The sequence below is a fragment of the Mauremys reevesii genome, linkage group 15, assembly GCF_016161935.1.
Source record: "Mauremys reevesii isolate NIE-2019 linkage group 15, ASM1616193v1, whole genome shotgun sequence".
Classification (NCBI taxonomy): Eukaryota; Metazoa; Chordata; order Testudines; family Geoemydidae; genus Mauremys; species Mauremys reevesii.
Genome location: NC_052637.1, coordinates 14,213,482 through 14,351,108, shown reverse-complemented (window position 1 = coordinate 14,351,108; position 137,627 = coordinate 14,213,482). Strand labels below are relative to the sequence as shown.

At 51.8% G+C, this 137,627-nt stretch overlaps 7 protein-coding genes and 2 long non-coding RNA genes across 25 annotated transcripts in view; 3 read left to right on the top strand and 6 right to left on the bottom strand.

Annotated features, from left to right (window-relative positions):
• Nucleotides 1-1,799, bottom strand: part of LOC120383029 (zinc finger protein 3 homolog) — a 7,289-nt gene extending 5,490 nt beyond the window's left edge. For 2 of the 4 annotated variants that reach the window (XM_039500654.1, XM_039500656.1), the window contains exon 1: nt 1,583-1,618. The gene's annotated coding sequence lies outside the window, so the exon portion shown is untranslated. Of the gene's footprint in view, nt 1-1,582; nt 1,621-1,721 lie in introns of those variants that run through there. The other 2 variants (XM_039500657.1, XM_039500655.1) reach the window with 2 other exon arrangements.
• On the top strand, nt 1,673-8,302 carry LOC120383039. 3 transcript variants are annotated; one of them, XR_005588336.1, is made up of 5 exons: nt 1,673-1,782; nt 3,300-3,383; nt 4,712-4,837; nt 5,661-5,765; nt 6,916-8,302. It is a non-coding gene; the product is annotated as an uncharacterized LOC120383039 (long non-coding RNA). The 3 variants fall into 3 exon arrangements; XR_005588334.1 differs by lacking the exon at nt 1,673-1,782 and adding an exon at nt 1,804-2,133; XR_005588335.1 differs by lacking the exon at nt 1,673-1,782 and adding an exon at nt 1,804-2,168.
• Nucleotides 8,303-16,918: 8,616 nt separating this feature from the next.
• Nucleotides 16,919-21,520, bottom strand: LOC120383002 (zinc finger protein 883-like). 4 transcript variants are annotated; one of them, XM_039500583.1, is made up of 5 exons: nt 21,475-21,520; nt 20,500-20,588; nt 19,418-19,523; nt 18,994-19,107; nt 16,919-18,636 (listed from the first exon to the last, which is right to left on the bottom strand). In XM_039500583.1, the coding sequence occupies exons 2-5, from the start codon at nt 20,521-20,523 to the stop codon at nt 17,315-17,317; spliced, it is 1,566 nt and encodes a 521-aa protein (XP_039356517.1). In that variant the 5' UTR covers nt 20,524-20,588; nt 21,475-21,520; the 3' UTR covers nt 16,919-17,314. The 4 variants fall into 4 exon arrangements, with proteins under 4 accessions (XP_039356517.1, XP_039356516.1, XP_039356515.1 ...); XM_039500582.1 differs by lacking the exon at nt 21,475-21,520 and adding an exon at nt 21,286-21,356; XM_039500581.1 differs by lacking the exon at nt 21,475-21,520 and adding an exon at nt 20,980-21,244.
• Nucleotides 21,521-42,339: 20,819 nt separating this feature from the next.
• LOC120383004 (zinc finger protein CKR1-like) lies at nt 42,340-51,610 on the top strand. The gene is made up of 4 exons (XM_039500586.1): nt 42,340-42,362; nt 45,676-45,798; nt 48,728-48,835; nt 49,625-51,610. The coding sequence occupies exons 2-4, from the start codon at nt 45,711-45,713 to the stop codon at nt 51,118-51,120; spliced, it is 1,692 nt and encodes a 563-aa protein (XP_039356520.1). The 5' UTR covers nt 42,340-42,362; nt 45,676-45,710; the 3' UTR covers nt 51,121-51,610.
• A 694-nt stretch (nt 51,611-52,304) lies between these two features.
• LOC120382997 (zinc finger protein 436-like) lies at nt 52,305-73,834 on the bottom strand. 5 transcript variants are annotated; one of them, XM_039500564.1, is made up of 5 exons: nt 71,513-71,861; nt 67,130-67,263; nt 65,774-65,869; nt 62,898-64,818; nt 52,305-52,320 (listed from the first exon to the last, which is right to left on the bottom strand). In XM_039500564.1, exons 2-4 carry the CDS (start codon nt 67,215-67,217, stop codon nt 62,912-62,914), a joined length of 2,091 nt encoding a protein of 696 aa, XP_039356498.1. In that variant the 5' UTR covers nt 67,218-67,263; nt 71,513-71,861; the 3' UTR covers nt 52,305-52,320; nt 62,898-62,911. The 5 variants fall into 5 exon arrangements, with proteins under 5 accessions (XP_039356498.1, XP_039356496.1, XP_039356495.1 ...); XM_039500562.1 differs by lacking the exons at nt 52,305-52,320; nt 71,513-71,861 and adding an exon at nt 73,819-73,834 and having other exon boundaries at nt 62,841-64,818; XM_039500561.1 differs by lacking the exon at nt 52,305-52,320 and having other exon boundaries at nt 62,841-64,818; nt 67,130-67,258; nt 71,508-71,860.
• Nucleotides 73,835-85,513: 11,679 nt separating this feature from the next.
• Nucleotides 85,514-98,019, top strand: LOC120383013 (E3 ubiquitin-protein ligase TRIM7-like). 2 transcript variants are annotated; one of them, XM_039500608.1, is made up of 7 exons: nt 85,514-86,251; nt 90,487-90,573; nt 91,593-91,826; nt 93,589-93,611; nt 94,204-94,316; nt 95,465-95,497; nt 95,985-98,019. In XM_039500608.1, exons 1-7 carry the CDS (start codon nt 85,823-85,825, stop codon nt 96,509-96,511), a joined length of 1,446 nt encoding a protein of 481 aa, XP_039356542.1. In that variant the 5' UTR covers nt 85,514-85,822; the 3' UTR covers nt 96,512-98,019. The 2 variants fall into 2 exon arrangements, with proteins under 2 accessions (XP_039356542.1, XP_039356541.1); XM_039500607.1 differs by having other exon boundaries at nt 85,518-86,251; nt 94,201-94,316; nt 95,985-98,016.
• An 868-nt stretch (nt 98,020-98,887) lies between these two features.
• On the bottom strand, nt 98,888-109,096 carry LOC120382996 (zinc finger protein 2-like). 4 transcript variants are annotated; one of them, XM_039500555.1, is made up of 7 exons: nt 108,906-109,096; nt 107,598-107,648; nt 106,373-107,059; nt 102,961-103,087; nt 102,223-102,339; nt 101,372-101,485; nt 98,888-100,760 (listed from the first exon to the last, which is right to left on the bottom strand). In XM_039500555.1, exons 2-7 carry the CDS (start codon nt 107,619-107,621, stop codon nt 99,676-99,678), a joined length of 2,154 nt encoding a protein of 717 aa, XP_039356489.1. In that variant the 5' UTR covers nt 107,622-107,648; nt 108,906-109,096; the 3' UTR covers nt 98,888-99,675. The 4 variants fall into 4 exon arrangements, with proteins under 4 accessions (XP_039356489.1, XP_039356493.1, XP_039356491.1 ...); XM_039500559.1 differs by having other exon boundaries at nt 106,373-107,056; XM_039500557.1 differs by lacking the exon at nt 108,906-109,096 and adding an exon at nt 108,528-108,603 and having other exon boundaries at nt 98,888-100,757.
• Nucleotides 109,097-117,538: 8,442 nt separating this feature from the next.
• The window catches only part of LOC120383000 (E3 ubiquitin-protein ligase ZFP91-like), a 22,545-nt gene continuing 2,456 nt past the window's right edge, over nt 117,539-137,627 (bottom strand). The window contains exons 4-12 of the mRNA XM_039500572.1: nt 135,582-135,708; nt 134,482-134,530; nt 133,945-134,085; nt 131,334-131,462; nt 123,757-123,819; nt 121,904-121,982; nt 121,158-121,272; nt 120,316-120,415; nt 117,539-118,731 (exon numbers count right to left, since the gene is read on the bottom strand). Coding sequence (XP_039356506.1) covers nt 118,347-118,731; nt 120,316-120,415; nt 121,158-121,272; nt 121,904-121,982; nt 123,757-123,819; nt 131,334-131,462; nt 133,945-134,085; nt 134,482-134,530; nt 135,582-135,708 — 1,188 coding nt within the window. The 3' untranslated portion in view covers nt 117,539-118,346. The remainder of the gene's footprint in view (nt 118,732-120,315; nt 120,416-121,157; nt 121,273-121,903; nt 121,983-123,756; nt 123,820-131,333; nt 131,463-133,944; nt 134,086-134,481; nt 134,531-135,581; nt 135,709-137,627) is intronic.
• LOC120383044 lies at nt 126,614-127,598 on the bottom strand. Its single transcript, XR_005588343.1, has 3 exons — nt 127,514-127,598; nt 126,937-127,064; nt 126,614-126,727 (listed from the first exon to the last, which is right to left on the bottom strand). It is a non-coding gene; the product is annotated as an uncharacterized LOC120383044 (long non-coding RNA).

Below are 137,627 nucleotides of genomic sequence, written 5' to 3'. Positions count from 1 at the left end.
CAGTACTCCAAATGAGGCCTCACCAGTGCTGAGTAGAGGGGAATGATCACATCCCTCGATCTGCTGGAAATGCAGATCAAATTCAGAACTGGGCAGCTGGAGAGCAGCAGCGATTGGTCGGGCACCCGGCTCTGAAGCCGCCTCACCAGCAGCAGCGCAGAAGTAAGGATAGCAGTACCGCACCACCCCCCTACAATAACCTTGTGACCTCCCCACAACTCCTTTTTGGGTCAGGACCCCTACAGTTACAACACTGTGAAATTTCAGATTTATATAGCTGATATGAAATTTACTATTTTAAATATCCTATGACCACAAAATTGACCAAAATGGACTGTGAATTTGGTAGGGCCCTACTTATCACTGGAAGCAGTAGCCGGCTCGGGGTGTGTGTGGAGGGGGGACACAACAGGACAGCAATGGGGCAGATGTGTAAATCAGGAATAACCCCCCCCCACACACACTCTCTCTCGCCGCTCCCTGTTATTGCCCTAATTGCACAGAGATGGCTAAATCTGCCACATTTCAAGCTGTCTCTCCCACACATCTTTTCCCTGCATCTCGGTCTTATTTTTCACCCACTCCCTGACAACTCCTCTGACAAAACAGGATACCCCACTGAGGCTTATTCATGGTCCCCCTGAAGTGGCTCTCTCCTGCAGTTTGGCTCTTGGTGCAGACAACCCCAAAATCATGAGCCAGACCCCCCAAAATCATGGCATTTGCTAAAAATAAAAATAACAAAAATTGCAGGTTCTGTTTGTGTGGATTTGGGCTTTTGAGTTTTACTCAAGTCATCAAGCTTTTTTCTGTGCAACCAGGAAGGCTAGAAGCTGAGTTTTAATGACACCCTAATGCCTGGACTAGAAGAACAGTGTTTGCCCTGAGATCTCCCAGACGCAGTTTAGAAAGGCAGCAGATCACTCTCCAAAAAGCGGGAGAAACACTGGACCAGACCAGTGGCTCTCACCCTTTCCAGATGACTGTCCCCCTTTCAGGAGGCTGGTTTGTCTTGTGTACCCCCAAATTTCACCTCATTTAAAAATGAGCTGCTTACAAAATCAGACCTAAAAATACAAGTGTCACCACATACTAGTACTGAAAAATTGCTTCCTTTCTCATTTTGTCTGTATGAAATTTTAACTTGTACTGACCTCACTCGGCTTTTTATGTAGCCTGTTGTAAAACTAGGCAAAGAGCTAGGTGAGTTGATCTACCCCCTGGAAGACTCTGCACACCCCCTGGAATACATACCCCCGGGGCTTTAAGAAAAGCACAAAATAACAAGAGACGGGGAAGGCCAGATCTGAGGCTGTGCAGAGTCACTTTCCTGCCCGGCCCCGGCCCTTCCCCCGGGTCTCGCCCCTCACCTGCAGGCTCCGGCTCAGGGGCTGGTGGCGGCAGAGCCCGGGGCTGCCCCAGGGGCTGGTTCCAAGCACTGGAGAAAGTCCCCCCGGCTGGGCACAGAGCGGGGTTAATGCAGGTCTCCCCCCACCCCGCACAGACCCCACGCAGCAGCTGCTCAGCCCGGGCTCCCAGACCACAACGGAGGCAGCAGCATCAGGCTTTAGCACTAACTCACATGCAGGATCCCCCAGGGCTCCGATTCCGCTTCCTTTCCTCCAGCACCTGCTGCCTCCCTCCCTGCGGCAGCTGCTGGAGCCCAACTGGGTTAGCCCCTTCCTGTGCCCTTCAATACCGAGTCGGGTAGCAACACTCACAGGGACTGTGTCAGGCTGGAAGGAGCCGCCTTGTTCCCACAGAGCCGGGAAGAGAACCCAGGTGTCCGGACTCCCTGCCCATCCCCCAGATCTTCTCAGCCTGGAGGGGTTTGGGTTTGGTTTTCACTACAGCTGGATCCACCCACACCTTGGCGAGGCCCCAGGCACCAACCAGTCCCCGGCAAGGAGACACACACCCCCTCCCCCCATGTCCCATGGCAAAATCTTCCCCTGAGCCCTGGCAGCTCAAACCCAGCGGCTGCCCCATGGCGCGGGCAGGGAGCGCTCCACGCAGGGCGCTGCTCCCCGGGCCCCAGCGCTGGAGGAAGCGGAGCAGCGCCAGTGCTGCCCGCGGTGCCAGGAGCCCATCCCCCGGAGCCTGCTGCAGCTCTGGGGGCAGCTGGGGAGCACGGTGGGGACCTCCAGGGGTCTGCGGATCTCCAAGGGGTTTGTGCGGAGCTCGAATGCTGTTGGAGGGGGGGCGTGTTCAGGAGTGGGGGGTTGGAGCTAGGTGGTGCGAGGAGGGTGCTTGTCACTGGGGTGTGTGAGGAATTGGAGCTAGAGAGTTAGGGGGTGTCACGGGGGAGGTTGGGAGCTGGTTGTTGGGAGGCACTGTTTGTAACTGGGGTGGGGGGAAGGGAGCTGGGGTATGGAGATGGTGTGGGGGGGATGTCTGGAGCTGGGATGTTTCAGGTTAGGGGGTGTTGGTGACTAGGTGCACCACCTCTCAGGTACAAAACCCAGGACACCTGGGATAGGGTGACCAGATATCCCGATTTTATAGGGACAGTTCCAATATTTGGGTCTTTTTCTTATATAGGCTCCTATTACCTCCCACCCCCATCCCGATTATTCACACTTGCTGTCTAGTCACCCTAATCTGGGATGATGCAGAGCCCACACAGCTGGCCAGCAGGCGGTGTGGAATGAGCACCCTCACAGATTTCCTGGGAGTGCAGCTTCAAAAAAAAAAATAGAAGAAAGGATCATCTGGGGAAAATCTGGGCAGGTGGCAAGCCCGGTGTTTGAGGGGACCAGGGCTTTGTGATGGGGGGGATATTTGGAGCTGGGATTTGTGCCAGACACTGATTCTAATTTGGGGAGGAGAGGTCTGATAGTGGGGGGAGCAGGCAGCTGGTATGTGGGAGCTGGTTCATGGGGCAGTGGTTGGAACTGGGGTGTTGGTTGGTGGCTGTGTTTAGAACTGGTCTGCGGGGAGATGTTCGGAGATGGGGTGAGTTTGGGGGGTGGGAAAGGGTTTGGAATGAAGGCTATTTGGGAGGGGATGATGGGAGCTGGTGGTTTGGGGCTGCATCACTCCCCCCACTTGAGCTGCCACTGTTTTTCTCTGTGGAAAATCTGCTGGCCCATGGCCTTGCCCCTCTGACATCTGCCTCACTGTAGCTGCTGAACCCACAAGCCCGAGGGTCTCCTCCTGCCCTGGGATCTGTGTGAGCGAGTGCTGGGGATGCTGAACCAGCATCTTCAGGGCAGGACTGGGCCCTGAAATCTGGCATCTGGGAAGCCATTGGCAGCAATTTGTAAAAAAGCACCTTCTTTGCCCCCTCTGCCTTCTAGATGTCACAAGCGTGTCTGACCTGTCTGAGGAAAGAGAGAGAAGAAAGCAAAACTTATAGGGAGAGGAAAAGCAAAGAGCCACTGGTAGGTACCCGCAGCCTCCCACTCAAATTTATCTGGGATCAGTTTGCCCTGAGTTACAGTAAAAGGAAACTTGGAAATGGCAGAGATGCTTAATGACGTCTTTGTTTCGGTCTTCACTGAGAAGTCTGAAGAAATGCCTAACATAGTGAATGCTAATGGGAAGGGGGTAGGTTTAGAAGATAAAATAAAAAAAGAACAAGTTAAAAATCACTTAGAAAAGTTAGATGCCTGCAAGTCACCAGGGCCTGATGAAATGCATCCTAGAATACTCAGGGAGCTAATAGAGGAGGTATCTGAGCCTCTAGCTATTATCTTTGTAAAATCATGGGAGACAGGAGAGATTCCAGGAGACTGGAAAAGGGCAAATATAGTGCCCATCTATAAAAAGGGAAATAAAAACAACCCAGGAAACTACAGACCAGTTAAGTTTAACTTCTGTGCCAGGGAAGATAATTGAGCAAGTAATTAAGGAAATCATCTGCAAACACTTGGAAGGTGGTAAGGTGATAGGGAATAGCCAGCATAGATTTGTAAAGAACAAATAATGTTAAACCAATCTGATCGCTTTCTTTGATAGGATAATGAGTCTTGTGGATAAAGGAGAAGTGGTGGATGTGATATACCTATGAACTCTGTCTGTGTGCCAAGCTCATCGAGCGTATTGTTCTCAGGGTTGCTGCAGACTGCCGCATGTCCTGCTGCCTCTTGTGGGGCGGTTCTTCTGGCTTTTCCTTCATCTCCAATAAGTCACGTTAGAAAAGAAAGTCTGTGGCCACCCCTTTGTTCAGCAAACCGTTTCCCTTCACCCACTTCTGGGCCATATGCTTGGGCCCCTTTTGCCAAGGTGGATCCTAAATATATTATTGCCTTCGGTGAGCGATATTTTGGTTCTCCAATCCACCCCTCCCCCCAATAATTTGTACTCAAAAAAGCAGATTCTGTCTCACAAGCACTGATCTAGCCAGCCCCATCTCTTCCTGCACCCCACTCTGTGATGCTGGGCTCCTGGAAAATACACAGTCGGAGGGAACTCGACCAAATTGTGGTGGCCAATGTATGTGCCTTTCGCAGTAGATAGTGCAGATCTTCATTGTATGATTGTCCTTGCCTTCCTCATGGGCTTTGACTCCCAGCTGAAATAGTTAATAGTGTGGCCATTTAATGTGTCCACCTCAGACTCTGAGATCAACGTGCCATTTGGGATGAGTGGGGTAGTTCATGCATCTCAGAGCTCCTGTGTCGGGCTGGGTGCCAACATGGGCACTGATAATGGCGCCAGTTAAATTTTTCACCTTTTTTACCTTTTTTCTTTGCCCTTGTTGTTCCAGGGGCTGGTGACCTTTGAGGAGGTGGCTGTGTATTTCACACGGGGCAGGGGGCTCTGCTGGACCCCGGTCAGAGAGCCCTCTACAGGGACGTCATGCAGGAGAATTACAAGACAGTGACCTCACTATGTAAGGATCCCTGTCCCCTCTGTGACTAGCCGCTGTGGAGTCTCTGGAGTGCCAGAATCCACTTCTGCTCAGGGTTCTTCCCTGGTCTCCAGGGTTTAAGTGAAAGTGTGTGTGGGGCGGGGGGGTGTCACATTTTCCCATCCTCTCCTCTAGGCCCAGAAGGATCTCTCCTTTCTCCCTCTCCCTCTCCTGGGTTTGTGGGAGCCTCCCTCTCTTTTTCTTGCTGCATCCCATCATGTCATGATGATGAAACATAGCATCACCCCGTAATGTCATGATCTGTGACAACAGGCACCCAAATCAGTGACTTCTCCCTATCTACGCTGATCTTCTTCAACTGCTGTTGGTGCCTTAGATTTAAGGGTGGGGGGAGTATCAACCCTTCATTCCCCAGAACCCTTGTGAGAGATACTCACTCCCCACACCCTCTTCCCAGGAAATTCAGAAACTCTGCAGGGAGTCTAATCCCGCCCCCTAGGAGGCAGAAGGGCTGCATAGAATTTTGCATTCACACAGAATCCCTGGTCCCCTCCTGCCTGGACCATAGAGAGGCCTCTGGAGGTTTAGAACCAGGCAAAGGGCTTAGCACCAAGACTGTGTCAGCCCATGTCTGAAGATCCCTGAATCCCCTACAAGAGGAACAACACTCGCCCCTACATGCAAACGTTTCTCACCCCATGTATTACCACCTTCCCATGTATTCCCCTCCCCTCCCCCCCAACACAGAAGGAGGCTGAATCAAAATAATAGCGCATTCTACATAGGGGATATTATCAGAGATGTAATTCCCCCTGATCGTACATCTTTTCTTTCCGCTGAGCAGGGCATCTGATTTCTAAGCCCAACATGATGTCCCAGCAGGAGCGAGGGGAAGACCCGGGCCTCCAGAACTCAGAGAAAAGGGAGAGTCCAGGGGGCACCTGCACAGGTGAGGAATTGGTTAAAATGACCCTGTCAAGGTTTCTTTCCCCACTTTGAACTTTAGAGTACAAATGTGGGGACCTGCATGAACACTTCTAAGCTTAATTCCTAGCTTAGAACTGGTAACGCTGCCACCAGCCAGAAATCAGTGTCTGGCACACTCCCTGTCCCCTCAAAACCTTCCCTGGGGAACACAGATCCAAACCCCTTGGATCTTAAAACAAGGAGAAATTAACCATCCCCCCTCACCAATCCCTGGTGAGTTCAGACCCAATCCCCTTGGATCTTAAAACGAAGAAAAATCAATCAGGTTCTTAAAAAAGAAAGCTTTTAATTAAAGGAAGAAAAGGTAAAAATGATCTCTGTAAAATCAGGATGGAAAATGCTTTACAGGGTACTTAGATCCATATAGCCCAGAGGAAACCCCCTCTAGCTTCAGGTTCAAAGTTACAGCAAACAGAGGTAAAAATCCTTCCAGCAAAAAGAAACATTTACAAGTTGAGAAAACAAAAATAAGACTAGCACGCCTTGCCTGGCTGTTACTTACAAGTTTTAAACATGAGAGACTGATTCATAAAGATTTGGAGAGCCTGGATTGATGTCTGGTCCCTCTCAGTCCCAAGAACGAACAACCCCCAAACAAAGAGCACAAACAAAAGACTTCCCTCCACCAAGATTTGAAAGTATCTTGTCCCCTTATTGGTCCTCTGGTCAGGTGTCAGCCAAGTCTACTGAGCTTCTTAACCCTTTACAGGTAAAAGAGACGTTAACCCTTAACTATCTGTTTATGACAGACCCATTGACACAGGAAGTAAAAAGTTGGGATTCCCCCAAAGGCCTCCTGAGCTCCCCCCAGTTCTACCTCATTTCACCCAGGTCAGAGCTGTCCCCACCGGTGTCGTATCCTCACATCAGATGTTACTCATGGCTTCCTGCCCCGGCTGACTGACACCTGGCCATAGCTCCCTTCCCCCTGAGTGTTCAGATGGATGCAGAGGCAGAACTGGTCCTTTCCCTTCACCCAGAGGAGAGAGAGGAGATCTGCTTCTGATTTTTGTATGTGAACAGTTGGTTTTGTTTTGAGGTTTGCCCTTCTCTGAGATCCCGTCTCCCTGGCACAGGGAATGACTCGTGTTTGGGGTTTTTTTCTATCCCAGCAAGTGACTTGACAGTGGCTGAGAACAAGGAGGAGAATTCTCAGCAGGAGGGCCCTGAGCCAGTGGAGCTGCATGGGACAGTGTCAATAAAATCCAAGAGGAATGTGTCCCTAAGCCCTGAATGGGGGGAATTGCACAGGATGTCATCAGTAAAGACCCGAAGGGAACGCTTCACAGAGTTGTGAGCAGGAAAAAGTCTGTGAATCTCAGTGTGGATCAGAAAGGCTGCAAGGAAACCAGCTGGGGACAAATCAGGATAAACCCACTCATGGCGTGGGAGGTTTGAAGGAACTCAACAAAAGTGTAACCCAGCCGAGCAACCCTGTGGGAGGGAGACCCCACAGGTGCGCTGAGTGTGGGAAAAGCTTTAGTTGCAACTCATGCCTTTACGGGCACCGGAGAACCCACGGGGGCGAGAAGCCTTACAAGCAGGGCTTTGTAGTGGAGCCCAGAGCTGAAGCATGGAGCAGCTCCGGAGAAATGGAGCTGCAGGTTTTTGCCTGGAGCTGGAGCGGAGCCGGAGCACAGCTCCAAAGCCCTGCTTACAAGTGCCCCAACTGTGAGAAAAGATTCTGCAGCAGCTAGACCCTTGCCAGCCATCGCAGGCTGCACAGGGAGAGAAACCCTACGCCTGCTCTGAGTGCAGGAAGAGCTTTAGCTATAGCTTGTCTCTCGTGACGCACCGGCGAGTCCACACAGGCAAGACACCCTATTCCTGCCTGCGCTGCGGGAAGAGCTTCCAGCAGAGATCCAACCTCGCTGTGCATCAGATACTCCACTGTGTGAAAAGACCTTACAAATAAACAAACCCCTGCCCCATCCCCAGAGCATTTGCAGTTCTCAGGAATGTCAGGGGGCATTCAGTCGCTGGCTGCCTGTCTCTGGGGTCAGGAGACAGCAGAACCTACTCCAGCCTGATCGGTACCGTTCTCTGGCTCAGCAGGCAGAGGAGGAAAGACCCTGGTCAGTTCCACCTTCCTGCTGCAGCCCCAGCTTCTAAGTTCTTTGCTTCATGGCAGGGGAGAAAGATCCTCCCATCTGCTTTCTGTGCCTGGGATGGACTCCTCTCCTTTCCCTATCCCTGGAGAAGGATACGCCGGCCATGCCTCACTCCTGAGACCTGTGTCTAGCTTCCCCCAGCACCTGGGCTAGGATCCCCATTCACCTGAATTTGTTACCTGGGGGATGGACACCCTATAGACCTCTCAAAGCCCCCAGGGGACTGGCTGCTAGGCCTTGAGCTGTTTGGGCATCCCCTCCCCAAATGGTTATTTGTCTCACGGCCATCTGTTTTTGCTCATTTTCTCCTCTTTCATCTGTGAGAATTGCCAGATGGCTGAAATATGAAAAATTACCAATAATAAAACAAACGTGTGCTGAATCTCAGGCCCCTGGTTACAGCAGACTCAGCAGTTTCTTCTGGCACAGAAATCCTTGGGCCAAGAGGCAGAGGCGGGGTGAGGAAAGTTAGGTCCTGAGGCCTGCCCTGATGTGATGCGAAGGGAGGGTGTGGGGGAATGTGGTGATACAGGGCTGGGAAACCTGTAGGGGGTCTCACTGAAAGGTTGGGAGAGCTGAGAATGGCTAACTCACTGCACCAGTGATGGAGATGCAGGAAACCATATTGGGGCGGAGGGAGGGAGGGATGCTGTTCCTCAACAGGAAAGGTCTGCAAATGACAGCCCTGGCGGAGGAGTGGGTGCTGATCCCTGACTCCGGAGAGGAGTGTCAGCAGAGCTAAAACAGACCCTGGGGTACTCTCCCCCCAACCCCCACAAACCAGCTGGAACTGAAGCCAGGTGTGTCCCCTCATCACCAAGGCCACAGTGAGACAAAGTCCCAGACAGCTCACCCGATCTACTGCAGTGTCTTCTGTGGGGACAGACATCCCCTGAGGTATGAGGGGAAATGTGCACTCTGAGCTGGGACCAGAGGGGGATTAAAGTCTCTTGGGGCCCTGAGCTGAAGCAAGTGAGGGGCCCTGGCACCAGATCCATGGTCCCACCCCCATTCCACCCCGTCTGCCTGTGGCCCCCCCCACCCCACTTGTTTGCTCCTTTCTACCCACCTGTCCCCTGCTGCGGCCCCAAGACCTGAGAAGCTCTGTGCCCTCACCTCAGCCCCAGTCCCGCAGCAGGGAGTGAGAGCTCCTCCAGCCCCAGGGCCACGGTGGGGGGAGATTTTTGGGGGGGCTCCCGTTGGCCTGTGCGGTAATCTGTCACTGGCTGGGAGAACCATAGAAAGCAGAGAAAGCTGCTGTCTATGCCGAGTGGGATCCTCCTTTCCCCACATAGAAAGGTGAGGAATTGGGTAAGGGTCAATGTGGGCAGGGGATACTGGAGCTGTCTGGGGGGGGGGGGGTGTCTTGCATTTGTGCAAGTAACTCACCTACTTGTGCTTTCTCCCGATATCCCACTTCCCCGAGGTAAGTGGGGAAGTGGGATATCGGGAGAAAGCACAAGTAGGTGAGTGCAAGAGGGGAGAGCAGGACGATCAGTGAGTTATCTTACATGCCTATACACAAATGCAAGAAGCCTGGGGAACAAGCAGGGAGAATTAGAAGTCCTGGCACAGTCAAGGAATTATGATGTAATTGGAATAACAGAGACTTGGTGGGATGACTCACATGACTGGAGTACTGTCATGGATGGATATAAACTGTTCAGGAAGGATAGGCAGGGCAGAAAAGGTGGGGGAGTTGCGTTGTATGTAAGAGAGCAGTATGACTGCTCAGAGCTCCAGTATGAAACTGCAGAAAAACCTGAGAGTCTCTGGATTAAATTTAGAAGTATGAACAACAAGGGTAATGTTGTGGTGGGAGTCTGCTACAGACCACCAGACCAGGGGGATGCTAGATGCTAACAGAAGTTGCTAGATCACAGGCCCTGGTTCTCATGGGTGACTTTAATCACCCCAATATCTGCTGGGAGAGCAATACAGCAGTGCACAGACAATCCAGGAAGTTTCTGGAAAGTGTAGGGGACAATTTCCTGGTGCAAGTGCTGGAGGAACCAACTAGGGGGAAAGCTCTTTTTGACCTGCTGCCCACAAACAGGGAAGAAATAGTAGAGGAAGCAATAGTGGATGGGAACCTGGGAGGCAGTGACCATGAGATGGTCGAGTTCAGGATCCTGACACAAGGAAGAAAGGAGAGCAGTAAAACAGAGACCCTGGACTTCAGAAAAGCAGACTTCGACTCCCTCAGGGAACTGATGGGCAAGGTCCCCTGGGAGAATAACATGACGGGGAAAGGAGTCGAGGAAAGCTGGCTGTATTTTAAAGAATCCTTATTAAGGTTGCAGGAACAAACCATCCCGATGTGTAGGAAGAAAAGTAAATATGGCAGGCGACCAGCTTGGCTTAACAGTGAAATCCTTGCTCGTCTTAAACACAAAAAAACAGCTTACAAGAAGTGGAAGATTGGACAAATAACCAGGGAGGAGTATAAAAGTATTGCTCAGGCATGCAGGAGTGAAATTAGGAAGGCCAAATCACACTTGGAGTTGCAGCTAGCTGGAGATGATAGGAGTAACAAGAAGAAAGTCCAGGAAAGTGTGCCCCTTGCTGAATGAGGGAGGGAAACTAGTGACAGAGGATGTGGAGAAAGCTAGTGTACTCAATGCTTTTTTTGCCTCTGTCTTCACAGACAAGGTCAGCTCCCAGACAGCTGCACTCTGCAGCACGGTAAGGGGAGGAGGTGACCAGCTCTCTGTGGAGAAAGAAGTAGTTCGGGACTATTTAGAAAAGCTGGACGAGCACAAGTCCATGGGGCCGGATGCACTGCATCCGAGGGTGCTAAAGGAGTTGGCCCATGAGATTGCAGAGCCATTGGCCATTATCTTTGAAAAATCATGGCGATCGGGGGAGGTCCCGGATGACTGGAAAAAAGCTAATGTAGTGCCCATCTTTAAAAAAGGGAAGAAGGAAGATCCAGGGAACTACAGGCCAGTCAGTCTTACCTCAGTCCTGGAAAAATCATGGAACAGGTCCTCAAGGAATCAATTTTGAACCACTTAAAGGAGGGGAAAGTGATCAGGAACAGTCAGCATGGATTCACCAAGGGCAAGTCATGCCTGACTAACCTAATTGCCTTCTATGATGAGATAACCGACTCTGTGGATGAGGGGAAAGCAGTGGATGTGCTATTTCTGGACTTTAGCAAAGCTTTTCCCACAGTATTCTTGCCAGCAAGTTAAAGAAGTATGGGCTGAATGAATGGACGGTAAGGTGGATAAAAAACTGGCTAGATGGTCAACGGGTAGTGATAAATGGTTCCATGTCTAGTTGGCAGCCGGTATCAAGTGGAGTGCCCCAAGGGTCGGTGCTGGGGCTGGTTTTGTTCAATATCTTCATTAACGATCTGGAGGATGGTGTGGACTGCACCCTTAGCAAGTTTGCAGATGACACTAAACTGGGAGGAGTGGTTGATATGCTGGAGGGTAGGGATAGGATACAGAGGGACCTTGACAAATTAGAGGATTGGGCCAAAAGAAATATGATGAGGTTCAACAAGGACAAGTGCAGAGTCTTGCACTTAGGACGGCAGAATCCCATGCACTGCTACAGACTAGGGACCGAATGGCTGGGCAGCAGTTCTGCAGAAAAGGACCTAGGGATTACGGTGGACGAAAAGCTGAATATGAGTCAACAGTGTGCCCTTGTTGCCAAGAAGGCTAATGGCATTTTGAGTTGTATAAGTAGGGGCATTTCCAGCAGATCGAGGGATGTGATCATTCCCCTCTATTCAGCACTGGTGAGGCCTCATTTGGAGTACTGTGTCCAGTTTTGGGCCCCACACTACAAGAAGGATGTGGATAAATTGGAGAGAGTCCAGCGGAGGGCAACAAAAATGATTAGGGGGCTGGAGCACATGACTTATGAGGAGAGGCTGAGGGAACTGGGATTGTTTAGCCTGCAGAAGAGAAGAATGAGGGGGGATTTGATAGGGGTTCCAAAGAGGATGGATCTAGACTGTTCTCGGTGGTAGAAGATGACAGAACAAGGAGTAATGGTCTCAAGTTGCAGAGGGGGAGGTTTAGGTTGGACATTAGGAAAAACTTTTTCACTAGTAGGGTGGTGAGGAACTGGAATGCGTTACCTAGGGAGGTGGTGGAATCTCCTTCTTTAGAGGTCTTTAAGGTCAGGCTTGACAAAGCCCTGGCTGGGATGATTTAGTTGGGTTTGGTCCTGCTTTGAGCAGGGGGTTGGACTAGATGACCTCCTGAGGTCCCTTCCAACCCTGAGATTCTATGATACTCCCAGTGTCCTTACACTGCAGAGAGCTCCGAGGAGCTGAAGGCAGGCAGGGTTTTCCTGGGTGAGGCGAGTGTCTGAGGCCAGGATGGAGACATGGAGGAAGGGGAAAAGACAATACTGCCTGGGGCCTCATCTGGCCCCAATGACTTCTGCAACATGGGTCACTTGCAGGTTTAAACTAGTATAAATGATGGATTCTCTGTTATTTGAACTCTTTAAACCATGATTTGAGGATGTCAGTACCTCAGCCAGAGGTTAGGGGTCTATTATAGGTGTGAGTGAGGCTCTGTGGCCTGCAATACACAGGAGGTCAGAGTAGATGATCATGATGGGCCCTTCTGGCCTTAAAGTCTATGAGTGTGCAGGGCTGCAGGCTGTCTGGGTCAGTACTGGGAGGGGACAGTCTTGGACATGGGTGTCACTGTCAGGGACAGAGATTCCCTCTGGCCTGAGCTGGGATCGGGCAGATTATCAGGGGAGCCACGTTTTTACCCCCAGCATTGAGACTAGGACTGAAATAAGGGCGGAGCGTCCCGGAGAAGGTGCCAGTGAAAGTGAAGAGATGGGACCTGTCAGTCACATTGTAAAATGAGACCTCGCCCGCCTCATAGTCCAGGAAAATTCTCACCTGGCCGGGCCTGACACTCAAGGGGTCAAGTGGGAGGGACAGGCATTGTATTCTCCATCCCTCAGCCACATGGCCCAGTATCCAGTCCCTGGTGTGACAGTGACCAGCCCCTTCCTGCTCACAGATTCCCTACAAACCCCCAGTTCCCAGCCTGTCTTGTCTCCCACCTCCACCTCCCAGTAACACCTCCCACCCGCGAACCCCTCAGCGCCCAGGACACACACACAAGGTTCAAATCTCTCAGGCTTTTTGGGCAGATCCTGCCGTGTGTCTGTGCACCCAGTCAGACAAGCCAGAGGCTCTGGCAGGCGTAGATGTGCAGGTCCTAAGATGCACATCAGTGTGAGGTAGGAGTTGGGCTCTGGACTCAATGTATGGCCCATGCCCTGCCACCCCAAATGTGACTGCGTCAGGGATGGGGCACAATTTGACTCTGGAACTCCTCCCATACAGTGTTCTGTGCATCTGTCCCAACCCCCAGCCCGGGACACCGGACTGTGGGGAGCCAGGGGGTCATGGCCCCCTCACTTTTTAACGGCTGTAAGGGCAAGCCGGGAGGGGTGATGGAGCAGAGAGAAGGCAGAGTCTTGGGGGGACGAGCTGGCTTGGGAGCAGGGTCTCAGTGGAGAAGCAGGGGTGTGAGGCCAGAGGGCTTAGGGGGTATAAGCGGTGTAAGGGTGGGGCCTCGGGGGAATGGGCAGTGTGAGGGTGGCACCTTGGCAGGAGGGGCAGCATGGGGGGGCAGGCCTTGGGGGTGAGGCAGTGGGGTCACAGTTCAGGTGTTGTTGTCCCCTCCAATTTTAAGGACCTTCTGCCACTCCTGCCTCCAGCCCCTCCACACCCACTCTGGCGGCCAGAGTTGGTTCAGTGTGTGCGGGGGTGGGGGGAGGGAACAGACAGCAACAGCATCCGATGAAGCTGGCAGAGTTCCATCCTCTGAGGCTCACAAGGGAGGCCCCTCCCCAGAGCCTCCTACCCCAACCACATTCACTCCTGCCCCTGTTTTGGTAGTGGAGGGGACAGTGTGGCTGATATCATGAGGGAGTGATTCCTGAGTCCAGCACAGGCTGCAGGGGTATCCAATCCCCTCCCACGAGTCCCCACAGGAGCTGAGAGAGGCTGAAGCTGCCCAGAGACCCCATGGATGGGGGATTGTGTGTTTATTCTGCACAAATGGAACTCCCCTGCCTCCTGCCCCAGGGACTAAACAGGCAGGGAGGAAAAGCCCACTCTGTCCTGTGGGTTATGATGCTTTGCCTCTGTTTCCATCAGTGACTGATCTAAAATTAGGGACTAAACAGTTATTAACGGGGACGCAGGTTAATTTCCCTTTAATCCCAGTGACCAACCTCTGTCCCCGGCACACTCTCCCAACCTCAGATCAGAAAAGTGAGCGGTAGGAGGCACACAACAGGATCTGCCCAACAATCCTGAGAGATTTATTGGGGATTGATATATTGCGTCTCGTCTAGACATGATATATCGATCCCCGAACGCTCTCCTGTCGATTCCGGCAGATAGTCTGGACATACTCCTACATCCAGGTCATTAATGCAGATATTAAACGCCACTGTATACAGAACAGCCCCCTATGGAACCCCTCCCGAGACCTTCCTCCAATCTGCCATCATTCAATTAACAATTACCCTTTGCCTGCGATTGTTTAACCAATATCCACTCAATGGTAGTTCTGCCAAGCCTGCATTTCTCCAGCTTACTTATCAAAACGAGATGTGGGGCTGTGTCAGAAGCCTTGCTGAAGTCCAAATAAGTTAGGTCCACCACATTCCCCCATCCACCAAACCAGTTACTCTGTCAAAGAAGGAAATCAAGCTGGTTTGGCATGATTTGTTCTTAGTAAATCCATGCTGGCTCCCTGTGGTTATCCTTAGATGTGCGGGTCACCCCTTCATCCTCCAGGTATTCGCAAACTGAATGTTATACATTGCTCTATTACAGCGGTAGCCAAACTTACCGACCCGTCAAGCCCCATACAACAATCTTCACAAGTTCAAGAGCCAGGGCGTGACTGCCGAGGCTCAGGGCTTCAGCTTTGCGGATGGGGGGGCGGGGGTCTCAGGCCTCAGTGCCATGGGAGATGTCTGCCAGGGCTCGGGGCTGAAGCCCTGCTCCTGCTGAAGTCCCAAGCCCCAGCAGACGTGCCCTGTGGGACTGAAGCCCTGAGACCTCCCATCCCGCTAGGCAGAAGCCTGAAGTGACGCATATGGAGGGAGGCACACGGGGTCACATATCCCCCCTAAGATTTTTGCCAGGGTTTGCTGGCCCCACTTGGTTACATGGTGCTGCAGGACGCCCTCCCTGCACAGCAGCTGCTGGAGCTGTGGGAGCTGCGGCTGTGGGGAGAGTCAGTGGCAAACAGCTGGGAGCTGCAGGCATCGGGGAGCTAAAGCACCAACCCCTCCCTGCAGCTCCCAGGTGTTTGCTGCTGCCTCTCCACTGGAGCAAACACCTGGGAGTTGCAGGGAGGGCCTGCTGAGGGAAAGGGGGTGTGTGCTTGGGGGGCATGATGCAAGCTGTTGGCGGGGGGCAAACCTTTAAATTGTCCCCCCCATCTGTTTTCAGCAGCCACCAGTCGTCTCTGGTAGGCAGAGAATGGGGTTGGGGGGCTCCGCGTGCCGCACCTGAGCTGTAAAAGAGCCACATGGGGCTCACTAGCCGCAGTTTGGCCACCCCTGGCCAATAGCTTCCCAGGGATCAAAGTCAAAGTGACTGGTCTATAGTTCCCAGGCTCCTCCTTCCCAAATCCCCAGCTTGGCCGGGGACCCCAGGCAAGTTACTGCCCCATCTGTAACAGGGGAACAATGGCACTCACCTCCGTCGGCTTTGAGGCTCTGGATGAGTAGCCCTAGAGAAGAACTAGGTATTATCCCCAGCCACTCCAGGAGAGCTGTACCACTGTACGCTAGCAGAGGGTCTAGCCCTGTGTTTCTTCTCCTGCAACTTCCTAATTCCCCACGTAGCCCATCTCCCCCACAGGCAGGGCCGCCTCTAGGGGGGTGCGGGGCCTGGGACATAGAAACTCTGCACTTATCAGCCGGGGGGTGCTTCCCCAGGCTCTGCCCAGGCCCCGCCCCCACTCCCCCCCTTTCCTCAGGGCCCCACCCTGCCCTACTTCTTCCCACCCCCAACCAGGGCTGCCCAGAGGATTCAGGGGGGCTGGGGCCATGCAATTTTGGGGGCCCCTTCCAGACAAAAAAGTTGCAATACTATAGAATACTATATGCTCGTGGGGCCTGGGGCAAATTGCCCTGCCCCCCCAGGCAGTCCTGCCCCCAACCCTTCTCACCCTGCCTCTTCCCCACCCAGTTCTACCCCCTCCCCCAAGCATGCTGCACCCTCGCTCCTCTCCCCTCCCCACCAGCGCCAGATGTTGCAAAACAGGTGATCGGCGGCAGGCACTGAGAGGGAAGGAGAGGCGCTGATCGGGGAGGAGCTGAGGGGAGGGGGAGGTTGGTAGGGGGGCTCCTCTTCCCACCCACCCCGCCCGCCACTCACCTCCCTATTCACCTCCTCACTCCTCTCACCTCACTTCCCCGGCGGGTGCCCGCCTCCGCACGAAGTGCAGGGTCCCCCAAAGCACAGGGACCTGGGGGAGTTGCCCCGATTGGCCGTACTCTAGGGACAGCTCTGCTCGCATGCTGGTGGCTGGAAGTTGAAGCTAGACAAATTCAGATGGGAAATAAGCCCCCATTTTAACAGGGCGGGTAAGTCACCATCGGAACAATTTATCGAGGGTGACGGGGAGTCTCCAGCACTGAAAATCTTTAAATGAAGATTGAATGTTTTTTCTAAAAGTCAGGCTCTGGTTCAAACGGGCACCGTTCCAGGGAAGTCCTATGGCCTGTGTTACACAGGAGGTCAGTCCAGATGATCACAATGGTCCCTTCTGGCCTTGGAATCTAGGAATAATCTTCACCCACTGAGCACGTGCTCCCTAATTCCCCAGCACTCAAGAGGAGGGCTCTGTAATTCCCCCCTGCCCCCAGGGCTCTGTAATTCCCCCCATCACCCTGTATGCAGGGCTCCATAATCCCACCCCTCCCAGGCACGCAGGGCTCCAGACAAGCTCCACCAGCTTCTCGATAAAGCACAAGGAAGTTTCAGGGAGGGAACTTTTTTATTCCCATGGGACAGGAAGTGACCCGGACATGGCACGGAACCAGGAAACTAAGCAAAGGTGTCTGAAGAGAAGGGAGGTCTCTGCTCCCCCAACCTCAGGGCGCAGAGCGTGCAGGTGCCATGGGGAACAGAGGAGTCATCCACTCCAGGGTGATGGAAGCACTGGTGGAAGTGGGGAAGGGGGTTCTTACACAGACCCCTTCTCCTCCAGGGGAGGATGGGTATGTCTTTCTCTCTCCAGCCTCCCCATCAGATTAGCAGAAGGTTCAGGGTCTCCAGACAGCTGGATCTGCAGCAGCAGCAGCAACGGCTCTATCTCACAAAGCCCAAGGGTCAGCTGCTGACATGTCCTGGCCCAGAGAGGCTGGCGGGGGATCACTCCCGCTGGCTGGCCCTAGCTGCAGCACCAAGGGCCCCGTGCCCCCCGTGGTGCAGCCTGCGGTGGGTGATGACATTGGAGCTCTGGCTGAAGCGTTTCCCGCAGTCGGGGCAGACGTAAGGTTTCTCTCCGGTGTGGGTCCTGCGGTGCTTGGTGAGGGAGGAGTTGACGTTGAAGCCTTTCCCGCAGTCCAGACAGACGTAGGGCCGCTCCCCAGTGTGCACCCTCTGGTGGGTGGTGAGGTGGGCTCGCTGGCTGTACTGCCGCCCGCACTCCCCGCACCGGAAGGGCTTCTCCCCTGTGTGGATGCGCCGGTGCCGCACCAAGTTGGAGACCACGGCGAAGCTCTTCCCGCAGTCGCCGCAGATGAAGGGGGTCTCCCCGGTGTGGCTGCGCTGGTGGGTGAGGAGGTAGGAGCTGGTGGTGAAGCCCTTCCCGCAGTCGGAGCACTTGTAGCGTTTTTCGCGCCGAGAGGCGCTCTGGTGCCGGGCCAGGTGGGGCCGGTCACTGAAGCCCTTCCCGCAGTCGGCGCAGCTGTAGGGCCGCTCGCCGGTGTGGGTGCGCTGGTGGGCGATCAGCTTGGAGCTGATGGTGAAGCCTTTCCCGCAGTCGGGGCACTTGTAGGGCCGCTCGCCCGTGTGCAGCCGCTGGTGGGTCAGCAGGTTGGAGCTGCCGCTGAAGCATTTCCCGCAGTCGCTGCAGGCGTAGGGCCGCTCCCCGGTGTGGATGCGCCGGTGCTTGATGAGGTCCGAGCTGACATTGAAGCACTTCCCGCACTCCAGGCAGACGTAGGGACGCTCACCGGTGTGCAGCCGCCGGTGGGTGACCAGGTGGGAGCGCTGGCTGCAGCGCCGCCCGCAGTCGGGGCACTTGTAGGGCTTCTCGCCCGTGTGGCTCCGCTGGTGACGCACCAGGTTGGAGACCACGTTGAAGCGCTTCCCGCAGTCCCCACAGGCGTAGGGTTTCTCTCCGGTGTGGATCCGCTGGTGGGTGACCAAGGCCGAGCTGTGCCCAAAGCCTTTCCCGCAGTCGGGGCATTTGTAGGGCTTCTCGCCAGCGTGCCCGCGCTGGTGCCGCAGGAGGTTGGAGAAGGCACTGAAAGTTTTGCCGCAGTCAGCACACGGGTGGGGTCTCTTTCCCCCGTGGGTCCTCTGATGTGCCAGGAGGTTGGACCGCTGACGGAAGCTCTTCCCACAGTCTTTGCACGTGTTCAGTCTCTCCCTGGGGCGCGGCCCCTTGCGCAACAGGGAGTCTTTGCGGGTCCTAAATATTTCCCCAAGGCAAGTGGGATGATCTGGACAGGAGTCAATTCCCTGCACTGGGGAGAAAGGAAACTTCAGAGAGGGGAACAGCAAAGGGGAGAAAATAAACCAAAATAACTGCTGGGGAGACTGAAAAATCAGAAGTCACGCCCTTCCCCTGAGACGAGAGGAGCAATTCTACCTCTGCATCCCCCTGAACACTCATTGGGGAGGGAGGTTCTGCCAGGTGTCGGTCAAGACGGGTGGGAAGCCATGAGCAACATCTGTCACGAGGATATGACCCTGATGGGGACAATCCTGATAAGGGCGGGGGGATGAGGCAGAACTGGGGGTGCTCATGGAGCCTTTGTGGGAATCCCAGCTGTCTTCTTCACTCACCGATGGCATCTGTGTCAGTTTCATGGATTCCTCACCTGGGCAGTCTCCTCTCGGGTTCTCCCTTTCCCCAGAGCCTTGGAGATCCGGGACCCACGGCTCCTTCTCTTGTTGCCGCCAAGAGACAGCGTTGGGTCTGGGAATCGGAGATCCTGTTCACGAGACAGCAGAGAGGCAAAGACCCTGGTTGGTTAAACCGTCCTGGGAACTTACCGCAAGAATGTTCTTGGATTTGGCTGGAGGGGGAACATTCATGGACCACGTTCATGGACCCCTTGGGGAAAATCTCCCTCTGCCCCTTTGAAAGCCCAGGAGGTGGAGACATGATTTAGGATTGTCCATTGTTCTCTCGTCCCATGGGAGGAAGCATGGACCTAGGCCGATCCCAGAGCTGTAGCTGCCCCGGCGCATCAGGGACTACACAGTTTCTAACAAATGATAGGAAAACACACCCTCCCTTACCCTGTGAGGTCCTGTTCGCATAGTTCTCCTGCATGGCATCCCTGTAGAGGGCCCTCTGACCGGGGTCAGTGAAATACAAAGCCACTTCCTTGAAGGTCACGGGTCCCTGAAACAACAGACATTTGCCACTCAGCACTTTCTACCTCAGCCACAATCCCACCAGCTCATCCACAGGGGACCCAGACTGGTGTGTCTGCTCCATTCCCCAATACCTGACAGTTCCCATAACCCCCTAGGTTAGATTTGCATCCAAACTGGTCCCTCATTCCAGGCTGCTCCACGCACACCTGCTCTGTCATCACACCTAGATTTGCCTCTTCCTTGCTGCTCCAGACATAAGAACGGCCATCCTGGGTCAGACCTATGGTCCATCTAGCCCAGTCTCCCGTCTTCCAACCGGTGCCAATGCTTCAGAGGGAATGAACAGAACAGGGCAGCTATCGAGTGAGCCATCCCCGGTCGTCCAGTCGCAGGTCCTGGCAATGGTTTTGCAATGTAAGGAAAGTCGGATCAGAGAGCTGCGGCTGTGGAAAATGCTTCTGATGCTCCAAGATCAAATCCAGGCTTGTCTTGACCTGCCGGCCCTTCCGACTCCATACACGCATGGCCCTCATCCCATCCGCATTACAGGGAACAGCAGCGCAGGGAGACTATGAGAATCAGGGGTGTGGCCTAGTGGTTAGAGCAGAACGGGGCAACACAGCTGCAAAGTTACATGACATCCCTTCAGTTTCCTCAGGTGGATAACAAAAGCAGCCTAGCTCCCGGGTAGGCAAAAGCCTGGGGTGGAAGGAGCAGCATTAACGTATTATTATTAGACAGCGAAGGCCAAATCAGAAAAGCCCACTCGCAACCACAAAAAGTCACCCAAAGATGCTGCTTCAAATGTGGCAGTTCTGTCCCCAGTTTGTCACAGGGTCGGGTCTTGTTCCACCCAAGAGCAGAGACTCCTGCTTCCCAGTAACAGGCATCATCAGACCCCCTTGTAAATAAAACTTCCCTGTCCCAACCCTACCCTGTGTATTTCCTGCCCCTCTCTCTACAGGACAAACCCACAGCAGCTTCCTGAGAAATTCTCCTACCTGAGCCGGCTCTGCTCCAGCCATTTCCCTGCCCCGGCCCGCAGGAGAAGGGGATGATCCGGAGTGAACCCTGGATGCTGTTCTGCAGCCTGTCCGGGGGGAAAGGGGAGTGGGAAGGTTTCAGATGGGACTTGAGTGCATTTCATACCCTGATTCCCTCCCCCCCAACTCCATCCCTGCAGAAAAACCTCCCAGATTCTGCTGCCCCTGCCAGTCTCTGCCCCCAACTCCCTCCTGTCCCCTCCCCCCGGGCCGGGAGACTCGGTCCCTGGCCCGTCCCGGGGCGTTCGCTCCCCGGAGCTGGCTCGGCTCCTGCAGGGGATCAGGGGGGCAGAGCCGGGGGGGGGGGCAGGGCGGGCAGCAGCTCTGGGACTCGCAGACCCCCGCCCCCCGGGACCAGAGCTGGTGGGAGGACGGGCCGGTGGTGCAGAGTCACTTTCCTGCCCGGCCCCAGCCCTTCCCCCGGGTCTCTCCCCTCACCTGCAGGCTCCGGCTCAGGGGCTGGTGTCGGCAGAGCCCGGGGCTGCCCCAGGGGCTGGTTCCAGCCCCCGCAGAAAGTCCCCCCGGCTGGGCACAGAGGGGCGCTAGGGAAGGGCTCTCCCCGCACACACCCCGCTGGGGAGCAGCAGCGGCTCAGCCCAGGATCACAAGCAGCAAGTCCCATCCAGGAGCCGCACCGCCGCTCCTCCCTCGCTTCCCCCCAGCATCCACACGAGCCCCAACTGCTCTCAGCTGCTCCAGCCCCTTCCTGTTCCCCGCGATACCAAGCCGAGCTGCAACACTCACTGGATGGAGCCGCCCTGATCCGGGCTGGGGGCGAACTAACAACGATGCGGAGTGAGGCCCACCCAGCTCAGCGAGCCTCCAGCCGGGGGGGAGACGACTCTCTCAGTGACCCCCCAGCAGAGAGCGGAGAAAGCTCAGCCCGGTTCCTCCTCCTCGCTGCAGCCCCAGCTCCTGGGTCCTCTCGCCTACCTCGTGATGGGGGAAGGCGGGACCGAGAACTTCCCCTCTGCTGTATCACATGCCCAGGAACGGGCTGTTAAGGGTTAACGGGATTTTATGACCCCAGTGTTGTCACAGGAAAAATCACGAGCTAAACCACAGGAAAATCACAAGATGGGCTTAAAGGGGGTGAGGTTTTAAAAGGTCGAAGTTCCTTTTGTTTGCTTTCTACTTTTTGGAGCCTTTAAGGAGTTCTGTTTTCCAGGTTTATTTGGCATGGACGGTGGTGTTTTTGCTGTGGTTTAGGGGGCTTTTATGTTTGTTTGTTTTTAAAAGAAACATGTGCCCTTTTCTAAGTGAAAGCAGAAATTTTCCCATGATCACAGGAGTCCAGGAGATGGGACTTTAAGGAAAACCCCAAATATCACAGGACTGGTAATTAAAATCCAGACAGTTGGCATTTCTGTTATTTAATATATATTTATTTATGAGCTCTGTTGCAGAAGCATCCACACATTTCAACCAGGACTAGGGCTGTGTGTACACATACACTGTTGCACACACACACATACACTCCCTCTCTCTCCCCTCTCTCTCTCTCTCTCTCTCTCTGTGTTTCCCTGGACTCTGAAGGGATAAAATCACCCTGAAGAAAGCAAAGGATTTTTAGTAGGATTATTTAACCGCTTTCCTTTTAAAAACAAAACCAAAAAACCCTTTTTATTAAGGCAAAGTTACAATAAAAGGTTAACATACTACATTACTTATCCCAACAGTATTAGAACCTGGCTAAACCAGAATCTTTCCTTTGTTTTTAACAACTGTTTTACAATGTTGCCAACTCTCACAATTGCGTCATGAGACTTGTAATCTTTGGTGCATTTCTGAAAGCCCCAGCCCCTGGATTCATGTTATTCCACAAAAGTCTCAGCTTTCAGTTATAAAAATATAGGAACATAGGACTGGAGGGGCCCTTCTGGGCCAGTGACTAATCCAGTCCCCCTGCTCTCACAGGCAATCCCATCATATAATCCCATTCATTAATTTTTCAAGCTACATTTTAGTACTAATTAGGTTGTTTGCCTCCACTACAACTATTGAGAGGCTGTTCCAGAACTTCACTTTTCTGATGGTTAGAAACCTTCCAATTTCCAACCTAGATTTATTCATGGCTGGTTAGTTTCTTGCCCTGTTGGTTTCAGAGGAAAGCTTGCAAATTTGACCTGATTGTATCATAAAAGTTGAAAATGTAGAAGGCAAATCTATCTATCTATCTATCTATCTCATGATCTGCAAGGTAATCTCATGATCTTGGGAGGGACCTGACTCATGGTTTTTGAAGATTTGGGGTTTGTTGTGCTGTGTTTAAATCCAGTGAAAACTGAACATTTGGGAGAAAACATGTCTTTGTTAGTGGTCTGACACTCTGCTTCTTCAGCAAATATGTGAGCTCTCACAGTTCGCATGTCTCAGGCCTCCAACTTCCAGCAAAGCTCAGGTGCATCTGATTCAGACATCCTGATATTGCTCAGTTCAGAAAAAGCAGGGGAGGTGGATTTTTAAAATTGAGGTTTCCTTTATACATCATTAAAAAAAGAAGCACAAATTCAATGTTAAAACATCCCTCTGCAGGTGACTTTGAAGAATGAGGATCAGCATGTGAGCAGTGACTGAGAAACACAGGATGGATAGCGAAGACTCTCCATGTGTGTGGGTAGAAAGGAGAATGAAACAGCAAAAAGCATCACCGCCCTCTGGTGTGAATCCCATCCCCCAGCCACCCAGTATGGGTCCCTCATAGGCCCTTGGGATTAGCCCCCTGCCCCATCAGCACCCTGACATGACCCCCCCCCCATGTCCCCCTGGTGTGATCGCCCATAGGACCTTGGCTCAGGTCCCTCACCCAAGGGGGCCTCTCTCCCTCTTTCTGGCTCATCCCTCAGGAATCTGCTCCCAGCCTGGTATCTGTTGCCTCAGGGGAGTCCCCCCCACCCCCACCAAGCGAGCAGACAGTGGACAAGTTTGGGTGGAGGTGACACAGTGCTGCCCCTCAGACCAGTTAGTTTGGGGCTCAGCACCCCGTCCAGAGGGGGATCACACCCCAGCTGCATCCTGGGGGCCCAGCCCAGCACTCCAAGCAGTGCCAGTCTCCTGGCATCAGGAGAAGCTCAGCTGGGATCCACTTCCCATCCTGGGGAGCCCAACCCAGGGCTCAGCTCCATCCCTCAGCCCTGGGTACAGCCAGAGGGAAGCAAGAGAGTGATGTAAAAGCAGCAAAGAGTCCTGTGGCACCTTATAGACTAACAGACATTTTGGAGCATGAGCTTTCATGGGTGAATACCCACTTCGTCAGATGCATGTCACCCACGAAAGCTCATGCTCCAATTTGTCTGTTAGTCTATAAGGTGCCACTGGACTCTTTGCTGCTTTTACAGATCCAGACTAACACGGCTACCCCTCTGACACAAGAGAGTGATGGAGTCACATGGGTTGGGAAATGTCTCCTCCCCTCCTTCAGGTTGGAGGGGGGAGAAAGTGACCCACCCCTGAAGCAAAGGAAACTGGTGGGGCTGAAATGAGGCTCTGGTGTCCCCCCATTGAATTCACTGGAGTAGGGTGTAAAGGGGCCATCTTTTCCCCAAGACCCCACCTCCCACTCATTCCTCTCTGTCCCCTCTCCCTCATCGCTCACCCTTGCAGGGTCGGGGGAGGCCAAAAGTTGGGAGGGTGGGCGGGGGAGGCCATAAGAACGGCCATACTGGGTCAGATCAATGGTCCATCTCACCCAGTATCCTGTCTGCCTACAGTGGCCAATGCCAGGTGCCGCAGAGGGAATGAACAGAACAGGTAATCACCAAGTGAGCCATCCCCTGTTGCCCATTCCCAGCTTCTGGCAAACAGAGGCTAGGGACACTGTCCCTGCCCATCCTGGCTAATAAGCATTAATAGACCTGTCCTCCATAAACTTATCTAGTTCTTTTTTGAACCCTGTTATAGTCTTGGCCTTCACAACATCCTCTGGCAAGGAGCTGCACAGGTTGACTGTATGTTGTGTGAAGACAGTGTGTTTTTTATTTGTTTTAAACCTGCTGCATTTGATGACCCCTAGTTCTTGTGTTATGTTATGAGGAGTAAATACAACTTCCTTATTTACTTTCTCCACACCAGTCATGATTTTATAGACCTCTATCATATCCCTCCTTAGTCGACTCTTTTCCAACCTGAAAAGTCCCAGTCTTAGTCCTCTCTCCTCATATGGAAGCGATTCCATACCGCTAATCATTTTTGTCACCCTTTTCTGAACTTTTTACAATTCCAGTATATCTTTTTTGAGATAGGGCAATGGTATTCAAGATGTGGGTGAACCATGAATTTATAGAGAGGCAATATGATATTTTCTGTCTTATTTGTCCCTGCCAGCAGGTATATGGGATCTTGGGGAGCAATTACCACACGGGTGGGGTGCAAAATAAACTTTATTAAGAAAATGCAAAAACAGGGAAAATTTAATAGTGAGGGGTGTGGGGTTTGTTAAGGTAGACAATTGGGGAAGGGTTTCTTTTGGTGAACAGTATAGGGGGTTTCAATAGTGGGGTACAATACAGTTGGTAAACAATTAACACTGAGGTATAAATGTAACAGGTAGCTAACAATTTCTATGTAAAAAGGTGTGTCACAGCAGTATATAACCAACTAACAGTTATGGAAAAATATGTTAAATAACAAACAATTTTAGGTAAAAATGTGTCACAGTGGTGTAAATATAGAATGTGAGGTGTATCAGAGAGGAAAAAAGTAACCAATGGGGTTTTATGCTAGATTGGGATGGGGGGAGAGGAGCACGTGGTGGAGCAGAGGGAGATTTAAACTTAGAGAGACACAGGGTACGTCTACACTACGGGACTATTCCGAATTTGCATAAACCGGTTTTGTAAAACAGATTTTATAGAATCGAGTGCGCGCGGCCACACTAAGCACATTAATTCGGTGGTGTGCGTCCGCGGTCCGAGGCTAGCGTCAATTTCTGGAGCGTTGCACTGTGGGTAGCTATTCCCTAGCTATCCCATAGTTCCCGCAGCCTCCCCCGCCCCTTGGAACTTCCGGGTTGAGATCCCAGTGCCTGATGGGGCAAAAATCATTGTCGCGGGTGGTTCTGGGTAAATGTCGTCAGTCACTCCTTCCTCTGGGAAAGCAACGGCAGACAAGCATTTCGCGCCTTTTTTCCCTGGATTGCCCTGGCAGATGCCATAGCATGGCAATCATGGAGCTTGTTTTGCCGTTTGTGACTCTCACCGTATGTGTACTAGATGCCGCTCACAGAGGCGATTCAGCAGCGCTACACAGAAGCATGCTTTTGCTTTTGCATGACAGCAGAGATGGTTACTAGCCATATTGCACCATCCAAACCCTTCCATAAATTGGAACTGAGGATGATCATGGCTACCAGTCCTTTGTACCATTTGCTGCTAGTGCCCCTGGCCGATCAGCCAGGGGCGCAAAGCCAAGATTGGTTACTAGCCATATTGCACCTTCCATCTTTTGTACCATTTGCTGCTGTCATAAGTGCCCTGGCCGATCAGCCAGGGGCGCAAAAGCAAAATTGGGAATGACTCCCTGAGTCAATCCCTCCTTTTTGGTATCTAAAAATAGAATCAGTGCTGCCTAATATAGGCAAGTGTACTAGAGAACCACCGTATCATAGAACCAGAGAGCACAGCTGCTCTGTGTCAGAGCCTGCAGAAATTATGATCTGTATGCTATTCACAGGGGGTGCTCCTGTAACAACCCCACCTGTTGATTCCGTTCTTCCCCCAGCCTTTCTTGGCTACCGTAGCATTGTCCCCCCACTTGTGTGATGAATTAATGAAGAATGCAGGAATAAGACACACTGACTTGTTAGTGAGAAATGAGTGGAAGGCAGCCTCCAGCTGCTATGGTAGTCCAGACAGGACATTAAGCAGTGTGCAGGAGAGAAGCCCAGCATCCCACTGCTAGTCCAGGGGCAATTGAATCTTTTCTTTACACATGAAGGGTGGGGGCTGATGGAGCTCAGCCCCCTGTTGCTATGATGAGGATGGTTACCAGCCATATTGCACCATCCATCCACCAGAAAAAATTAGGGCCAATAGGCTGATGACGAGGACAGTTACCAGTCCTTTTGTACCATCAGCTGAGGCTGATGATGAGGATGGATTTCCCCCTTATTGTACCATCAGCCGCCCATGGCGGGGGGGGGGGGGAGCAAGGATGTTGGTGTTGAGTGCTGCACTATTGCGTCTATCTGCAGCATTCAGTAAAGATAGGGTGACATGTAAAAGAGTCAGAGGATTGTTTTACCTTTCGCTTCTGGGGGTGGGTGGGGGGTGGGTGAGTAGATTGCCAAGCTATGCCCTGACCCGCGGACACTGTGTTTGACCCTAGAAGCATTTGGAGCTCAGCCAAGAATGTAAATACTTTCCGGAGGCTGCAGGAACTGTGGGATAGCTTCAGTCCTCCAGTCCATGAGCATCCATTTGATTCTTTGGCTTTCCGTTACGCTTGTCACGCTGCAGTGCGCTGAGTCCCTGCTATGGCGTCTGTCTGGAGATTTTTAAAAAAGGATTCTGAATTTCATCTTCTGTAACGGAGCGCTGATAGAACGGATTTGCCTGCCCTTACAGCGATCACATCCGCATGGTCCATGCGGGAGCTCTTTTTTTATTTTGATTTCGGACTGGATCGCCACCCGTGCTGATCGGAGCTCCACGCTGGGCAAACAGGAAATATTCAAAAGTTCGCGGGGCTTTTCCTGTCTACCTGACCACTGCATCCGAGTTCAGATTGCGGTCCAGAGCGGTCACTGGTGCACTGTGGGATAGCTCCCGGAGGCCAATACCGTCGATCAGCGTCCACACTAACCCTAATCCGATATGTTTATACCGATACTAGCGTTACTCCTCTCGTTAGGGAGGAGTACAGAAACCGGTTTAAAGAGCCATTAAAATCGATATAAGGTGCCTCCTAGTGTGGACGGTTGTGGCGTTAAATCGGTTTTACGCTCCTAAAACCGATTTAAACGCCTAGTGTAGACCAGGCCCAAGAGAGCAGACAGACTGTAAGGAGTCAGAGGGACACAAAGAAGCTGGGGGGGGGGGGGGTTGCAGTGGAAAGACAGACTTAACCACAATTATGCAAAACACAGCAAAATCTTATCTATGATCTAACTTAGCCAAGACTACACAAATTAACAAGTAACAAAACACAATGCAACAATTCTCTAAGCCTAACTTACAGAGTATGCTAAACCTAACTTAACCTAATGAGTGCACCTTATACTAGGGGTGGTTCTCCAAGGGTGTGGCTGCAGCAGTGGAGCAACTGCAAGTGAGCTGCCCAGGATAGAATCCAGGGAGGCACAGGTTTATCTCTAGCAGCAAAGGAGCTGCAGAACCAGAAACAGAATACAGATGCAGACCAAGGAGTTAACTTGGGTCTGTCTGTTGGGGAAAGAAAAGCCAGCAGCTAGAACAGGGAGGGTCTGCAAGAGAGAGTTCTTACCAATCCCCAGGACAACAGCAGAGGCAGAAGCAGGTACAGTAGTTTCAGCATCAGAGGACGCAGAGAGGACTCAATTCGTTCACAATAATCAGGAGATCTCCAGGCAAAATTCGTTGTTCGTGGGAGGGGAGTTTAAAAACGGGGGTATGCTCAAAAACAAACGAGAGCGGGGAGAGGGCCTCCCAAAGACCCCTAGCTGATCAGACCAGGTGGCAAAGCAAGGACCTTCTCCGAGGTCTGCTTAGAAAATGTCTGGTTATATAGGCAGACTTAGGCAGTTTCCCGCCAGTAACTTTGATTGGTCCCCCTTGTTAGAGGGGAGGAGAGAAAGCAGGGAAAAGACTTCAGGTGAGCACAGACGTGTCTGGGCTAGTCCTAAGTCACAGGCATGACTTACATGCTCAGCTATGTGGCCATATAAGGTCTTGCATTCTTGGGCAGCGCCCCCTACACCGAGCCCAGGTCTGAACAAAGGAGGCAGGGGCCCACCCCCACCTGAGCAGAGCAATGGCTCCGGTTAGTCTGCAAAGGCCATTCCACTGAGCAGGGCCAGGCTATGACTCTTGCTAGCCCCATGGCCGGGAGGGGCGGCCACACAGAGAGGAAAACAAAAAAGGAATGCAGCAGGGAGGCAGCTGTAACAGACATGCCCCCCTGGCCGACCCTCACGGGCTGTGAGGGGGTTGCCCCGTCCAAAGACCAAGGCCAGAAGGGTTACAGATCCTCACTATCTGAGTAATCTAGGGATGATGGTTTGCTGCTGTCAAGGGGAATGGAAGAGTACCTCGCCTGCAAGGGCAGGGCAGACACAACCCTGTGAATCAGCTGCTTGACCACTGCTATCCCCAACAGAAAGGCTACAAGAACAATAGCCACAGTAATAAGCCACTGCTTGATGGACTGGGCCCAGGATCCCAGCCCCCAACTGGACCACTGGGCTTGCCATCAATCTCACTGCTCACGCTCCTTATGAATCTGGACGGCGAAGGAGGACAGTTGGTTAGCCACGGCTGAGATGTTGTTCCACCCGGGCTGAAGGTGCAGGCAACATTGTCCCTTAAAGTGAGGATCAAGGTCCTCCAAGGCAACACAAAAGTCCTTCTGTAGGATGGTCTGGAGCAGAAGACGGTTCTGCTCGGCGTAGTTGGCCAGGACTGTGATGTTGGTGAGGTCCTCCAGACCAAGCGACAGTTCACGGATTTGCTGTAAAGTTAAATGTGGGGTTAGGTTCGTGAGAGAGAGGAACTTCCAGAGGAAAGGGGATCCTTCCTCTGAGGCCTCCCGTCTTGTGCAGGCGACACAATCATGTGATGAGGGGACATCTGACAGGTTCCCGATGAGGACCTCCTGCAGGGCGTAGGCTTTTAACCAGGCAACCAGGGGGTTTTCTCGAGGCGGGGTGGCAATCATGGCAGGTGATTCCTGTGAAGACATAAAAGAATAGGGGCGCGGGTCCCCTGGCCAGGTGCTGGCCTGAGTTAGTCCTAGAGGGTGTTGGGCAGGGGACCATAGCATGATGGACCCCCCTGCAATGGCACATCTTAGGGAAGAGAGGTCCTTGACACTTCCTTTGGGGACCTGGATCCCTTGAAGGGATTGCTGTAAATGGAGGAAGGCCAGGGCTGGGGCAGTCAGGGGCCATGCGGTGTCAGATATTACTGGGCTCCCTGAGAGACCCCGGGACCAGCTACTGGTCCTGGCTAGTATTATGCCCTCTTCCCTATCCACTAGCTCCTGTCCATGTTCCAGGGCCAACCGGCCTAGCCACAGTAATGGCGGCTCATTGGCTCCCCTAGCGGTGTCTGAGATGAACTCCTTCATCTCTGCTTTGGAGCGGGGCCGGAATTCTGTGACCTGTGTGGCGTTGCCCTGACCATCAACCTTTATTCGGCTGATGGATACAGGCAGGGCCTCACTGGAGGTCACAGTGGGTGGGGGTGTATGGGCTTGGCCATCTGGTGGGGCGGAGGGTAGGGTGGGGTATAGCGGGGTTTTTTCAAGGGGGAGTGGGGCCTCTGGGTGAACATATGGGGGTGGGTGTTCGAGGGTTTTATTGGGACTGGGCAGGCTAGGGGTCAGTGGTGGTCCTTCCTGGCTAGTGGCCTCCTTGGCCGAGGTCATTAGGGCCCCATGGAAAACAGTTAGTTTATCAAGGGCCTGAGCCAGGATAGGTAACTGTGGCTACCTTTTGGGGCTTATATATGTCATGCCACAGTTTCTTAGGCTTTCGATTTTCATCCAGCTTCTGCGCCAGTTCTGTTAATATCTGGTGGGTGGGGGACCCCTGCAAAATTCGAGGTTCAGGGGTGAGCTTAGATGGGGCCCCCTGCAGGCTTTCATGACCCTCCCCACCTCCCTCCAGAGGCGGGTAGGATTTGAATCTGCAGCTGGCTCTCCTGCCTTAGTGCAGGTTAGCCGGACGCTGGAATCAGCGGGGCTGGCCCTGAATGTGGGGTGACAAGTTAAAAGGCACCCCACATCAGTGAGCCCCAGGTGGGTAGTATACACCCTGGAGCTCTGGCCTTTGCCAATCGTGCAGACCCACTCCAGGGCTTCAGGCTGCTGCTTACTCTGCAGCAAGTGGTACTGCAGATGGTTAGTCTGATCTTCCTCTGTCCCAGAGGTTTTTGCCTCTTTCCAGGGACAGGGGAGGCAGCAATTGTTACCCCAAGATCCTGTTCGTGATGCCATGTCCCTGCCAGCAGGTATATGGGATCTTGGGGAGCAATTACCACACGGGTGGGGTGCAAAATAAACTTTATTAAGAAAATGCAAAAACAGGGAAAATTTAATAGTGAGGGGTGTGGGGTTTGTTAAGGTAGACAATTGGGGAGGGGTTTCTTTTGGTGAACAGTATAGGGGGTTTCAATAGTGGGGTACAATACAGTTGGTAAACAATTAACACTGCCGTATAAATGTAACAGGTAGCTAACAATTTCTATGTAAAAAGGTGTGTCACAGCAGCATATAACCAACTAACAGTTATGGAAAAATATGTTAAATAACAAACAATTTTAGGTTAAAAATGTGTCACAGTGGTGTAAATATAGAATGTGAGGTGTATCAGGCTTTGGCTACACTTGCATTTCAAAGCGCTGCCGTGGCAGCGCTGCCGCGGCAGCGCTTTGAAGCGCTAAGTGTAGTCAAAGCACCAGCGCTGGGAGAAAACTCTCCCAGCGCTGTCCGTACTCCACTTCCCTGTGGGGAATAACGGACAGCGCTGGGAGCGCAGCGCTGGGGCTTTGACTACACTGGCGCTTTGTAGCGCTGCAATTTGCAGCGCTGCAGAGGGTGTGTTTTCACACCCTGCTGCAGCACTGCAAATTTGTAAGTGTAGCCAAGCCCTCAGAGAGGAAAAAAGTAACCAATGGGGTTTTATGCTAGATTGGGATGGGGGGAGAGGAGCACGTGGTGGAGCAGAGGGAGATTTAAACTTAGAGAGACACAGAGAGCAGACAGACTGTAAGGAGTCAGAGGGACACAAAGAAGCTGGGGGGGGTTGCAGTGGAAAGACAGACTTAACCACAATTATGCAAAACACAGCAAAATCTTATCTATGATCTAACTTAGCCAAGACTACACAAATTAACAAGTAACAAAACACAATGCAACAATTCTCTAAGCCTAACTTACAGAGTATAATGCTAAACCTAACTTAACCTAATGAGTGCACCTTATACTAGGGGTGGTTCTCCAAGGGTGTGGCTGCAGCAGTGGAGCAACTGCAAGTGAGCTGCCCAGGATAGAATCCAGGGAGGCACAGGTTTATCTCTAGCAGCAAAGGAGCTGCAGAACCAGAAACAGAATACAGATGCAGACCAAAGAGTTAACTTGGGTCTGTCTGTTGGGGAAAGAAAAGCCAGCAGCTAGAACAGGGGAGGTCTGCAAGAGAGAGTTCTTACCAATCCCCAGGACAACAGCAGAGGCAGAAGCAGGTACAGTAGTTTCAGCATCAGAGGATGCAGAGAGGACTCAATTCGTTCACAATAATCAGGAGATCTCCAGGCAAAATTCGTTGTTCGTGGGAGGGGAGTTTAAAAACAGGGGTACGCTCAAAAACAAACGAGAGCGGGGAGAGGGCCTCCCAAAGACCCCTAGCTGATCAGACCAGGTGGCAAAGCAAGGACCTTCTCTGAGGTCTGCTTAGAAAATGTCTGGTTATATAGGCAGATTTAGGGTACGTCTACACTACGGGATTATTCCGAATTTACATAAACCGGTTTAGTAAAACAGATTATATAAAATCGATTGCGCGCGGCCACACTAAACACATTAAATCGGTGGTGTGCATCCACGGTCCGAGGCTAGCGTCGATTTCTGGAGCATTGCACTGTGGGTAGCTATCCCGTAGCTATCCCATAGTTCCCGCAGCCTCCCCTGCCCGTTGGAATTTCCGGGTTGAGATCCCAATGCCTGATGGGGCAAAAATCATTGTCGCGGGTGGTTCTGGGTACAGTCTCACCCCTCCCTCCCTGAAAGCAGCAGACAACCGTTTCGCGCCTTTTTTGCTTGGTGAACTGTGCAGACACCATAGCACAGCAAGCATGGACCCTGCTCAGTTCAATACCGCAATCGTGGATGTTTTAAACACCTCGCGCACTCTCGTGCAATATATGGTGAACCAGGACCTTCAAACCGAGGCGAGGAGGAGGCAGATATGGCAGCGCGGCGATGACAGTGATGAGGACGTAGACACAGAATTCTCTCAAACCGCGGGCCCCTGCGCTTTGGAGATCCTGATGGTAATGGGGCAGATTCTATCCATTGAACGCCGATTTTGGGCCCGGGAAACAAGCACTGACTGGTGGGACCGCATTGTGTTGCAGGTGTGGGACGATTCCCAGTGGCTGCGAAACTTTCGCATGCGTAAGGGCACTTTCATGGAACTTTGTGACTTGCTTGCCCCTGCCCTGAAACGCCATAATACCAAGATGAGAGCAGCCCTCACAGTAGAGAAGCGAGTGGCGATAGCCCTGTGGAAGCTTGCAACGCCAGACAGCTACCGGTCAGTTGGGAATCAATTTGGAGTTGGAAAATCTACTGTGGGGGCTGCTGTGATGCAAGTAGCCAAAGCAATCACTAAGCTGCTGCTACGAAAGGTTGTGACTCTAGGAAACGTGCAGGCCATAGTGGATGGCTTTGCTGCACTGGGATTCCCTTACTGTGGGGGGGCAATAGATGGAACCCATATCCCTATCTTGGCACCGGAGCGCCAGGGCACCCAGTACGTAAACCGGAAGGGGTACTTTTCAATGGTGCTGCAAGCACTGGTGGATCACAAGGGACGTTTCACAAACATCCACGTGGGATGGCCAGGGAGGGTTCATGACACTCGCGTATTCAGAAGCACTACTCTGTTTAAACGGCTGCAGCAAGGGAATTACTTCCCAGACCAGAAAATAACAGTTGGGGATGTTGAAATGCCTGTCGTTATCCTGGGGGACCCAGCCTACCCCTTGATGCCATGGCTCATGAAGCCATACACAGGCAGCCTGGACAGTGGTCAGGATCTGTTCAATTACAGGCTGAGCAAGTGCAGAATGGTGGTGGAATGTGCATTTGGCCGTTTAAAGGCACGCTGGCGCACATTACTGACTCGCTCAGACCTCAGCCAAACCAATGTCCCCTATGTTATTGCTGCTTGCTGTATTCTCCACAATCTCTGTGAGCGTAAGGGGGAGACCTTTATGGCGGGGTGGGAGGCTGAGGCAAATCACCTGGCCGCTGATTATGCGCAGCCAGACACCAGGGAGATTAGAAGAGCACACCAGGAAGCGGTGCGCATCAGAGAAGCTTTGAAAACGAGCTTCATCAATGGCCAGGGTACAGTGTGACTGCTGTGTTTATTGATGAACACCCAACCCCCTTGATTGACTCATTCCCTGTAAGCAACTCACCCTCCCCCTTCGAGTACAGCTTACTTATGCAAATAAAGTCCCTCTCGTTTAAAAATCATGAATTCTTTATTAATTCATTATAAAAAGAGGGAGAGAAGTAAGGGTGTGGTTTGGGAGGAGGATAGGAAGGATGGAGAAGGCCATTAAAAAAATTTCACATTAACGACAGCCTTCTGGTTGGGCTGTCCATGGGGGTGGAGTGGGCGGGTCCACGGAGCCTCCCCCCACGCATTCTTACACGTCTGGGTGAGGAGGATATGGAACATGGTGAGGGTTGAGGTGGTTATACAGGGGCTGCAGCTGCACTCTGTGATCCTGCTGCCGTTCCTGAAGCTCCACCAGACGCCGGAGCATGTCAGTTTGATCACGCAGCAGCCCCAGAGTTGCATCCCGCCACCGCTGATCTTCCTGCCGCCACCTCTGATTTTCCTGCCGGTCTTCCTGCCGCCACCTCTCATCTCAGGTGTCTCTCCTGTCCTCACGTTCACTGGCATCTTTCCTGTAATTTGATACCACGTCCTTCCACTCATTCAGATGAGCTCTTTCATTGCATGTAACTTCCATAATATCCGAGAACATTTCATCTCTCGTCTTCTTTTTCCTCCGCCTTATCTGTGCTAGCCTTTGGGATGGAGGAGGGATGCTTGAAAAATTTGCAGCTGCATGAGGGAGAGAAATATTTAAAAAGATACATTTTACAGAACAATGGTTATACTCTTTCACAGTGAACAGCACTATTCACCTTACATAGCACATGTGATTTCCCTACAAGGTCGCATTTTTCATCTTAATAGTGAGTGCCTGCAGCTCTGGAGTTACAGATCTCACAGACACAGGTCCAGGCATCAGAATTCAGCTTGCATGCGGCCATGGTAAGCCACTGTCTTTCGGCTTCTGCAGTGATTTACCCCTCCCCCCAATGCATGGCTAATACCACGCTAGCTCCCTGCTAATCAACACCCTTCCCACCCCCCCACCCACTGCGTGGCTGGTAGTTTGGGGAAGCCCCGCTGACCAAACACAAAAAAGATCATCGGCATTTCATTCCTCCCCTCCCCCCGCTTGGCTACGTGGAGGAAAGGATTTTTTTTAAGCTGCTGCAGTCCACGAACCCAGTAGGAAAATGGCCATCCCACTTACTTAAATTCCTGATTTTTAACCAGGTTATCCTGAACGATATCACTTTGCTGAGGATAACACAGCGAGATAAAGAATGGATGCTTCTTGAATGCCAGCAATCACTGGGACCATACGCTGCTATGCTTTGCCACGCAATGATACCTGATTACTTGCTACATGCATGGCGTGGTAAAGCGACCTACCATGGTGGGCGGAACAAGGCTGCCTTGCCCAGAAACCTTCTGCAAAGGCTTCTGGAGTACCTACAGGAGCGCTTCATCGAGATGTCCCTGGAGGATTTCCTCTCAATCCCCGGACATGTTAACAAACTTTTCTAAGTAACTATACTGTCTGCGAATGCATCCCAAGTCCTCAGGGCAAATCAATCATTAAAAAATGCTTGCTTAAAAAACAATGTTTGCTATTTACAAAGGTACACTCACCAGAGGTCCCTTCCATGGCTTCATTGTCTGGGATAGTTGCTTGGGAGGGCTGGGAGGAGGGTAATTCAGTCAGGGTGATAAAAAGCTCCTGGCTGCTGGGGCTCACGGAGTGCTGTGTGCTCTCTGCTAGGTCGTCCTCCTCTTCTTCATCTTCATCTTCCCCGTCTGCATAATCCTCAGCCATGGCAGAGATTACAACCCCCACCTCGGAATCCACGGTCAGGGGTGGGGTACTTGTGGCGCAGCCCCCTAAAATTGCATGCAGCTCAGCATAGAAGCGGCATGTTTTTCGACCTGCCCCGGACCTTCCGTTTGCTTCTTTGGTTTTCTGGTAGGCTTGTCTGAGCTCCTTAACTTTCACTCTGCACTGCACTGAGTCCCTGCTGTGGCCTTTATCCGTCATAGCCTTAGAAATTCTTTCAAATACTTTTTCATTTCGTCTTTTGGAACGCAGTTCTGTTAGCACTGAATCCTCTCCCCATATAGCGATCAGATCCAGTACCTCCCGTGCAGTCCATGCTGGGGCTCTTTTTCGATTCTCAGGAGACAGCATTGTTACCTGTGCAGATGAGCTGTGCGTGGTCACCAGTGCTGATGAGCTCTCCACGCTGGGGAAGCAGGAAATGAATTTCAAAAGTTTGCGGGGCTTTTCCTGTCTACCTGGCCAGTGCATCTGAGTTCAGAATGCTGTCCAGAGCAGTCAGTGGTGCACTGTGGGATACCGCCCGGAGGCCAATACCGTCGATTTGCGGACACACTAACCCTATTCCGATATGTTAATCCCGATATTAGCGCTACTCCTCTCGTCGGGGAGGAGTACAGAAACCGATTTAAAGAGCCATTAAAATCGATATAAGGTGCCTCCTAGTGTGGACGGGTGTGGCGTTAAATCAGTTTTACGCTCCTAAAACCGATTTAAACGCCTAGTGTAGACCAGGCCTTAGGCAGTTTCCCGCCAGTAACTTTGATTGGTCCCCCTTGTTAGAGGGGAGGAGAGAAAGCAGGGAAAAGTCTTCAGGTGTGCACAAACCTGTCTGGGCTAGTGCTAAGTCACAGGCATGACTTACATGCTCAGCTATGTGGACATATAAGGTCTTGCATTCTTGGGCAGCGCCCCCTACACCGAGCCCAGGTCTGAACAAAGGAGGCAGGGGCCCACCCCCACCTGAGCAGAGCAATGGCTCCAGTTAGTCTGCAAAGGCCATTCCACTGAGCAGGGCCAGGCTATGACTCTTGCTAGCCCCATGGCCGGGAGGGGCGGCCACACAGAGAGGAAAACAAAAAAGGAATGCAGCAGGGAGGCAGCTGTAACAGACATTATTATCTATCCCTTTCTTAATGATTCCCAACATCAGGCTGTGTTAAGGAAGGGAATGCAAACATCCTACTTCTGTGATATAGGATAGGCGAACTTCTCCTGCAGTACGGTGTGTGTTCTGAGTGTGATTGATAGTGCAAAAACAGAGTGCAGCTAGAGCCAGGAGATGGGTGGGGATCTGAGGAGAGAGTTCTATATGGGGAGATGCTGAAAAAACCAGGGCAGTTTATCGCAGAGAGGAAACAAGTGAGGGGCCAGGGAGGGATGAGCAGAGTTGGGGGGCTGGGGCTCTGCTGGTCAGAATCAGCCTGGCTCAGCATTCAAGGAGAAAAGGAGCTGGGCTGGGTGCTCACTTGAAGTGGTTTCCATGATATCCAGGGTTTACAGTTTGGTTCAGTGGCTTGCAGCACCTCCACTGTACAAATTGTTCCAGCATCCCTCTGGTCCCTGCTCTACCACAGCCAGGCAGATGTTTTGCCAAGAGGGCTCTAGTGCTGCTGAGGGAGGGGAGGCTGATCTCTGTTAACTGTCTGGCTTGAGCTTCCTGGGTCAGAGGCTGTGGTGGCTGCATCTGAGCCCGGGCTGAGGAGCTGCTGCTCCCCAGCGGGGTGTGTGCGGGGAGAGCCCTTCCCTAGCGCCCCTCTGTGCCCAGCCGGGGGGACTCTTTGCGGGGGCTGGACCCAGCCCCTGGGGCAGCCCCGGGCTCTGCCGACACCAGCCCCTGAGCCGGAGCCTGCAGGTGAGGGGAGAGACCCAGGGGAAGGGCTGGGGCCGGGCAGGAAAGTGACTCTGCACCAACGGCCCCTCCTCGCCCCAGCTCTGCTCCCGGGGGGCGGGGGTCTGTGAGTCCCAGAGCTGCTGCCTTCCCTGACCGCCCCCGCGGCTCTGCCCCCCTGAGCGCCTGCAGGAGCCGAGGCAGCTCTGGGAAAGCGAACGGCCCGCAGCCAGCACTTCTTGGAGCATAGCTAAGGTCCTGCAATCAGCACAGCCAGGATTGGCAGGGTGGCTCTGCTTCAGACACTGCACTGGGACACCTGGGTTCTGTCCCTGGCTCTGCCACTGACTCCCAGTGTGACCTTAGAAAAGTTGCTTAGTCTTGCTCCATGCCTCAGTTTCCCCCTGTATAAAATGGGGATGTTAGTACTTCAGCTCATGCAGTGGAAAATACAGAAGGAATATATATATATATACACACAGGGAACATGAAACAATACCACATAATGTATATGGTAACACCCGTTGTTTCATGTTCCCTGTGTATATATATCTTCCTTCTGTATTTTCCACTACATGCATCCGATGAAGTGGGCTGTAACCCATGAAAGCTTATGCTACAATAAATGTGTTAGTCTCTAAGGTGCCACAAGTACTCCTGTTCTTACTGCTGTGTCGGTAGTTCTTTCATCAGTGGGTGATTTCTGTGTCCACTGCACACACAGGGCAGATTCTGCTACACGGATTCATATTGAATAGTAGCTGGGAAATATAAGAATTGCCAGACTGGGTCTGTGCCAAGGTCCATCTAGCCCAGGATCCTGTCTCTGACAACATTCCAGAATATATCAGAGCTTTGCTGTAGCAGATGTGGGATAATCTGCCCACAGACAGATCTCATCCTGGCGTCTAATATGAGACTCCTTCTGCCCCACAACAGAAGATGTTTACAAGCAGGAATCAGGCTCACAGGTTTTTAATTTTAAAATAAGCAGGACTGACACATCGCCAGACTATGAAATTAAAGGAGCGCCGAGCAATCTAATAATGGCTTAAAAACATCCAACTTGCATATTTTTGCAGTGGCTTTGAAATTGTTGTGGAATTAATCTGCCTGGGAAAATGCACTATCCACAGCCAACTTATCATCCTTAGGGATAGGCCAAACTCTGGTACCCTTGCTATGAATAGTATTTCACTCCCTGATTAATCAATGCCATTGATTTTGGGGAAAAATTTGAGATTGTTTAGTCTGGAAAGTAGATGACTATAATGGGATATAATTGTCCTAACACCTGGGTGCCATATTCGTAGACCAGGATCCCCTTGTACTAGTTGCTGTACAAGCACACTGTTAAATGCTGATCTTGAATCCAGGCCCACAGGGTTTTTGGGAAGCAGCCCTGGGATGCTTCACCAGTAGAACTCAGACCTCAGTGGTTATATATATATATATATATATATATATATCTCAAAGCAAATGAATTAATAACTTGCTGCAAGTTGCTAACTTAATTGGCTAATAACATAGTAAAAGCATCCAGACTGGTTAATAACTTAGATTGGTTAATAATTAAATCACACAGTGTTTTAATATTGTGTGCTCACTGCAAAGAGCTGGAGGAGACATATTACAGTTTCCCATTGGAGTGCCTGGGACTAGGAACTCACTGACTTGGTTGGGCCAGCTGCCAGGGTTCTACGACCCACTTCCTGATTGGCCACATAGTCTTGGCCCTGATTGCCTGGTGACTCTATATAATTTCCTGTTTTGCTACTAGCCTTGTCTGTGCAACAGGCCATTGCCTTGCTAGTGCTGGCCTCACCTACCCCTGCCTTACTGCCTCGCTCTTGCTGGGCCTTCCCCTTGGCTTGGATCTCATCAAGATCAGACTTCTTGCATGAACTCTGATCAGGACTCCCTTTTGCCCCACCTTACCCCCGGACTTTATCTACAGAACCAGGGCTGGCTCCAGGCACCAGCGAAGGAAGCAGGTGCTTGGGGTGGCCAATGGAAAGGGGTGGCATGTCCGGGTCTTCAGCAGCAATTCGGCAGCGGGTCCCTCCCTCTCTCTCAGAGGGAAGGAGCCACTGCTGAATTGCTGCTGAAGAATGAAGCGGTGTGGTAGAGCTGCCACTGAAGTGTCACCAATCACAGCTTTATCTTTTATCTTTTTTTTTTCCACTTTGCCGCTTGGGGTGGCAAAAAAGGCTGGAGTCGGCCCTGTACAGAATAAAAAGACAGTCTCTGCCCTAAGGGTCTTAGAAATTTAGTATGAAACAAGAGACAACAGAGGGGTATGAACACAGGTAATGGCTTCCAATTGTCCTGGGGGGTGCTCAGCCCCAAGCTCTGCCCCCACTCCATTCCTTCCCCCAATGTCCCATGCCCAGCCCTTCTCTTCCTGCCCCAGCTCTGCCCCCAGTCTGCCCCCACTCCATGTCTTTCTGCTCCCGCCCCACCTCTTCCTGCACACTTCCCTAAGTGCGCTCCCTCCCTGCTCCTCCCCCTCCCTCCCAGCACCTCCTGCACACCTAGGAACAGCTGATCCATGGTGGGCAGGAGACACTGGGAGGGAGGGGGAGGAGTTGATCAGTCAGGCCGCTGGGGAGCAGGAGACACTGGGAGGGAAGGGGGGAGCTTGGCTGCCGGTGGGTGCTAAACACCTGTTAATTTTTTTTCTGTGGGTGCTCCAGCCCTGGAGCACGCACAGAGTCAGTACCTATGGGTATGGACAAGCATGGGAATACAAGGAAACAGCGAGACAATATTGATCAGCGTGATAGACAACAGTCTCTGCACATCAGCAAAGACCACAACATTGTTGAGGTTTGTTTGGTTTTTGACATCCCAGCAAAGCAGAGTTTTGACAAGTTTTGAGAAGTGGATAATGAGGTAGTGCTGCAGGAATTTCTGTTCTTCCTGTCTGTAGCAAAAGAAGAAGGTGGGATCACTTGGGGATTACGTGTTCTGTTCATTTCCTCTGAAGCACCTGCCACTGGCCAGTTTCAGAGGACAGGATACTGGGCTAGATAGATCATTGGTCTGACCCACTAGAGCCATTCTAATGAACAAGGGGACATGCAATGAAATAAAAACGTGGGAAATTTCAAAACCAGTAAAAGGAAATACTTTTTTGTGCCACCTGGAATTAGCTGTGGAACTCATTGCTACAGGAAGTCGTTGAGGACAAGAACACAGAAGGATTTATATGGCGAACAAGCATATCCAGAACTGTTACAATGAACAACACCACATTCTGTCAGGGATAGTAAACCTCATGCTTCATGGCTTAAGCCAGTCTCTAACATGCTACCCCTGGTGTAAGTGACAACACAAGGGGAAAAGCCGCTGATGTGGGTGAGGGAGTGAAGAATTCTGATTTGGGTTCCAAGTGTAAAAGAGGACAACAAGGTCAAGACAGAGGAGAATTAGCCCCACAAGAGGCTGGCGCTGTTTATCCTGAAAAGCTAACACCAACCTGCATCTTTACATTTGTTTCAGTGGGACAGCAGTGGGAGTAAACAAGAGCATAATCCAGACGGGGCTTTTCAGATATTTTGTCTCACAAAAGGGTTGGGAAGGAGATTCTAAACATATTAAACAAACTGTTAAAAGCCTAATTTAGTTAGGAAAGGAAGAATGGCTCATTGGCTTGGGTTGCCAGCCTTACATTTAGGTGACATGGGTTCAATTCCCTCTTTGTCTACTGACTGAGGCTATGTCTACACTACAGACTTTACAGTGGGGTTATGCCGCTGTAAGGTCTCCCGTGTCGAGTTCTCCTGTTGGCATAATTAAACCACCCTTAACGAGCAGTGATAGCTCTGTCAGTGGGAGCGCAGCTCCTGCTGATGAAGCACTGTCCACACCAATGCTTTCTGTCGCAAAAAATTTTGTCATTCCGGGTTTTTTTTTTCCCCACACCCTGGAGCGACAAAAGTTTTAGCTACAAAAATGCCAATGTGAACATAGCCTAAGCTCCAAAGCTTGTCTCTCGCCATGTGAGGAGAGATTAATAAGACTGGGACTTTTCAGCTTGGAAAAAAGGCAACTAAGGGGGATATGACAGAGGTCTATAAAATCATGACTGGTGTGGAGAAAGTGAATAAGGAATGGTATTTACTCCTCCTCATAACACAAGAACTAGGGGTCACCAAATGAAATTACTAGGTAGCAGGTTTAAAACAACAAAAGGAAGTGTTTCTTCACAGAACGCATAGTCAGCCTGTGGAACTCTTTGCCAGAGGGTGTTGTGAAGGCCAAGACTATAACAAGGTTCAAAAAAGAACTAGATAAATTCATGGAGAATAGGTCCATCAATGACTATTAGCCAGGATGATCAGGTGTCCCCCCTAGCCTCTGTTTGCCAGAAGCTGGGAATGGGCAAAAGGGGATGGATCACCTGATGGTTGCCTGTGCTGTTCATTCCCTCTGGGGCACCTGGCATTGGCCACTGTCAGAAGACAGGATTCTGGGCTAGATGGGCCATTGGTCTGACCCAGTCTGGACATTCTTATGTATTTCATCATAGGTCACTTAGACTCTTTGTGCCTCAGTTTCCCATGGGGCTACCCTGCGCCCCAGCATTGCTGGGAGGAGGATGAAAGCTTGTGTGACACTGGGATACATGGTGCTGTGGGCTGCAGCTGGAGACACCTCTGGAACGAGCGTTAGGTTCTGCCAGGGAGCGATGGGGCTGGGGAAAGTGGAGTCTGGCTCGGCTGCCTCTAGAGGGCTCTGGCTCTGGCTGCGGAGGGGCGGCTGCGCTCTGTTTCCTCCGGCCCGGATACCGGGGTTTGGTTTCCGGAGCGAGACGGGGTGACTGGTAGTGGCGGCGGGCGCCAGCTCCATTGTGACCCGAGACCGCGGGCTGAGCCGCTGCTGCGGTGGGTCGGAAACCTGCATTAACGCCGCTCTGTGCCCAGCCGGGGGGACTTTCTGCGGTGGCTGGAACCAGCCCCTGGGGCAGCCCCGGGCTCTGCCGACACCAGCCCCTGAGCCGGAGCCTGCAGGTGAGGGGCGAGACCCGGGGGAAGGGCTGGGGCCGGGCAGGAAAGTGACTCTGCACCACCGGCCCCTCCTCGCCCCAGCTCTGCTCCCGGGGGGGCGGGGGGGTCTGCGAGTCCCAGAGCTGCTGCCCTCCCTGACCCCCCCCCCCCGGCTCTGCCCCCCTGAGCGCCTGCAGGAGCCGAGCCAGCTCCGGGGAGCGAATGCCCCGGGCCGGGCCAGGGACCGAGTCTCCCAGCCCGAGGGGAGGGGACAGGGCAGGAGGGAGACAGGGGCAGAGCCTGGGAAGGGCAGCAGGAGCGATCAGTGGGGAGGGAGGTTATTATGGGCTGCCAAAGGGGCCCAGTTTTGTGTCCACTCTCTGGGGTGTCTTGCCAGTGACGCATGGTTAGAGGATTCCCCCTCTGTGGGGTTCCCCTAGGCCTTGAAACAGGGCGTGCTGGGGGATCCCCACATCTCCCCAAACAAAGGGGGTGGGGAGAACCCAGAGGACCTCTGGGGACCAGGGTATTGCAGGAGTCGGGGAGGGGAAGAGAGGAGAGGGGGATTCTGGAGGCCCATGTCTGGGAGGAGAGTTGGTGGGGACAGCCCGTAGCACTGCAGGGAACATGGGGTGAGCCCAGGGTAACGGGCAGCAGGTTGTTGTGGGTGGAGGGGGATCCTGAGGCAGGCAGGGGTGGGCCTTGTAGGAATCTGGGGAGGGTTGTAGGGAAGCTGGGTAAGCCCCTCTCAGTTTACCCCTCTCCCCACCAGCTTCCCCAATTCTGTCCTGTCCCCTTTCAATCCCTACCCCTCCTTCTGTCCCCATGGGCAGGCGATAGACCCTTCTATTCAGCCCCCTGCTTGTTATCACCCTCCCGCAGGCTGCTGCTGGGATTCAGAGGGAGCAGAGAGCCCTCCCGGCTGCCTAACCCAGCACCATACACTCCCCTTCCCCCCCCCCCCCACCACCACCACCACCACCACGGAGCAGGGATCCCTGCTGGGAGCAGGACAGGACCGAACTGCCAGTCCCTGGAAAGTCCCGAGAGCCAAACCTGCCCAGACCCATTTACTGCAGCGTTCCTGGGCAGTTTCACTTTCCCATGAACAAGGTGAGGAGCAGAGAGAGAGGAAAAGTCAGTTCTGCCTGTGCCCAAGGGGAATCCCACAAAATAGGCAGCTTCTTGGGTTCCGCTCTTTTCTAGCACATGGGTCCGAGACTCTGTTCCTGGCAGGGTTTAAAAATGTTTGGGTGGCTTTAGGCCTGGTGAGAGGGGCCGGGGTCTGCTAAAGTGACACTAGGAGCGCTGCAGCGGCGCAGCTGCACAGGGCGTCTGGTGAAGATGCTCTAAGCTGATGGGAGCGAGCTGTCCTGTCAGCATAATAAAACCATCTCCACAAGAGGCGGTAGCTATGTCGGCGGGAGAAGCTGTGCCACCCACATAGCACTGTCCACACCAGCACTTAGGTTGGTGTAATTTACATCATTCAAGGGGCGTGGCTTATTCCTCCCCCCCCCCCAGCGACATAATTACACCGACATAACCTGCTGTGTAGACAAGCCCTCAGCGTTTTCCCAGCAAGGCAGAGCCCATAGGTGCTGGAACAGTTTTTATAGTGGTGGTGTTGAAAGCCATTGAACAAAACTGTAAACCCTGTAAATGATGGAAATGACTTCAAACCAAGCACCCCCAGCACCCATGGCAGAGCCTAGTGTCTGTCTGCAAGGAAAAAGCCTAGGATGTGAAGTGGACTAAAGCCCCTTCTAGAACCTCCCCAGTCGCCCTTCTCAGCCTGACCGGCTGCAGCATAACAGGCCCTTTTCTCTCCAGATCATCCCAACCGCCTGGGGCATAGAGCAAGTTCTGTTCGGCTCCGTGAGGGTATTTTTAGTGAGCTGCTGGAGGAGGAACAGGACTGTCAATGCGCCAGGGGAAAGAAGGGAGGAAAGGGCATGACCAGTCTGCTGTGACTTGTGTGACTCCGGGTCTGAGTTTTGGGAACAGGCCTGTTGGGGAGGGTGTAGACATTCACCTGTCAATGGAACAAACCCTGGAATACCTGGAACTCAGCCCTTTTCTCTGTTTGGCAGGGAGCTCTCAGGGTCCGTCCACACTTAAACACTACAGTGACTCTGCTGCAGCTCCACTGCTGTGGGGCTTCCATGTAGACGCTCACTACAAAGATGGGAGGGGTTCACTGTAGCTAATCCACATCCATCGACCGAGCGCTGTCTAGGTTAGGTTAGCTTGGCTTCACTGCATCTCTCAAGGGTGTGGATTTTTCACACCCCTGACCAACATAGTTAGACCAATGTAAGTTTTCAGTGTAGAAGAGTCCTGAGGGTCCCAAACACAGCTACGGATCTGGGGCGGCCAAAGAGAGGAAAGTGCAGGGTGAGGCGGCGTGTTGTTGGCTGATTTGTGTGGGAGGTGGGTCTGCAACGAGCAGGGACAAGGAGCCACCGTCTAGGCCCAAGCGAAAGGACCGGCTCTGTCGGTGCAAAGGCAGCGGCAGACTCATCCCTGGTGTACCTGCATGAAGCCAGGCCTGTTCTCTGAGGGGCGTTGTCATGGTGTTACCGTCTCCAAACGCCCCCTCATGGCACAGCCCTGCAGGCACCCCACCTTCTGGTTCCCCTTCTCAGGCTCCACTGCACGTTCTGTGTCCAATATTACCCCTACCCTTTATTATCCCACACGGTACAAAATAGCCCCAAACACAGTCCGTTCCCCCTGCTCCCCGGTACACACAGCTCCTTCAACACAGTTGAACGACACACCTCATACCCTGCTCAGGCATCTCTCACCTGCCCCTGCTGCCTCTTCTCAGCTGTCTCTCGCCTGCCCCTTTCCTGAGTCTTTCTCCCCACTCCTAGAAAGAGCCAGCAAACCTTTCTAATTCCCTGCAGCTTCCCCCCTGCACCTCAGCAGGGATCTTCCCTGGGAGCTGACCTCCTGCTCCCAGGTCTCCATGGTGGGACACACCTGTTCTGCTAGGGGGAACAGATAGCAAGAATGAAAAATTGGGACCCATTTTTTCGGGGAGTGGGGCGTATATAAGACAAAGCCCCTGCTATCAGGAGATCTGGCCACCTGAGGTATAGGGGTGCTGGACCCACTTCTTTTCCAAGGAGCCAGCCACTCGGTGACAGGTGCAACGTATAGGAGATGGGCAGCAGGTACTGAGCTGGGGCAATTGTCATTACAGCTGCTGGTGACGTTGGAGGAGGCGACTGTTTCACTATGGAGCCCTGGGTGATGCTGGATCCGCGGCAGAGAGCCCTGTACCGGGATGTCATGCAGGAAAGCTATGAGACCCTGATGTCCCTGGGTGAGGAACTCTTTTCATCTCTCCCTTCTCTTCTCTCCAACTTAAATCCACTCCTTCCTGCCCACCCCCAGCCCCTTCCCCACCTCCATGAAGACGGGACAGGGAGGAGAAGAAAGGCAGGGAGCTGCAGCCTAGGAAGCCAGATGTGAAGAAGCAGGTATCATGCCAGTGTGGCTAGAAAGCCCCACAAGAATCCTTGACACTGACTGAGTATTAAACGTTTCATGAATCCTAAGCAAGTCGCCACAGAGCACTGTGCTTTGCTGATAGTGAAGGGCAGACTGAAGAGCTCTCGTAGGATTAAGGAGCAGCAGGAAGTAGCCAGGGGCTGGATGAGTGGAAAGGACGCAGGGCTCAAGGTGGGCCACAGTTCTCAAACCAGAAGTTTTTTCTTGGGAAGAGTCAGCTTCCCCTCCCCCAAAGAATTGTCAAAGGTTTTGGCGCAAAAAAAAAAAAGCCACTTTTTTTGGATACTTGTTTTCCCAAAATTTGTTTCAAAGCCATTATCAACAGTGTTTTTTTGTTTCACAAGAAGTGGAATTTTGGGGGGAAATGAAAAACTTCCATACACGTTTTTGGGGAAAATTGAATTAAAAAAAATGCGGGATACTGAGATTAAAACAACTTTGCAATTTTTTGCCTGAATATTGATTTATTTGTTCATTTTTCAACCGTGGGAGCTGGAGACTGAGGTAGGAAGGGTCTGACGCCAGGGCAAGGGGATACCGGGGAGAGGCAGAGGGGACCAGACGACAACCGAAACCGTGGAGCGAGGAGGGGGCTGAGGACAGAGGCCACAAGTCCAAAGGCGGAGCTGGCAGAGCTGCGAGTGCGGTGGGAGGACGTGGAGGGAAGGCCTGGGGGAAATGGGGTCAGGGCTGTGGCTGTGGAGAGTGCAATGAGGATGTGTTTGGGGGGATAGGTCAGGCCAGGAGCTGGTTGCTAGCTCGGCTAATGGAGAGGGGGAAGTTGGGCTGGATGGAAGCAGAGCACAAAAGCCCAGAACTTCAAAGATGTTTAGGAGCTGGGCCGGAGAGGGATGGAGGGAGAGGAGAGATGGAGAAATCATCTAGAATGGAGGAGAACAGAGGCCTGCCTGAAAGGGGAGGCCCCAGAGGACAGAGATTGTGGCGGGGGATAAGAAGGGCTGGCAGGCAGGAGGCGATGGGGACTGAAAGGAGAAGCTGATGAAACTGAGGTGGCGAACTGAAGATCTGAGGCAAAGCAGGGAAACTGTCAGTTTCCCAGTTCAGTAACCAGGAGGAACTGGCTGGATGGCATCTGTCAGGGCCCCAAACCACCCAGGCTAATGCATGAGAATTGGTTGTAGGTGCTTGGACCCCCCGTCCCACCACAAACAGCTCTGGGTTGACTCTCCCAGCGTTTGCAGGAGAGCATCATTAGCTCTTTTTGTTTGTTTTTTAACAGAGGAGGCCTGGGGTAAAATGAGTGGAAGAACCAGGAATTAAACCTGGGTCTCCTTCCTGACCACGTTGCCGCTCCTCGGCTGCTCTGAACGGTCCGTAATACAGCCCTGCGAACAACAGCACACTGAAATCTGTGTCATTTATAGATTTAGTGCAAAATCTGCTTGTTTTATTGATAGTCTACACGCTCTAGGCCGGGGGAAGGAAGGTGTCCGCAGAGTCAGAGGACAAAAGGGGAGTATGGCTCGGACTAGCACAGAGCGGGATGACACAGTCAAGGCCTTTGGTCTACACCAGAGAATGAAGCCATTCGAGCTGAACAGCTGTAATCCCAAGGGGCTCAGTGCTGGCCCGGCTTACTAAACCACTCCACTGCAGGTTTGTCCTGCATTCACCTCTCAAACGGCAGTGCCCTCTGGGTAGCCTCTCTGACAGCTGGAGAATCCACTGACGCTGCTATGAGTTTTATTACAGCAGCTGTGAGTGACTCCAACTGAGACTGGGATTCTGTTGTACTTCACCCCACTCTCAAACCTAGCCGGTGCGGATGCCTGCTCTGAAGAGCTTGTACTTCAAACAGATAAAGGGTGGGAGGGAAAACAGAGGCAGTGACTCGCCCGAGGTCACCCAGGAATAGAATCTGGGCATCCCAACTGCCAGCCCAGCGGAGTGTCCACAGGACCGGCTGTGGTTCAGCCGCAGGACTAGTCTGGCAGGTCTGGCTAGCTTACCTTCACCGCGGTACTAACACCTTGGCGGGGCGTGGATCAGCGTTCATGTCGCCCTCCCCATCAGTACCCAGCCCAGGGAAGCTAATGATCCAGCCAACAGGCCCAATTCGGTGATGAACCCTGGTCACATGCCCCCTGAGGCATGTCGTGCTAAGAAGACTAATGCAGGTCAGACTTCAGCCCTGGAAAGTCCTTACTCCCATAGCCCAGGTCATAACTGTGCGCAGCACGTTTGCAAGCGGACCCAGGGCATGCTACAAGCGTGCAGGCAGGTTGAAACAGCTCTTAGCACGGTTAATTTCTCTGGTGCAGTCAAGGCTGCAGAGTGGACAGAACAGCAACATCTATGGTCGTCTTCTAGGGCTGAGCAGGCTATAAAGACCAGAGGATGGGCCATAAGACAGGAGGTTTGGAGGAGATGGACAGAGAGGAACGACAGTGAGTAAGTGTAAAAGAAGGCGGCACAGACTTGAAGTCTGTGAGCTTGGAGTCAGTAGAGTTAAGGGGAGTTGTGAGCGGCAGGGGCAGGAGGATGAACTGGGGGACAGGGAAATGAGATGAGGCCTGGATCGAAAAGAGAGAGGAGAACACATCACAGAGACCAGGCCAGGAGAGAGGGATTCAGCTGTTGAACAGCTGAGCCAGCAAAGAGCTGGAGAAGAAAAGACACCCCCAGGACAAGGGAGCAGCCAGAGAGGCAGAATCAGAGAGCAAGGAGCTGGAGTAGAGACACCTAATGAACCGTGATATCACCTGTTTTTCCCCTACGAGCACTATTTCCGATTTCTAAACCCGACCTGATCTCCTGGATGGAACGAGGGGAGGAGCCATCCGCCCGGGATTTCCAGGGACGGGAGAGCCCCCGAGGAGCCCCCGCAGGTGAGCAACCGGGTGAATCAGACTCCCGTGAGCTCCCGTCTTCTGCCTCCTCCCACCCGGGTCAGGTTTGTAGCCAGCAGCAGGCGTTGTGGCTATAGCTGGTTGGAATTTGCTCATTAAAACTTTTTCTTTTTTTTAAGAGGGAGGACCAAAAAAAGGAGCATTTTCACCAAAACAAACATTTTTGCAGGAAATCTTCATTTTGGTCAGAATTTCCACTTTTTCAACCCAAAACTAGAAAATCAAAATAATCTGCTTTTCTTAAAAAAAATAAATAAAATAAAGGTTTGCAATAAAATTATTGGTTGGTTGGTTGATTTATGAAAACTGAACATTTTTAGAGACAGCTCAAAGTTTTAAACTGCAGATGGTTTTTCAAAAACTGAAAATTGAGAGAAAGGGATTTCAAACTAGATGTCCCGGTGGGTCCCCTTGTAGCCTTAAATTCTGGGACTTTTCTGACTTCAGGTTCTTACAGCGACATTTTTGGTGTACGAAATTAAACAAAATTAAAATTAAAAACCATCTAAAAAAATTCCCACGAATCATAATCGTTGCTTTTCAACTAACTCCAGCTGTGTATTTGTGGCAGACGTCAGTCATGGTTCCCCATCCGTCCTGGCTTGTACCTGGCAGCAGCTCCCTTCCCCGGAGTCTTCAGATGGGATGTGAAGACAGAATAAACCCCTTCCTCTCTCTTCTGTGGGGAAATCTGCGTTCCTTTCCCCCTCCCCCCCACCCCTGTGCAGGGAGTGACTCATGCCTGGACTCTCTCTCCCTTTATCCCAGCAGCTGATGGTTTGGTGAGCGACAACGAGGAGGAGGATGCTGAGGAGGAGGAGGAGGAGGAGGAAGGCTCAGAGGAACTGGAACCACACACGTCTCAGAACCCTGAGTGGGAAAAGAGCCCTGCTGACTCCGATGAACAAAAGAAAGCCCAGCCAGGGAAGAAGCATGACAAAGCCACGCAGCGCGGTCCAGGCTTGAGGAAGCCGAAGGGCACGGTGGCCCAGACTCGCTGTGGCGACTGCAGGAAGAGTTTCGAGTGTGGGGCGGCTGGGGGCCGGCAGCGGAAGGGCAAGCCGACCGAGGAGCACGCCAAACCCTTCCGCTGCCAGGACTGCGGCAAGAGCTTCATCTGGGCCTCGCACCTGGAGCGGCACCGGCGCATCCACACTGGCGAGCGCCCCTTCCGCTGCCCCGAGTGCGGGGAAAGCTACAGCCAGAGCTCCCACCTGCTGCAGCACCGCCGCACCCACACCAGCGACCGGCCCCACAAGTGCGGCGACTGCGGGAAGCGCTTCGCCCGGCCTGACGAGCTGGCCGCCCACCAGCAGGGCCACGCGGCGGACAAACCCCACAAGTGCAGCCACTGCGGCAAGGGCTTCATCTGGGCCTCCCACCTGGAGCGGCACCAGCGCATCCACACTGGGGAAAAGCCGTTCAAGTGCCCCGAGTGCGGGGAATCCTTCAGCCAGAGCTCCCATCTGTCAAAGCACCGGCGCAGCCACACGGGGGAGCGCCCCTACCGCTGCCCGCACTGCGGGAAAAGTTTCTGTCAGAGCTCGGACCTAGCCCGCCACAAGCGGACCCACCTGGGCAAGAAACCCCTGCGCTGCGGCGACTGCGGGAAGTGCTTCCGAGCCGGGCCGGCCCTGGCCCGGCACCAGCGCTCCCACCGGCGGGAGAGGGCCCACCGCTGCAGTGACTGCGGCAAAGGCTTCGTCTGGGCCTCTCACCTGGAGCGGCACCGGCGGGTCCACACGGGCGAGCGCCCTTTCCCCTGCACCAGCTGCGGGGAGCGCTTCGCCCAGAAGGCCCACCTGCTCCAGCACCGCAAGACCCACTCCCCCGACCGGCCTTACAAGTGCGGGGACTGCGGCAAGCGCTTCGGGGACAACGCCGCCTTCCTGGCCCACCAGCAGGGCCACGCGGCGGAGAAGAGCTACAAGTGCAGCGACTGCGGGAAAGGCTTTGCCTGGGTCTCCCACCTGGAGCGGCACCGGCGCATCCACACCGGAGAAAAGCCTTTCAAGTGCCCCGAGTGCGGGGAATCCTTCAGCCAGAGCTCGCATCTCACCAAGCACCAGCGCAGCCACCTGGGCAAGCGGCCCTACAAGTGTAGCGAGTGCGGGAAGGCCTTCGGCCTCACTCTCGACCTCATCATCCACCAGCGGACCCACATGGGCGGCAAACCCTATAAGTGCTCCCGGTGCAGGAAAGGATTCACCCGCCGGGCCAACCTCATCAAACACCAGAGGAGCCATGGGGAGGAGGAGCCCTGAGGGGATGCACGGACTGGGCTGCAGGGTGAAGGGAGCCAAAGGGGGATAGGATAAACATGACAGTGGGAGGCTAACAAGAGCTTGTGTGGTGGGGAATGGTATAAATGTGAGGCTCAGAGACTGACAGGATAGAGGGAGGGTATAGATGTGATACTTGGCTGCTAATGAGGTGGGGGAGCAGTATAAATGTGACACAGGGAGGCTAATGGGGGAACAGTAGAAAAGTGACACATGGAGGCTAATGTGGGGGAACAATATAAATGTGTCACGGATGCTAATAGTGTGGGGGAAACGGTATAAAAGTGATACATGAAGGCTAATGCTTGGGGAACAATATAAATGTGACACACAGATGCAGTATAAATGACCCTTGGCGCAGCCGCCCTGGGATTCCCTGTGTCTCACAGTAGGGTTGCCAGTTTTGGTGGGATGTATTCCTGGAGGTTTCATCGCATGACGTAATCTTTAATTAAAGATTAATCTTTCATTCCTGGAGACTCCAGGACAATCCTGGAGGGGTGGCAAACCTAGTCCCTCGAAAGGCATTTCCAGATGTCTCAGAGCGTGTCAACTGGCCTGGACCGCCCCCAGTCACCGAGGGAGACAAAAAACCTGGCAGGCCAGCTAGTCATCGCCCCCCGCTCCCCATTTGCTATGGGGTCCTGTGTAGGGATAATGGAGATTTAAACAGAGACTCTGCTGCACTCACCTCTCCCCCCTGCAATATGCCCAGGATGGCCCAGACCCTCAAAGGTATTTATTCCTTTGATATCAGTGGATTTTAGGAGCCTAAATGTCATTGAGATTCTGGGCCAACATCCGCAGGGTGAGAAAAGCCTCCACCAGGATCGGAGCTGCAGATGCTGCTATGACTTGCCCTTGCCTGGGAGAGCAGCTGCCAGCAAACAAGGGGTTCGTGCCGGGCAGGCAGCGGCCGCAGCAAGGCCATTGCTTTGCTCCAGCAGATCTGAGCTCCCCGAGGACAGAATCGGTTCCTTTTGTCACCAGATCCCAGAGTGGCTCCCCAGAGGCCTGTTGTCTCCCAACCCCTGTAGGAATGTCCGTCTGACACTTCCGGGAGCTGGGATCTGTTTGCGGCCGCATTCTTGGATATTTTTTTTTTTTGGAGTGCATCATGTTGAGTTTAGTTCCCCACCACTGAGTCGTAGACGATGGTTTATTTGTGACTTTTCTTGCTTTCTGTTGGAGGCAAATAAAATAGAATGTAGTTTTACCAGCCTTACAGACTCCAGGATACTTGGCATGATTAGAAATATCATTGGAATAGAGTCTATTTAATTTGAACAGGAGTGTTGTAGATCTATAGGTGCCATTAACTCAGGGCTGGTTCAGACAAACCCAGGACTTCTGTGGAATATTTATTGGGATCCCTGCGAGGGAGAGAGACTGCCCTCTCTCTTCAGTTAGTTATCAACCAGGAGCCCAGTAACAGGCCGAGCCTTTCATAAGTGACGAGCTATTTGAACTCCTCCAAGAACTAAACCTCACACCTTCTACTCCAAGTGCAGGACGTGTTTCTTTGACCTCCTATCTGGAACATAAAGATACACTGACATGCATATTGGTTTTAGAAACCCTTACCAGAACAAGACACTACTGTACACGCTTCTCCTCTAGGGGGTGTAGGAGAGACCAAAGTCGCTTAGTGCCCAGCTGGAAGGCACTCAGATACACAGGAGATGAGCGCAATAGAAGAACCTATATAGAAAAGAACAACTTTTGGGTGTCCAACTTGAGACTCCGTAAAGGTGTTTAATTTTCCGAAGGGCAGGAGCTTGGCCCTTTCAGGTGACTCATGCTGGACACCCAAACTCCCTAGGAATTTCTGGAAAACTGTGGCCCAATTTTCAGTCCCCTGCCCTCCCCTCCCCTCCCCTTCCCTTGCCTGCAAGCTCCCAAAATTAAAATACCTGCAGTCTCAATTTTACAGCAAAGGGGGGGGGGGGAGGAATTACAGAAAATTTCAGAGACCTGGCAAAGTTTCACTGGTTTAACGAAGGTCTTGTCTACACACGGTTTTTATAGCAGTTTAATTATTATGGTTGGGGTGTGATTTTTCTAATGAACTAATTGCACTGGTTTATTGATATAAAAGTGCCTTATACTGGTGTAACTTAGGTAACAAGGCAGCTTACTTCAACCTAACTGTGGAAGCATCTACACTTAAATTTTGCTCCCGCAGATGTAACTGCCCCACTACACTGACTCCATCTCCATGAGCAGCGTAGAATCAAGGTTGATGTGGTTAGGTCAATGCAGTCTCAGTGTAGACACTGCGTTGCTTAAATTGATTGTTACTGGCTTTCAGGACCCATCCCACAATGCCCCATGTTGACAGTACAATCGATACAAGGGCTCCTAGTGGGGACACCACCAATACAAGGAGCGAAGTGTAGACATAGACAAGTGATGCAATTACTGCGGCAGCTGTATGCCAACGTCAGTTAGTCAACTTACTTTTGTAGCATAGATGTGGTCTTATTCCCCTTCCCTCCAGGTATAGCTATTCCAGTATAAGTACTTTTATACTGAGGTCAGGTCTATACTACAGTGGTTTGGCAGCATAGCTATGTTGGTCAGGGGTGTGGAATAAAAACAACCCAGGGTAGATGCAGCTATGCTGACAGAAGAGCGCTCCTGCTGCCATGGCTGATGTCAGTGGGGGAGGTGATGTTACTATGCCAAAAGAAATACTGCTTTTATTATCATATGATGTGTCTACACTAGAGGATCTGCTGGTATAGCTGTATGGGCAAAGCATTTATAGCGTAGACAAGGCCTGACGTAACTTTTTGTCCACACTGGTATAGATAAGACGGTACAAGGGCTAAAGTTGAAATTTTAAAGTGATTCAATTTAACCAATGCAGCTTTATGTATGGACACTCTGAATTTGGTTTAAACCTGTTTTACAATGGTTTACCTTGCACTCGCAAATTTTCAGGTGTAAGCTATGCTGATATAACCAGTTTTAAACCAAAGTAAGGTGGTTTACAGCAATTCAGCAAATTTAGGTGTGGACACAAGCAAAAGGAAGTTGATACAAGTTGACTTAATGTTGTCGTGTAGACCAGGTTTAAACTGTCTTTTAAACCCAATTAAGTTAAACCAGTGCAACTTCTGCGTGTAGACATGATCTAAGAAATTAAGCATCTTTTAAGGATTAAAAATCATGACACTGACTTCTTTGAAAGTGCTTGGAGATCCGCTGTGGAGAAAATACGAGGTAAGTGTAAAACATTACTGACTGCACCTTTCCGTTGGGGTTCTGAAGGCGCGGAGGGTCAGGTAGGTGCATGGTGACCCAGAGCAGTAGAGGGCATTTCCTGGCTGTAGAACTCAAGGGGCTCATGTCGGACTTTTCTGAGGTTCTTTAGCATGTTCAGAGGGGAGGCAGCCCTGCCGCGTGTCCATACATCGCTGTCCTAGGTGGCCTTCGCTACATAGAGCTCGTGTTGTGTGTTTATAGTAAAATCCCCAATTCTCCAGATTGCCACCCCCCCCCCCCCGTATTCAAAAACCATGAGTTGGGCCCCCAAAAGTCACGAGTGGCTTAAGAGAAGCCACCTTGAGAATAAATTCTGGGTTCTCTGTATTTGCTTTCTGAACCTCTAGGGGTTAACACATTCAAGCTTTTCTCTGCAACACAGGGGACTGGATGATGACTTCTCTCTTTATGAAATTATTGCTGAGAATTTCACGTGACTCCAGCAGCTGGGGCTTTTAGACAATGACCAAATATCACAAGACCAGTGATAAAGACGTTGGCAACCCTGGAATTTACTCCCCGCACCATTGCTGCAATTAGGGCCACATTAAAAGCTGCCAGGGTCTTAGCCATGTCACCTGCGCCCCTCCCCACACTATGGCCCCACCTTACTTGGGATGCCAGCAGCAGAAGCTACCATCGCAAGAGCCAGCTGATGGAGAGCCTCTGCCTCTCCTCTTTCAGCAGCCTGTGTCTGCTGCTCCCTGCCTTCATGCAAGTGGAGATCTCACCTGGGCTTGACTCAAAGGATTCTCTCTGTAGGGGCCCCTGCTGAGCCACAATGGAGGGCAGCAGCACCCAGAGGCCCAACCCAGAGTCCCCCATTTGGCATTAGCAGTACAGGGCTCCCCAGAGCAGTCAAGTTTCAGAGTTAAAATTGGGATGGATAAGGCCCCCCCACCCCCATCTCTCAGCAATTGGCTCAGACTCTCTGCAAACTCAGGCAGACATCACCACAGGGGTCACATTTTAAAGCTTAACAACCACAAAGTCTAGGAACCTTATTATTATTCAAAGAAAACTAAATACAGGAGTCAGGGCTGGTAGTGCCAAAGGGTAAAATTTTCAGAAAGTATCTATGGGATTCAGGAGTGACATAGTTACATAAGAGTCTAAGTGTCACTGAAAGTCAATGACTCACTTTGGCTGGTGGGACATAGCCATCGAAGTCAATTAGCATCACAGAGCCGCAGAGTCTGATCTATGCCCTGGCTGTAACCAGTCCCGGAGGAGTGACCCTTTTAGTGGGCCAGGCCCCTAGCCGCACATGGTATGTCAACTCTGCACAGAAAAACCTGCAGCAGCGAGTCTCAGGGCCTAGGTCAATTGGCTGAAGTAACCATGGAGATGTTCCCACCCAGGCTCCAAGACCCCCCCAAAGTCCAGGACTGCAACCCAAGCCTGAACAGCTACAGTGCTATTTTTAGCCCCACAAGCTGAGTCAATGGCCCTGGGCTCTGAGACTCGGCACTGCAGGTCTGTCTTGGGAAGGTAGATGTACCTCAAGACGGCCTCCCCGTCTCTGTCCATGGCTCCCTGCAGTGACTCCAACTCAGCCTGACTCCTGCAGGAGGTTTCAATCGGGCCCCTTCAGGGATCTCAGAGTATTTCCAGAGAGACCAGGCAGCCTTGCAAAACAAGGTCGCTATTGATTAGTCCCTGGGTGTACAGAATCAGAGAGCCCCTGCCCTAGCCCAGAGAGAGGCAGTGTTCAGCCCGGCCAGGGCTCCCTTCAGCCATGCTGCCATCAAAGGCATCTTGTCTGGTTCTTGCTCTCTCTGTCCCTTTGTCCTTGGATTTCAGCCACTTGCCCCCTTTGCTCTCCATCCAGCCGGGGCCTTTGCTCCACTTCCCTGCCAAAGGGTGTGTGCCGTAGGGGGAGGAGAGGGGAAGTAATCTCTTTCCTCTGGGGTGCTGGTTGCGAACATCCTGGCCATTGGAGTTCCCAGTTCTTCCAATGATAGGAGGTCAGTTTCAGCCATTACTTTCAGGACCCAGTCATACCCCACCCTCCCTGACAGTTACAAACACCTTACAGCTCCTGTTCTGTCCCAAGAGCAGCTTTTTAATAGGTTTGCACCCACTAGGGAGCTATGCAGAGCACAGAGGGAAACTGAGTCATGCATCGCCATCATAAAAATATTACCAAAATCCCTGCTTTGTCACATGCTAGCCTGGATCCTCAAAGGGTATTTAGCCCCCTAATTCCCAAAGGAGCTACCTTTGAGGCTCCAGGCCAGCAGTGATGAGAGCAACTCCTGAATACCTTTAAAAATCTGGCCTAAGTCACTTTTGAAAATGGCACATCTGAAAATGTCACTGTAGGTCTTAATCCGGTTCTGAGTCCGCTGGAGATTATTCGACCTCCAGAGCTCACTGCAAGGCAGCTGGTGTTGTGTTAAATCAACGAAAGCTTGTAGAGAAATACGAGCATATGTTGAGTCAAATATCACAGAGCACAGAAGCAGAGCCTGCTGCAAGCTTTCTGCAACCGCAGGGCCGCCTCTGGCTTTTTTTGCCACCCCAAGCAAAAAAAAAAAAAAGGGGGGGGGCAGAGCAGCAAAGCAGGGATAAAAAAAACAAACAAACCTGTGGCACGGCCAGAGCAGCAAAGCAGGGGGTGGGGGGGCAGGAGAAATGGCCCCGCCGGCAAAGCAGGGGAAAAAACAAAGAAAAAAACCCCTACAGGGCATCCGGAGCCAGGGTGCAGGGGGACTCCATGTGCTGCAGAGTGCGTGCCCGGTCTAGTGGGGGGGGGGGAAGGAGCGGGGGGAGAGAGAGAGAGAGAGAGAAGGGGGGCAGCCAGGGCTTCAGCAGAGTGCTTGCCCCGTGGCCCCGATTGCCGCGCCGCCTGCCAGGAGGGCTCCGCGCTGCTCTGGTCAGCGGGGAGGGAAGGATGCGGGCTGCCCTGCCGAGTTTGCTGCAGGGAGCTCCTCTCTTCTACCCCTACAGGGTGGCCGGATCAGGGAATCAAAAAAACCCCCGCAAAACCAAAAAAGCAGCCGTGCTGCCCTAGGATTGGGCGGAATGCTGCCCCATAGAATCTGCCGCCCCAAGCATGAGCTTGCTCGACTGGTGCCTGGAGCCAGCCCTGTGCAGCCGATAGCCCTGCTCCTCCACATGGCGTCTGTCTGCATCCTATAGCTGCTTTTGGCACGGCTCGCCTAGGGCAGGTGGCTCTGTAAGGCGGGCTGAGCCGTGTTGTTATCCAAGGGTTGATCACAGGCAGGGCTGAGCAGGCAGTTGTCACAGAGACGTGTGGGCTTTAGCAGGCATCTCCTCCAGGTCTGCAGAGTTCCCTGCTGCTAAGCTGCCCATTCAGCATGACTTTCAGTGGCATCTCTCACACGGAGCCCCTGGCTGCAGCCAGAGACATATGCTGCCGGCTGAGTGGCGTCCCAGCTCCCATCTGCCACCACTGAATAGGCCATGGAGTGCTTAGCCAAGGCAGCCAATCACCTTCCAAACAACCCCAGCAAGCTAACATTCTCCAGGGCTTGTGTCTGATTGTGGTAGAGAACTCTGGTCACTTTGAGCACAGAGGCCCAGCAGCTAGCCAGAGTGAGCCATCTTGTCTCATGCCATGTGGCTGGCTTTGGCGGTCTCCCACCTGAAGCTAGTTTATCCTTTCTTCTCTTTAGCTAAGAAGCGGTCCACAGGGAGGGTGATTTTCTCCACTAAAGAGCCAGGGTTTGTGTTCCTTCAACAAAACATTTTTTTCTGCAAAGTTGAAGCATTGCTGCAGCATCCTTCCCTGGCAGGTTGTGGCATTTACTCTGCTTGTCTACCTTCCGCTGCCTTTGCACCCCAAAATCCAAACATGCGCGCACACATCCTAAAACACATCTGGTTCCTGTCTCATCCCCCTTTGGGCTCCTGTTTCCCTTTCTCAATAGTCCCCCTCCCCCAAATCATTTGGTTCACATCCCTCCTCCCCATATAGTTTGGCTCCTGTTCTGTCTCCCCCTGCCCCACACACCCCTGAAATAATTTGGCTCTATTGCCTCCCCTACTCACACCCCTTTGTTGTTGTTATAGATTGTAAGCCCCTCAGGGCAGGGACCATATTTTTGTTTTGTGTTTGTACAGCACCTGGCAATCTGGCATGACAGTGTCCTGCACCATGGACGGGGCTCCTAGGTGCTACGGTGCATCATGGTAGCCCCGAGAGACCACAACTGAAATCAGCCCCCTGGTGAGTCCAGGGGCTGCACAGACACCATGCGAGAGGCCCCACCACCTTACAGGCAGGCAGATGATGGACCAGCAAAACATTCCCGGGTGCAGAACTGGGGGCTAAGGGGCAAGTTTTTGGCTTTCCTAATTAGCTGCCCTAAGGGAGCCCTCCCCTGGCTGTACTAAGTGCCAATCTACCCCTGCCCCCTCTTGCCTGCCCCACAACCAGAGCACACACAGGGGGTTGGGAGGAGGTCAGGTCACTCCATCTGGCAGAGCAACCCATTGGCTCCAGTTCCCCTCTTCAAACGCCCCACCAGAAATCATTCAGCACCAGTGCCCCCCCTCACAAAAAACAATTATTTGGCACCCCCCCACACAAAAACGTCTCCCCACTACCACACCCCCTCCCTTACCCAGAAAGAAGGTGGCATTCAGGGTGCCTGCAGCTGTGTAACAACAGGAGGGACCAGCTCTTGTCCATCAGCATCCCCAGGGGTGTGAGTCTCCACAGAGGTGGATAGAAGTGGGCTCTGGCCTCCCAGCTGCAGGATGTGATGTTTCCAGTCAAAATGGAATTAGGATTAAATCTAGACACTGCATAAACATGGGACTAAACCCACCCAATCCCTTTGCTGCTGAAATTTCTCTTGCACACCTGATTCCTTGTACCCTTTTGCACAGACCAATGGCAGCTGTGCACAGCAGCTGGCCAGGGCTGGGCTTGGCAGCAAAATGGGCATGTGGAAAAAGGGGTTGATGAGCAAAATTAGCGGCACTTTTGAAAATCCAACCAGTTGTGTCCAGAGAGAAGCAATAAATAGACCCAGTCCCACCTTGCAAAAAGCGGCACAGACACATACGTGCGCCCTAAAAGCACCGACCACACTCCCTGTAGTCACACATCATCGGAACAGCAAGGTTGCCAACTCTCCCCATTTTAAAAGTCTCAAGCCATGTGCCCAGCTCCTGGAATGTAGCGACTGTAGGAAAATCTTTTAAAAAAATTCTGAGTACGTTGCTAGTCCCTGTGGTTGCAGAAAAAAGCTTGAGAACATGACCTGAGTGTATAACCCAAGAGCTCAGAGACCAGAAGGGGAAGAAAAATGCCATTTTTAAAAATCCCAGGGTTTTTAAGACAATCTTCAGATTTTTTTGAGGCTTCTCTCCTGCTTGTTTTGAATGCTTCCAGCTGGTGGCATAGCTAATCCACCCTGGTGACTCTGGAAAACTGGGATCTATTCTTGGCTTTTCCCCGGGCCTGCTAGGTGACCTCAGGCAGCTTGCACTGCCGTACCGCAGTTTCCCCATGTGTACAAGAGGGATAACGATTCTGTCATGGAGTCACAAGGTCTGGTCTACATCCCCCCCCAACTGTCACCAGGCTCCAAGGAGTGACCCCTTTCAGTGTGCAGGACCCACACAGTTCCACGAGGCAGGCCCTGGGCCTCTGAGACTGAGTCTTTGGCAGTAGTCATCCCTGTCTGTCTACCCAGCAAATCCAGCTGAGCCAGATTCCTGCAGGAGGCTTGTATGGCAGCCCTTCAGGGCACCAGGATCTCAGAGTCCTGCAGAGATGCAAGCAGCCTTTTCTAAACAAAGGAGCCATTTATTAGTCACCTGACACACCTAATCTGAAAGGCCTTGGGGCAGCAGAGGCAGAAATTATGCCAGTCCATCCTGGTCAATCAAGTGCCATGAGCCAAGCTGCGATGGACTCCCAACCTGTCTCCCACAACCCTTCGTTTGCCCAGCTCACAGTTCCTGTGTCCCTCCGAAAGGACAGCTCTTAGTCCAGTTCACATGCTGGGATTTCCTGTTAGGCACTGATTGTTCAGTCCCTGGGGGTCTCACTTTGTCTTGCTGGATCCTCTGTTGATCTGGGTTAGTTTCAATCAGTTCCTCAAGGACCTCGTCATTCCCCCTAGACAGTGAGGAGCCACACACCCATCTCCTGCACTGTTCCAGGAGCAGCGTTAACCCTTTTGCACTCATGGGGTAGCAATGCAGCGTACCGAGGGAAATTCCCACAGATGACCGCCTTTGTATAATGCTTTGAGATCTGCAGATGAGAAGCGCTAAGTAAGAGCTGGATGTTATTGTTTGGGCTCTCACCACGGATGGATGCAGCAAAGACAAATACACTTCCTTCTGTCACTCAACACCCCTCCTCCACCCCACCCACCTCCTGTTCTTTAAGATGAACGACTCCAGACACATTGAGTTTTGCTAAACTACATTCTACTTTATTACCCTCTAAGCCGAAGCAAGGAAGTCAAAAGTTAAACCCTCGTCCCACCTCTGTGCCCACGGCCCAACTCCACCCCTGTGCCATTCCCAACCCATCTCTGTCCCAGGACCCACCTCCCCCAACAATAAACCAACCTTTCAGGCCCTTCCCCGAAACAAACAGCTCGAGCCAGTGACAAAAGCCAATGATCCGGCCGGGAGAACCCGGGTCCAAGGAGTCACCTGCTGTGGTAACTAGAAGATGTAGTGTTAGCCCCTTGTCTGCCAGCAGCCGCGCTCCCAGGCAGGAGGCAGATTCCGGCAGCTGAGTTCCCGACTCCCTGTGGCCTCCTCACTGATGGACTCAGCCTGGCCTGTTGACTTCCCCAGCTTCCTTCTCTGCCCAGCCTCTTCCTCAGGAACCGGCAGACGCCCCCTCTCCCATGCTGTTCCCTCCCCTTGGGGTGTCATTCGTAGCCCTTTAGGATTCAGGGCCATTTCCCAGCACTATTATCTTTCACCTTCACTCCCTGACTGTCTGACATCACTGCAGAGCTCAGGCAGTAACTTCCTTCCCCAGTTCGGTCCGTCTCCGTCTCTAGCCGTGAGCGTCGCTACTTAACCAACTGGCCCCAAGAGGCCAGAGAGGATTTTTCCACTGACACCCACCCAGGGGCACAGTCAGACCCAGCATTAGTGCAACCAAAGATAAACACAGAAAATGTACTAGCTCGGCCTTCCTAACCATCCTTTGTCTAGCACGGGATGTGTCACGCAGAATCTAAGGGGAGCAGTTAGAATGAGCTGCCCGGAGGCGCCGGAAAGGAAGGACAGTATAGACATGACACCCTAAAGCTAACGGAATGGAGGGGGAACTGGATAAATGTGACCCCCTCCCAGACTAACAGAAAGGGGGGGGGCATATAAATGTGACACCCCAAAGCTAATGCTATTGACATCGGATTCCCTGGGCCCACTAAGGCTGTTCTAGGCTCCCCACAAGAGGGAGGGCCTGTGGAAACCAACTGCTGCTCTGCACCGTGCTGGGTGAATTCATCCTCCTGGAGCAGAGAGCAGGGCAGAGCCCTGAGCCTTGCCTTTTGCATCCTGAAAGAGGGGCAGTTCCCATGGAGCGGGGCTTGTGCATCTGTGGCTCTCAGGCCAAATTTCATACCTTTGCCGGGCTCTGGGTCACTGGCCCCCCCTTTAAATGGCTATAACAAGGCAGATTCCCAGCCACAGAGGCCCTTCGCTGTGCTTATTTCTCCAGGTATCTCCAGCAGCAAGAAGTCCCACTGGTGAACCGTGCACCGCTCCAAAGCCATTCCTCTGTTCCAGAGACAGATCCCCCTCCCGCACGCTCTCTGGTTGTTTCTCCCCCAACCTCTGCCCCACATCCCCCACGTCTGTCTGCTCTGAGGTCTCCCGCATTTCCTTCTGAGCTGGTGACAGCACAGAGGCAAACAGAGCAGAGCAGGTGGAAAAAGTTGCATCGGGGGGACAGCACCTCTGTAATCCCATCTCTACCCCACAGCCCATGATGCTAGATACCCCCCAGCCCCCGGCACACCCATACACTGCAAGCTCCGTCTGCTTCCCATCCAACCCCCTGAACACTAAACACTCAACCCCGCCTCCACTCTGCTTCCCACCACCCACCCGCTGCCCCCTCTGGTTCCTACACCCCGAGTCCCCAACCCTCATCCCCTCTGCTTGATGTCCCCCGCACCTCCCCTCCCCATCTAGTTCCTATCCCAGACCCAGCCCTCTACCCCCTTCCCTTCTAGCTCTCATTTCCGCCTGGGTATGGGTTGGGTGGGGGGAACCCCCTGGCCCTATGGCATTCAGGGCAGGGGGGAGGGGGAGAAAGGGGTCTCAGCTACTAGGCGGCTCAAGGCCCATTTTCCTACATCAGCACTGAATAATGCTGCCAGTGCGAGGGGGGAAATTGCCACCCCCACCCCCACCCACAAAGAATCCCCTGGCTGGGGGGAGAACATGCCAGTTCCCCTCCCAGCCACCTCCAGGGCAGGGGGCGTTTCTGGCTCTCTCCAAAAACAAGGGTTCCCCCTCCCCCCACACACCCTGCTTAGCCATGTTAGTTGCTGGGAGGAGGTTGCTGGGCCCAGCTCTCTGGAGGGGCAGCAGCACTGGCCTCCCCTTCCCCTGGTCTCCATGCGCCGGGAGCTGAGAGAGACTTGGTCGCCCAGGCCTGGGGGGAGGACGAGGGGACAGGGCATTGGAAGTGGGTGGCAGGATCCTCAGCCCAGGCCTCGGGTGGTGGCGTGGTTGTCCCGGTCCTCCTCTCGGCCTCCCACCAGGTGGGCGGCAGCAGGGAGAGTGGGCTGTTGGTGCCGGCGGTGTGGAGTCTCTGGTGGGCCGCCAGTGCCGCACTGAGGCTGAAGGCTTTGCCGCAGTCGGGACAGACATGCCGTTTCTCTGCGCCAGCCTGGGCGTGGGCCCGCTGGTGCCGGTTGCGGTGGGAGCTGCGGCCGAAGCGCTTGCCACAGTGGGCACAGGGGAAGGGCTTTTCTCCGGTGTGAGTGAGCCGGTGCCGGTCGTAGTGTGAGCTCCAGGCAAAGCCTTTGCCACAGACGCCGCATTGGTAAGGCTTCTCACCCCGGTGCAGCCGGCGGTGCCGCTCCAGGGCTGCGGCAGCGGTGAAACCTTTGCCACAGTCAGGGCACTGGTGAGGCCTCCCTTCCCGGACGGCGTGGGTGCGCCGGTGAGCCAGCAGGGTGGAGCTGACGGCAAAGCTCTTGCCGCAGTCGCTGCAGCGGTAGGGCCGCTCGCCGGTGTGGATGCGCCGGTGCCGCTCCAGGTGGGAGCTGACAGCAAAGGCCCGTCCGCACTCCCCGCACCGATAGGGCTTTTCTCCTGTGTGGATGCGCCGGTGACGCTCCAGGTGCGAGATCCAGCCAAAGCTCTTCCCGCAGGCCCCGCACGGGTACGGCTTGCCGGCAGCGCCAGTCTCACGGGCCGGCTCTGGGTCCTCGGCAGGCCTTTCCCGGGCATGGGTACGCCGGTGTTTGGCCAGGGCCGATCCCCAGCGGAAGCGGCGCCCGCAGTCCGGGCAGGCGTAGGGGCGCTCGCCCGTGTGCACGCGCTGGTGTTTGAGCAGGTTCGAGCTCTGGCTAAAGCATTTGCCGCACTGTTGGCAGCGGTGGGGGCGCTCGGGGCCACTCTCCTCGACCTGGCCGGGCCCGTCTCCCACCCCACCGCCATCCTGGGTCTGCGTCCCCTTGTGCTTGAAGCGCTGCGGGTCCGTCTGGTGGTTGAGGCGCTTACCGCAGTCGGCACATCTCTGAGGCGGGGGCGGGGCTTCCTCCTCGGCCTCCTCCTCCTCCACGGCCGCTGCGTGGGTGCGCATGTGGCGGTCCAGGTGGGAGCTCCAGGCAAAGGCCCGGCCGCACTCCCCGCACTGAAAGGGCTTCTCTCCCGTGTGGATGCGCTGGTGCCGCTCCAGGTGGGAGCTCCAGGCGAAGGCCTTGCCGCAGACGCCGCACTCGTACGGCTTGCCACCCAGGTGGCTCTTCTGGTGCCGGGTCAGGGCGTTGGGGTCGGCGAAGCTCTTGCCGCACTGCGGGCAGCGGTTGGGCTTCTCGCCGCCCGGCGCGTGGGTGCGCTGGTGGGTCAGCAGGGATGAGCTGACGCTGAAGCGGCGCCCGCAGTCGGGGCAAGCGTAGGGGCGCTCCCCAGTGTGCACCCGCCGGTGGATGGTCAGGTCCGAACGCTGGATGAAGGTCTTGCCGCAGTCGGGGCATTCGTGGGGCCGCTCGCCCGTGTGGATCTTCTGGTGCTTGGCCAACGCCGACTTGTGACTGAAGGTCTTGCCGCACTCTGCGCAGGTGTTGGGGCTCTCCCCGCTGTTAGCCGGTGGCTTCTCCCCCGCCTCGGGGCTTTGGGGAGCCTTCCCAGCGCCGTCGGCTTTTTCCAAGGCTGGCTCCTCCGGGCTCGCTTGCTGCGGTTTCTCCTCCTCTTTCCCACTGGCTGTGCCATCCGCTGCTAGGGGAGAGAGACCCAGACACGAGTCATTCCCTGCCCGGCGAGGGGAACAAACCACAACTGCCGAGGAGGGTGAGTGATGATAATGCAGCGTTCAGGCCTCTATATTTGCCCGAGATGCCAAATGGGCCAACAAGACCCAAAATTGTTTTTGATATTTTTATATTCTTACTAATACGGATGAACAAAGAACAGTGTGTGTTACATCTGCCCACAAGCAGATGCTGGGGAGGGGCAGGAGGGGTGGAGCAGGGGTGATGAGAAATAGCCTAAAGTGTTGCTGGGTAGAGTGGGAGTGTAATATACGAGCGTACACTTGAAAACTACCTCAAATCCTATCTTAAGGCAAGGTCAGGCAACCAATCAGGAGGGGTGAAGGGAGACAGAGACAGAGACAGAGACAGAGACAGAGACAGAGACAGAGACAGAGACAGAGACAGAGACAGAGAGTGTGTGTGTATAAGAAACACTAACAGGCCAAAGACATGCCCATCCCTGACCGAAGCATAACCTCACTCCCTACCCCTCCCATGGGGTACAAAAGAGGTGGTACCAAAGCCCCAAGACCCTCTAAAATGGCACATGACCATAAATTGTAAGAGGTGGGACCAAGGGTGTGCCCTACAGGTATAATTATGCCTGCTATGGACGGGGAATGGGGATACTGGAAAGAAAGGCTCTGCCAGCGGGCAGAGCTATAGATATGCTTGCCTGATTAACGCCAATAAACATCACGTTGCCTGAACTTCAGACTTCTGGTCTTCTGCTTTCTGTCTGCCCTTAGCAGGGAGATCGAACGGCCAGCAGCCACATCTCCCCCCAAAACCCTACCCCAAAAAGAGGGGACCGATTCTGCCTCTGCATCCAATCCGGACACTCCCGGGGCTCATTCAGGGTTGGTGGGAAGCTATGCGTGATGTTGCAGGGATCCTCTCCTTCCTGCAGAGGGACTCACCTGCCCGGCCACCTCTGGGCATGTGGAGATCCAGGGCTGTCGGCTCATCCCCTCGGTCCAGCCGGGAGAGCAGGTCAGGCTTGGAAATTGGAAATTCTGCTCGGAGACAGGGTGGGCGACAAAACAAGATCAGAGCGGCTTGGGCATTGCCCCCCCCCTCCATGCCTTCCTCGGCCTCAGTGGCCCCTTCCCAGAAGCCCATGGGGCTCATGCTCTCTGCCATGACCAGGTCCTTAGTCCTTCTCCCCTCTGTAAGGGGCCTCGGCTCCTATCCACCCTCAACCGCTCTCCTCACTGCTCAAGACAGCCCATCAGAGAGGAGTCACGTTTATACTAGCTTCTTCCCCACCCTGTTACTCCTGCCCCTGTTAAACAGGCTGCTTTTCCCTTTCCCCACCCCCTCACTCAGCCTGCTCTCTCATCCATCAAGTCTCACTCCAAAGCTCCTCAAGGGAGAGTTCTGTGTCCAGCCCCACATGCTCACCCTCCCACCCAGATTCAGCCTCCCTGCACTGCCTTTCCTAGTAACTCTGAGGGGCCTGTTCCCCCCACTCCTGGGCAGGTCCTCCTCACTCCCGCTGCTACATCCTGTGCAGGGACCCACCTCCTCCTCTCCCAGACCTTTCTGGCACGTGTCTTGTCCTGTTTTGCTGGCTTCTGCAGCCTTGCCTTTGGGAGATCCTTTTCCTCTGCCTTTGTCTCCCTGGGCTATCACTAGGGCCCTACCAAATTCAGGTCCATTCTGGTCAATTTCACAGCCATAGGATTTGAAAACTGGTAAATTTCACATTTGCAGATGTTTACATCTGAAATTTCACCCTGTTGTAACCGTGAGGGTCCCAATCCAGAAGGGGATTGTGGAGAAGTCGCAAACCTGGTGGGTGGGGGTGTGGGGGCGGGGTCCATGGGATTGCCACCTCACTTCCGTGCTGCCTTCAGAGCTGGACTCAGAAGACAGCAACCAGGGAGCTTCCTGGAAGTGGGTCTGAGCTCTCCCCCTCCCATCCCAAGCAGCTGTGTGGGGGTTGGACAAGTCCTGTCCCTCCCCAGGGCAGCCAGAGCTAGGGGCCCCCTGGCTGGGGCACTCCTAGCAGCAGGGGAAGATCAGATTTCATGGGGAAGGGCTTATTTCACAGTGTGTGACATGTTTTTCACAGCCTGAAATTGGTAGCGTCCTAGCTACCACCATCCCTTGGGACCCACTGTCCCGTTCCCATGGCTTCATTCACCCCCTTCTCCACTACATCCCTGAGTTCTGGGGCATAGGGGGAAGCAGGAGGCAGATTCCTCAGCAAGGAAGACCCCTGAATGGGGCCACTCGCGGCTCCTTATGGAGAAGAGGAAGCGATTACTTACCGAGGGCCATCAGGGTTTCGTAGCTCTCCTGCATGACATCCCTGTACAGGGCCCTCTGCCGGGGATCCAGCAGCACATACTGCTCCATGGTGAGACACGGCTCCTGTCTCCTCCACCAGCCGCCGGCCTCTGCAACAACAAAACCTCCCCCGCTCAGCACCTGCCGCCCCAGCCATAAGCCCGCGGTCGCAGGCACTGCAGAACCAGGCTGCTCTCTGCCTCCCGGGGTGACTATCATTCTCATATCCCCGCTTTTTAGAATCCCCTTGTTCCCTCCCCTATGCAGACCTGCTGTGCTTCTACGCCCCTACCTCTTACTCCTGGGAGCACTCCGGGCTGCAGCTTCACATGCCTGGTTATTAAGTGGACTCTGTTGGCGTTACCCTGATTACAGTGGCTGGTGGCCCTGCATGAATCAGAACTTTCTTGGAGGTTGGCCTAAGGCAGCGGAATAAACTCTCTCAGGATGTAAGGATCCTCACAAACCTCCCCACCTTCCGCCGCCAGTGCAAAGCCCAGTTCTTGGACCTGGCTTCTCCGACAAACATATACCACTGCGGGAGGGGCATGAATATATATGTTAAAAATTGTGATTGCAAAGTGCTCAAATGCTACGATAACGAAGGCCATGTAAGCGCCCAACATTGACATGTAACCGAGCACAGCTGTGCAGAGTATGGAGGTTCCATGTCACGGAGGGTTTTGTGATTTCTAAACAGACCTGCCTTCGGAGTCAGCATGAACACCGGAAACTTCTAAATTTTCGGCGAAGGAAAATTAAAAAAAATAAATAAATAAAATAAATAAATAAATAAATAAATGTTTCAGGGCATTTGAAAGGTTTTGTTTTGACTCGTTTCATTATTATTTGGTGTTATATAATGGCATGTCTCACACACACATTTTAAAAATTCAAAATGAGTCATTTCAAAACACAGCAATCAAAACGTTTTGTTCCCTTTCCCCCCCTGAAACAAATCAATCTGATGACAGAACTGCATATTACGATGGCATAAGGTTTCCATCTAGGTGTCTCCAACCATCTCTAGAACTAAGGGGTGAAGTTTTCAGAAACTGCAAGTAGACCCAATTCCTAGTCATTTCAAGGGGGCAGGAGCTGATAGCAGGAGGTCTGGAGTCTCAAGAGAATGTGTTGGGGGGGGTCTCCCCTTCTTCCCCCATACCTAGGGGCTACTCTGTGCAGTTGACACAGGGGCTGGAGGGAAGCAGCTGCACATGCAAGACAGACCAGCTGATCTGGAAAAGTCTATGCTAACCAGCTTCAACTTCTCCATCCGGTGGCTGCATCCTCCTGGCAACCCCCACCATGGCCCCATCTTTGCTGTGTTCCAAGCCAGGAACAGACTCAGCTAAGGATAAGAATGGAGGGAGGGGAAGAGATCAGATCCCTTTCATCTACTGATGGCATCGGACCCCTCACCCTCTCTTGGCTAGAAGCAGAAAGGTAAGATACCCACTCCTGGGTGGGGCTCACACCTGCAACCTCTAGATCCAACAGCATGAGCTGCAATTGCCGGACCTAAGAGACCCAGATGGTGGGCCCCACCATCAGGAGCCAGCTCTAAGCGTTAGGTGTTTCTATCACTAGAGGGGCGACGCATGGGTCGGTTTGTTGGAGGGTGTAGCAGAAAGGGAAGGGTAACTACAGTATTGCCAACCCCAAAACATTCAGGCCCTAACCAAAATATAACAAGATTTAAAAATCATGATAAATATTGGGGGGAAGGTATTTTCTTTCTGGTTATGACCCCCATAGGCTCAAAATTTTCAAGCATCTCTGCAGTTTATTCACCTCGTTGTATTCTTGCGATTTTATCTCATGGTGTTTGGTGCGGGAAATTTGGAGAAAAGGGCTTGGTTTAAATGTTTACGTAACTTCGGTTCCGAAACAGTGTGAGATTTTTCAAGCAGTATACAAAACACAGTCCTCTTTCACTGCCGCATGGCATTCAAGCCTCCATTTTGCCTGTCCCCAATGAAATGACCCTAATCCGTTGGCTAAATTTCAGCTCCACGTGGACATCAAATTACAACAACAATAATCTCCCTTGAGCCCAATAATTAAGGGTACTAGGGTTCCCACAGCCTTGTGAAAGAGCCACGCGCAGAGAAAGGTCAGCAGCAGAATTTGAACACAGAACCTTGTGGCACCAAAGCACATATTTAAGCCTCTCGAGCTTCAGCAGCTGGTGCCAGTAGTAGCCTCTTACCCTCTCTGAGGACAGAGACTGCTGTGACACACACTTTATAAAGATCAAGAATAAAATCCCCTTCACTGCATGAATCTCCAGGTGAAATCCTGCAGAGGACATCTGACTAGTGACCAAAGAGGTCCCTTCTGGCCAAACAATTGAGGTCTTTAAGTGTGTTCCACCTCCAGGGGTAATTGTATCATTTACATCTACGCAGGGTGGGTGCAAAAGTCAACCAGATCAAAACGTTGGCGCTTTTGCATTTGCTTCGCATGGATGCAACCAGGCTGCAACAAAGTGCGAGGCAGATGGAGAATTACAACCCGCGATTTCAGAGGGGCAGGGTGGTGTCAGGGTGGGGAAAAGAGGCAAAAGGCTGGGGGGAAGGAGAAAGGAAGAGTTAAAATACTGATCTGTCCCAAGCAGGGACTTTGTGGAAAAAGCATTGTGAGGGGTTCTGTGTTGATGGTGTATCCCATGTGATTTCCATGTGCCAGTCCTACCTACCCTGGGCCACATGCAGAGGGTAAATCCGAGCAGCACCTGTCCAGTGTCTCTGTGCTAATTTACACCAGCTGAGCATCTGTCTCTGGTTTTTAGCCCGTGTTTCAAAGCTAAACTATTTTCTACTTTTTAAATATTTTTCCTTGGGCAGCTGACACAAATCTTCTTAGTCAACCACAAAAGCACGTCCTGTGGAGTCGGTAACACATGCCACGAGTCGCTGAAAACTGCCTCCATTTATTTTCACCGGCTTCCACCAATTTACAGCCCAGCAGCGGGTTCAAATCATTCCCTCCTTTGTGCATTGCCCTGTATTCATTGACACTGACTAGCCCAGTTGGGTTAGTTAATGGTTAAGAGTTAATCATTGACTCAAAACTCTTGCAGTTAGTTATCGGCAAAGGAGGCCACCCCATTTCCAAATCACCAATATATTAAACCGCCTAGTGTGGCCTGCTATTAAGCTTTTGCCTCTATGTTAACTAGTCATTTATACTTACTGTTTCCTGTCTCTTAGCCAATTTCCAACCCAGAACAAAACTTTACCTCTCATCCCATCAGCATTTAGTTTCCTTCATAAGCTTTTTGTGAGGGGCTTTGTCAAAGTTTTTGAAAGTCCAAATTAAATCTGTCTACTGCTTCTCCATTGTCCACTACTTGCAGTGGTTCTCCACCTGGGGTACACGTACCCCTGGGGTACACAGAGGCCTTCCAGGGGGTACAGCAGCTCCTTTAGATATTTGCCTAGTTTTACATCAGGCTACAGAAAAACACCAGCAAAGTCAGTACAAATTAAAATTTCATAGAGACAATGACTTGTTAATACTTCTCTATATACTACACACTGAAATGTCAGTACAATTGATTTGTTTTATAGTGATATGGTGACAATGAGAAAGGAAGCAATCGTTCAGTAATAGCATAAACTGAGCCTTTTGTATTTTTAGGTCTGATTTTTTTAAGCAAGTCATTTTCAAGTGAGATGAAACTTGGGGGTACACAAGACAAATCAGACTCCTGAAAGGGGGACAATAGTCTGGAAAGGGGAGAGCTGCTGTGTTAGTGAACTCTGATAGCTTAGCAACATGATGTTGCTTAGCAGAAGCTAGTCTATATCACATAATACTGACCTATCAGCCTGTGAAGCCGAGGGTTTCTAACCCTCTAAATATTGCTGGAAAGAGATTTTCCAGATACTGAAGTCAGGCTCACTCACCTGCAATTCCAAGGGCCAGCACGCTTTACAAATGTATTCTCTACCCTTCAATCCTGTGCTCTAGCAGCTGATTTTCACGTCTGGTCGCATTTTCTTTTGTTGCTGGCAACATATTGCTCCTTCTCTAGCAAAGATACTTTCGCAAGCGCTGGCTAATTAAATCCCACCTTTCAGTACATGATCATACAGGCGCCTTTTGAAATCCAATGTACATTCCCACCCACAGCCAACCGCCTTCAGCAAGTTAAATCACACACACAGAAAGAGAGAGGAGAATGGGAACTTCTGGATCCACTCATGCAGCCAGTGACAGCAGTAGCTCAGGGACTCGCAGACCCCCAGGAGCAGAGATTATGGGGAGGGTAAGATTATGGGGAGGGAGCCATTTTTACAGTCCGGCCACAGCCAAGACCGAATTCTCTCTCTCTCTCTTTCCCTCAATCACCTGCAGGCTCCGGCTCAGGAGCTGGTGTGGGCAGAGCCGGGGGAGGTCCCAGGCACCGGAGAAAGTCCCCCCGCGGGCCGGGCGCAGAGGGCGCTTCGCTGAAGGTCTTTCCCTGGCGCAGCAGCTGCTCAGCCCTGGCTCTTGGGTCACTATGGACGCAGCTGCTGGCACTCAGCGCCTGACCCAGGAAGCTCAGCCCCCTGATATCCTGAGCGAAGGAGCAGCAGCAGCAGCACCACAGAGGAAGAGAGCAAAGGCATAAGCCAGAGCAGCCTCCCGTCCCTTCGCAATAACCAGAGCCCTCTGGTGGCACCAGCTCCTGGATCCGCGTCGCTGCGCTCCCCCCGGGGCAGAACGTGGCCCAAGGGGGCGGATCTGGCCGGACGGATTCGGCCCCGCCCTGTCTCTGCCCCCGCCCCCTCCCCGGCCCAGCCGCCTGCGGGGAGTGTGTCGGGAATCCGGTTCCAGCGCAGCCGGGCTCCCCATGCCCGTGTGCCCGCCCCGCAGCGTCCGCGGCCTCGGGAGCCAGGCGCAGGCCGGATCCCGGACCGGGCGGGTGTAAATCAGCTGAGTTTGTGGAAGCCATGGCAGTTTACACCGCTAGGGATCTGGCTCCACTGACTCCCAGGGTGTGATGCTAATTTACACCTGCTGGGCATCTTGTCCCCATTGACTCCAATTTACACCTGCTGGGGATCTGGCCCCCTGACTCCCAGGGAACTATGCTAATTTACACCCGCTGGGGATCTGGCCCCCAGCAAGCAAGGGCAATTTACACCTGCTGGGGATCTGGCTCCACTGACTCCCATGGAGCTATGCCAATTTACACCCACTGGGGATCTGGCCCCCAGAAAGGGATTCTAATTTACACCTGCTGGGGTTCTGGCCCTCAGCACTTGCATGGGGCTCTCCAGCCAGGCATCTCAAAGCGCTTCACAAGGAAAGGCAAATCTCATTATTATCTGTGTTTTATGGGTGGGAAACTGAGGCATGGAAGGCCTGTGACTTGTTCCGGATCATGCACCAGATCAGTGCTGGAGCCCAGAGCAGAACAGAGGAGTCCTGTGCAGGAAGGACCCTCCCAAAATGTGTTCAGGTTCCCACACCACATAACAACCCATCAGGAAGCTAGAGTGCAAGCTGCAGCCCAGGGGGATCATACATCCTGTTATTGTTTGTACAGCACCTAGCGCAATGGGACCCTGGCCCAGGATTAGGGCTCATCGCAGGAATTACAGTGCACAGAATGGAACATCAGACACTCCTTCCCCTCTGGAGCTCCAGGGTTTGCTGGGCAGAGGACAGGGAAAGATCCAACAGGCGTCTAAGCTGGTCTACAGAGATCGGAGGTGAAAGAGACTTGGGGAGATGGACAAGGTCCATTCCACACCCAAACACACACCTTGGAGAGCATAGGCGCTTAGTGGCTGGTGAGCACAGAGGGAGCCAGGACACTATCATTAACCCCCCTTTTACAGATGGAGAAACTGAGGCCTGGAGAGTGGACATGACCTGGCTAAAGTCCCCCAGCAGGCCAGGTGTTCTGCTCTAAGCAGTAGTCGCGCTTGCATATGGAGGAATAGCTGCTGTGAGCAGAGCCAGAAAAGGGGGGGGCACTCCTGGGGAGCAGCATCTGGGCTCTAGTTGGGAGTCACTCCTCTGCTCCTCTTGGCCTCTCCAAGCTGCTCCCCGACTTTTGGTGGCTTTCCTGCCCCCCATACACTTTTCCAGTCCTTCCAGCACCACTGGAGGAGATGTGAAGGCAAATAAAGAGGCCACTAGAAGACAAATACCCAGGTGGTCAGGAGGAGGTGGTGGGAGGGGGCGTCGGTGACTGGAGCTTGCCTCAGTTTCCTCATCTGTAGAAAGGGGTCAGTGACAGCTGCCCTCCTCCATAAAGCGCTATGAGATCTACTGATGAGAAGTGCTAGATAGGAAGTGGGTGTCACTCCTGTATGAGAGCCAGGTAGTTATTATTGCATGGCCTCGGTGAGCCCCCCACCTGGCACACTACACAGGTATAGCAATCCTGTCACAGAGTGGCCCCTCTCTATCACACTGATCCCCACCCCCACCTAGGATCCTGCACGCACATTTACTGCATGCAGGAATGGGGCACAGACACAAGGGAAAGACCAAGTGCAGAGCCGGGGGTTGGGGGGTCAGGGAGGGCAGCAGCTCCGGGACTTGCAGACCCCCCTGTCATCCCCCCCCAGGAGCAGAGCTGGGGCGAGGAGGGGCCGTTGGTGCAGAGTCACTTTCCTGCCCGGCCGGCCCCAGCCCTTCCCCCGGGTTTCTCCCCTCACCTGCAGGCTCCGGCTCAGGAGCTGGTGTCAGCAGAACCCAGGGCTGCTTCCAACCACTGAAGAAAGTCCCCCCATAGGTTGAGCACAGTGGGGCTTTAATGAAGGTCTCTCCCCAGGAGAGCAGGGCCCAATGGTCAGATGCAGGATGCTCAGCATGCCTGGGGGAAAAGTGTATTCACTTCCTCCAGGCTCACAGTCACATCCCCAGTGATGCTGCAGGAAACTAGCTGGCCTCCGAGCTTGGGCTCCGAACTGGGGGAGCTGCACTGCACTGCCTGAGCCTGACTGTCTGATGACCCCAGCTGTGGAGAAGGATTACAGTTTCCAAGGGGGAGAGAGAGCTTCCAAGGAGGAAAAAAGAACTACATTTCCCGTCCACTCCTGGGAGTGCAGGCCAGTTTTCCACTCTCAGCTAGCCCAGGCTATTTCTCCTGCTGCTTTGGACAGGGGAGAGACTCTCAGTGTGCAGTGACAGTCAAAAAAGTTTCCAGAATGTTGGGAATCATTACAAAAGGGATAGATAAGAAACTATCATATGGCCTCTATCCATGGTAAGCCCACATCTTGAATACTGTGTGCAGATGTGGTCACCCCATAGAATCATAGAATATCAGGGTTGGAAGGGACCTCAAGAGGTCATCTAGTCCAACCTCTTGCTCAAAGCAGGACCAATCTCCAACTAAATCATCCCAGCCAGGGCTTTGTCAGGCCTGACCTTAAAAACCTTCTAAGGAAGGAGATTCCACCACCTCCCTAGGTAACCCATTCTAGTGCTTCACCACCCTCCTAGTGAAAAAGTTTTTCCTAATATCCAACCTAAACCTCCCCCACTGCAACTTGAGACCATTACGTCTTGTTCTGTCAACAGAACAAAAAGGAAATATTGGAATTGGAAAAGGTTCAGAAAAGAGCAATAAAAATGATTAGGGGTATGGAACAGCTTCCATAGAAGGAGAGATTAAAAAGACTGTGACTATTCAGCTTGGAAGAGACGACTAAGGGGGGATATGATAGAGGCCTATAAAATCATGACCGGGTGTGGAGAAAGTGACTAAGGAAGTGTTATTTATTTCTTCTCATCACACAAGAACTAGGGGTCACCCAATGAAATTACTAGGCAGCAGGTTTAAAACAAACAAAGGAAGTATTTCTTCACACAACACACAGTCAGCCTGTGGAACTCCTTGCCAGAGGGTGTAGTAAAGGCCAAGACTATAACAGGGTTCAGAAAGGAACTAGGTAAGTTCTTGGAGGATCGGTCCATCAATGGCTATTAGTCAGGATGGGCAGGGATGGTGTCCCTAGCCTCTGTTTGCCAGAAGCTGGGAATGGGCAACAGGGGCTGGATCACTGGATGATTGCCTGTTCTGTTCATTCCCTTTGAAGCACCTGGCATTAGCCACTGTCGGGAGACAGGATACTGGGCTAGATGGGCCATTGATCTGACCCAGTATGGCCCATGTTCTTATGTTCTTATCACTGCTGGTGTGAAGTAGTTTGGGAAGGCACTCGAGGCTACAAAGTACCTAGACAGACAAGGCATGGGGGATGGCTTTGGGACACAGGCAGCCAGGGGCTTTGCGGATGACACCAAGTTGGGAGGTATTGCCAATTCGGAAGAGGATCGGGATATTCTCCAGGGAGATTTGGATGACCTTGTAAACTGGAGTATTAGTAACAGGATGAAATTCAATAGTGAGAAGTGTAAGGTTATGCATTTAGGGATGACTAACAAGAATTTTAGTTATAAGCTGGGTACGCACCAGTTGGAAGTAACGGAGGAGGAGAAGGACCTAGGAGTCCTGGTTGATCGTAGGATGACTATGAGTAGGCAATGTGATGTGGCTGTTAAAAAAGCTAATGCGGTCTTGGGATGCATTAGGCGAGGTATTTCTAGTAGGGATAAGGAGGTGCTAGTCCCGTTATATAAGGCGTTGGTGAGACCTCATTTGGAGTATTCTGTGCAGTTTTGGTCTCCCATGTTTAAGAAGGATGAATTCAAACTGGAACGGGTACAAAGAAGGGCCACTAGAATGATCCGAGGAATGGAAGGCCTGTCGTATGAAAGGAGACTTGAGGAGCTCGGTTTGTTTTCCTTAACCAAAAGAAGGATAAGAGGAGATATGATTGCACTCTTTAAATATATCAGAGGATAAATACCAGGAAGGAGAGGAATTATTTCAGCTCAGTGCTAATGTGGACACGAGGACAAACGGATATAAATTGTCAGTCAGGAAATTCAGGCTTGAAATTAGACGAAGGTTTCTAACCATCAGGGGAGTGCAATACTGGAACAGCCTACCGAGGGAAACAGTGGGGGCGAAGGACCTCCATGACTTTAAGATTAAGCTAGATAAGTTTATGGAGGAGATGGTATGATAGGATAACGGGCTTAGTCAATAAGTCAATTAAGTGCCACACTGGTAAATAGTACAATGGGTCAATGATATGATATAACCTTTTTCCAGAGGGTATGGCTGGAGAGTCTTGCCCGCATGCTCGGGGTTCAGCTGACCGCCATATTTGGGGTCGGGAAGGAATTTTCCTCCAGGGAAGATTGGCAGTGGCCCTGGAGGTTTTTCGCCTTCCTCCGAAGCATGGGGCAGGGGTCGCTTGCTAAAGGAGTGGGTGGATCGGCTTATGTGGCCTGCATCTTGCAGGAGGTCAGACTAGATGATCATAATGGTCCCTTCTGATCTTGAATTCTATGATTCTATGATTCTATCTATGGTCTGCAAAGAGCTGAGGTCTAAGGCCTGTTCCAGAACTGCCCTTTGGGTGATTAAGTCACTATTGACCCACAGGGCTCTGATCCAAGTAAGTAGAAGGTAGGGAGGGTATGTATGAGAGAGATGCTCCCTGGAGTTTCCTTCTGAGCCACAAAAAATATGAGAGTCAGGACAGTGGGATGAGAAAAGTATCCAAACTCCTGGGCAGGAAGGAGGGAATTTTGGAGAAGGGTCTGAAACCCACTGGTGCTGTGTTTATAACCCAGCGGCTCTGGGCAAAGGCATCAGGTATTAGACATGGACACAAAGAGGAGCACTGGGACAGAGAAACACGCACTGTGTGTAGAGCAGACAATAGGCGTTATTAGCAGAAGGCAGGTCTTGAAAGAGTAGAGAGACAGAAGATAGGGTGAGTTAGGCTGGGAAGATTTCAGGTGGGACAATATTGCCACCTTTCTCAGAGGCTAGTGACTATTTATTATTTTATTACCATAGCACACAGAAGCTGAAGTCATGAGCCAGAACCCTGTTGTGCTCAGTGCTGTACAAACATAGAACAAAAAGATGGCCTATGATCCAAAGAGCTTATTAATGAAGTGCAATTGTTGGGATTGGGTACGTGGGTTCAGCACAAAAAAGAGGGAAAAAAATCTGTGGGGAAAAATTCAGAAGCCACTTGCAGGTCACTGAGCAGTGGTAGGGGGAGGAGGGGAAAGGTGCAGGGACATGAGGTCCAAGCCTCTCTTTGTGAGCAGCATATAATTGTATGGGTTTTTATTACAGAGGCACCAGTTGCAGCTCCAGGGGTAAGGCTGAGTTACGTATTACGTTAAAGAGGTTGAATCCTTTGCTCTGGTACAAATGAAAAAATGTAACGGATCCTCCCACAAAATTGATAGCAGTGACTTGGAGCAGAGAATCCATTTTCTGAGAATTTTCAGGCAAACCTGTTAACTAGTTTAGGGGTAGGTTAGCTCTTAGGCACAGCCTGGCTAACTCAGTTGGTAATGTATGAGGCTCTCACTCTCAGAGTTATGGGTTCAAGCCCCCTGTTGGGTGGTAGGTTTGGCCACTGTTGGAAGACAGGATACTCTGCTAGCTAGACCTTTGCTCTGACCCAGTGTGGCTGCTCTTAGTTAAAATCTATTTTAAAATGGAAACTTTAAGAAATCCAGCCTCAACATTTTTTGTCCCTGAGGATTTCAATCATGGAATGATGCAGACTCTTTGAACATCCTATATTATTAAAACTCAACAAAATCTCATACATAGGCTACATTTTTAGGATTATTGGTTCATCCCCCTCACCCCCCATTATTCTTCATAACCTCATGTTTCTCCTTCAGCAGAGGTTGATCAACATTTATCTTCGGAGAATTCCACTGCCCTCTTCCAAAATGGTTGCCATCTTCCATTGTTCTCAATGGGACTGAGTCTGCTGCTGCCCTCAGTTAGGTGGGCATTTTGAGAAGGGCATCTGTTCCACTGTTCTCCATCAGTGGAACAGGCCCGGTTACCTTCTTTGAGGGCAGTTTGGCTTCACTCTCCTTGACAGCAATTGGGCATGGCAGCCATTTTGAGAGAGGGCAGTTCTCCCCAACTTTCTCTGATGGAGATTTTATGCAGCTGTCAGCTCCACAATCACTTGTGGAAAAAAATGACAAAAAGTGACCATGAGCCCTAAACATTTCTTTTCAAAAGTTATTCAGTGCACCGGATCGACTCCACCAAGAGGGAGCGGGGAAATTGAGGTGTACACTCCAGCTGCGTTTGTGAGATGCTGGTGAAACAGAGCTGCTGTTACCCCAGTTAATCTAGCCTGTGTGCTCTAGCTGCTTTGCGCTGCTCCAGAGTGAGGTAAAGCAGCCAGAGCATCATGGGAGATTGTTTTGGGGGCAGGGACGACCTTTTTGTTCTGTGTTTGTACAGCCCCTAGCACAGGGGCTGGGGGGAAGAGACTGCATCTCCTAGGCCCCACCACAACAATAATATACAAATATTAAAGTTGATAGCTTCTAGTAATTTAAAAAGTGTAGTTTGGGGAAGTTCTCTGAGTGCGTTGTTTAGTGTTTGTGTATGACAGTGGTTTCCAACCAGGGGTACTTGTATGCCCAGAGGTACGCAGAGATCTTCCAGGGGGTACATCAACTCATCTAGATATTTGTCTAGTTTTATAACAGGCTACATGAAAAGCACTAGCGAAGTCCGTACAAACTAAAATTTCATACAATGACTTGTTTATACTGCTCTATATACTATATACCGAAATGTAAGTACAATATTTATATTCCAATTGATTCATTTTATAATTATAAGGTAAAAATGAGAAAGGAAGCAATTTTTCAGTGGTAGTGTGGCTGAGACACTTTTGTATTTTTATGTCTGAATTTGTAAACAAGTTGTTTTTTAAGTGAGGTGAAACTTGGGGGTAGGCAAGACAGATCAGACTCCTGGAAGGGGTACAGTGGTCTGGAAAGGTTGAGAGCAGCTGGTGTAAGACCTTTATAATTAAAAAGACAAGATCATTGCCAGACAAAAAATATGTGAAGGTGGAGGTACGGTCAAGAAGCTACATCAATATTTAGGATAAAAATACATTAGAGGGAACAGTGTAGTTATCCCTCCAAGCTAAACATTATTAATTCAGTAAATTCAGAGTTTAGGTTAAATCCAAATCACTTTAAACGTGGAAATGCAGCATTAGGGAACCCAAATGACCTTAACTCAGCCCTTTAGACTCCCAAGCGCTTAGAAGTAGTCACGTTGCAAATTAATCAGTGGCCAAACAGTAAGGGATAATTTTCTTGTTCTGCAACACATTTTTGTTAGTCAGTAACAAAATGAAGGAAAGCAGCCCAGTCCCAGTCCTGGACTGAGGGGTCAAAAGGAGTGAGTTCAAGCCATTGAGTCACTGTGCAAACTTGGTCAAGTCACTTCACCTCACTGTGACTCAGCCTTACCCATCTGTAAAATGGGAACAATGTTACATACATCTCTCTTTACAACATGCCTTGAGATCTAGGTTTCAGAAGCATTACATATAGCTTGACACAAGAACAAGCACAAGGAAACATCACAAACACACACTTACCAGCTGAAAGAGAGCTACTGCCTGTTGCATAGTGACCACTTTAGGGCATCAAGTGTTTGTCTTTGCCCAATTTAAAGGGACAGTGTCACAAAAGGCATTCTGGGGGGAAAAAATCCTAAAAAGGGCAATCTTCCACTAGAGAGAATTAATAGAAAATAAGAAGCTTTGAGGGAAGGGAGCAATGGTACTTGTTATGTCATCACTTGATTAATAATAATAACAGTACTTTTCAGTGGGAGTTTTTTACAAAGGATCATTAACCGCAGTTTACAAACAGGGAAACTGAGGCATGGACCAATATGACTGCTTCAAAGTCACTCAGGTCAGAGCCAGGAATAGAACCAATGTCTTTAGGGTCTTAGTCCACTGTGATAACCACTAGGTAACACTCCCTATTATTAGCAGCTAAATACCTGTAAGGGATGCATAGCTAAAGCTGTGTTAAATTTTGTACTTCAGCAGGAATTAAGTTTCTCTGTCAATTTTTACAAGCTTCCTTTTCTAACTCAGGCCTGAACATGCTTCTTTGTGGTGTCCAATTTAATTTTCCATTGCAACACCAAATAGATTGACTAGATGAATAGATTCCAAGGCCAGAAGGGACCATTGTGTTCACCTAGTCAAACTGCCTGTGTGACGCAGGCCCTAGGATTTCCCCAAATCAATCCCTGTTTGAACTAGAGTTGATCTTTCAGAAAAATGTCCAACCTTGATTTAAAAATTGCTCATGTTGGAGAATTCACAACAACCCTCATTACATTGTTCAAATGGTTAATTACCCCCTCTGTTAAAAACTTGTGCCTCATTTCTTGTCTGAATTTGTCTAGCTTCAGTTTCCAGGCCCTTGATGTTGTTAGATCTTTGTCTGCTAGATAGAAGAGCCTATTGTCAAACTTTTGCTCCCCATGTAGGTACTTGTAGACAGTGATCAAGTCACTCCTTAAAATTAAATGGATTGAGCTCCTTGAGTCTGTCACTATTAGGCATGGGGGGAGGGGGAATTTCTCACCTGCCATGTGCTTTTCATTGTCACTGACATCTAGGCAAAATGAATATAAAACATCATTAAATCTGAAAGTCTAATATTTGCACCTTCTTTGCACAGGTGTAACCAGCATTGCCAGACTACGGTGTTCAAAAAATCAGGAGCCAGGCCCCAATGAATGATGAGATTACCGTAAAAATTAGGAGATTAACCCCCCTCCCTTATTTGCCTTGTTTGGGGGCCTTTAAGCTTTATGTTTTCTCTGTAACCATGAGTACTAAAATCTTACTTAAAAAAAAGCTGATCTTCTGACATAAATGAAATGAAACCAGAAGTTGAGGTTTAAGGGGAAAATACCCTAAAAATTGTGAGAGTTGGTAACAATTAGGCAGAAGGATCAAGGCAGAAGGAAATTAAAACCAATTCTTCTTGTTTGTCCTATGGGAATACCTAAATGTCCTAATGAATGTAGGAGTTCCTTTTTGCTGGGCACTGCACATGCACATAAAGCTAAAAGTTAAAGCCAGACAGAGTCAAATGCAAAATAAGACATACTTAAAAGAAATCTTTCAACACATTAAATATGAACCACTATAGCATATAGCTTTTGCAAAGAACCATACACATAGAAGATATGTGTTTTTAACAGTGAGGTGCGAGGGGTTTTGAGGTTAACTCATAGCAACCGTAACTTTTTGTCAAAGCGTTTTGGGTGAGTTGTTTCTGATGTCACTTTCCTTCAGTGTTCCAGCCCCGGTTCTGGGATGTTGATTGTTTATGATTCTTTTCAGCAGCCTTTGACATGCTGAGGAAGATAATGTTTGACCAAAGGCAGAGTAAAGCCCTTCGGAAACAGAAATATCAGAAACAAAAAGAGCAAACAGTGTGGCACAGTAATTATTGTCCGTGCTCCAGTAGTAAAGAGAATTTCTGACTGAGACCAGGGCCTTGTTGTGTACATAGTTGGAGGAAAGCACCTGTTTCAAAGACCTTACTATCTAACTAGACAAGACAAAGGGTGGGAGGGGAACAGTGAAGAGCCAGGAATTCAGCCCAGGTGTCCTGTCCTACCCACTAGACCAGGGGTGGCCAAACTGTGGATCGCGAGCCGTATGCGGCTCTTTTACAGGTAAAGTGTGGCTTGCAGAGACCCTCATGTCCCTCCCACATTCTCTGCCTACCAGATGGGGCTCAGAGGGGAGCTCAGGACTTCTGCCCAGTGGTGGGGCAAGGAGTGGGGTCTAGAGGTTTCAGCCCTGTGGGAGGCGCCTGCCAGGGCTCAGGGCTTCATCCCCACGAGGCACACCTGCTGGGCCAGGGGGCTGCAGCAGCAGCAGGACTGAAGCCCCGAGTCCCAGCAGATGCCTTCTGCAGGACTAAAGCCCCAAGACCCTCTCCCTGCAGGGCAGAAGACCCTAGTCCCACTATCCTGCCACAGCGATGAAGTCCCAAGCCCCAGCAGACAATCCCGGCTCTCAGACTTCTGAAGAGTATCATATGCGGCTCAGGGGATCAATGTCTGGCCACCCCTGCACTAGATCATGCTGCACTCAAGAGCACCGTCACTTCTCCACGCAGCACAAAACCCCAGATCCTTGATTACAAGTGCAAATGTGGAGGGGACGATGCAAAGTTGGCATTTAGCTTGAGCCTTTGTATCTTCCTGATGCAGGGCTGGCTGCATACCCCAGGGTAAGAGAAGCCGGAAGGCTGGTCTAGCATGTGCCAGGTGCCAGTGACCCAAGGGGCTGATATGGCAGCCAGGCTTCCTGGTGCAGAGGAGAATCTAGCTGTCCCATGATTGCTGGTGCATGGAGGATCTGTCTCTCTCAGGGTTTCTGGTGCATGGGGGATCTGTCTCTCCCGATGTGGCTGGTGCATGGAGGATCTGTCTCTCCCAGGGTTTCTGTGGCATGGGGGATGTGTCTCTTCCAGGGTTGCTGGTGCATGGGGGATCTGTCTCTCCTGGGGTTGTTGGTGCATGGGGGATCTGTCTCTCCCAGGGTTGCTGGTGCATGGGGGATCTGTCTGTTCAGAGATTGCAGGCACACGGGAGGATCTATCTCTCTAGGTGCTTCTATGACCCTCATCATTATAGCATCTGAGCACCTCACAGCCACTATTGTATTTATCCTTAAAGCCCCGTGAGGTGGGGCAATGCCCGGGTGTGGTATCCCCAGTTTACAGATGGGGCAGTGAGGCATGGTGAGGTTAAGCCTGGGACTTGAAAAGCTGCCTGAGAAATGTGAATACCCGAGTTCCTACAAAAATGAATGGGAATCATTAATAATACCTGCTGCTTTACAGCTGTAAATCTCAAAGCACTTTATACATATAGGAAAACTGAGGCACAGGGACATGTCCAGGTCTAGAACCCAGGTTAGGTGTTCTCTCCAGCAGGCCACACTGCTTCTTTTTTCCTATGCATCCCCTCCATGTTATAGAAGTCCAGAGTGCTGTGTTTCATGGTTTCCTTGTACTTCCCCCATCTGTCTGTTGTCTCTTGTCATATATTTAAATCATGAGCTCTTTGGGGGCAGGGACTCTCTCTTTGTTCTGTGTCTATACAGCGTGGCCACGTCCGGAGCCCTTATCGCTATGGTAATAATAAATAATAGTGCATCCAAATTCCCTATGTGGCCCTGAGAGTCCGCAGCACAGCTGGGAATCGAGGGCAGCTCTCCTGAGTCTTCGGGCATTGTCTGGCCCATGTGGCCACTCCCTTTCCCCCCAGTTGCTCCCTTAGCAGCTGGGGGGATGCAGGGTAGGTGTTCCCATAGCACACCTCCCAGCATTTCAAGTGGCTAAGGTGAGATGCATCGCCACTCAGCCTTGGCCCAATTGCATCTCTGTAGGTGGAAACAGAGGGGTGGCTGGGCACCAGACTGCAACCCCAGTTTGTTGAGGAGTGTGGGATTTCTGAGGTAGCTGACCCAGACCAAGTGATTTGGACATCCCGGCCTTTTATACTTCAGAGGTGACAACCCTAGCAGCCACAGCTTGGGTACCCTGGCCTAGGGCATTGGCTGAGGTGGATGGGGAGCCGGGTCAATCGTGGCTGAGCGAGGGGGATAGATCCAGGGGGCTGGCTGAGGAAAGGGTTAGACCTGGCAGGGGGCAAGCCGAATTGAGAGAGGCCTGGCCATGTGTTGCTGGTGGGGTTACCCCAGGTGTCCAGCTGGCTGGGGAGGGGCAGGTCTGGCTGGGGGCAGACTGAGAGGAGGCCTGTCTGCTTTGGGGCTGACTGAGGCTGTGGGGACAGATCTGGGGGGCTGATTGAATGGGGTCAGGCCTGGCTGGGGATTGGGGATGAGTCAAGCCAGGCTAGGAGAAGCCTGGCTGGGGTTGGCAGGGCAGGCTGATCTGGTTGGCACGGAGACGGGGCAGACCTGCCTTCCTAGGGGTTGGAGGAGGGAGGGCAGGCCTGGCTGGTTGGGGTAGGGTTGTTGGGGGTCAGGCCTGGCTGGGGGCAAATGGCAGGCTAGGAGAGGATTGGGAAATGGGATGGGGCTGATGGGGGGAAGGACAGTGGTAGTAGGGGAGCCTGGGGGATTGGGGACCTGGCTGGCTGGTCGGCAGAGCAGACTGGATGGGTGGGGTGGGTTTGTTGGGCCTTTCATTCCTCCCTCGAGAGGAATAATTTTGTATTCGTTGCCTTTTTTTTTTTAACAAGTTGCCAATCAAAAATCCAGATAAATAATCACCCTGGCAGAGAGGAGCCCGATGGGAAATGTACAGACAGGTAAACGGAGGCTGAGAGAGGGGCTGGGACCTGCCCAAAAGCCATAGAGGGGTCAATGGCCCAGCCATGAATAGAACCCAGGAGTCCTGACTCCCAGGTCCTTCTGCTCTAACCACTAAATGCCACTCTCCTCCCACAACTGAGGATAGACCCCAGGAGTCCTGACTTCCAGCCTTCCCTATTCTAAGCTGCAAACCCCTCTCCCCTTCCACAGCTGGGAATAGACCCAAGGAGTCCTGACTCCCAGCCCCTCTTTAACTCATTTAACCCCAACCTGCTCCACCTGCCCAGTGCACCTGCTAGGAAACAGGTGAAGCCCCACATCCCAACCTCATTTCTCCGGGAGGCGTGCTGTGGGGCAGTGGAGGGGACTGCAGATGGAAGGGGTGGGGAGGGGCCCCCACTTGCTCTACTCAAGGGCCCCAGAAAACCCTAATTCACCTCTGACCCCAGGTAGGGTGACCAGATGTCCTGATTTTATAGGGACAGTCCCGATATTTGAGGCTTTTTCTTATATAGAAGCCTATTATCCCCACCCCCGTCCTGATATTTCACAGTTGCTGTTGGTTACCCTAGACACCAGGAGTCCTGATTCCCAGCCTCCTGCTGCTCTAACCACTAGACCCCACTCCCCACCCAGAGCAGGTGAGAGAACCCAGGAGTCCTGATTCCCAGCCCTCCGTGTTCTAACTATTAAAGCCCACTCCCCACCCAGAGCAGGTGAGAGAACCCAGGAGTCCTGATTCCCAGCCCTCCGTGTTCTAACTATTAAAGCCCACTCCCCACCCAGAGCAGTGGAGAGAACCCAGGAGTCCTGATTCCCAGCCTCCCCTGTTCTAACCACTAAAGCCCACTCCCCGCCCAGAGCAGGGAAGAGAACCCAGGAGTCCTGATTCCCAGATCCCGCCCCCTAAAGCCCACTCCCCACCCAGAGCAGGGGAGAGAACCCAGGAGTCCTGACTCCCAGCCCTAACCACTAAAGCCCACTCCCCGCCCAGAGCAGGGAAGAGAACCCAGGAGTCCTGATTCCCAGATCCCCGCCACCCCAAAGCCCACTCCCCGCCCAGAGCAGGGGAGAGAACCCAGGAGTCCTGATTCCCAGATCCCCGCCACCCCAAAGCCCACTCCCCGCCCAGAGCAGGGGAGAGAACCCAGGAGTCCTGACTCCCAGCCCTCCCTGTTCTAACCACTAAAGCCCATTCCCCGCCCAGAGCAGGGGAGAGAACCCAGGCGTCCTGCCTGTAGCCAGCCACTAGACAGCGCTGTGCTGGCTGCCGCTGCAGGCCGCAGCCAAGCTTTCCCCTCCCCTCCCTCTTCCTCGGCTTCCTGCCTGGCGAGGGCAGCGGCTTCCGGCTCGCCTCCGTTGGCTGCGGTGCAGAGCCCGCGCTGCCCGGCGCGCCCCGGCCCGGGAGAGGAGCAGGCGGGCGGGCCCCGCAGCCCGCTGGGTGTTTGCCCCGCAGCCATGGAGGGCGCGGCCGGGCCGGGCCGCAGCCTGCAGGACGAGCTGAGCTGCCCCGTGTGCCTGGAGTACCTGCGGGACCCGGTCATGGTCTCGGACTGCGGCCACAACTTCTGCCGCGCCTGCGTCACCAAGTGCTGGGAGGAGTCGGAGCGCAGCCTGTGCTGCCCGCAGTGCCGGGAGCCGGTGCCCCAGCGCCTCTTCCGGCCCAACCGGCAGCTGGCCAACATCGTGGAGATCGTCAAGCGCTTCGGGGCGCAGGCGGCGGCCGGAGCTGCCGGGCCGGGGGCGGGGGTGTGCGAGCGCCACGGGGAAGCCCTGAAGCTCTTCTGCCAGGAGGACCAGAAGCCCGTCTGCCTGGTTTGCCACCTGTCCTGGGACCACCGGGCCCACCGGGTGGTGCCCATAGAGGAGGCCGCCCGGGGCTGTAAGGTAGGAGAAGGCGCCGGTGCTGGAACTAGGGGGTGTGTCCGCACCCCCGGCTTGAAGCGGTTTCCATCCTATACAGCCGGGGTTCTCAGCCGTTTCCTTTCCGAGGCCCCCTCCAACGTGCTATAAAAACCCCGTGGGCTACCTGGGTCACAGCAACTCCTTTTCTGCATATAAAGGCCAGGGCAGGCGTTAGGGGGTAGCAAGCAGGGCGGTTGCTGGAGGCCCCTTGCCACAGGGGGACCAGTTGCTCAGGCTTCAGCATCAGCCCCGGGTGGCGGGGATCAGGGCCCTGGGCTTTGTCTTGCTTTCTGGGCCCTAGTGAGTCTAATGCCAGTCCTGCTTGGTGGACCCCCTGAAACCTGCTGTGGCCCCCCCAGGGGATCCTGGACCCCTGGTTGGGACCTGCTGGCACACTGGGTTTACAGTTTGGTTCACTATACAAGTTGTTCCAGCTCCCCTGAGCTCGTGTGTTGCTAGGGTTGCTACCCTCCGGCATGGTCCTGGAGTCTCCAGGAATTAAAGGTGAATCTTTCATTCAAGATTCTGGCATGTGATGAAACCTCCAGGGATACATCCCAGCAAAATTGGCAGCCCTATAGGGGCAAAGTCGTGGGGTGTGGCTTTGCCTGGGAGAAGCATCTCTTGGGTGGCTTGCACAGGCCAGGGTGGGTTTTATTTCCTGCAAGGTAATCCTGTATTAAGGAGGAATCTAAATCGGGTGTTAAGGAAGCACGTCAGTCCTGCATCTGGCTGGAGGGAAAAGGCTGCTCTGATTATTTTCCTTCCTTCCTCTAATCAGCTTTCTTTGCATCTCCTGATCTTGGAGTCGTGTAGATAGTTCTCTGAGAACATCCACTCAATGTGCTGTGGCAGTCAAAAAAGCAAACAATGTTGGGAATAATTAAGAAAGGGGTAGATAATAGGACAGCAGATATTCTATTGCTTCTGTATAAATCCATGGCACACCCACATCTTGAATACTGCGTGCAGATGTGGTCGCATTTCAAAAAAGATATATTGGAATTGGAAAAGATTCAGGAAAGGGCAACAAAAATGATAAGGGGTATGGAACAGCTTCCACAGGAGGAGAGATTAATCAGACTGGGACCTTTCATCTTGGAAAAGAGACAACTATGGGTGCATATGAGAGGTCTGTAAAATCATGCTGGGTGTGGAGAAAGTAAAGAAGGAAGTGTTTTTTACTCATAACACAAGAACTAGGGGTCACCAAATGAAATTACTAGACAGCAGGTTTAAAATAAACAAAAGGAAGTATTTCTTCACAAGACGCACAAACTGTGGAACTCCTTGACAAGACTATAAAAGGGTTAAAAAAAGGAACTAGATAAGTTCATGGAGGATATGTCCCACCAATGGTTATTAGCCAGGATGGGCAGGGATGGTGTCTATTTGCCAGAAGCTGGGAATGGGCCACAGGAGATGGATCGCTTGATGATCACCTGTTCTGTTCATTCCCTCTGGGGCACCTGGCATTGGCCACTGTCGGAAGACAGGATATTGGGCTAGATGAACTTTTGGTTTGACCCAGGCTGGCCATTCTTATGTTCCTGTATGTACTAACCTGGTGCTGTCATTTTAATTGCGATTCGTAAATCAGGACTGAATGCCTCTTCTCAAAAGAGTTGTTCTACCTCAGCCAAGAAGCCCTGGGCTTGACATAGAAATTGCTAGGTGAAATTCTTTGTCAGGTGTTTATGCCTGCGGCCAGTTTGGATCATCAGAAAGGTTCTTTCTGGCCTTAGAAAACTTGTCACGTAACATCATTCATATTTTAACTGCCATGCTGCCCCCCGCCCGTGCAGTGCAGACAGTGACATAAAACAAACACAATCAGATTTGTTGCAGGCCTTTGTAATTGAGACAGGCTCCTAATGCGGGGTGAGACCTAAATGCCAGCCCCAAAGCCTGGATTTGAAGCAGATTTTTATGAGAATTTGAGGGGATCTCTGGAGCTGGGGATTTAAGGTGGGGAGGGGAAGGTTAGAGAAAAGGTTTAGAAAACCTGACCCGAGAGGAAAGGTTAAAAATCTGGACATGTTGTCTTGGGAAAAGAAGAGTGGGGGAAAAACCTAGTAATTTTTCAGTTCTGTTAAGGGCTGTTGTAAAGAGGGCATTGATCATTTGTTCTCCATGTCCACAGAAGGCAGGACAAGAAGCAGTGGGCTTAATCTGCAGCAAGGGAGACTTCAGTTAGATATTAGGAAAAACTTTTTAACTCAGGGTAGTTAAACTCTGGAATAAGCTTCCCAAAGGAAGTTTTGAAATCCCCCTCTTTCCCCCCCCCCTTTGGACAACACCTGTCAGGGATGGTCTAGGTTTACTTGGTCCTGCCTTAGTATGGGGGTGAGGGCTGGGGTGTGTGTGAGATGAATTCTCGAGGTCCCTGCCAGCCCTACATTGCTACTCTGTCTAGTGGTTTGAGGGGAGGGGGGCAATGCTTGGGTCCAGTTGTTGGAGGAGCGGAGCCAGATGTAGGGGTGTTCTGAGCTGGGGGGATCGGTTTGGGCGTCGTGTTGGAATGACTTCGTCTATGTCAGTAGGGGCTGGGAGATTTTGGGGCAGTGTTTTTGCTGCCGTGTCTGGGGATGTTCAGAGCTGGGGTTTTAAGGGATGCTTGGATTTGGACTAGGTTTTTAAGGTAGTTCAGAGGGGCTAGGACTTGTTTTTTGGGGCAGGATAGATTTTTCTTGGTATGTCATGATGGAATTTTTGTCCGGGAGGCAAAAGGTAGAGGGCTCCTCTACTTCCAATTGTGCCTGGGTTTTTTTTGTCCATCTTCCTCCCCATTGAAGCTCCATTTGTCCGCTCCTCACATCTGCATGGTTGAGCATGAAGTGTAGCTAAGGCTGTGGCTACACTTAGCACTTCAAAGCGCTGCCGCAGTAGCGCTGCCGCGGCAGCGCTTTGAAGCGCTAAGTGTAGTCAAAGTGCCAGCGCTGGGAGAAAGCTCTCCCAACGCTGTCCGTACTCCACCTCCCTGTGGGGAATAACGGACAGCGCTGGGAGCCGCGCTCCCAGCGCTGGGGCTTTGACCACACTGGCGCTTTGCAGCGCTGGAGAGGGTGTGTTTTCACACCCTGCTACAGCGCTGCAAATTTGTAAGTGTAGCCAAGCCCTAAGAAACACAGTCCCAGGGAGGGCTAAATCTTGCTCTCAGACATGCGAGTGAGCCGTCCTAGTGGCGGCTAGTATGTGTTTTCGGCAGAATTTGTGCCTGGATTTGTTGGTCTATATAAAGAATAACAAGGTTGGTATTTTAACAACATTCTATAAATCAGTGAGATGCCCTCACCTGGGATGCTGTATTCAGTTCTGGTCAAGGATAAAGCAGTAACAGAAGGGGTTTACAGATGGACAAAGAGCATGATCTGAGCTCCAGAGAGACTTGTGAATGGGCAAGGACTGGCAGCGCTGGGACTGCTCAGTTTAGAGAGGAGATAAACAAGAGGGGGAGATGATATAGGTGTCGGAAAGAGTGAATGGAGTAGAGAAGGGAGATTAGGAGACAGGGTGAGTAGAGGTTCCCCAATACAGAACAAGGGGACATTCAATGAAATTGAAAGGTAGCCAGTTGTAAAATTGATCAAAGGAACTCACATTACATGCAATTAGCCAGTGGAACTCATTGCCACAAGTTATAATTGAGCCAAGTCAATACAGGACTGGATATTTATATGAATACTTATTGCCGTAGATTGTTCTTTATTTGTACCACCCTTTGTTTTGAGTTATAATAGTAAGGATTAAAAGTGCAAGGCCCAAATTTTCAAGTCCAAGAGTGATTATGAATTGCCTCTCCTTTGCCAACAAGGGACACCCTGGAATGGCATGATTTTTCAGAGCACAAGCACTCAGTCTTCCTGAAAATCAGGGCCCTTTAATCTTCTCAAACTGAGCATCCCCCCAAAAAAAGTTGACTCCCAGGATGACTAGTCACTCCTCAAATTATGGATCCAAGACCACTGGAAGGGACATATACATTCGTGCTTCAGTGTTCCTTCCTAAGTCTCTATGAGCTAGAATAATGTTTGCCTGGGGGAAGATTAGCCCATAATTCCCTGCTGCAGGGTTTATCATACCTTCTTGTGAAGAAGCTGGTGTTGGAGCCTGGAGATAGGCTCCTGGTCTGTCCCAGACTGGCAATTCCTATGTTCCTAAGTCTGGGAACTTTGTGGTGAAACCCTCCCAACAAAGATCCTTCTTGCTTCTTCCAGGAGGCACCGCAAGAGCATCTGGCAGGTCTAAGAAAAGACAGAGAAGAAGCCAAAGCCAACGAGGAGAAGAGAAGTGAGGAGCTGCTGGTATGTGCCCAGAGCCGTCCCCCACCCCAGGTTTGCCTGGGATCAGAGTGCCCTGAGTGACAAAGCAAACGCAGAGCCTGTTTCTCTGTAGCCCCTGAGGGTGATGGGGGGGAGAGAGAACATGGGCTGGCTGGCTGGCTGGCTAGAGAGTTTGGACAAGTGCAGGTGGACAAGGTGTTGCGAAAAATCCCTGTTGTTAGCAAAGGTGCAGATGCCCTTGTGTATGCTGCTGTCATTGTGTGCTTGTGAGGCTTGGAGCTGGGCTGTGCCTTGATGTCTCTAAGAACTGCCCGTCTGCAGAGCTCAGCAGCCATATTGTTCTTGGGGCTGCTGGAAACCATCACAGAGGAGGCATGCATGCCCTGCTACCCCTCTCAGAGCCTCTTCGCTTTGGTTCCTTCTCCGTGCCCTTTCCCCCTCCCTTTCCTCACCTGGATGAGGAGTTGGTCATCTGGCCAGAGTCCAGGTCACCTCCCTCTCCAGGGCTGGGCTTCTGGGGAAAGGTGAGGGCTTCTGGTCTCTCCTGAACTCTGCCCACTCTCAATCTCCAAATGAAATTCCATTTGCAGTGGATGGAGCATATCTTCATAGTAGGATCATCCCTCTCCCTTGTCACCTATTGTGGTCAGCGGTAAAATGTTGATCAAGGATGACTTCTAGCGTGTCATCAGTAGGCTCCAGAGTTAACACGGTTTCGATACATGGTGACAGTTCATGTCCCTGAGAGAGATTGTTTCGGCTGTTTGCAGACACAAGTAATTCTTACTGTGTCATTCACATTTTCAGTAATTTCTTTGCCACTGTCAAGGCAAAAAAAAAATAGAAACTGAACCTCAGATTTTGGGGCACAAGATTCAGAGACCAGGGAAAAGTAACAGGTCACTGAGCTACTGCTAAAGGGCTTGATCCTGCCCTGAGGATCCTGCTCTGTCCTTTCTCTTTAAAGACGTCCCCCCATCTGCTGAGAGGCCACTTATGATTTTCCGTCTGTTACCGAGCTACCTTCTCTGTAATTGCAGAAACAGACAAAAGCTGAGAGACAGAAGATCCTCTCTGAGTGTAAGGAGCTGCGTGGGTTCCTGGAGGAGAAGGAGCAGTTCCTGCTGTCCCGGCTGGAAGCGCTCGATGGAGACATTGCTCAGAGAAGGGATGAGAGTGTCTCTAAACTCTCAGAAGAAATTTCCCACATTGATAAACTGATTACTGAGAAGGGAGGAGAGACGGAGCAGCAGCCGATGAGCCAGTCCCCGCAGGTGAGACATATCGTAGGGTTACTATCATTAACTTCCATCTTGCTGATTAGAGGGAGGCAGAAAATGAGGCATGGAACAAAGCAAGTTGATTGCAGCGCTGGGACTAAAATCCAGGAGTTCTGACTCTGAGGGTACGTCTTCACTGCCCGCCGGATCGGCGGGTAGCAATCGAATTCTCGGAGTTCGATATATCGCGTCTCATCTAGACGCGATATATCGAACTCCGAACGCGCACCCGTCGACTCCGGAACTGCACCACCCCGAACGGCGGTGGCGGAGTCAACGGGGGAGCCGCGGACGTCGATCCCGCGCCGTGAGGACGGGTAAGTAACTTGAACTAAGGTAGTTCGACTTCAGCTACGCTATTCGCGTAGCTGAAGTTGCGTACCTTAGTTCAACACCCGCCCCCAGTGTAGACCAGGCCTAAGATATCCCATCTGTAGACCCGGCTCCTCTCCCAGAGTTCGGAGTAGAACCCAGGATCCACTGCAAACCCCTTCGCTCGACTGGGATGTGTCTGTTCTGATCCATTCCCTGTCGGAGTCCAGGATTCAGAGTTCACAACATAATTGACAGATACATTATGTAGGTGCTTCCGGGAGCCAGTCAGCCCCCCCTCCCCCTTTAAATTTGTATGTTTTTTAATCATCTCATTTTCATAGTAAGGAACATTTTAAAAAAAATGCATTTGTTTTGGTCCATTTTGTTCCATGGCCGGATTTTGAACTTAAAGGCTTCAAAAGCTGTTTGTTACAAAAAAGGAAACAATTGAGATTTCTTGCATTAAAAACATCTGTGAAGTTTCAAAGTTGGGTACTTAATAATAAAAGAATTCATGGGGTAAATTTCAGCCAGCGCTCATGTTAATAGCTCAGTGGGACAAATTGTGCTCTCAGGTGGGATTGGTTGGTGTAAATCTACTGAGTTAATCTAGCTTGACACTGGTGTGAATCAAATCTGAATGCGGCTCCTGTTCACACAGGTCTGGTCTGCACCTAAAAAATAGATCAACCTAGATACATCACTCAGGGCTGTGAAAAATTTCGCACCGTGTGACATAGTTAGTCGACCCAATCCCCACTATAGATGCAGCTGGGTGGATGGACGAATTCTTCTATCAATTTAGCTACCATCTCGCAGGGAGGTGGATCACCTGCAGTGACAGGAGGACACCTTCCATTGATGTAGGAAGTGTCTACGCTACAGTGCTTCTGCTGCAGTGCCAGAGCCGGGCTGCGGTAGTGTAAACGTGCCCATTGAACACCTTCCTCTCAGTCATCTGGAATCCCTCTGCAAACATAGATGAGTTTAGCCTCGAAGTTAGAAGGGCAATACTAGCCGTGCTCTACAGATAGGAAAACTGAGGCAGGAAAGGACTTTCCCAACAAGCCAGTGGCAGGACAAAAAGTTGGAGCCAGGAGTCCAGCACTGTAAGCCTCCCCCCACCCCAAGCTCATCGTTCCGCACCACTTGAGCTCCCTGTTTAGCAGGATGGGGAGACTTGGGGGGATGGGGCTCTCGCTACCAAGCCAGAAAATCTTTTCTTCTTGTAAAGTGCATGGGGAGATGCTTTCCCCCATGGCCACTTCACAGCTGACCATTCCTGAGGCTGCTGAGAGCAAACATCCCAGCTGGAAGGAGTTGGAAGTAGCAGCTGCTTTCTGAATGGCTGCTGTGCTGTGGGAACTCCCCTGCAGGACCAAGAGGCCTCCCCAGTCTGGGACACATTCACTGACTGCCTCTTCTTTCTCCTCCTCTCTAGGGTGGTGGCGGCAGCAGGATCGGGTAAGTCCTGGGCGTCATCTCCCTCCCCTTCATGCTCAGCTTGGCTTGGAAACGGCACTGAATATGCAGCCACGGAGTGTGACACGCTGGTGTGTCATCCTGTATCCCACTAGCAGCTGCCATAGCAAGGACAGGAGGGGCTAGCTGCTACGTGACAGCCAATGGGATTACTCCTTTAGCTTCTGTGGTAGGGGCTTTGTCTTTTGGTGTTAGAGAGCCCAGGTTCTATCCCAGCTGGAGACCTGCGCTGTCTGTGGGCCTCGTGTTTTACATGAGATACACCCACTGTGGGTCTCTGTCTCCTTTCTTTCCACATAACCCTGGGATTGGTGCCCCTTGTTACTAGAGTAGCCCAGCGTGAGAGAACTGGGCTAGTGGGAATCCAGAGAGCTCCCAAACGGATCTCCATTCCTACCCCCCCGAAGTCCTGTTCCAGTCCATTTGGAGCATGGGGTTGTAGTCACATGACTCACAACAACTGGGATTGTCTTGCAAAGCTCAGATCCAAACTGGTCTGAGAGCTCCGAAGTTTTCTGGGGCCGGGCCTCAAGCCTGTTTCTAACCCTTCCTCCTCCTCCTCTCTCTCCAGCAGTAAGAACTGGACGTTTCAGAAGCCGGAGCCTGCGTTTGCGGAGCTGGAAAAAAGGCTCAGGAGTTTCTCTCAGAAAAGCGCCGTTCTGAAGGAAGTCCTGCTGGAGTTCAAAGGTGAATGGAAGCATCGGTGTCTTCTCTGCTCATAGCTGCTGTAATATTGGGGAGGGCTGTTATGTCAGTTGCTTACCTGGTCTCTCAGTGCCTAACTTACATCAGTCAGTCTTACCTGTGGATGTGCCAGTGGCCTCTGTCTTGCCACCCTGTAATTTTAAAAGCCACTACTAGGCTAAAGCAGCAGCAGCAACCCCATGGTTAAGGTTGCAGCATGTGGTCCTCAAAATCGCTTCATGTCTCCTCCAGTGACCCCCCTCACCACCACATATATGCTCTGTCCACACGTGCTGCTCTTCTCTGAGGGCTTGTTTTATAGCAAGAGTTGGAAGAACTGGGTGTATAGCATGTCTCTCATTCCTTGCAGTGGAAGCCCCTGCTATGAGTTGGGTTGTGAGGACCTGGTGACAGTGTGTCTTGCAAGGGAAAGGATACTTTCCCCTTCACTGGGCATTTCCTAGCTCTGAGTGGTGTCTATAATGAAGCTTAGACCAGCAGTTATCAACCCACGGCCCATGGGTGGTTTATGGCCCAATCGGCACACAGTTGTGGCCCATGGGACAGCCGCAGGGCCATACAGGTAGTATATATATTGTGTGGATGCAGCCCACATAACACATAGGGCTTGTCTTAAATCGGCGCCACTGTGATTGATGCAGCAGCGTTGATTTAGTGGATCTGGTGGAGATGCAGTAAGTCAATGGCCGAGCGCTCTCCCGTCAACTTCAGTACTTCACCTCCCCAAGAGGCGGAAGCTACGTTGACGGGAGAGCGTCTCCTGTCGACATAACACAGGGCTGTAAGTCGATCTAAGCTACATTGACTTAAGTTACGTAACTTGCGTAACTTAGATCGACTTACCTTGCTCATGTAGACCAGGCCATAGAGAGCTGCATATGCGGCCCACAATGATAAACCAGTTGAGAACCACTGCCTTTGACACGGGATATTATTATATTAAGCCTTTGTGCTAAAATGGATACTCCTTCATCTTCCAGTGTAATGGAAAAACTCGTTTCCCATTCCCTACCCCCGGTTCAGTGGCAGAAGGAAAGCTTTCGTGGATTTTGTTTCACTTTTTCAACCTGCTCTAGATGCTCATCCTCAGGAAAACCAGGACTCAATTCTCTCTCCTTTCATTCCCCTAGAAAATCTGCGCTTTGAGCTGGAGAACGACACAGGTAAGCCTCTGCCTCCCTCCGCTGACTTCTTCCGGTGTCCCAGGAACTGACATTAACCCTGCTGCTGTGGCAATAACAGTGCAGGTGTAGGCCTGGCGACTAGCCCCCTGGTGTGATGGCTGAAGGGAATTCAGCCCAAATCTCCCCTCGGTGGTTTGTTTCCGTTTTGGATAAGGAAGCAAAATGCTGATGGCTGCAAAGTCGGGTGAGACAAACACCTGTTGCGTTTCCTCAGCAGACCCCCTGCTTTCTAGTGCGCTCTCCTGAATTCGTTTTCTCAAAGGCAAACGCAGTTTGGAAGCTGTAAGAGCATGCAGTGTCCCTGGGCCCAGAGACCTCCCCTTTTCCCTGACGCTTCCTACATCTCTCAGGCCATTGCCCGGCGGCACAGATAGTGCCACAGCTTAAAAGAGGGAAGCTCTGGTGGCATAAGGGGCTGTCCCCGGGGATGAGCTCTGCTGTTAAATCCCTGTCTCCCTCTCTCCAGCCGATATAACTCTAGACCTGGACACCGCAAACCCCTACCTGGTGCTGTCCGAGGATAAGCGCAGCGTGAGGCTGAGGAGCGCCCCGCAGGACGTGCCGGACAGCCCCAAGAGATTCGATTACTCCTTCTCTGTCCTGGGGGCCGAGGGCTTCACCTCAGGGAGGCACTACTGGGAGGTGGAAGTGGGGGACGGGGACAGCTGGGCCGTGGGGGCTGCCAGGGAGTCGGTGAGGAGGAAGGAGAAGATTGACTTCACGCCCGAGGAGGGGATCTGGGCGGTGGGGCTGAATTGGAAGGGCAAGAACTGGGACCAATACCAGGCTTTCACCTCCCCTGAGACTCCCCTGTCCCTCTGCGAGAGGCCCAGGAAGATCGGGGTCTATCTGGACTACGAAGGGGGGTGGGTGGCATTCTACAACGCTGATAACATGGCCCCCATCTTCACCTTCACGGCCGCCTTCTCAGAGAAAATCTTCCCTTTCTTCTGGCTCTTCTACGTGGGCTCCTCCCTCACACTTTGCAACTGACATGCCTGGCCTGGTTTGCTCCTTAAGGGGACCTGCAAAGGGTGGGGGTCCTGCCCCTCTGTTCTTTGTTGTTGTTGGGTTTGGTTGTTTGTTTTTTTTGCTGCTTTCTGAAGTATAAAGAGAACCTGAAAGGTTGAAATGATCTTTTCCCCCCCAAACTTTTATCTTCTCGTTACACTAGAAATTCAGAGCTTGTCTACCCTGGAAAACACTATGGCCTGCTGGGAATCTCAGCTTAGATGCTGAGGAGCACAAGCTGTATTGCCTTTCAGTGAGACTTGTGCTCCTAAGTGATTTTTAGGTGGTTTTTGAACACTCCCCTGGTCTGTCCTGGAAGACTATAGCTCACTGGAGACCTGGCAGCCATATCAAAGAACCTGCTTGAGATGAAGTGAATGATTTTATTCAGGCAGGTTAATTTTTTTTAAACACCCCATGAACTCAGTTGCCCCACACACCCTTGGGAGAAAAGCTCTCTTTGTTAATGATTCACCACTCCCGCCTGCTCATTTGAGCACCTAATCCACATCTCTGAGACCTCCAGTGAAGACCAGACTCAATGGTCCTGATGGCTCAGTGGTAAATCAAACTGCGTGGGGGAAGAAGGCATCATCAGCTGGGCCTTTTTTTTTTTTTTCCTTTTCACTTTGCAGGTCCCCTTTTGCGAATGTAGCTGCTCCAATTCCCTCTCCCTTTCCTCCCCAGCCTTAGCAATAGGACGCTTTATCTCGTAACACAGTTATCCCTTCTCCTGGCCACTAGCACGTAACGGAGTAAAACCTGCTTCCCCCTTCTGTTGCTTTCCCTATGTTGTCAAATACCTAGTGAGCATTACAGGGTTGCCCTTGATGTTGGTGTTTTGGGGCCATATGGAGGCTGCCGGAAGCCCAGGGCTGTCAGTTTTGCTCAGGCTTGTCGGGCATGAGCTGTAGCTGACCTAAAGGCTTGGGGAGGGGGGGTGGGGTCTGCAATTACCTGCTGATCCACTGGTGAATGGAGCCAGCTTGTCTAGAGGCCACATTCTGGAGTTGCATGTGAGATAAGCAAGGGTAGTTGAACCCAGAGGGTTCCCATTGAGCCCAGTAGGGTTGGATGATGGCTTTGAGTTACACTAGCACAACTGCAAGTTACAGCAGTTTGGAGTGACTCCAGTGTCAACTGAGAGCAGACTCCAGGAGTCAGTCCAGATCTGATTCCAGCCCTAAACCCCATTGATTTCAGGAGCTGCCCTAGTTTAACACGGATTCAACACTGTAAAGTTAACCAGAGGGGTTTTCCATCTGCTTGTATCTAACTCCAGCCTAGCATTCACACTAGCCTTTGTAACCCCATCAGTGCTGTGTCTCTGAACTGTCGCTCTGTTTCATAGGAAAATAAAAGTCACTGTGCAAATAGAAAAAGCTCCTGTGGTGTTGAGTATTTTGCTGCTGCCTGCCTGCAATACAGCCTTATGCAGGCAACTAAGCTGCCCCAAACAGGAGCCTCCCTCATCCACTGCAGCAAGTGAGGACAGCAGGGGTGCGCTGAGTGTGACGGCTAATCCATTTATGTGGTTAATGCCGGCACTAATGGATATTCACAGTGCTTGGGCTGAGCACTGCTATGTCCCTTTGGAGGGACTGCAGCTCTGTCCTGCTGTAACCTGGGCTGAGCTGCTTTCGTGATTGGTTTAAGGGCACTGAGGGGGCTAGAACCCAGCTTTCCCCGTCTGGTGCCTTCCTGAGTGCATAACACAATAACTCCTCCGGCTGCCTGTCTCAATGCCAGGTAAGCGGAGTAAGTTTCCATGCCTGGCTGAGGCCTTGTCTGCGATGGGATGTAGCTGCACACTCCTAGCACCGATGAGGTTCGGTGTAGTATAGCATTGCTTGTGCCTACCTGAGACTCAGACAGAAGGTGCAAGGGCAAGTGCTGGCACTTGTGTGACCACTAGCGGGGCAGCGGCCACGGGGGGCAGACAAGGCTGCAGCAAAGGGAGCATCTAGCTTCCTCTTCTCAAGACTGTGTCGGGGGCATAAACTGAGCCCCATGACTGAGTGGGGAGCAAGCGAGTGCTTGTGGGGTCCATATAATAGTAGGCATCAGTGTTATTTTCCCCATGCATGCATGGAATGAATTTATGTGCAGCGGGGTAGGGCCAAGGGGTTCGGAGTGTGGGAGGGGGCTCAGGGCTGGAGTGTGGGGAGAGGAGGGGTTTGGGGTGCAGGCTGCCCTAGGGCTACAGCAGGGAGAGAGGACTCTCCCCAGCTCTCTCCCTGCAGTACCACCTGGGCTGGGGAGAAAAGGCACCTCTCCCCTGGCTGCGGCAGGCCCAGGCTGGGGAAGAAGCATCTCTCCACTCCGCAGCACTTAAGAGGCTGCTGTGTGGCCATGCAGCTTAGAGGAAACTTAGCTGGGCACTCCTCCTGCGGGGAGCAGACACGGACCATCCTGCTCTGAGCACGTGCCTTTGCAGGGGGAGATCTGGTTAGCCTGTAAGAGCTGTGAGGCTGGCACATGCTCAGTGCAGACAGAATCTTACCAGCATTTAGCTGCAAAACTCTTCAAGTCCCTTCTACTGAGCACGTGCGAGCTGTTTGGCTGCTTATAGCTGTGGCAGATTGGGGTGGATTTTTTTTTTTTTTTTTTTACAGGGGTGGCAAAAAGCCAGGTCCAGACATGAGGGTGACCCACCCCCACCAAATTTCAAGTCCCTGCTCCACAGCCTGCAGGTATTACACCATCTCGGTGAAACTTTCACCGGCTCAAAAATGAGGAAGCCCTTGGAGTTGAAACTCAAAAATAAATCAAGCCCCTCAAGCTGAGGCCGCCCCCCCACCATGAGTGCTGCCAGGCTGAATGGTTAGCATGGCAAAGTTAAACCATAGAGACAAGGGCTTCCTGGACCAATCTAGTAGCATGGGTACGGCTGGTTCACACTTTCTGGCAGGAATTTTATTTGATGCACGGTGGGGCGTAGATGGTACTCTAATACAAACAGCAGTGGCCTTCCAGGCACAAGGCGGCTCGCTGACAATCCCCTCCCCAGTGGCAGCTCATCGAGCGGCTGTGCCAATCAAGGCTTCGCCTGGAAGTTGCTAGGCCAGGCAGGGCCAGAGCATCACTGTCAGGTCAGGACTGGCTGCTGCTGGCTCCTGACCTGTGAGCCGGATGCTGGCCGGCCCTCACCCCATCCAAACTGCGGCAAGGCCGAGGTAGAAATCCTCCCCGCCGTGGCTTTTCTGATGGGCGGCCAGGTGTGCCTTTTCCTGGAAGCCTTTCCCGCACAGGGGGCACTTGTAGGGCTGCTGGCCTGTGTGGATGCTCTGGTGGTTCCTGAGGTCCGAGCTGCGGCCGAAGCCAATGCCGCACTGGGGGCAGTGGAAGGGCCGGTCACCGGTGTGACTCCGCCGGTGGAGGATGAGGTCAGGGTGCTGGGCAAAGCCCTTCCCGCAGTCGGCGCAGTGGTAAGGGGCGTCCCCAAGGTGGCTGCCCTGGTGGGCCAGGAGGTGGGAGCGCTGGCTGAAGCTTTCCCCGCACTTGAAGCAGGTGTGCCGTTTCTCCTCCATGTGGCTGTACCGGTGCATTTCCAGCTGGCTGGGCCACTTGAAGCCCTGGCCGCAGTCGGGGCACTTGTAGCGATCGTCTTGCAGGTGGGTGCGCTGGTGGTTGACCAGGACGGAGCGCTTGCGGAAGCGCCGCCCGCACTTGGGGCACTGGTGGGGCCACTCCCCCATGTGGCTCTTGCGGTGGGCGGCCAAGTCGCAGCGGCGCAGGAACCCCTCCCCGCAGTCAGGGCAGGGGAAGGGGATCTCCCCAGTGTGGGAGCGCCGGTGGACGGACAGGTCGCAGCGCCGCAGAAAGCCCCGCCAGCAGTCGGGGCAGGGGAAGGGTTTCTCCAGGGCGTGCAGCCGCTGGTGGCGCAGGAGGTGAGCGCTGTCAACGAAAATCTTCCCGCACTCGGGGCACGGTCGCTGCTGCTGCTGCTCCGGCTGGAGGCTCAGCAGGACCTGGACGTAGCTGTGGCCCATGCTGCCTCCCCCAGGGGAAGTGGGCTGGGCGCCCTCCTGCCCTTCCAACCCGCCCCAGCTCGCACATACATCCTCCTGCTCACGACCCCCTTCGCATTTCACTGATGACGTCAGGTGTGGCTCCCCCTGCATCGGTGTCCAGGAAGCGTTCCCTTCGGATTTCACAGACGGCGTCCTGTGCGGCTCCACTTCCTGGGGACCCTGGTGCTGAGCATTTTCACAGGCTGGACCCTCACCTGCTGGGACAGAGAGAGAATTCAGACAGGAAACCTCAGAGAAGGGAATGTGTAGGGGGTGAAACAAACCACAGTAACAGCTGGGGAGATGGAAAAAGGAATTAAGATCCTGCCCAAACTTTTCCCCAGAGGACAGAGAGGAGGGGACCAATTCTACCTCCCCCCCACCATCTGAAGACTTAAGGGCAAAGGAAGCTACTGCCAGCTGTCAGGAAGGAGTGGGCACAGAGGCGTTGACTTTCTAATTGGCGGGGGAGCAGGGTGCACCACGCCAGGCCTCACCCCCTTCCCTGAGCCCGCCCCGTCCTTGCTCCTCCCCCCCAGTGCCTCCCGCCTGCCCTGAACAGCTGAGGGGGAGGAGCTGATTGGCAGGGCCTGCCAGGGGGTGCTGAGCACCCATGGAGTTCAGCACCTATGTATGGGCACTCAGGCGAAGGAAGCTACTGCCAGGTGTCAGTCAGGAATGGGTGGGAAGCCATGCTGATGGTTGCCATGACAACTGAGGATAACCCTGCTCTGGGAGGGAGGAGGTGGAACCCGGCTGGGGGGAGCTCAGCAGACCAGCTGTTTCCTTTCCTTGCTGATGGTGTGCATCAGTAGAGCGGGTTCCTCACCTGCACAGGTGCCCCACGGGCTCATCATCTCCTCAGAACCATGCAGATCAGGGACCCCTGGCTCACCCTCCCCTTTCAATGGGGAAATCACATCAGGCTTGGAAACCGGAAATCCTGCGCAAGGGAAAGAAAGTGAGGGAGATGAGGGGAATTCGTGGAATATGTCTTACAAAGAGCATTCCATGATTTTTAACCCCAGTTCATTTTAAAGCAGTAAAATCCCAGGGCCAGCTCCCCAGCTGCTCAAAATCTCCACACATTCTGTTACAAGTGGAAACCTCTCTGCTGGAAACACAGAGAGCCAGACACTCATCAGCAAAGTGGTTCCTGTAGTGTATGGAAACCAACTTCATGTCCTAGAAAGTGGAAAGTCCACCTTGGATCGACTTCTTACTGATGGAGAGGGGCCCAGCGATAGAGAGTCACTGGGACCAGTGGGATTCAGCGCAGTAAGGGATGGGAAGGAGTTGGGGATATCATCCAATGCAGCAGTTCAAGAGTGTTATGGGTCAGCAAAGCACATTTTGTGGAATGAAGCCATCAATGAGCTTGTGAAATCAGGAACCAAATCCGCACAATCCCTTCCCCAGAGGACAGAGACGCGGAGTCCCATCCTGCCTTCACACCCATCTGAACACTCAAGGGCAAGGGAGGACAGTGGGGTGTGAGCTACTGTCAGGGTGGGTTGGAAGCCTGGAGTGACATCTGCCATGAGGGTCTGACTCCTACTGGGGCCAATCGTGACCTGTGGTGGATGAGGCAGAACTGGGGGAGCACACGAGGCGTTTGGAGGACTCCCAGCTGTTCCTTTCATTGGCTGGTGGGGTGTGTTAGTTTAATCAATTCCTCACCTATGCAGGCACTGCTCAGGCTCTCCCTTTCCTCGGAGCCCTGGGGATCTGAGACCCACGGCTCTTCCCCTCGCTCCAGCCGGGAGATCACATTGGGTTTGGGAATGAGAAATCCTGCTGAGAGGGGAAGAACATGGTGGGATGGGGGTGAATGAATGGTTTGTGGAATGTTTGTTACAAAGAAAGTTCCATGACATAACCCAGCCCCTCCCCTACGCTGTGGGGATGTGGCATTGGAAGACGGACATGGGAGACCCTTCGGAAGAGCCAGACATGCTTCGCTCCCTGGAGAAGATGCTCCATCTGCACACAGCAGGTGACCCAGGCACAGCACTAATATCAAACCACTTAGGCCAGATACCGAGCTATAGCGGGGAATGAAACTTTCAACACAAAAGACTTCTCTTCAGAAAATGAGATTTGGTTGAAAATTATTTCATTTGCAAAACAGTTTAGCTTTCAAATTCCATTTTTAGAAAATATTTTGAATTGGTAAGTCTTTTTTGGGAGGAAGAACAGAAATAAAAAAAAAACTTTAGTTTAGAAATTGTGTGGCATTGCCATCTTCTTCCAGAGTTCTACTTTCTCCCACCTGTCCTTTTCCACCCAAACAATAGGGGAGGCAAGTCGAAGAGCGAGAGTAATAAATAGTGAAGTGTTACTCTGAAGGGTTAAGCACTGAATGTGATATTTGTGGAGAGAAACTTCTAATACCCAAGGGAACAAGGAATCCCTTACCCAGCGAGGTCACGCTCTTGTAATTCTCCTGCATGACGTCCCTGTAGAGGACTCTCTGACTGGGGTCCAGCACAGCCCACTCCTCCTCCGTGAAATACACAGCCACCTCCTCGAAGGTCACCGCCCCCTGAAACAACCACAGTCCCCACTCAGGACCCATTCCCCAGCCACAATCTCACCTGCCCCAGACTGTTCTAGTTTCCTGTGTACTTTCAGTAAGGTTTATAATACCCATAATCCGCAAGTTGCAATCTCATCCCTACTGCTCCCAAGTGCTGCTCAATGGCTCACTCACTGCTAGGTCTAACATCTCCCCACGCATCATTTGGGCCTCTGGCCATTCCCTCTGCTCATAGGCGCTGAATTTTATTTTTCCCAGTGAGTGCTCCGCCCAAGGCCCCTCACTCTGCCTCTTCCCACCCCCCTCACAACTACCCCACCTGACCTTTGCTCGCTCCTCTCAGTCCTCTTCCCCAAGACCCCCTGCCGCTGGCTCCTCTCCATCCTCCCCTGAGCCCAGGGCCCCCGCTAAACAGCTGATTGGCAGCAACCCCGGCCCACCCAACAGCTGTGGCTGGTGGATGCTGAGAACCCCTATTTTTTTCCATGGGTGCTTAAGCGCTGGAGCACCCACAGAGTTGGCGTCTATGCCTCTGCTACCTAATGCGCCTTCAGTGTCCCAGGATGAGGGGCACTCGCTAGTATGTGAAACTGAGGTGGTTCTCACTGGGTTCACAGGGACCGACCCTGCAAATCTATGGAAGCTCCTTAGCTGGAATTCCTCCAGCGCAGGCTCCAACGGTGCGAGATGGAGCCCTCCTGCTCTTTATTCTCACCCAGCCAAATGAAACCTGAACCTTCAGCATCTGGCTCAGTCCACAAGGTTAATTTCTCTCTTTGGTTCCTTCCATTCCCTCGGGGACCATGTCACCCTGTTGTGCTGTTTTACGCAAGTTTTGCTAGTTTATTTTTAAGAATCTTGCCGCCCCCTCTCCCCCCAAGCTATGGACTAGAGGTGGCCTGAAATATAACAATGAACAGCCGCGTTCTTTGCTTTATAGGAATGACTCTCAACCTTTCCAGATGACTGTACCCCTTTCAGGAGTCTGATTTGTCCTGCGTATCCCCAAGTTTCACCTCACTTAAAAACAACTTGCTTACAAAATCAGACATAAAAATACAGAAGTGTGTCAGCCACTATTACAGATAAATTGCTGACATTCTCATTTTTACCATCTAATTATAAAATAAATTGATTGGAATATAAATATTGTACTTACAGTTCAGTATATAGTTTATACTGCTCTATACTCAAGTCATTGTCGATATGAAATCTCAGTTTGTACTGACTTTGCTAGTGCTTTTTATGTAGCCTGATGTAAAACTAGGCAAATATTAGAGGAGTTGATGTACCCCCTAGAAGACCTCTGTGTGTCCTCAGGGGTACGCGTACTTCTGGTTGAGAACCACTGCTTTACAGTAGCTTGAGACTCGAGCGGTGGAGTTCAGATCTAGATCTGAAGAACTGAACTTGCCCAAAGGGAAACAGATTTAGAAAACCCAGCATGTTTCTTTTTAAAGACAACTGGTTGAGTTAGTATTATACAGAAGGTTTGAAGACGGTAAGTCTATTTGGTGAAAAAAAAAATCAAAAGAAATGGAAATGTTTCATTTTCTGTGACATTTTCCTTTTTAACCTTTTTTGGGGGGGTTGGGTTTTTTTGGAAAAAAAAATCTGTTTCCTTTCTGTGGGAAAATCTCCACTTTTCTGTCAGTTTTAAAAGCTCCTTCCCCTGCTGGAAAAAAGATCAAGGTAATAAAAAGGCGGGGTGCGTGGGGGGAGAAGGCGTCTCAGTGAAACTAAATCAAAATTTTCTTAAACAAACAAAAAAAGGACCAAAATGAAAAAAATATTCACAAATGTTTCTTTGTCAAAAAAAGGCATTTCACATTGGAAAAAAACCCAACACTCTGACACAAAATCTTCCACCAGCTTTCCCCAGGTTATTTGTTCATTTCACACTGCAACAAAACTGGAAATAAGGGACAAATTGAAGTGTGAGGGCAATAAACCATCACCTGAAACCTTTAAACCTGGCATGGGCCACTGTCGGAAGACAGGATACTGGGCTAGATGGACCTTTGGCTGACCCAGAGAGGCCTCTCCTGTATTCCAGAGCAGACGTCTCTTTGTAAAAGATGGGCTCTAGTTGAACCACAAGCTGCTGGGTTCTATGAAGGCCTCCTGGGGTGGGATTCTCTAGTCTGGGTTATGCAGGGGATAAGACTAGAGGATGATCCTAATGGTTCCTTCTGGCCTTAAAATACAGGAGTCTGTCTTTGGCGTGCTGCTCATGTCAACGTTTTTCCAGCAAGCACCTTCACTCTGTGCTCCATACTGCCCCTGACTCTGGGGAGGCGCTGCCTGTGAAACTCCACCGAGCCACGACGCTGCTTATTATGCTAGCCGCCATCACCTCCCCATTACGCTGTTCTATGCAGCTGTTGCCTCATCTTAAGACTCTGAGTATTTTGGGGCAGGCGCTGTCTCTTGGTTCTAGGTTTTCACCCTATCTAGTGCAATACAGCAGGAGTCCCTAGAGACTTCAGGAATTCACAAAGTAAATAATAACTATACCACTGCTGCTGACAATGTGCATGCACTTGCCACGACCCCTCACACAGGGCACACAGTGAGACTTACTGGGCTAGGATATTGCTGGCCCAGCCCAGGTCTCAGATGGGATGTTTCCATACGAAGACCCTTCCTCTCATCTGTGGGACCTTGTTCAGCAGGGACGGTTGGGAGAGGGGGGCGGGAGGGAGAGGCGGGGCCCTGCATGGCCCCACCTCTTCCCCCAAGGCCCCATCCCCCAGCCAGGCCAGCAGCTGGAGACCAGCCGGGGAGCCCTGGCAGCTCTGAGGAGCTGTGGACCCTCCACCTGCCCGGGGTGGGGGAGCTCAAGAGCAGCCCCAGGCCCGTGTCCCCGCCCAGGGCAGGTGCAGGGCCCACAGTTCCCCACAGCTGCACACATGGCTCTTACCCTAACCCGGTTCCGGCCGGGGCCTTGGAGCCGCAGCCTGGCCATGGTAAGAGCCGTGCGGGCCGTTGTGAGGAGCTGCAGACCCTCCACCTGCCTTGGGCTCCAGCTGCCAGCCTGGCTGGGGAGCAGGGCCTCGGGGGGAAGAAGGCAGCCAGGGGTGGGGCCCATGGCAAAAAGTGGATGGGCGATGGCCCCCCGGCTCCCCCTATTCCAGCACTCCTGCCCCACAGCATCATATCGGGGCGGTGTGGGGGGCGACATTTTATCCTTTGATTTCCCATCAGATCTGTCTCTCCCATCATCCCTTCTCAGCCCCACGCCTGGCTCTGCTCCCTCACAATTTCCCCCCCTCGCGCCGTATCAGCTACCTGAGCAGGCTGGGTCGACTCCCCTTGCCCCAGGCAGGCTTCAGCCAGAGCAGCCGCCTCCTCGCTGCTGCGGGGCTCCCTCGCCGTCACCCAGGCCCGCACGTCCGCCCGCAGCGCCCCCAGGAACTGCTCCCGCACGACGACGTCCACAATCTGCTCCTTGGTGTGCTCCCCGGGCCGCAGCCAGAGCCGAGCAGCCCGGCTGAGCCGGGCTAGCATCTCCCGGGGAGCTTCTCCGGGCCGGGCAGCGCCTGAGCGGAACTGCAACCGATGGGCTTCCTCGCTGGCCTGCTCTGAAACGGCCACCTTGCCCTCGGCACGGCCCCTGGTGGGGCCTGTCCGCATGGAGCCGCAGGTCTCAGGTGCCCCCCCGGGGAACGAAGGAACCTCGTCCCCGTGAGGCCAGTCACGGGACGGCACCACTTGCTCAAGGCCAGCAGTGTCTGCCCCTTCCCGAGACCGGGGAGGTGTCTGCGCCGTCCTCAACGGAGAATCTTCCCCCTCCGAGCATCTCAGCCAGGACTGGGATGGCGTCCGCAGGGACAAGGGCCAGCCAGGACTCTGCTCCTCAGCCTCGCTCTCCTCCCTCTTGGGATGCTGGATGGGGATCCCACAACGCCCTTCCACCAAGGCACGGGGTTCGCCCCACATCCCAGCCGTGGCAATCGCCCATTGCACCTGGTCCTGCTGGGAAAACGCTGGGGTTGAAAAACTTGGACCAGCTCCACACAGAGTCTGTCACTGCAGCCGAGCTGATGGGGCTGTCGCCTTATCCAGTCGGGGGGAGGGGGGAGGGAGGGGTGTGGTAGCAAGACTCATAAGCATAGCCGACCCATGGAAAAAAAAATAGTAGGTGCTCAGCATCCACTAGCTGTTTGGAGGCTGGGGGAGGGGCTTGGGCAAGGGCAGAGAGCAGCAGGCTGGGGCCTTAAGGAGTGGGCAGAGTGGGGGGGAGGGGCTCTCGGGAGGAGCACTCACTGGGAAAAATAAAAGCCAGCACCTATTCTTGCTCATGAGGGGGGCAGGTGGGGGCGGGAAGAGATGGGAATAACCACAGCACCCCTGCTAGCTTTCTTCCCAGTGGGCCTGTTCCTAGAAACCAGGCTCCAGATCACGCAAGTCCCAGCCACAGGTCTGTCACCCCCTGCTGCCCGCTCACCCCCATCTTCTTCACCCCCCTGCGTTTTCTGCCCATCTCCCTCCATACATTCCAGAAACCCCCTACCTGAGCTGGTTCCACAGCAGCCATTTCCCAATCCGGACGTTATTCTGCAGCCTGTCAGGGCGAGAAGGAAGGTTTCAAAAGGGCCTTGGCACCATTTCACGCCCCGATTCCCTCCTGGTTCCTTCCCTGCAGACAGATGCCCTAGCCATGGGGCAGTCAATACGCGCCCGGCTGGCCAGACCCGGCCTGCCAGACGCTTTTGAAGGGGACCCCAGAATCTTTTTTATGTATTGATTGTTACTGTGATTGTTGCTATTTTTTATATGAGTCTCTGTCTTGAGTCTGGACCTTGATGACGAATTTTGCACCGGGACAAAAAATAACTGACTCCCCCTGAGTCTGTGCCCTGCTTTATTACAACACAGACCCGGCCTCTCCCTCCAGGAGTCAGCGCATTTCTACCCACAGTCTGAACCAAACCCCAGATAGGAGCAGAACCAAAGGAGCCGCTCTGGGGGATCCCCCTGACACTGTCCCCAGGGCAGCGCATCCCCCCAGCAGCGCGGGGACCAGGCAGAGGCAGGAACTGGCTTTTCCTCTCCCCGCCCCTCCCCTTCTCCCCAGGAAAGTCACTGTGCCCCGGGGTGCTGCAGGGAATGGGGCTGGGCAGGGCTGGGAGCCGGGACCTCCCTCCCCACTGATCGCTCCTGCTGCCCCTGCCAGGCTCTGCCCCTGTCTCCCTCCCGCCCCCTCCCCTCGGGCTGGGAGACTCGGTCCCTGGCCCGGCCCGGGGCGTTCGCTCCCCGGAGCTGGCTCGGCTCCTGCAGGGGATCAGGGGGGCAGAGCCGGGGGGGGGGTCAGGGAGGGCAGCAGCTCTGGGACTCGCAGACCCCCGCCCCCCCGGGAGCAGAGCTGGGGCGAGGAGGGGCCGGTGGTGCAGAATCACTTTCCTGCCCGGCCCCGGCCCTTCCCCTGGGTCTCTCCCCTCACCTGCAGGCTCCGGCTCAGGGGCTGGTGCGGGCAGAGCGGGGTTAACGCAGGTCGCTCCGCTCACAATGGGGCTGCATCTGACCCAGGAAGCTCAACCCCCGGTCTGCTGAGCAGAGAGAGCAGAGCCCTAGGAGCTTCCCCTCCCTGAGCAATACCCAGAGCCCCCTGGTGGGGAAAAGCGAAAGAAAACTCCCCCTCTGCGCACCCCAGCAGTGCGGACAGAAACCTCCCTCCGGGGGATGCGGCCAGAGACTCCTTTTCTCTTCCCCGAAAAGAGAAAGAAACTTCCAAAGCAAAGGAACCAGAATCAGAGCCCAAGCCAGCGTGCCTGAGACCTTTTCCTAGCGCTCTGTGCTCAGAAAACATTCACCAGCAAACCTGCACTGAAGGCCTGGATTTACTCCAGATCAACTCCAGTATGAATGCCACCATTTTCCCCACTAGGCACCCAGACACTATGGTGATGGACATCCCATGAGACCCCTATGGAAAAATAAATGAAAAACAGTATTGCAAGATTAAGCAACAGTGAACTACAGCCACTTTACTTCTGGGGGAGAGTAACCCACACAGGGGCTTAATGTATTACTTTATGAAAATTTATTACCTTTCACATCTTTAGTCAATTCATAATACAGCTTGTCTACACAGGGAAATTAATTTGGATTAAAGCAAGGTATGAATTTAAAGTCCAATAACTAGACCTGATCAATTCTCTGTGTGAATGTTCATATTCCAGAATAAAAGCATTTTATTCCAAATTACTGTAACCCACTTGTGAGGCCGGAAAGCCACCTTCATTAATACTTCCGCTGTATACTTGTGGATTTAGCTATTTAAGTGGATTAAACTAAATTTGGAATGAAGCACTCTTATTTCAGAATCAGAACATCCACACAGGAAGTTAAATTGGGAATAGTTATTCCAGAATAACTCCTCATGTAGACAAGCTCTTAGAGTATGTCTACACTACAAAATTAGGTCGATGTTATAGAAGTTGATTTTTAGAAATCAGTTTTATACAGTCGACTGCGTAGGTCCCCACTAAGCGCATTAAGTCGTCGGAGTGCGTCCTCACTACCATGGCTAGCATCGACTTACGGAGCGGTGCACTGTGGGTAGCTATCCCACAGTTCCCACAGTCTCCGCTGCCCATTGGAATACTGGGTTGAGCTCCCAATGCCTGATGGGGCAAAAACATTGTCACAGGTGGTTTTGGGTACATGTCATCAGTCTCCCCTCCCTCCGTGAAAGCAATGGGAGACAATCGTTTCACGCCTTTTTTCCGCACAGACGCTATACCATGGCAAGCATGCAGCCTGCTCAGCTCACCGACACCGCCGCTGTTATGTCCTGGGTGCTGCTGGCAGCAGACAGTGCAGTAGGTCTGTTAACCATCATCATACACCACTTCTGCTGCAACTCTGCTCTGCTGCTATTGCCTTGATAGCAAATTTCTCCACGTTGTCTGTCATGGGCTCCCGGGTACGTGTGTTCTTCCTCAGGAAATGTGTGTGGTGCTAACCATCATCCTCCACCGCTTCTGCTGCAACTCTGCTCTCCTGCTCTTGCCTTGATAGCAAATTTCTCCATGTTGTCTGTCATAGGCTCCTGGGTACGTGTGTTCTTCCTCGGGAAATGTGTGCGGTGCTAACTGTCGTCTTCCACTGCAACTCTGCTCTCCTGGTGCCATGAATCCACCTTGCAGGTTCTCTCATCATTCTGTATAAATATCTATTCTTGTGGCATCCATCGTCATCCACCGATTCTGCTGCAACTCTGCTTTCCTGCTCTCCTTCAGACGCCATACCACGGCAAGCATGGAGCCCGCTCAGCTCACCGCTGCAGTTGTGAGCATTGTAAACACCTTGTGCATTATCCTGCAGTATATACAGCACTAGAACCTGCAAAAGCAGGCAGGGAGGCGATGACAGTGTGATCATGATAGTGATAAGGACATGGACACAGATTTCTCTCAAAGCACGGGCCCTGGCAATTTGGACATCATGGTAGTAATGGGGCAGGTTCATGCGGTGGAACGCTGCTTCTGGGCCCAGAAAACAAGCACAGATTGGTGGGATAACATAGTGTTGCAGGTCTGGGATGATTCCCAGTGGCTGCGAAACTTCTGCATGCGTAAGGGCACTTTCATGGAACTTTGTGACTTGCTTTCCCCTGCCCTGAAGTGCAAGAATACCAAGGTGAGAGCTGACCTCACAGTTGAGAAGCAAATGGCGATAGCCCTCTGGAAGCTTGCAATGTCAGACAGCTACCGGTCAGTCAGGAATCAATTTGGAGTGGGTAAATCTACTGTGATCTAAGTAGCCAACACCATCACTGAGCTGCTGCTATCAAGGGTAGTGACTCTGGGAAATGTGCAGGTCATAGTGGATGGCTCTGCTGCAATGGGATTCCATAACTGTGGTGGGGCGATAGATGGAACGCATATCCCTATCTTAGGAAAGGACCACCTTGGCAGCCAGTATGTAAACTGCAAGGGGTACTTTTCAATGGTGCTACAAGCACTGGTGGATCACAAGGGACATTTCACCGACATCAATGTGGGATGGCCAGGAAAGGTGCATGATGCTCGCATCTTCAGAATTCTGGTCTGTTTGAACAGCTGCAGGAAGGAACTTACTTCCCAGACCAGAAAATTACCGTTGGGGATGTTGAAATGCCTATAGTTATCCTTGGGGACCCAGCCTACCCGTTAATGCCATGGCTCATGAAGCCATACACAGGCACCCTGGGCAGTAGTAAGGAGCAGTTCAACTATAGGCTGAGCAAGTGCAGAATGGTGATAGAATGTGCATTTGATGTTTAAATGCTCGCTGGCGCAGTTTACTGACTAGGTTAGACCTCTGCGAAACCAATATTCCCATTGTTATTGCTGCTTGCTGTGTGCTCCACAATATCTGTGAGAGTAAGGGGAAGATGTTTATGGCGGGGTGGGAGGTTGAGGCAAATTGCCTGGCAGCCGATTACGTGCAGCCAGACATCAGGGTGATTAGACGAGCACAACTGGGCGCCCTGTGCATCAGAGAAGCTTTGAAAACCAGTTTCATGACTGGCCAGGCTACGGTGTGACAGTTCTCTTTGTTTCTGCTTGATGAAAACCTGCCCCCTTAGTTGACTCTACTTCCCTGTAAGCCAACCGACCTCCCCTCTTCGATCACCAGTTTCAGAGGCAATAAAGTCATTATTGTTTCCAAGTCATGCATTCTTTATTAATTCATCACACAAATAGGGGGAAAACTTGCAAGGTAGCCCGGGAAGGGTGGGTGAGAAGGGAAGCACCGGGTGGGGTGGTGGAGGAGGGAACGACAAGGCCACACTACAGTTCAAAACTTATTGAATGCCAGCCTTCCGTTGCTTGGGCAATCCTCTGGGGTGGAGTGGCTGGGTGCCTGTAGCCTCCCCCGCCACATTCTTGGGCATCTGGGTGAGGAGGATATGGAACTTGGGGAAGAGGGCAGGTGGTTATACAGGGGCTGCAGCAGCAGTCTTTGCTCCTGCTGCCTTTCCTGCAGCTCCACTAGACGCCTGAGCATGTCAGTTTGCTCCTCCATTAGCCTCAGCATTGCATCCTGCTTCCTCTCAGCATGCTCCTCCCTCCTCTCATTGCGTTCATTTAACGCTTTCCTGGACTCTGCCATTGTTTGCCTCCATGCATTCTGCTGAGCTCTTTCAGTGCAGGAGGACTGCATGAGCTCTGAGAACATGCATCCGACGAAGTGGGTATTCACCCATGAAAGCTCATGCTCCAATACGTCTGTTAGTCTATAAGGTGCCACAGGACTCTTTGCTGCTTATATAGGAGAGAGTTGTTCCACGGGATGGGGACGCATCTCCTAGGGATGCAGTCCCAAATCCCACTCTGGAGCAAAATAGGTGACATTTGCGATTCTGGGTTGTGGCAAAGAGGTCTATTGACGGGATGCCCCACTGGGAGAAGAGCTGTTGTAGTATCGTGGGGTGCAATTCCCATTCGTGTTCTTTGGAGAAGTGTCTGCTGAGTGTATCGGTGGTAGTGTTGTGACAGCTGGTTAGGTACGAAGCAATAATTTGTATGTGCACCAATTCCACAATTGGATGGCCTCCATGCGTAGGGACTGCGATCGTGCTCCCCCCGTCTGTTGATGTAAAACATACATGCTATATTGTCCGTTAGGACCTGGATAGATTTGTTCTTTATGAGGGGAAGAAAGGGGAGGCAGGCTTGTCCCACTGCTCTGAGCTCTAGGAGATTTATGTGTAGATGAGCCTCTGGCGCGGACCAGCAGCCTTGTGCCGTGTGTCCCCCCAGATGCGCTCCCCAACCGATCAGGGAAGCGTCCGTGGTGAGAATGAGCATCGGGGATCATTGCTGGAAGGGAACGCCCATGCAGAGGTTCCCTGGTCTTGTCCACCATTGCAGGGAAGCTAGTACGTTCGCTGGAGGAGTTAGCAGCATGCAGAGGCTGTGTCTGCTGGGTTATAGTTGGAGTTGAGCCAGCCCTGAAGACATCTCATGTGCAGCCTGGCGTACTTGACCATGAAGGTGGTGGCTGCCATGTGGCCAAGGAGCTGTAGGCAAATTCTTGCCTGTATCCTGGGACGAACAGAGAGCGTACGTACGAGGTGTATGATAGCGAGGAATCTGTTGAGTGGCAGTGAGGCTCTGGTTCAAATTGGGTCCAGGTGAGCCCCAATGAATTCAATCTGCTGTGTAGGTGTCAGGATGGATTTTTGGATGTTTATTTGCAGGCACAAGCTGTGAAAGAGGGAGATGGCAAAATGGGTAGTACAGTGGGTCTCAAACTTTTTTACGGGTGACCTCTTTCACATCGCAAGCCTATGAGTGCAACCCCCCCTAATAAATTAAACACACTTTTTAATATATTTAAAACCACTATAAATGGAGGCAACTGGGGTTTGGGGTGGAGGTTGACAGCTCGCGAGCCCCCATGTAATGACTTTGCAACCCCCTGAGGGGTCCCGACCCCCAGTTTGAGAACCCCTGAGGTAGCATGTAGCATCTCACTGTATGAGTTGCCCTTGATGAGGCAATAGTCTAGGTAGGGGAAAGTATGATCCCGTGTCTGCGGAGGTGGGCCATGACTACGGCTAGGGTCTTGGAGAATATGCTCGGTGCTGTGGAGAGTCCGAATGGGAGTACCCTGTATTGGAAATGGTCGTGACCGACTGTGAACCATAGGAAGCGTCTGTGGGCTGGATGAGTAGATATATGAAAATAGGTGTCCTGTAGGTCGAGGGCTATGAACCAGTCCCCTTGTTCCAGCGCAGGTATTACTGTGCCCAGTGTGACCATCTTGAATTTCTGTACCCTTACGAATGTGTTCAGTTGGCGTAGGTCTAGGATAGGCCTCCATCCCCCGGTCTTTTTCGGGGTCAGAAAATAGTGGGAGTAGAACCCTTTTCCTCAATGCTGTGTCGGCACAGGTTCCACTGCACCTATCTGTGGAAGATAAGCCACTTCTACGTGAAGTAGGAGCTCATGAGAGGGGTCCCTGAAGAGGGATGGGGAAGGGTAGGAGGGTAGGATATAAAAGGGATGGAGTAACCGGACTGAACTATTTCCAGGATCCAATGGTCCTGTGTAATCTGTTGCCAGGCATGGTGGAAAACCTGGAGGTGGTGGCCAAATGGGCACGTAGGCAATGGCGTCAAGGGGTGGTCGTGCAGACCCTCAACCAATGCTTCAAAATTGTTATTTCTTGATGGGTGAGAGGTAGCTGTTGTGCTTGGTTTTATCTGCACCTAGGAGGTCTAGTATCATATGGTCTGTTCTGAGGCAGGTGATACTGTTGTGTGCATGGCCTCTGGTAAGGTTGATACTGTTGTCTCCTGGGAAGGGATGGGTAGATCCCCAGGGTGCACAGGGTCACTCTAGAGTCTTTCAGGGTGTGAAGGATTTTGTCAGTTTTCTTGGAAAAGAATTTGTCTTTATCAAAGGGGAGGTCCTCCACTTTGGTCTGCAGGTCTTTGGGGATACCGGATGCAGAGAGCCAGGAAGATCTGCGCATAACTACTGCAGTTGCAGTAGTGCAGGCATCTGTATCCGCCATGTCCAGAGATGCTTGTAGGGCCGTTCTGGAGACCAACTGGCCCTCGACAAGGACTGACTTAAAGTCTGCTCTCCTGTCCTCTGGAATATGGGAGGTAAAATCAAAGAGTTTATTGTAGTTATCAAAGTCGTAGCTTGCAAATAGGGTGGAATAGTTTGCAATTCTGAATTGCAGCATGGAGGAGGTATAAACCTTGCGGCCCAAGATGTCAAGGTGTTTGAGGTCCTTGTCTTGCGGGGTGGGTGGTAGTGCGGCTGTTTCGTCCTGTGAGTCGCTGCATCCACTACAAGAGAATTTGGTTGTGGATGGGAGAATAAGAAGTCTACATCCTTAGCAGGAACATAATATTTATGTTCAGCCTTTTTGCAAGTTGGTAAGATAGAGGCTGGGGTCTGTCAGAGAGTGTCAGCTGGTTCTAGGAGTGCTTCATTTATGGGAAGTGCGATCTTTGAAGGTGCAGAGGGTTGGAGGATTTTGAGGAGTTGGTGTTGTGGTTCCTGGACCTCCTCTAAAGGGATGTCTTGGCTGAAAAATTGAAACTTTTGAAAAGTTCCTGGAACTGTTTGAAGTCATCCACATTCGCAATTGTTCCCTTCAGAGACCAGGGAAGAGGATCTGCACTGCCTCGAGTCCCATCTTCAGCTGAGGATGGTTGAGAAGGAATTGAGGGGGGCGCGGGACACGCGTGCTCAGGCAGACTCTAACAAGACCGTGAGACAGCAGCTGAGAGCGTGCATCACGTCCAGACACTGCTACTGAAGATCTCTGATCAATGGCACCGGGATGCACCATCACCTGGAGTGGAGCACCCACAGGGACAGCACTAGAAGAATGGTTTCCTCTCCATGACATGAACAGACCCTGAGTGCTAATGTATGGCTCTCTCTCGGGGGGAAGTGACTCTGTCCACAGACAGCCCACCCCAAGCTTGTCCTCTCCAAGGACTAGAAGACCATGCACTGAGGAAACACAAGGCACAACCTGCCTGAGATCCCCAAGAGATTTGACTCATACTTGTGTTCTGGGCTCCAAGGGGAGTTACTATCGGGAGGTGGAGGTAGGTGATTGGTACGGCTGGGCCATAGAGGTGGCCAGGGAGACAGTGAGGGGGAATGGGGAGTTCAGTTTCAAGCCAGAGGAGGGATCTGGACAGTGGGACTGTACCGAGGGCAGTACTGGGCTCTCAGCTCCCCGCACACCCTTCTGGCTTTGAATGAGAGCCCAGGGGAGATCAGGTGCATCTGGACTATGAGTGAGGGGAGGTGACATTTTACAACGCAGACACCGAGGTCAGATCTTCAACTTTCAGGCTTCGTTTGCTGGGAAAATCTTCCCTTCCCTCTGGCTCACATCTCCAGGGACTGGTATCTTGTTGAGAAGAGGGGTCAGAGTTTTCCCTGATTCCACATAACGAAAACCTGCTTACTATGCAAGGCAGTTATCCCATTGGGAGTTAGGCACCTAAACCCCTTGGAGGAGCTGGGCCCCCATCACTTGAAATCATCTCCCGTAACATAAGTGAAGAGGATCCAGGAAGAAAATAAAAGGGTCTTGTGGTTAACAGAAGGCAAGCGGCGAGATCTGGTTTCAGTTCCTGGCTCAGTCACACACTCTCTGTATATAAGAACATAAGAACAGCCATACTGGGTCAGGCCAAAGGTCCATCTATCCCAGTATCCTGTCTTCCGACAGTGGCCAATGCCAGGTGCTTCAGAGAGAATAAACCGAATGGGCAATCACCAAGTGACCCATCCCATCACCCATTCCCAGCTTCTGGCAAACAGAGGCTACGGACACCATCCCTACCCTTCCTAACTAATAGCCATTGGCGGGACTTATCCTCCATTACCTTATCTAGTTCTTCTTTGAGTCCTGTTACTGTCTTGGCCTTTACAACATTCTCTGGCAAAGAGTTCCACAGTTTGACTGTGAATTGTGTGAAGAAATACTTCCTTTTGTTTGTTTTAAACCTGCTGCCTACTAATTTCTTTGTGTGACCCCTAGTTCTTGTGTTATGAGAAGTAAATAACACTTCCTTATTTACTTTCTCCACACCAGTCATGATTTTACAGACCTCTATCACGGCCCCTCTTAGTCATCTCTTTTCCAAGCTGAAAAGTCCCAGTCTTATTAATCTCTCCTCAGACAGAAGCAGTTCCATACCCCAATCATTTTTGTTGCCCTTTTCTGTATCTTTTCCAATTCCAATATATCTTTTTGAAAGGGAACGACCACATCTGCACACAGGAGTGGTGCCAGGGTTTCTGGCGCCCTAGGCAGAATTCGGGGGGCAGCATTTTGTGCGCTCCCCATGGGGCGTGCGGGAGCTTCCGGTTCCACTCCCATCGTGCCGCCAAAGGACCCTCCGCCAAAGTGCTGCAGGCGACAGCGGCAGTCACTGAGCTGCTCAATTGCCTGCCGCTGTTTTCCACGGCATGTTGGCAGAAGGTCCTTCTTCCGCGGCGTGACAGGAGCAGAACCGGAAGCTCCCGTGCGCCCCAAGGGGAGCGCATAAAATGCTGCCCCCCAAATTCTGGTGCCCTAGGCGACTGCCTAGGGTCACCTAATGGAAGCGCCGGCCCTGTCTGCACGCCGTATTCAAGATGTGGGTGACCATGGATTTATAGAGAGGCAATATGATATTTTCTGTCTTATTATCTATCCTTTTCCTAATGCGCAATATTTGAGCAAGTCCCCTGCAGTAAAGTTTTCAAACATGTTAGGAGTCAAAATACCTTTGAGGATCTGGGAGACATTGATGTTCAGCGGGACCGAGGTGTTACTGAAAATCTTACCCTTAGGCCCAGATCGGCACCTAACTCCCATTGAAATCCACAGACTTTAGGAGTCTAAATACCCTTGAAGATCTGGCTCTTAATCTCTCTGTGATATGATCTACCATGTAAAACGAGGGGATTAGAATCCTTACTGTCTGTTTGGTCTATTTACACTGGGAGCTCTTCAGGGTAGAGACCTTCTCACAGTGCATGCTGGCAGCTCTCAACACAATGGGCTCACAATCTCCGTTAGGACGCCAAGATTCTGCTCTAATACAAAGACCATGACACTAGCAGGCTTTTCCGCAGCTGGATGGGGGATGGCTGCGCATCCTGCAGTCACAGAAGCTGCACCAACCTGGGGGGGGCGGTAATTTCATAGGAAAATGGCGGGGAAACGGCAGCAGGAGCTGTGGCCATTGGGATGAAGGCAGGCTCACCTACCCTCACCCCTGCCCCACCCACGCTGGCAGAACCAGCAGCGCCATGAGAGAAGATGCTCTCCCTGCCCCAGGCATTACACAAAATAATTCTTTATTGAGGATTTGTCCAAAACCCCCAAGCCGAGAGTAGCAAAACTGAGGCCTTTTCCTGGGGAGGGCGAACCTCAGGATCTTTCTTCAGAGTTCCCCTGCCCCAGAGAAGGTGAGACCCTTTGCCTGGTGTCACAGTCCTCTTGGCCCACAGAGAGTCTGCGCTCTACTGACTGGTGTGGGGAGACTGTACATGGCTGCGGGGGTTTGCCTCCCTGTCCCCATACTCTCAGTGCCTGGGCAGGATTTCAGATCTGCCGCTACTGTCTCCTGCCATGGTTCAGTCGTTATCCCCACCCCTCTGCTAAGTGCTTTATGTCCTACTCTCAGCAGAGTCCAGCTGGAAGGCAGGATCCTGCTGGGATCATCTCTGCCAACATCCCCCGTGGCTCAGCCCCCAAGCGCTGGTCAGACCCAGATCCCGCTCGGTGTGGCCCGTTACTTGGCGGAGGCTGCAATAGGGGACACCGGCCTTTCCGCCTTCTCCATCTTGCAATGGCTCAGTGCAGGGATCTCCAGCTGCTCTGTGACAAGTGGGCATGGCCCATCCGGGTGGTCATCGGACGGTGTCTCCTCAGCGAGGGTGGGGGGCGGGGATGGCGCGTCCTGGTGGGCGGGTTCTGGCATTTCCGGCGTGGGCTGGGCCGGGCCGGCAGCCACCTCGGGATGGCTCTTGCTCTTGTGCGCAGTGACGTTGTCCTTCTTCTCAAACTTCTTGCCACAGATGTCACAGGAGAACTGGTAGAAGGAGTCGGCGTCATGCTTCTTCATGTGCCAGTTGAGGGAGGCCTTCTGACGGCAGGTGAAGCCGCAGATCACACATCTGGGGTGGGGAAGAGGATCAAGAGGAGAGCGTGGAGAAAGCGGGGCAGGGAATCAGAGAGAGAGAAAGCTCAGAGAGGGATGCACAGAGGATACAGGAACACAGGAATTGCCAGGTTGGATCAGACTCAAGGCCCATTTGGCCCATTATCCTGTCTCTGATAGAGCTCAGCACAAGATGCTTCAGAGGAAGGTGTAAGAACCTCACAGTGGCTAATGTGGGCTAATCTGGCCCACACGTTAGGTCAGGTCCTGGACTCTAATGGTTAGAGAACTTGCTTAAAACCTAATCTCCCTTCCAAAATTGCTATTGTTCATTCTCAATATTTTGGTTTCCACATAAATGTCCAATGTTTTTTGGAATCTCACTAAATCTTTGTATCAGAGGGTAACCGTGCTAGTCTGTATCCACAAAAACAGCAGGGAGTCCGGTGGCATCTTAAAGACTAACAGATTTATTTGGGCATAAGCTTTCATGGGTAAAAACCTCACTTCTTCAGATGCATCTGAAGAAGTGAGGTTTTTTTCACCCACAGAAGCTTATGCCTAAATAAATCTGTTAGTTTTTAAAGTGCCATCGGTCTAATCTTTGGCCTCAGCAACTTCCTGTGGCAATGAGTTCAACAGGCTAATTCAGTACCCCCCAAACTTTTGAGGATCATGCCCCCTCTTACCTCTGTCCGTGCACCTCCTCTCTATGTCCTTCATGGAGCCCGGGTTGGAGTGGTGCTGTGGCTTGGGGAGGGGAAGAAGTGGCATGGATAGCAGAAGGGGGCCAAGGCTGCGGGTGGGGCTGGGAGCAGGGCTGTGGCCAAGGGTCGAGGTTGGGGACAGGTGCAGGAGCGGACCCACAGCTGAGCTGTGGTGGGGCCAGCACCCAGGCCTGCAGCGAGGTGCAGCTCTGCTACTGGCCTCAACCTCAGCCTTGGCCCTGGGCTGGGAACAGAGCCGTAGCCAGGGCCTGAGGCTGGGGACGGATGCGGGGCGGGGAGCAGCGCTGCATTGAGGCTGGGGATGGGGCCAGGCACGGGGCCGGGAGCCGGGGATGGGACCGAAGCAGAGCTGGGGGCAGGAGTTGGGGCTCACCTAGGAGGGGAGGGATAGCTCAGTGGTTTGAGCATTGGCCTACTAAACCCAGGGTTGTGAGTTCAATCCTTGAGGAGGCCACTTAGGGATCTGGGGCAAAAATTGGTCCTGCTAGTGAAGGCAGGGGGCTGGGCTCAATGACCTTTCAAGGTCCCTTCCAGTTCTAGGAGATTGGTATATCTCCAATTATTACCTTACCTTTTGGGCCCTCCTGGACATTTCTCCACACCTCCCTAGGGGGGCACACCCCACACTTTGGGGACCTCTGATCTACAAGTATCTAATGGGTGTATGCATCAACAGGGTGAGGGGGAGAGGCCTCGTCTGGGGTGTAGTTAGGAAGAGGGCCCGGACAGCCCTAGGGACTGTATCCTCCAGAACTGGATTGATGGCACCTAATCAGCCATTTCCACCTTTGGCTTCTCAGTGCTGCGATTCTTAGGGACACAGAGGACGAGACCCCAAGTCACAGAGCGAGCCAGCGGGGTTTGCTACTTACTGTATGGGTTTCTCCCCCGTGTGGATGCGTCTGTGGATGATCAAGTTACTGCTGGTGCGGAAGGGGCGGGCGCAGTACTCACAGATGTAATCCCGTTTGTCTGCAGGGGGAAGGAGAGCGGGTTACTGGCTGCACTGGCCAGCGGGATGTAGGGCAGGGCATTTTACCCAGGCGAAAGCAAAGGTAGGGACGAGAGAAGGGCAGTAGGTCCAGGGGTCAAAAAGCAGGGGGGTGGTAGAGCAGATATTGGTAGTGAGTCCAGGGCTGGAATGACAGTGGGACCTGCAGGTTGGGATTGAGGGGCACTGGCAGAATTGTGTGTATAGGGGGAGCTCAGGACCAGAACAGCAGAGGAGTCTGTGGGTCCAGACTGAGATGCATTAGCAGCAGTGTGTGGGGCTCCAGGGGCTAGGATAACAGCGCCGCTTGCAGGTCATGACTTGGGGGGCTATGGATCAGGACTGAGGGACATCAGCAAAGGTGTAAAGGGGGAGGGGGCCCAACCCAGGGCTGCAATACCAGGGGGCCTGTGGGTTGGGATTGAGATGCATTGGCAGACCTGTGAGATTGTGGGGCTGGAATTGAGGGGCATTTGGCAGATGATTGTGTAGGAGCCCAGAGCTGGGACTGAAGGGGAGCTGCGGGGCTGGACTGAGGGGCCCTGGCAGAGGGCTGCGTGTGCGTGTGTGTGTGTGCGCGCGCGCGCAGGAGCCATGGACTGGGACTGAAGCCGGATGGAGGGGCCCTCAGAGAGCTGTGTGTGTGCTGCGTTGAGGGGGAGCCCAGCACTGTAGAAGGCAGGTGCTTTGAGGCTTTAGCCCCTGTGCTCAGGGCTCACTGACCGCTGTGCAGCTTCTCGTGCTCCTTCAGGTGTTTCTTGAAGTTGAAGGATTTGCCGCAGCTGGGCTCGGAGCAGGTGAAGGTCTTCTGGTGCACGTGCTGGTATTTCCTGTGGTACTGCCATTTAGGGGTGAAGGGGAAGCAGAAGGTAGGGTCAGCTGCCGCCCAGAGACCCTGCAGTCCGTCCTCCCTGGTTCATACCTAACTGAGCGCCCTCCCACAGAACTGGGTGTCAGAGGGAATGCTTGATTTGGCTTTGGGGCTGGAACAGCAGCCCCAATACAGGGGGGCTCCCTGGTGCCACTTGGCTCTCTCTGTAGGATGGCAGAGAGAAGCCATATCTCTATGGCCCAGTCCACCCCCAGCCTCTCTGTGGAGGCTGCAGCAAAGGCGGCCGATTGGATCATGTTCCAAAGTCGACTGCAATCACTGGGAATCTTACTATGGATGTCGATCGGCTCTGGGTCAGGGCCTTAGCCCTGAAATAGAATCTTGTCCTGCTGGGAACTGAGGACACATGGACTCGTTTCACTGAATGGCCAGTCAGATGGGAGCGACTGGGGCATATATGACAGCTCCCATTTGGGCCAGGGATTGAAATGGGGATGTCCAGAATTAAATGCATGAGTAGCTACAGCTTGAACTATGGTAAAACCACTGAAGACTCATATTCTCTGTGGATCAGGCACAGAGAGGGACCTGTAACATACGTTCACCGGTGGGTCACACTGAACCGAGTGTCACTCACGTTCAGGTACTGGCGGTTGGAGAAGATCTTGCCGCAGCCCTCGAAATCGCACAGGAGCATCTCGCGCTTGGTTGCCTTCCTGCAGAGAGGAGGAGGTGAGGATCTTGCAGGTTATTGATGGAGCCAGGATGCAGTCCAGCAGCCCTTCGGTTCTCAAACCCTCCCTCGTAGACCTTCTCTCTGTCCTCTCCTCTCCATCCCCCGGCTGCAGGGGCAAGAGCCGTGTCCTCTGCAGCCACCTCCCTGGATCTTTCCCTGCTCACCAGCTGCCTTCGTCACCTCTCCTCTGTGGCTTGTGACATCTGGATAAAGCCCCCTTCATCTCCATGCCTCACTGGCTCTCCATCTCCTTTCCAACCTCTTTTCTCCCATCTGTGCCCATCTGCTCTGGTCTCTTGATTAGCTGTGTAAAGTATTGGGTGTGGGATGGTGGAGAGATTGGACAAAGCACACCACTAGAAATGGGGAAGGTGTGCGGGTGGGGGCACTAAGGGGTGGGTCACATGCCCTGTGGAAGATGCCAACTGATGGGTGCAGTGGGGATGCGAGAAATGACAGGGAGTATCACTAGGCTGTGAGCGTATGAAGGGACAGAGATGGGTGGTTGGTTGCAAGGGGGAATGGGCAGGAGACCAAATGGCAAGAGGATTGCCCATCACTGGGGCCATTGAAAAGTATGTTAGGTAATGGGCTTTGAGAAGCAGCCCCTGTTGGGTGGCTCTGGGGCTAATGGGGCTTTTCCTCCTGTCATAACTATAAAGGGAAGGGAACAGCCCTCCTGTGTACAATATTATAAAATCCCTCATGGCCAGAGACACCAAAATCCTTTTACCTGTAAAGGATTAAGAAGCTCAGGAAACCTGGCTGATACCTGACCCAAAGGACCAATAAGGGGACAAGATACTTTCAAATCTTGGTGCGGGGGAAGTCTTTTATTTGTGCTCTTTGTTTTGGAGGTTGTTCACTCTTGGGACTAAGAGGGACCAGACATCAATCCAGGCTCTCCAAATCTTTCTGAACCAGTCTCTCATATTTCAAACTTGTAAGTAACAGCCAGGCCAGGCGTGTTAGTCTTATTTTTGTTTTCTCAACTTGTAAATGTTCCTTTTTGCTGAGAGGATTTTACCTCTGTTTGCTGTAACTTTGAACCTAAGGCTAGAGGCAGTTCCTCTGGGCTATATGAATCTGATTACCCTGTAAAGTTATTTTCCATCCTGATTTTACAGAGATGATTTTTACCTTTCTTTCTTTAATTAAAAGCTTTCTTTTTAAGAACCTGATTGATTTTTTCTTGTTTTAAGATCCAAGGGGATTGGATCTGGACTCACCAGGAATTGGTGGGGGAAAGGAGGGGGAATGGTTAAATTCTCCTTGTGTTAAGATCCAAGGGATTGGATCGGTGTTCACCAGGAACTTGGTGAAAAAGTCTCTCAAGGCTACCCAGGGAGGGGAAGGTTTTGGAGGAAAGGGGCTGTTCCAGACTGAGGAATCTGGATGGTGGCAGCGAAACCAGATCTAAGCCAGTAGTTAAGCTTAGAACTGTTTATGCAGGTCCCCACATCTGTACCCTAAAGTTCAGAGTGAGGGAGGAACCTTGACACCTCCCCTCTAAGTCTAATTGGAATGGCGCTGCCACCCCCACCAAGAGGCCAATCCAGACAGAGAGGGAGATCCTGCCCCTCTCCAACTACTCCCCTTCTCAGGAGGCACCACCAGTCGCTCAGTGGAGTGGGGAGTCCAGCTGTGGGGAGCAGGGATACGAGGGACTGGTCTGCAGCCCAGCTCTGCTACCATAAGGGCTCTAGGGAAGGGCAGCCAGCAGTCATGGCCAGGGTTCCAGGCCAGGGTCCTACCTGATTCTCTTGGGGATGATCAGGGCCACATCCTTGTTGCTCGGCTGTCCTCGCTTTTTGCGGCTGCAAAGGAAGAAACACACTGATTGGGTGCTCCCAGAGAGGGGCGTGTCTTTCCTCCTCCTTTCTCCCCATGCTGTCTCCCTTTCCCCTGGCCTGTGTTTTCCTTTTCTGTACACCCTTCCCCATCTCCACCACGCACATTTCCCTCATCCCCTCACTGCGAGAAGGCATAGGAGATGAAGGCTGCCTGGCCTTCTCTGGGGCAGGGATCTCCAGCTACCAGCCTCTCACAGAAAGGGCATCTGGTGCCTGGTCTCATGTAGGTGGCAGAATCCAAGGGTGCCCAATAGCCCCTTCTCAGGACTCATGTGGCCTTGGCCCAGGAAGACGAAGGGTCCCAAGTCCTTTTTCTAGCAAGCACCAGATGAGGGTTGGAAAGGGATCCAGAGCATTCGGCCAGCTCAATGCCCTCCAGAGAGACAGCAGGAGTCTTTCCCCCTTCGTTCACCTCAGACACCCAAGTCCTCCCTATGAGATCAGGCTTCTTGCCAAAGCTCCAGATTGCCCCAAATGAGAGCATCTCTGGGCACCCGGCGAAGTCCGGTCAATCCTGCCACACAGCCTGCGGCCCTGAGTGACAGGGTTTCATTCCAAGCACCTCTGAATCCAAGAGTGCAGGACGGCTCTGGTCTGCCCTGGATCTCAAGGACCCAACGCAAACCCTGGTCAAAGGAGAATTCAGGGTGGTCACCCTAAGATTGCTCTGATATCTTCCTGGACCTCCAAGTCTCACTAACACCTACATGGACATAGCGACGCCTCCCAGGCACTGGGAAGAGCTCAGGTTTGGCCTAGCACTACAGATTTCATGTCTTGAAGGTCAGGATGGTGTAGAGGCCAGTGCTCAGATCCTCAAAGATCTTTAAATGCCTAAGTCCCATTGAAATCAATGGGAGACAGGCACCTAAATATCTTGGAGGATGTTTCCCTGGACCGCTAGGCTTGGTACACACCTCCATCTTTCTGATAAAGGGTACAGAAAGGATAAAGGGTACAGAAATCCTGCTGAAAGGATACAGGACTTTTTCTCCAGCTCACCCCAGGCTGCTGGAGTCACTAGGGTTCAAAAGTTGAAGCTTTACACAGTAGAACCTAAAAGTTACGAACACCTCGGGAACGGAGATTGTACGTAACTCTGAAATGTTCATAACTCTGAACAAAATGTTATGGTTCTTTCAGAAGTTTACTAGTGAACACTGGTTTAATGCAACTTTGAAACTTTACTATGGAGAAGAGAAATGCTGCTTTCCATTTATTTTTTTAACGGTTTATGTTTAACACAGTACTGTCCTGTATTTCCTTTTTTTTGGCTCTACTGTGGCCTGATTGCATACTTCCGGTTCCAAATGAGGAGACTGGTCAGTTCATAACTCTGGTGTTTATAACTTTGAGGTTCTACTGTAACTATAAAAACACAAAGTCAACATCATGTCACAATATATAAATTGTTTTAAATCAAACTCTAAAATGTTCTTAGGCAGCATTTTTCATGCTTTACCTTTCTGTAAATTTTCAATGGATGTATTTTTTTTTATTAGTTTGTGTGTATGTATGATAAAATGGATGTTTATTGACATTGAACAATAAAAATCTAATCTTTCCAAGCCTAAATATACAGCAGGCGTGCTAGATGCAGCTGAGCTCAATGCTTTCCTGCCCCGTGAAAGGCTCCAAGACTCACCAGATAGCGAGCTAGCAGAGGACAACTTGCACAATGTTACAATAGTTGGGTTTCTGTGCTCATAGTAACAGCACGTTTCCATATAAGTAACCTCAGTTTGCCTGGCATACAAAAACTATTACACACCACAAGAGCCTATCTGTGTATGTCTAACATGGAAAGGAAAAAGAAATTGTACAACACTATATTTAGAAATAGCATGTGTTCATACAGTTAAGAGACTACATTGGAAAATAGTTGCACAAGAGGGAAGAATTAAGGTCACATGTGCAGCCTTTAACATTTGCCTGACTTCTGAGCACTCTTGGTCATGGATTTCTACAGGAGAGGAGCACAGCCTGCTCTCCTGAATTTCAACTAGAATCTCAAGTGCTCAGGGCTTCTGAAATTAGGCCGTAGTGGTCAGTTTTTCAAGAGGACTCAGCAGCTCCCAAGCCCCTGATGAACATTTTGAACATTTGGCCATAACTGTGCAACCAGTACCATTCTCCTAATGGCTTTTTTGGTATCAAATTTCCCAATTTTTAATTAAAGTAAAAAGATGAACAAAACAATAAGACTGAAGGAGAAAGCATCACTCTACAATTTCAAAGCTCCGACGGTTTGTAATAGAGATGTAAACAATTTAAGACCTACAATGCAGTGTGGACGTATTTGGTCAGACACCCCTTGAATGCGGTCATCCTAGGGTTCCTAGGCACTACGGTAATACAAATAAGAATGAAATGATAATAAGACTTGACTAGGTCAGTAGAACCAAGCTGCTCTTGAATAAGTCCATCGTTTGCATGATAAAAGTAAAGAGCATTAAAAACCTTTAGAAAAATCCACTTTGTTAATTAAATAAGAGGAAAAATGATTTTATTTCTGTACTGTTTGACAGTTATCTTAAATACCTACTCCTCACCGCACAAAATAATTACAGGTGGCCATCATTTATAGTGTGAATAAATATAATTATCCTATGTTACAAACATGATTAAATTGTATTATTTACCAACAATAAAAAGTCTTTAAACACACTGTATTGCAAAAAGGTATAATACAGTTAAGAAAAAAGGATACAGTTGTAATCACATTAATCTAATATTGTTAAACAAGGAGAACGTTTGGTCACATACATTTAAGTTTGATCTAATTTAAAATGTTTTGTCTGCATTATCAACCTTCCAATGTAAATCTTGCAGCCACTTCACTTTTGTTGTTGTTGGTCAGTGATAGACTGCCCTGAAAAGAAAACGAAGTTAGAAAATAGCTAAATTGCCATTTTGGTGAAGAAAATACATGTTAAAAGTCACTGACGATCTGCCATTTTCATGATAGAAGATGTAGGTTATGCAGCTTACTTTGCAAGTTCAAGTTGATGCTGCTCAACACTTTGCAATACTGTATATTGCACACATGTATTGTCATCAGATTGGGATAACGGTACTTACAGAAGGAGATGAGAGTTGTCTGCAAAGGAACACACACTACAGTATGCGATGTGCTCTTGATGCTTTCTCTTGCTCCTCTGATTTTTTTTTTCCTGTCTCGATCTCCTTAGCTGCTGGTATCATAATGGCTACAGCAAAAAGCCACACATCAATGTGTAAGTTCTTTGATCCTTTATTTCCTTTAAACCTTAAAGGGACACCATCAACAAGTTCAGTCAATCTTTAAAATGAGTGACAAGTTCAGGTGCTCTGCATTTGATTTCAATGGGAGTCTGAGATCTCTCCTACTTAGTTAGGCGCGTTTGAAAATCCCACTACACACTTACACACCTTTGAAAATCTGGCCCTAAATGACTAGTAACAGAGTGCTCTCAAATGCACAAAGTACAGAAACTGAAGGAAAAAGAAAGATGTATACGGAAATAATCTTTTTATTTCCAGTGATTTTAGAGATTACTTGTAGGTAGAAAGTTTTCAGACACAAGCATGATTTTTGAGTAGATGGTGTCCCTCTAATGGTAAAATTAAAATGCTGCAAGGAGAGGAAGGGGGAGCACAAATGAAATATATAATTTACCATTATTTCCTGCTATGCTTCGATTAATGCCTCCAGAACTTGTTCTCTGCTGGTAGCAAATTGTTACTTGGTTTCACAGCCCCTGTAAAACAGACATTAATAGACTTTCAGTACAGAATTGAAGTCACAAAAACATCTAGAAAAGAAAAAGGCAGAAGAGCTTTGACTGTGCATGTTAATACTTACTTGGTATGTGTTTGGGTGTATATTCTGGGGCTTCTTTCTGCCATAATCCCCACAAAAAAAATATCACCGTGAAGAGATAGTTGAAGATGGAAGACTGTTCACACTTAATTCAGCTAATTCCAAAGGAAATGCTTTTACACCTCCCTATGTAATAAAAACATTAGAAAGTCTGGAAAGACAGAGTTAGGGTCTATAATTAATTCCCTAGTGTTATGTAAGGCCGCAGTTCAACAAGAGACTTAAGCATATGCTTCTTTTTAAGCATATGAGTAAGCTCATTGACTTCTATGGGACTATCCATGTGTTTAAACACAGGCACCATTATCAGCCCTTGTGATTTTATTGAGCGTCTCATGATATTTGGTGTTTTTCTTAAAGCCCCAGCTCCTGTAGTCAAGTGATCACAGGACAATTTTAGCTTTTATTTAGATAAAATGTAAGTTTCTAGCCCTCACGCTTGGGGAAAAAAAACATTGAAAATGTGTCCTGAGTGTGACCTAAAGGCTCAGAAACCAGAAGACAAATTTAAAGAACCTATAATTTATTATTAGAAAAATCCAAAACAATCCAAAACAAAAAAAACCCCAAATCAAATACTCATGATTTTTGAGATGTGACTCATTACTTCTGTACACTTGAGATCAGCAGTACTGACTTTTAAATACCTTGGTGACTTGGAGCCTAACCATTCACTAAGGACCTGACCCAATTCCCAGTGATTTATTGTGAGTCATTCCTCTCACCTCAATGAAGGTTGCATTAGGCTCAGTCACCCAAAGCAATTTCAAACACCCACCCAATCTTAACTTGGCTTCCTTGGATCTTCAGAGATTAACTCAACTATCAACATCAGAAGCTAGTACAAGAAGGATGTGGATAAATTGGACAGAGTCCAGTGGAGGGCAACAAAAATGATTAGGGGGCTGGAGCACATGACTTATGAGGAGAGGCTGAGGGAACTGGGATTGTTTAGTCTGCAGAAGAGAAGAATAAGGGGGGATTTGATAGCTGCTTTCAACTACCTGAAAGGGGGTTCTAAAGAGGATGGATCTAGACTGTTCTCAGTGGTAGAAGATGACAGAACAAGGAGTAATGGTCTCAAGTTGCAGAGGGGGAGGTTTAGGTTGGACATTAGGAAAAACTTTTTCACTAGTAGGGTGGTGAAGAACTGGAATGGGTTACCTAGGGAGGTAGTGGAATCTCCTTCCTTAGAGGTTTTTAAGGTCAGGCTTGACAAAGCCCTGGCTGGGATGATTTAGTTGGGTTGGTCCTGCTTTGAGCAGGGGGTTGGACTAGATGACCTCCTGAGGTCCCTTCCAACTCTGAGATTCTAAGGGGTCATTTGCAGATGTGCCTGACTGAATGGGAGAGTCATGGGGAGAGGTTCCCCAACAATTCCCTCCTCCTCCCTTCCTCCCCCCCCAAAAAAAACCTGTTTCATACTTCTCCCACCCACATCCAGCAACCCTACAGGTTCACTCCCAGGCTTGTATTATTTTGACAAATAAAATATGTAGAATTTTAAAATATTGTGCACAGAATTTTTAAGATTTTGGTGCAAAATTCCCCCAGGAGTAACTCCCTACACACTGAAGCCCTATTTAGCCATTCGTCTCTCCCCTGGCGAGCAGGATACTGCAGTACACTACAGCCACTTTGTACCACTTGCGTAACACAGAGAGGCCATGTTCTGGCCCCACATGGCCAGAGGAGAAATCCCTTTGTGCCAGTGGAACTCTCCCCAGGCAGAGATGGCTCCTGTGGAACCGTCCCTGCACTCTCTGGTGCTGTGCAGGGAGCTCTGATATATCAATCCTCCATTGATGTTTGGGATCTTATGCCAGTGGTATAAGTTAGAGCAGTTGAGGAGCAGAGGGCAGATGGTGCAGGATCAGGGAGCTGCAACTGGTTCCCTGACAGCTCCATCTGCATTGAATTGAGCTGTGACGTGGGCAAACTTCAGCCCTACTATATTCTCCCTCTCTACCTAGACTCTAGTACGCTTGTCTCCTTCGTTGTCCCCTAGTTCCATCACTGGCTCCACTGCCATTGAAGTCAATGGAAAGAATCTCAATTAATGTCTCTGGGCTTTGCTCAGGTCCACACATGGCTCCCATCATAGCAGCTAAGCATCCTCCGCGAGCAGCACTGGCAAGATATACATGTGGTAGAAATTTCTGTCCGTTCCAGTTGAGGAATAAGGAGAGACGGACACAGCTAGTCAAGCAAGGAGCCCCAGGAGGGGCGATCTGTTTATTTCAATTGCAATTGGGTTCGAGCTCACAAGTCAGCAAGAACAAAGAAAACACTTACACCAAAGTATTATATGCAGTTGACTATGATAATCTATCGCTCTATGATTGGCCAAAATTTGCTATCATTACCATACATAATTAGCAAGCTACATGTATCTGCCCCTCATGACCCCTTATTGTTCATCTACTCGCCCCCCCCCCACCCTTGCGTTAGTTTGCAAACCAAGCAGTTAGTTATCTATAGGATGCAGGCACAGAAAGTTCTATTGTCTGCGGGCTTGGAGTTTGGCTATATTTCCTCTCGAAAGAACTTCCTGAGTTAAGACTATCCATAACTGATGCTGCATTTTTCCCTTCTTTTTCCCATGTGTACGTGACAAATCTCCCCCCCTGGCAGTTGAGTAGAATAATTTTATTTCATACAGAAGCATTCTTCCATCAACCTGGCTGCATCTAATCAGGGGCTAGGTCAGCATAGCTATGGCGCTTAGGGGTGAGACATTTTTCACACCTCTGAGTGATGTAGCCATGTCGATCTACATTTTAAGTATCAGAGGGGTAGCCGTGTTAGTCTGGATCTGTAAAAGCAGCAAAGAGTCCTGTGGCACCTTATAGACTAACAGACATATTGGAGCATGAGCTTTTGTGGGTGAATACCCACTTCGTTGCATGCATGTAATGGAAATTTCCAGGGGGAGGTATAAATATGCAGGCAAGAAGCAGGCTAGAGATAATGAGGTTAGTTCAATCAGGGAGGATGAGGCCCTCTTCTAGCAGTTGAGGTGTGAAAACCAAAGGAGGTTGATTTTCACACCTCAACTGCTAGAAGAGGGCCTCATCCTCCCTGATTGAACTAATCTTGTTATCTCTAGCCTGCTTCTTGCTTGCATATATATACCTGCCCCTGGAAATTTCCACTACATGCATCCGACGAAGTGGGTATTCACCCACGAAAGCTCATGCTCCAATACATCTGTTAGTCTATAAGGGGCCACAGGACTCTTTGCTGCTTTTACATTTTAAGTGTAGAGCAGGCCTGAGACACCCAGTGTGGTGTGGAAGACAGCTCTGCGCTGGGAATTGGCTGCGGTTTGGTCTGGCTGCTATTGCCAGGGGTCTGTAGTTACAGAGCACAGGGCAGCCCCACGCACGCCCTCAGGCCTCTAGGTTAACCAGCATTCGAAAGCTCTGGGGTTGGGAAATGCAGTCACTTCTCAGGTGGGCCCAGAGCCGCTTGGATGATTGAGCTGAGATAGACAAACTGACCTCAATCCCTTCCTTCTCACTCACCCACTTCTCGCCTTCCTGTCTCCTCTCCCTATGTGCTCAGGCTCCCCCTCCTCACCTGTACTGGCCCTCTGCCTGTCTTCCCCTCTCACCTGGATTGCACCGCCTGCTCCTCAGAGGGGCTGCCGTTCGCTGGACTCGTCTCAGTAGGCAGCTGCGCACCCTTCACGGGTCTCTTGCGGCTCTTGGTCTGGCTTTGCTCTCTTTTCAGCTCGGAGTCACTGGATGGACCAGATGGACACAAGAACTAGTTACAACCTGGGAGAGGGGGCTCTCTAATGGCAGGCGAAGCTAGACATGGGAAACAGAGGGAAAGCAACCCAATGCCACCAAGGGAGAGGCACACAGACTAAAAGCATCTCTTCCAAGCCAGCGCTAAAGGAATCAATGTATTATTCCATGTTCACGTCAAGTTAGAGCTGAGAGTTTAATCACATAACACTCAGGGTTAGATTTGTCAGAGCAGCTTTCCCTCTGCAGAGTATGTTTAACAAATGGGTCTCTTGTTCCCAGGATCAGGACTAAGTCGCAAGGAAGCTTGGGAGGAAGGATGGGATTGTGGTTAAGGCACAAGACTGGGTGGCAGAACACCTGGGTTCTGTTCCTAGCTCTGAAACTGACTCACTGTGTGGGTGAAATAAGGGGCCTTTGTCTATCAGATCCCCCTTGTGGCAAGATGGGGAGCTACACCAACTTGGCTCCACCCCCTGATGCTCTCACACCCAAGTCCTTGTTACAACCTGACTTCTCCTCAGCAGTCTCTGGCTCCTTCAGGGTGATGGGGAGTCAGAAGTTCCATGGCTCTAGTAGGCGTCAGTCAGCCCTAGGTCTCCTGCGTTTAGAACCTTCTTATCATAGAATCATAGAATCTCAGGGTTGGAAGGGACCTCAGGAGGTCATCTAGTCCAACCCCCTGCTCAAAGCAGGACCAAACCCAACTAAATCATCCCAGCCAGGGCTTTGGCAAGCCTGACCTTAAAAACCTCTAAGGAAGGAGATTCCACTACCTCCCTAGGTAACCCATTCCAGTTCTTCACCACCCTACTAGTGAAAAAGTTTTTCCTAATGTCCAGCCTAAACCTCCCCCTCTGCAACTTGAGACCATTACTCCTTGTTCTGTCATCTTCTACCACTGAGAACAGTCTAGATCCATCCTCTTTGGAACCCCCTTTCAGGTAGTTGAAAGCAGCTATCAAATCCCCCGTCATTCTTCTCTTCTGCAGACTAAACAATCCCAGTTCCCTCAGCCTCTCCTCATAAGTCATGTTCTCCAGCCCCCTAATCATTTTTGTTGCCCTCCGCTGGACTCTCTCCAATTTATCCACATCCTTCTTGTAGTGTGGGGCCCAAAACTGGACACAGTACTCCAAATGAGGCCTCACCAGTGCTGAGTAGAGGGGAATGATCACATCCCTCGATCTGCTGGAAATGCCCCTACTTATACAGCCCAAAATGCCATTAGCCTTCTTGGCAACAAGGGCACACTCTTGACTCATATTCAGCTTTTTGTCCACCGTAACCCCTAGGTCCTTTTCTGCAGAACTGCTGCCCAGCCATTCGGTCCCTAGTCTGTAGCAGTGCATGGGATTCTTCCGTCCTAAGTGCAGGACTCTGCACTTGTCCTTGTTGAACCTCATCATATTTCTTTTGGCCCAATCCTCTAATTTGTCTAGGTCCCTCTGTATCCTATCCCTACCCTCCAGCGTATCAACCACTCCTCCCAGTTTAGTGTCATCTGCAAACTTGCTAAGGGTGCAGTCCACACCATCCTCCAGATCGTTAATGAAGATATTGAATAAAACCGGCCCCAGCCCCTGGCTGGAGTACGCAGGGAGCCCAGGGCAGCCCAACTCACCCGGTTCAGCTCAGGGCCCGTTTGGATCAGCCAGAACCACTCTTTGTCAGCCCCTTGCTGCTGCTCCCTCCTCCCTCTCCCCCTCTGTAGGCTTGCCCCACGTCTCTCTCTTTGGAGTGTTAGCCGTTCACCAGCTTGCTAGAGGACAGCTCTCTAGCAGCTGCCTTTCTTCTCAGGAACTCCCCTTCTAACTGAGGTCTTTAATATTTTTTTATCATGCCCAGGTGCTTCCCTGCCTAATTAACTGCTTCTCATTATCCTTGGGTGAACCTGAGCTGCCTCATTCCCTATTGTGGAGCCTGTAAGAGGTGGACTGGGCCCCTGAGCCTTCAAAGGGCCATTTACCTTCTGACCACGCAGTGGGCAAATCCCTTCCTCTCCTCTTATCAATAATTAAAATAAGGTCCCTATCCTGGGGAATTTACAACTCCAGGGCCAGATTCTGATCTCACTCACACAACTGAGAATGAGGAGCATATGCTCTCAGCAGTGGTGTTTATGAGCATCCCAGGGTACCACAGCTGAGTGTGAAATTAGAGTGAGGCTTTAATTATGCCAGCAAAGAGTTGGCAACCACAAATCAGGGAGGGGGTAGGAAAGGGCAGGGATCCAGGAAAAGCTACGGAGAGAGACACCTTGTTTTGTACGCGCCCTGTGGGTTCCTGTGTTAATTGTTAATGTACGAAAGAGTCACGGAAGGAGAAGGGACAGAAGAGCCAGGCTGTGGCATTACGTCAGAAAGAACCTACACAGACTCTTCGTAAAGTGCCAGACTTTGGTCCAGCCTGGCAGCCCTTCAGAAAGCAGTGCAGCCAGCTGCCTCCCAGCCCAGCTCTAGCTTCCCTTACCTGTCCAGTGACGTGTGGTAATTCTCATCTCGCAGGTCGTCGGTGTAAGTGAGGTCATCTTCCTTGGTGAAGTCTTCATCCTCGTCCTCTTCCTTTTTGGGCTCAGGCACCTCCTCTGGTTTATCCTCCAATCCTGGTGCACTGCAAAAATCAAATGTCAAGAGAGGGGTCTGGACGAAGCCTATCTCCCTGAGCCATGGCTCTGAGGGGAAGTCTCTGAGGGCTCTGTGGCTCCTGATCCCACCATCTCTCCTCACAGCCTGATGGCCATCCTGTCTACATGTCCCTGTCAGTCACTGGCCTCTCTGCTGAAGCTGTTCCCAACAGGGCTGATGAGTAATAATAGGGATGGGGCAAGACTGCCCCACTGGGAACTGGCTTGATAATTTCACACCAGACATTGTCAGATGGGAGTGACTCTGGGTCATCGCAGTCCTGGGGATACAGGGCAGTTCCTCTCTAGTCCCAGGAGTACATGAGCAGGGGATAGGTAAGCACCAGGGACAGATGATGAGGAGAAGAGCCTCCGTCACTCACCTCTCCAGCTCTATCCCTTCTGTGCCAGCCTCTGCCTCTGCCAGGGGAGCTGTGGGGAGAGAAACTAGATGCAGTCAGTTGAAGGGTGAGATGGAACCATGAAGCTGAGATCTGCAGAGAAGGGACAGGGAAGGAAGGAAGGAACAACCGCAATGGTGGAAGAGAGGGGGCAGGGAAGGTTTGGGAGGAGAGAGGCATGAGAATGAGAAGGCCCCAAGGAAGGGAACTAAATCCTCATTCAGGGTATAAACCAACCACTAACTGTCCAGAGAAAGGGGGCTAGGAGAAACTATAAACAAGTTGTTCCATAATTGTCCAATAGGGAGTTTCTTGCCACCCCTATGAAGCACCTGATACTGGTCACTGAGGGATAAAGGGCTAGATGGACTCCCCCTTTCCTCGGAGCCCTGGGGATCTGAGACCCACGGCTCTTCCCCTCACTCCAGCCGGGAGATCACGTCGGGTTTGGGAATGAGAAATCCTGCTGAGGGGGGAAGAACATGGTGGGATGGGGGTGAATGAATGGCTTGTGGAATGATTGTTACAAAGAAAGTTCCATGACATAACCCGGCCCCTCCCCTACGCTGTGGGGATGTGGCATCAGAAGACAGACATGGGAGACCCTTCAGAAGAGTCAGACATGCTTCGCCCTCTGGAGAAGATGCTCAAACAACACTAATATCAAACCACTTAGGCCAGATACCGAGCTGTAGCGGGGAATGAAACTTTCAACAAAAAAGACTTCTTTTCAGAAAATGAGATTTGGTTGAAAATTATTTCATTTGCAAAACAGTTTAGCTTTCAATTCCATTTTTAGAAAGTATTTTGAAATTGTAATTCTTTTTTGGGGGGGAAGAACAATTTTTTTTTAAATTGTCAGTTTTTTTTAAAAATTGTCAGTTTAGAAATTGTGTGGAATTGCCGCCTTCTGCCAGAGTTCTACTTTGTCCCGCCTGTCCTTTTCCACCCAAACAATGGGGGAGGAAAGTCAAAGAGTGAGAGAAATTAATAGCAAAGCGTTACTCTGAAGGGTTAAGCACTGAACGTGATATTTGTGGAGAGAAAGCTTGTAATACCCAAGGGAACAAGGAATCCCTTACCCAGCGAGGTCACGCTCTTGTAATTCTCCTGCATGACGTCCCTGTAGAGGGCTCTCTGACCGGGGTCCAGCACAGCCCACTCCTCCTCCGTGAAATACACAGCCACCTCCTCGAAGGTCACCACCCCCTGAAACAACCACAGTCCCCACTCAGGACCTGTTCCCCAGCCATAATCCCACCTGCCCCAGACTGTTCTAGTTTCCTGTGTACTTTCAGTAAGGCTTATAATACCCATAATCTGCAAGTTAGAACCTCGTCCCTACTGCTCCCATGTACTGCTCAACGGCTCACTCACTGCTAGGTCTACCATTTCCACATGCATCATTCAGGCCTCTGGCCATTCCCTCTGCTCATAGGCGCTGACTTATTTTTCCCAGTGAGTGCTTCGCCCAAGGCCCCGTCCCCACAATGCTCCGTCCTCACTCTGCCTCTTCCCGCCCCCTCCCACAACTTCCCCACCTGCCTTTTGCTCGCTCCTCTCAGTCCCCTTCCCGCCGCTCCTGGCTCCTCTCCGTCCTCCCTGAGCCTGGCCAGCCCGGGGGCCCTGCTAAACAGCTGATCAGCAACCAACCCAGGTCTGCCCAAATGCTGTGGCTGGTGGGTGCTGAGAACCCCCTATTTTTTTTCCATGGGTCCTTAAGTGCTGGAGCACCCACAGAGTTGGCGTCTATGCCTCTGATACCTAATGCACCTTCAGTGTCCCAGGATGAAGGTCACTTGTTAGTATGTGAAACTGAGGTGGTTCCCACTGGGTTCACAGGGACTGAACCAACAAATCTATGGAAGCTCCTTAGCTGGAATTCCTCCAATTGCAGGTTCCAACAGGTCCGAGATGGAGCCCTCCTGCTCTTTATTCTCACCCAGCCAAATGAAACCTGAACCTTTAGCATCTGGCTCAGTCCACAAGGTTAACTTCTCTCTTTGGTTCCTTCTATTCTGTCAAGGGACCATGTCACCCTGTCATGCTGTTTTATGCAAGTTTTGCTGGTTTATTTTTGAGAATCTCACCGCCCCCTCTCCCCCCAAGCTATGGACTAGAGGTGGCCTGAAATATAACAATGAACAGCCACGTTCTTTGCTTTATAGCAATGACTCTCAACCTTTCCAGATGACTGTGCCCCTTTCATGAGTCTGATTTGTCCTGTGTATCCCCAAGTTTCACCTCACTTAAAAACAACTTGCTTACAAAATCAGACACAAAAATACAAAAGGGTCATAGCCACTATTATGGATAAATTGCTGACATTCTCATTTTACCATCTAATTATAAAATAAACCAATTACAATATTTATATTCCACTTACATTTCAGTGTATAGTTTATACTGCTCTGTACACAAGTCATTGTTGATATGAAATCTCAGTTTGTACTGACTTTGCTAGTGCTTTTTATGTAGCCTGATGTAAAACTAGGCAAATATTAGAGGAGTTGATGTACCCCCTAGAAAACCTCTGTGTATCTTCAGGGGGACACGTACTTCTGGTTGAGAACCACTGCTTTACAGTAGCTTGAGACTCGAGCGGCGGAGTTCAGATCTAGATCTGAAGAACTGAACTTGCCCAAAGGGAAACAGATTTAGAAAACCCAGCATGTTTCTTTTTTGCCTTCCCAAACATGGGGCAGGAAGGAGACCCTGCCCCTTCCGTGGCCCTGGCTCTTCCCCCAAGGACCCATCCCCCAGCCAGGCCAGCAGCTGGAGACCAGCCGGGGAGCCCTGGCAGCTCTGAGGAGCTGTGGACCCTCCACCTGCCCGGGGTGGGGGAGCTCAAGAGCAGCCCCAGGCCCGTGTCCCCGCCCAGGGCAGGTGCAGGGCCCACAGTTCCCCACAGCTGCACACATGGCTCTTACCCCAACCCGGTTCCGGCCAGGGCCTCGGAGCCGCAGCCTGGCCATGGTAAGAGCCGTGCAGGCCGTTGTTAGGAGCTGCAGACCCTCCACCTGCCTTGGGCTCCAGCTGCCAGCCTGGTTGGGGAGCAGGGCCTCGGGGGGAAGAAGGCGGCCAGGGGTGGGGCCCATGGCAAAAAGTGGATGGGCGATGGCCCCCCG

Coding starts and splice junctions, on each gene's coding strand:
- LOC120383002 (XM_039500581.1), bottom strand. CDS start 21,163: ATGGGACTTGCTGCTTGTGATCCTGGGCTGAGCCGCTGCTGCTCCCCA. Junction 19,108..19,417: donor TGCGAACAGGACCTCACAGG/GTAAGGGAGGGT, acceptor TCTCGTGAACAG/GATCTCCGATTCCCAGACCC. Junction 18,637..18,993: donor CCCGAGAGGAGACTGCCCAG/GTGAGGAATCCA, acceptor CTTTCTCCCCAG/TGCAGGGAATTGACTCCTGT.
- LOC120383004 (XM_039500586.1), top strand. CDS start 45,711: ATGGAGCCCTGGGTGATGCTGGATCCGCGGCAGAGAGCCCTGTACCGG. Junction 45,799..48,727: donor TGAGACCCTGATGTCCCTGG/GTGAGGAACTCT, acceptor TTCCCCTACGAG/CACTATTTCCGATTTCTAAA. Junction 48,836..49,624: donor CCCCCGAGGAGCCCCCGCAG/GTGAGCAACCGG, acceptor CCTTTATCCCAG/CAGCTGATGGTTTGGTGAGC.
- LOC120382997 (XM_039500562.1), bottom strand. CDS start 67,217: ATGGAGCAGTATGTGCTGCTGGATCCCCGGCAGAGGGCCCTGTACAGG. Junction 65,870..67,129: donor CGAAACCCTGATGGCCCTCG/GTAAGTAATCGC, acceptor GTCTCCGAGCAG/AATTTCCAATTTCCAAGCCT. Junction 64,819..65,773: donor GCCCAGAGGTGGCCGGGCAG/GTGAGTCCCTCT, acceptor TCTCTCCCCTAG/CAGCGGATGGCACAGCCAGT.
- LOC120383013 (XM_039500607.1), top strand. CDS start 85,823: ATGGAGGGCGCGGCCGGGCCGGGCCGCAGCCTGCAGGACGAGCTGAGC. Junction 93,612..94,200: donor GGTGGCGGCAGCAGGATCGG/GTAAGTCCTGGG, acceptor CTCTCTCTCCAG/CAGTAAGAACTGGACGTTTC. Junction 94,317..95,464: donor AGTCCTGCTGGAGTTCAAAG/GTGAATGGAAGC, acceptor TCATTCCCCTAG/AAAATCTGCGCTTTGAGCTG.
- LOC120382996 (XM_039500555.1), bottom strand. CDS start 107,621: ATGGCTGCTGTGGAACCAGCTCAG. Junction 101,486..102,222: donor CCTGAGCAGTGCCTGCATAG/GTGAGGAATTGA, acceptor TCCCTTGCGCAG/GATTTCCGGTTTCCAAGCCT. Junction 100,761..101,371: donor CCCGTGGGGCACCTGTGCAG/GTGAGGAACCCG, acceptor TCTCTGTCCCAG/CAGGTGAGGGTCCAGCCTGT.